Source organism: Microcebus murinus, unplaced genomic scaffold, assembly GCF_040939455.1.
Source record: "Microcebus murinus isolate Inina unplaced genomic scaffold, M.murinus_Inina_mat1.0 scaf050_hap2_Mmur4.0, whole genome shotgun sequence".
NCBI classification, from domain to species: Eukaryota; Metazoa; Chordata; class Mammalia; order Primates; family Cheirogaleidae; genus Microcebus; species Microcebus murinus.
The window spans coordinates 1-107,357 of record NW_027438996.1 but is presented as its reverse complement, the minus strand read 5'-3'; the positions used below and the strand labels follow the sequence as shown (position 1 = coordinate 107,357).

The 107,357-nt window shown below is 63.6% G+C and overlaps 29 non-coding genes across 29 annotated transcripts; all 29 read right to left on the bottom strand.

Annotated features, from left to right (window-relative positions):
• Positions 1-2,046: 2,046 nt before the first annotated feature.
• Positions 2,047-2,165, bottom strand: LOC142868981 (5S ribosomal RNA). Its single transcript, XR_012917836.1, has one exon. It is a non-coding gene; the product is annotated as a 5S ribosomal RNA (ribosomal RNA).
• Positions 2,166-5,686: 3,521 nt separating this feature from the next.
• LOC142868979 (5S ribosomal RNA) lies at positions 5,687-5,805 on the bottom strand. Its single transcript, XR_012917834.1, has one exon. It is a non-coding gene; the product is annotated as a 5S ribosomal RNA (ribosomal RNA).
• A 3,545-nt stretch (positions 5,806-9,350) lies between these two features.
• LOC142868978 (5S ribosomal RNA) lies at positions 9,351-9,469 on the bottom strand. Its single transcript, XR_012917833.1, has one exon. It is a non-coding gene; the product is annotated as a 5S ribosomal RNA (ribosomal RNA).
• A 3,541-nt stretch (positions 9,470-13,010) lies between these two features.
• LOC142868994 (5S ribosomal RNA) lies at positions 13,011-13,129 on the bottom strand. The gene has a single exon (XR_012917849.1). It is a non-coding gene; the product is annotated as a 5S ribosomal RNA (ribosomal RNA).
• Positions 13,130-16,647: 3,518 nt separating this feature from the next.
• Positions 16,648-16,766, bottom strand: LOC142868993 (5S ribosomal RNA). The gene has a single exon (XR_012917848.1). It is a non-coding gene; the product is annotated as a 5S ribosomal RNA (ribosomal RNA).
• A 3,518-nt stretch (positions 16,767-20,284) lies between these two features.
• Positions 20,285-20,403, bottom strand: LOC142868992 (5S ribosomal RNA). The gene has a single exon (XR_012917847.1). It is a non-coding gene; the product is annotated as a 5S ribosomal RNA (ribosomal RNA).
• Positions 20,404-23,921: 3,518 nt separating this feature from the next.
• Positions 23,922-24,040, bottom strand: LOC142868990 (5S ribosomal RNA). The gene has a single exon (XR_012917845.1). It is a non-coding gene; the product is annotated as a 5S ribosomal RNA (ribosomal RNA).
• Positions 24,041-27,557: 3,517 nt separating this feature from the next.
• On the bottom strand, positions 27,558-27,676 carry LOC142868982 (5S ribosomal RNA). The gene has a single exon (XR_012917837.1). It is a non-coding gene; the product is annotated as a 5S ribosomal RNA (ribosomal RNA).
• A 3,539-nt stretch (positions 27,677-31,215) lies between these two features.
• On the bottom strand, positions 31,216-31,334 carry LOC142868977 (5S ribosomal RNA). The gene has a single exon (XR_012917832.1). It is a non-coding gene; the product is annotated as a 5S ribosomal RNA (ribosomal RNA).
• A 3,550-nt stretch (positions 31,335-34,884) lies between these two features.
• Positions 34,885-35,003, bottom strand: LOC142868989 (5S ribosomal RNA). The gene has a single exon (XR_012917844.1). It is a non-coding gene; the product is annotated as a 5S ribosomal RNA (ribosomal RNA).
• A 3,512-nt stretch (positions 35,004-38,515) lies between these two features.
• On the bottom strand, positions 38,516-38,634 carry LOC142868976 (5S ribosomal RNA). The gene has a single exon (XR_012917831.1). It is a non-coding gene; the product is annotated as a 5S ribosomal RNA (ribosomal RNA).
• A 3,536-nt stretch (positions 38,635-42,170) lies between these two features.
• LOC142868975 (5S ribosomal RNA) lies at positions 42,171-42,289 on the bottom strand. Its single transcript, XR_012917830.1, has one exon. It is a non-coding gene; the product is annotated as a 5S ribosomal RNA (ribosomal RNA).
• Positions 42,290-45,814: 3,525 nt separating this feature from the next.
• LOC142868974 (5S ribosomal RNA) lies at positions 45,815-45,933 on the bottom strand. The gene has a single exon (XR_012917829.1). It is a non-coding gene; the product is annotated as a 5S ribosomal RNA (ribosomal RNA).
• Positions 45,934-49,473: 3,540 nt separating this feature from the next.
• LOC142868988 (5S ribosomal RNA) lies at positions 49,474-49,592 on the bottom strand. The gene has a single exon (XR_012917843.1). It is a non-coding gene; the product is annotated as a 5S ribosomal RNA (ribosomal RNA).
• Positions 49,593-53,115: 3,523 nt separating this feature from the next.
• Positions 53,116-53,234, bottom strand: LOC142868987 (5S ribosomal RNA). Its single transcript, XR_012917842.1, has one exon. It is a non-coding gene; the product is annotated as a 5S ribosomal RNA (ribosomal RNA).
• Positions 53,235-56,748: 3,514 nt separating this feature from the next.
• On the bottom strand, positions 56,749-56,867 carry LOC142868973 (5S ribosomal RNA). Its single transcript, XR_012917828.1, has one exon. It is a non-coding gene; the product is annotated as a 5S ribosomal RNA (ribosomal RNA).
• Positions 56,868-60,391: 3,524 nt separating this feature from the next.
• On the bottom strand, positions 60,392-60,510 carry LOC142868972 (5S ribosomal RNA). The gene has a single exon (XR_012917827.1). It is a non-coding gene; the product is annotated as a 5S ribosomal RNA (ribosomal RNA).
• Positions 60,511-64,049: 3,539 nt separating this feature from the next.
• Positions 64,050-64,168, bottom strand: LOC142868971 (5S ribosomal RNA). Its single transcript, XR_012917826.1, has one exon. It is a non-coding gene; the product is annotated as a 5S ribosomal RNA (ribosomal RNA).
• Positions 64,169-67,703: 3,535 nt separating this feature from the next.
• On the bottom strand, positions 67,704-67,822 carry LOC142868970 (5S ribosomal RNA). The gene has a single exon (XR_012917825.1). It is a non-coding gene; the product is annotated as a 5S ribosomal RNA (ribosomal RNA).
• A 3,534-nt stretch (positions 67,823-71,356) lies between these two features.
• LOC142868997 (5S ribosomal RNA) lies at positions 71,357-71,475 on the bottom strand. The gene has a single exon (XR_012917852.1). It is a non-coding gene; the product is annotated as a 5S ribosomal RNA (ribosomal RNA).
• Positions 71,476-75,001: 3,526 nt separating this feature from the next.
• On the bottom strand, positions 75,002-75,120 carry LOC142868986 (5S ribosomal RNA). The gene has a single exon (XR_012917841.1). It is a non-coding gene; the product is annotated as a 5S ribosomal RNA (ribosomal RNA).
• Positions 75,121-78,632: 3,512 nt separating this feature from the next.
• On the bottom strand, positions 78,633-78,751 carry LOC142868985 (5S ribosomal RNA). The gene has a single exon (XR_012917840.1). It is a non-coding gene; the product is annotated as a 5S ribosomal RNA (ribosomal RNA).
• A 3,512-nt stretch (positions 78,752-82,263) lies between these two features.
• LOC142868984 (5S ribosomal RNA) lies at positions 82,264-82,382 on the bottom strand. The gene has a single exon (XR_012917839.1). It is a non-coding gene; the product is annotated as a 5S ribosomal RNA (ribosomal RNA).
• Positions 82,383-85,894: 3,512 nt separating this feature from the next.
• On the bottom strand, positions 85,895-86,013 carry LOC142868996 (5S ribosomal RNA). Its single transcript, XR_012917851.1, has one exon. It is a non-coding gene; the product is annotated as a 5S ribosomal RNA (ribosomal RNA).
• Positions 86,014-89,549: 3,536 nt separating this feature from the next.
• Positions 89,550-89,668, bottom strand: LOC142868991 (5S ribosomal RNA). The gene has a single exon (XR_012917846.1). It is a non-coding gene; the product is annotated as a 5S ribosomal RNA (ribosomal RNA).
• Positions 89,669-93,206: 3,538 nt separating this feature from the next.
• Positions 93,207-93,325, bottom strand: LOC142868980 (5S ribosomal RNA). The gene has a single exon (XR_012917835.1). It is a non-coding gene; the product is annotated as a 5S ribosomal RNA (ribosomal RNA).
• Positions 93,326-96,863: 3,538 nt separating this feature from the next.
• LOC142868995 (5S ribosomal RNA) lies at positions 96,864-96,982 on the bottom strand. Its single transcript, XR_012917850.1, has one exon. It is a non-coding gene; the product is annotated as a 5S ribosomal RNA (ribosomal RNA).
• Positions 96,983-100,503: 3,521 nt separating this feature from the next.
• LOC142868983 (5S ribosomal RNA) lies at positions 100,504-100,622 on the bottom strand. Its single transcript, XR_012917838.1, has one exon. It is a non-coding gene; the product is annotated as a 5S ribosomal RNA (ribosomal RNA).
• Positions 100,623-104,143: 3,521 nt separating this feature from the next.
• Positions 104,144-104,262, bottom strand: LOC142868969 (5S ribosomal RNA). The gene has a single exon (XR_012917824.1). It is a non-coding gene; the product is annotated as a 5S ribosomal RNA (ribosomal RNA).
• Between the last annotated feature and the right edge of the window lie 3,095 nt (positions 104,263-107,357).

Here is a 107,357-nt window from a genome sequence, read left to right as displayed (position 1 = left end):
GAGCCTTCTGGGGGACCCGTGCTGAGAGAGGTTGTGGGCATGGCCCGCTGGGGCTCTGCCCGACCCAGGGCTGAGAGATGCAACCTCCCAGCTCTGGGTCCCTGCAGGGGAAGCGTTGGCAAGCACAGGGCCAGTCCTCCAAAGGCCCAGGTGCAGGGAGCCCAGGCCAAGCAGCCTGTGGAAGAAGCCACCCCGGGAACACGACTGCAGGCCACGGCCCTTCCCACCTCCTCCTCCTCCTCCTCCTGCTCCTCCACCCCCCCCGACCTCCCACCCCCCCACCCCACCCCCCGACATGGCGCAGGGCTCAGAGACACCTCAGACACTTGCTACCCAAAGTGCAAAGGGCATCAGTTGCTCCTCCAAACCCCCCCCCTGCCCAGCAGACCGCGTTGTCCAGCCAGCCCCCGGGCCTCCCTGGGGTGCCCAGCACAAAAGTGCAGACAACCACCGGACCCTCAATCTCAGTTTTCGGATGTTTTTGCCACTCTAAGGACCCGCAGGCCAGCTGGGCCTTCTGGCAGGACAGAGAGCCCCGGAATCCGACGTGGAGAGCTGGGTGTACGTCCCCACGAGGAGGCGGTCCCCACCTCCGCGGCTCTCCCCTTGCGGGGGGGAAAAGCAGCCACGGGGCCTCAGAGAAGACACCAGGCTGGGCGCCCTCCCCACAGTGGGGGCACGTCCCCCGCAGGCCACTTAGCGCCGGCCGCCGGCCGGCGGACGGTTGGGTGGCGCGAGACGCTGCGGCCGCCCTGCTACCGGGTTCCTGGGAGGGCGTCCTGGAACCAGCGTCCACACCAAGCCCTTGGAAGGCCCAGGCGACGGAGGAGCCCCGTCAGGCAGGGGCCGAGGACGGTGACGGCCCCGGGCGGGGAGGAGCGTGTCAGGCAGGGGCAGAGGACGGTGACAGGTGACAGGCCGGGCGGGAAGGAGTCAGTCAGGCAGGGGCCGAAGATGAGACGGGCTGGGTAAGGGTTAGGGTTAGAGTCAGGGCACAAGTCACAATCGCAAAGACCTGGAAGCGACCCGAGTGCCCATCGACCCACGAGTGCGTAAATGAAATGTGGCGCGTGGACACCACGGAGTGCTATTCAGCTAGGAGGAGCAGCGGTGAGAGGGCACCTCTCGTGGTTCTCCTGGCCAGAGCTGGAACCCGTTCCAGTAAGCCAGGTAGCCCAAGAATGGACACACGAGCACCACGTGCTCGCGCTCACCAGCAAATGGGTACGAACCGATGGACACCTAAGTGGACACAGAGGAATCACCTTCATCGGGTGGGTGTCGGGCGGGTGGGGGGAGGGGATGGGCATACACCTCCATTAGGAACGGGGTGGGTGCGCACCGACTGGGGGATGGGCGCACTTGAGGCTCTGACCCGAGGGGGGAGGCTGGGAGAGGGCAACGTACCCGACCTTAACATTGGTACCCCCACAATACGCTGGAACAACATCAGAGGTAAATGAATAAGAACACAGGGGGGAGGGGGGCACGGGCAACACATGTCACCTTAATACTTGGACTCCCATCATCTGCTTGAAAAGAGAGAGAAAAGAAAATGCAATCATAGAGATAAGAGACACTTTTTAAACATAATGAATCCGAAGAGAAAAGTAAAAGGAGGCCTGTGGAGCAGGTCTGGGTGTGACTCCGGATCCCCCAACATCAGGTGCCACCACCAAAGATTCCTACGTGTAGCCCATAGAACCCCAAAAGCAACGGGACGAGTTCTGGTCACATACTCCCTCAAAATGACATCCTGGCCTTCTTCTGGAACTCCCTCCCCTCTCAGACTCTCAAGGTTTCCTCCAGCGTGTCGGTTCCCACAGAGCAGACCTTTGGTCTGAGACCTGACAGTCCAGAAGCCACGCATGCTGCCGCGTGACGGCGGTGTCGCGGCTTGGGACAAGAGGAGGCCCCACGGTGCGGGCTGGGGCGCCAGGCACCGCGGCGGGCGCTGAGGGTGGGGGTGACCCCCACCCCGGGCCGCCGACTCGCTCCCAGAAAGGGGACAGAACAAGAGGCAAAACAAAAAAAAAAAAAAGAAGAAGCCTACGGCACCCGGTATTCCCAGGCGGTCTCCCATCCAAGTACTAACCAGGCCCGACCCTGCTTAGCTTCCGAGACCAGACGAGATCGGGCGCGTTCAGGGTGGTGTGGCCCTAGACGGCGGAGGGCGCCCCTGCCCCGCTCAAGAAGCCGAGCCTCTCTGCGCTTCCCCGCCGCCTCCTCCCCCCGCCCCAGGCCCCGCGCCGGCGCTGACCCGCACCGGGCCGGGCCTGTTGAGTTCACCGGCCAGGTCCGGCGGGCTCCGAGGGACGGGGGTGACAGGCGGGGCGGGGCGGGCAGGGAGCGGCGGGCCGGGGTGGGGGGCTGTCTCTCTATACACACACACACACACACACACACACACACTCACACTCACTCACTCACACTCACACAAGATGCGCCTCCACGGCTGGACTCGCCAAGGTGGAGACCTTCCAGCCCCCTTCCTCTCCTCGCCTGGCCCACCCCCAGCTCGTGGCCGCCGCCGCCGCCGCCGCCGCCGCCGATTGCACACGCGCGGGTCGCCCGCCCTTTGACCCCAGGCAGGGTCCGCCATCCCCGACAACCCCTTTCAGCTGCGCCCCCCACCCTGTGGGTGGGCTGCCGCCTATTCCCCCGGGCCCGGGCTGGGGCACAGCGCATGGGGGAGGGGAGCGAGTGTATGGGGCGTCTCTCTCTCTCTCTAGGGATGTGTCCCATGGGTGGGGTGGCGTGGTTTGTGGGGCGCTGAAGAAATCAGTCCCCTCCATCTCCTACCTCTGGAAAACGCCCAAGCCCTTGGAGAACTGCCGGCAACGCGACCGTGGGGGCCGGGAACCTCCTCTGGGTCCTCCTGTGGCCCAGTCCAAGGGGCCTGGGCCTGGCCGGGGCTGCATTAGACCCCGACCACCCTGGCGTGTGGACTCGCTAAAAATCGGCGATTAGATATTGGATTCCAGCTTCATTGAGGTCATTTCACTAATGAGTGCACCGGAAAGAGTTTCCTAATCCATCTGTGAGGGTGGCAACTGAAAGAGAATTTTAAAGCTGACAGAATAGGCGAGGAAAGGCATAGGAGATTTCCACACCCAGTAAGGAAGCCTTTCCCGAAATGGAAGAAAGAAACGAGCAAACAGAAACACCGGTAGCCCGCCAGGATCAGAGTCTGCCCCCGAGAGAAAGTACCCTGACCAGGTTCACCCGTGGGTGGGTGGCGAGCTAGCGGCATTCAGAAGAGCGAGGCCCGCAGTCTGTGCAGAAGACACCTGCACTCGGGTGTGTGTGGCGGCACGATTCACAAGCAGCTCCAGATGTTAAGCCAAGGAGAAGCCAGGGAGTTCCCAACGCCCCAGGTGTCCTCAGCCCACGACTGGCTGCTGGGGGAATGCGAAGCCCGGCTCCTTGTCTCAGAGCCCTTGTCTCAGAGCGGGACAACCAGGAGGTGTGACGTACACCCCGGGGTTCCCAGGAGGATCAGGCTGAAGCTGGGACTTGGCCTGAAAGTGTCCCCTCGCATGGCCACCCCCTTCCCCTTCCTGCTCCTCTACTCCTGGTGCCCCTCCATCCAGGGGCCAGACCTTAAAGAGTCACCCGCAAGAGAATCCTGGTCCCAAAGGAGCCTTCTGGGGGACCCGTGCTGAGAGAGGTTGTGGGCATGGCCCGCTGGGGCTCTGCCCGACCCAGGGCTGAGAGATGCAACCTCCCAGCTCTGGGTCCCTGCAGGGGAAGCGTTGGCAAGCACAGGGCCAGTCCTCCAAAGGCCCAGGTGCAGGGAGCCCAGGCCAAGCAGCCTGTGGAAGAAGCCACCCCGGGAACACGACTGCAGGCCACGGCCCTTCCCACCTCCTCCTCCTCCTCCTCCTGCTCCTCCACCCCCCCCCGACCTCCCACCCCCCCACCCCACCCCCCGACATGGCGCAGGGCTCAGAGACACCTCAGACACTTGCTACCCAAAGTGCAAAGGGCATCAGTTGCTCCTCCAAACCCCCCCCCTGCCCAGCAGACCGCGTTGTCCAGCCAGCCCCCGGGCCTCCCTGGGGTGCCCAGCACAAAAGTGCAGACAACCACCGGACCCTCAATCTCAGTTTTCGGATGTTTTTGCCACTCTAAGGACCCGCAGGCCAGCTGGGCCTTCTGGCAGGACAGAGAGCCCCGGAATCCGACGTGGAGAGCTGGGTGTACGTCCCCACGAGGAGGCGGTCCCCACCTCCGCGGCTCTCCCCTTGCGGGGGGGAAAAGCAGCCACGGGGCCTCAGAGAAGACACCAGGCTGGGCGCCCGCCCCACAGTGGGGGCACGTCCCCCGCAGGCCACTTAGCGCCGGCCGCCGGCCGGCGGACGGTTGGGTGGCGCGAGACGCTGCGGCCGCCCTGCTACCGGGTTCCTGGGAGGGCGTCCTGGAACCAGCGTCCACACCAAGCCCTTGGAAGGCCCAGGCGACGGAGGAGCCCCGTCAGGCAGGGGCCGAGGACGGTGACGGCCCGGGCGGGGAGGAGCGTGTCAGGCAGGGGCAGAGGACGGTGACAGGTGACAGGCCGGGCGGGAAGGAGTCAGTCAGGCAGGGGCCGAGGAGGAGACGGGCTGGGTAAGGGTTAGGGTTAGAGTCAGGGCACAAGTCACAATCGCAAAGACCTGGAAGCGACCCGAGTGCCCATCGACCCACGAGTGCGTAAATGAAATGTGGCGCGTGGACACCACGGAGTGCTATTCAGCTAGGAGGAGCAGCGGTGAGAGGGCACCTCTCGTGGTTCTCCTGGCCAGAGCTGGAACCCGTTCCAGTAAGCCAGGTAGCCCAAGAATGGACACACGAGCACCACGTGCTCGCGCTCACCAGCAAATGGGTACGAACCGATGGACACCTAAGTGGACACAGAGGAATCACCTTCATCGGGTGGGTGTCGGGCGGGTGGGGGGAGGGGATGGGCATACACCTCCATTAGGAACGGGGTGGGTGCGCACCGACTGGGGGATGGGCGCACTTGAGGCTCTGACCCGAGGGGGGAGGCTGGGAGAGGGCAACGTACCCGACCTTAACATTGGTACCCCCACAATACGCTGGAACAACATCAGAGGTAAATGAATAAGAACACAGGGGGGAGGGGGGCACGGGCAACACATGTCACCTTAATACTTGGACTCCCATCATCTGCTTGAAAAGAGAGAGAAAAGAAAATGCAATCATAGAGATAAGAGACACTTTTTAAACATAATGAATCCGAAGAGAAAAGTAAAAGGAGGCCTGTGGAGCAGGTCTGGGTGTGACTCCGGATCCCCCAACATCAGGTGCCACCACCAAAGATTCCTACGTGTAGCCCATAGAACCCCAAAAGCAACGGGACGAGTTCTGGTCACATACTCCCTCAAAATGACATCCTGGCCTTCTTCTGGAACTCCCTCCCCTCTCAGACTCTCAAGGTTTCCTCCAGCGTGTCGGTTCCCACAGAGCAGACCTTTGGTCTGAGACCTGACAGTCCAGAAGCCACGCATGCTGCCGCGTGACGGCGGTGTCGCGGCTTGGGACAAGAGGAGGCCCCACGGTGCGGGCTGGGGCGCCAGGCACCGCGGCGGGCGCTGAGGGTGGGGGTGACCCCCACCCCGGGCCGCCGACTCGCTCCCAGAAAGGGGACAGAACAAGAGGCAAAACAAAAAAAAAAAAAAGAAGAAGCCTACGGCACCCGGTATTCCCAGGCGGTCTCCCATCCAAGTACTAACCAGGCCCGACCCTGCTTAGCTTCCGAGACCAGACGAGATCGGGCGCGTTCAGGGTGGTGTGGCCCTAGACGGCGGAGGGCGCCCCTGCCCCGCTCAAGAAGCCGAGCCTCTCTGCGCTTCCCCGCCGCCTCCTCCCCCCGCCCCAGGCCCCGCGCCGGCGCTGACCCGCACCGGGCCGGGCCTGTTGAGTTCACCGGCCGGGTCCGGCGGGCTCCGAGGGACGGGGGTGACAGGCGGGGCGGGGCGGGGCGGGGCGGGGCGGGCAGGGAGCGGCGGGCCGGGGTGGGGGGCTGTCTCTCTATACACACACACACACACACACACACACACACACACACTCACACTCACACTCACTCACTCACACTCACACAAGATGCGCCTCCACGGCTGGACTCGCCAAGGTGGAGACCTTCCAGCCCCCTTCCTCTCCTCGCCTGGCCCACCCCCAGCTCCTGGCCGGCCGCCGCCGCCGCCGCCGATTGCGCACGCGCGGGTCGCCCGCCCTTTGACCCCAGGCAGGGGCCGCCCTCCCTGACAACCCCTTTCAGCTGGGCCCCCCACCCTGTGGGTGGGCTGCCGCCTATTCCCCCGGGCCCGGGCTGGGGCACAGCGCATGGGGGAGGGGAGCGAGTGTATGGGGCGTCTCTCTCTCTCTCTAGGGATGTGTCCCATGGGTGGGGTGGCGTGGTTTGTGGGGCGCTGAAGAAATCAGTCCCCTCCATCTCCTACCTCTGGAAAACGCCCAAGCCCTTGGAGAACTGCCGGCAACGCGACCGTGGGGGCCGGGACCCTCCTCTGTGTCCTCCTGTGGCCCAGTCCAAGGGGCCTGGGCCTGGCCGGGGCTGCATTGGACCCCGACCACCCTGGCGTGTGGACTCGCTAAAAATCGGCGATTAGATATTGGATTCCAGCTTCATTGAGGTCATTTCACTAATGAGTGCACCGGAAAGAGTTTCCTAATCCATCTGTGAGGGTGGCAACTGAAAGAGAATTTTAAAGCTGACAGAATAGGCGAGGAAAGGCATAGGAGATTTCCACACCCAGTAAGGAAGCCTTTCCCGAAATGGAAGAAAGAAACGAGCAAACAGAAACACCGGTAGCCCGCCAGGATCAGAGTCTGCCCCCGAGAGAAAGTACCCTGACCAGGTTCACCCGTGGGTGGGTGGCGAGCTAGCGGCATTCAGAAGAGCGAGGCCCGCAGTCTGTGCAGAAGACACCTGCACTCGGGTGTGTGTGGCGGCACGATTCACAAGCAGCTCCAGATGTTAAGCCAAGGAGAAGCCAGGGAGTTCCCAACGCCCCAGGTGTCCTCAGCCCACGACTGGCTGCTGGGGGAATGCGAAGCCCGGCTCCTTGTCTCAGAGCCCTTGTCTCAGAGCGGGACAACCAGGAGGTGTGACGTACACCCCGGGGTTCCCAGGAGGATCAGGCTGAAGCTGGGACTTGGCCTGAAAGTGTCCCCTCGCATGGCCACCCCCTTCCCCTTCCTGCTCCTCTACTCCTGGTGCCCCTCCATCCAGGGGCCAGACCTTAAAGAGTCACCCGCAAGAGAATCCTGGTCCCAAAGGAGCCTTCTGGGGGACCCGTGCTGAGAGAGGTTGTGGGCATGGCCCGCTGGGGCTCTGCCCGACCCAGGGCTGAGAGATGCAACCTCCCAGCTCTGGGTCCCTGCAGGGGAAGCGTTGGCAAGCACAGGGCCAGTCCTCCAAAGGCCCAGGTGCAGGGAGCCCAGGCCAAGCAGCCTGTGGAAGAAGCCACCCCGGGAACACGACTGCAGGCCACGGCCCTTCCCACCTCCTCCTCCTCCTCCTCCTGCTCCTCCACCCCCCCCCCCGACCTCCCACCCCCCCACCCCACCCCCCGACATGGCGCAGGGCTCAGAGACACCTCAGACACTTGCTACCCAAAGTGCAAAGGGCATCAGTTGCTCCTCCAAACCCCCCCCCTGCCCAGCAGACCGCGTTGTCCAGCCAGCCCCCGGGCCTCCCTGGGGTGCCCAGCACAAAAGTGCAGACAACCACCGGACCCTCAATCTCAGTTTTCGGATGTTTTTGCCACTCTAAGGACCCGCAGGCCAGCTGGGCCTTCTGGCAGGACAGAGAGCCCCGGAATCCGACGTGGAGAGCTGGGTGTACGTCCCCACGAGGAGGCGGTCCCCACCTCCGCGGCTCTCCCCTTGCGGGGGGGAAAAGCAGCCACGGGGCCTCAGAGAAGACACCAGGCTGGGCGCCCGCCCCACAGTGGGGGCACGTCCCCCGCAGGCCACTTAGCGCCGGCCGCCGGCCGGCGGACGGTTGGGTGGCGCGAGACGCTGCGGCCGCCCTGCTACCGGGTTCCTGGGAGGGCGTCCTGGAACCAGCGTCCACACCAAGCCCTTGGAAGGCCCAGGCGACGGAGGAGCCCCGTCAGGCAGGGGCCGAGGACGGTGACGGCCCGGGCGGGGAGGAGCGTGTCAGGCAGGGGCAGAGGACGGTGACAGGTGACAGGCCGGGCGGGAAGGAGTCAGTCAGGCAGGGGCCGAGGAGGAGACGGGCTGGGTAAGGGTTAGGGTTAGAGTCAGGGCACAAGTCACAATCGCAAAGACCTGGAAGCGACCCGAGTGCCCATCGACCCACGAGTGCGTAAATGAAATGTGGCGCGTGGACACCACGGAGTGCTATTCAGCTAGGAGGAGCAGCGGTGAGAGGGCACCTCTCGTGGTTCTCCTGGCCAGAGCTGGAACCCGTTCCAGTAAGCCAGGTAGCCCAAGAATGGACACACGAGCACCACGTGCTCGCGCTCACCAGCAAATGGGTACGAACCGATGGACACCTAAGTGGACACAGAGGAATCACCTTCATCGGGTGGGTGTCGGGCGGGTGGGGGGAGGGGATGGGCATACACCTCCATTAGGAACGGGGTGGGTGCGCACCGACTGGGGGATGGGCGCACTTGAGGCTCTGACCCGAGGGGGGAGGCTGGGAGAGGGCAACGTACCCGACCTTAACATTGGTACCCCCACAATACGCTGGAACAACATCAGAGGTAAATGAATAAGAACACAGGGGGGAGGGGGGCACGGGCAACACATGTCACCTTAATACTTGGACTCCCATCATCTGCTTGAAAAGAGAGAGAAAAGAAAATGCAATCATAGAGATAAGAGACACTTTTTAAACATAATGAATCCGAAGAGAAAAGTAAAAGGAGGCCTGTGGAGCAGGTCTGGGTGTGACTCCGGATCCCCCAACATCAGGTGCCACCACCAAAGATTCCTACGTGTAGCCCATAGAACCCCAAAAGCAACGGGACGAGTTCTGGTCACATACTCCCTCAAAATGACATCCTGGCCTTCTTCTGGAACTCCCTCCCCTCTCAGACTCTCAAGGTTTCCTCCAGCGTGTCGGTTCCCACAGAGCAGACCTTTGGTCTGAGACCTGACAGTCCAGAAGCCACGCATGCTGCCGCGTGACGGCGGTGTCGCGGCTTGGGACAAGAGGAGGCCCCACGGTGCGGGCTGGGGCGCCAGGCACCGCGGCGGGCGCTGAGGGTGGGGGTGACCCCCACCCCGGGCCGCCGACTCGCTCCCAGAAAGGGGACAGAACAAGAGGCAAAACAAAAAAAAAAAAAAGAAGAAGCCTACGGCACCCGGTATTCCCAGGCGGTCTCCCATCCAAGTACTAACCAGGCCCGACCCTGCTTAGCTTCCGAGACCAGACGAGATCGGGCGCGTTCAGGGTGGTGTGGCCCTAGACGGCGGAGGGCGCCCCTGCCCCGCTCAAGAAGCCGAGCCTCTCTGCGCTTCCCCGCCGCCTCCTCCCCCCGCCCCAGGCCCCGCGCCGGCGCTGACCCGCACCGGGCCGGGCCTGTTGAGTTCACCGGCCGGGTCCGGCGGGCTCCGAGGGACGGGGGTGACAGGCGGGGCGGGGCGGGGCGGGGCGGGGCGGGCAGGGAGCGGCGGGCCGGGGTGGGGGGCTGTCTCTCTATACACACACACACACACACACACACACACACACTCACACTCACACTCACTCACTCACACTCACACAAGATGCGCCTCCACGGCTGGACTCGCCAAGGTGGAGACCTTCCAGCCCCCTTCCTCTCCTCGCCTGGCCCACCCCCAGCTCGTGGCCGCCGCCGCCGCCGCCGCCGATTGCGCACGCGCGGGTCGCCCGCCCTTTGACCCCAGGCAGGGTCCGCCATCCCCGACAACCCCTTTCAGCTGCGCCCCCCACCCTGTGGGTGGGCTGCCGCCTATTCCCCCGGGCCCGGGCTGGGGCACAGCGCATGGGGGAGGGGAGCGAGTGTATGGGGCGTCTCTCTCTCTCTCTAGGGATGTGTCCCATGGGTGGGGTGGCGTGGTTTGTGGGGCGCTGAAGAAATCAGTCCCCTCCATCTCCTACCTCTGGAAAACGCCCAAGCCCTTGGAGAACTGCCGGCAACGCGACCGTGGGGGCCGGGACCCTCCTCTGTGTCCTCCTGTGGCCCAGTCCAAGGGGCCTGGGCCTGGCCGGGGCTGCATTGGACCCCGACCACCCTGGCGTGTGGACTCGCTAAAAATCGGCGATTAGATATTGGATTCCAGCTTCATTGAGGTCATTTCACTAATGAGTGCACCGGAAAGAGTTTCCTAATCCATCTGTGAGGGTGGCAACTGAAAGAGAATTTTAAAGCTGACAGAATAGGCGAGGAAAGGCATAGGAGATTTCCACACCCAGTAAGGAAGCCTTTCCCGAAATGGAAGAAAGAAACGAGCAAACAGAAACACCGGTAGCCCGCCAGGATCAGAGTCTGCCCCCGAGAGAAAGTACCCTGACCAGGTTCACCCGTGGGTGGGTGGCGAGCTAGCGGCATTCAGAAGAGCGAGGCCCGCAGTCTGTGCAGAAGACACCTGCACTCGGGTGTGTGTGGCGGCACGATTCACAAGCAGCTCCAGATGTTAAGCCAAGGAGAAGCCAGGGAGTTCCCAACGCCCCAGGTGTCCTCAGCCCACGACTGGCTGCTGGGGGAATGCGAAGCCCGGCTCCTTGTCTCAGAGCCCTTGTCTCAGAGCGGGACAACCAGGAGGTGTGACGTACACCCCGGGGTTCCCAGGAGGATCAGGCTGAAGCTGGGACTTGGCCTGAAAGTGTCCCCTCGCATGGCCACCCCCTTCCCCTTCCTGCTCCTCTACTCCTGGTGCCCCTCCATCCAGGGGCCAGACCTTAAAGAGTCACCCGCAAGAGAATCCTGGTCCCAAAGGAGCCTTCTGGGGGACCCGTGCTGAGAGAGGTTGTGGGCATGGCCCGCTGGGGCTCTGCCCGACCCAGGGCTGAGAGATGCAACCTCCCAGCTCTGGGTCCCTGCAGGGGAAGCGTTGGCAAGCACAGGGCCAGTCCTCCAAAGGCCCAGGTGCAGGGAGCCCAGGCCAAGCAGCCTGTGGAAGAAGCCACCCCGGGAACACGACTGCAGGCCACGGCCCTTCCCACCTCCTCCTCCTCCTCCTCCTGCTCCTCCACACCCCCCCCCGACCTCCCACCCCCCCACCCCACCCCCCGACATGGCGCAGGGCTCAGAGACACCTCAGACACTTGCTACCCAAAGTGCAAAGGGCATCAGTTGCTCCTCCAAACCCCCCCCCGTGCCCAGCAGACCGCGTTGTCCAGCCAGCCCCCGGGCCTCCCTGGGGTGCCCAGCACAAAAGTGCAGACAACCACCGGACCCTCAATCTCAGTTTTCGGATGTTTTTGCCACTCTAAGGACCCGCAGGCCAGCTGGGCCTTCTGGCAGGACAGAGAGCCCCGGAATCCGACGTGGAGAGCTGGGTGTACGTCCCCACGAGGAGGCGGTCCCCACCTCCGCGGCTCTCCCCTTGCGGGGGGGAAAAGCAGCCACGGGGCCTCAGAGAAGACACCAGGCTGGGCGCCCGCCCCACAGTGGGGGCACGTCCCCCGCAGGCCACTTAGCGCCGGCCGCCGGCCGGCGGACGGTTGGGTGGCGCGAGACGCTGCGGCCGCCCTGCTACCGGGTCCCTGGGAGGGCGTCCTGGAACCAGCGTCCACACCAAGCCCTTGGAAGGCCCAGGCGACGGAGGAGCCCCGTCAGGCAGGGGCCGAGGACGGTGACGGCCCGGGCGGGGAGGAGCGTGTCAGGCAGGGGCAGAGGACGGTGACAGGTGACAGGCCGGGCGGGAAGGAGTCAGTCAGGCAGGGGCCGAGGAGGAGACGGGCTGGGTAAGGGTTAGGGTTAGAGTCAGGGCACAAGTCACAATCGCAAAGACCTGGAAGCGACCCGAGTGCCCATCGACCCACGAGTGCGTAAATGAAATGTGGCGCGTGGACACCACGGAGTGCTATTCAGCTAGGAGGAGCAGCGGTGAGAGGGCACCTCTCGTGGTTCTCCTGGCCAGAGCTGGAACCCGTTCCAGTAAGCCAGGTAGCCCAAGAATGGACACACGAGCACCACGTGCTCGCGCTCACCAGCAAATGGGTACGAACCGATGGACACCTAAGTGGACACAGAGGAATCACCTTCATCGGGTGGGTGTCGGGCGGGTGGGGGGAGGGGATGGGCATACACCTCCATTAGGAACGGGGTGGGTGCGCACCGACTGGGGGATGGGCGCACTTGAGGCTCTGACCCGAGGGGGGAGGCTGGGAGAGGGCAACGTACCCGACCTTAACATTGGTACCCCCACAATACGCTGGAACAACATCAGAGGTAAATGAATAAGAACACAGGGGGGAGGGGGGCACGGGCAACACATGTCACCTTAATACTTGGACTCCCATCATCTGCTTGAAAAGAGAGAGAAAAGAAAATGCAATCATAGAGATAAGAGACACTTTTTAAACATAATGAATCCGAAGAGAAAAGTAAAAGGAGGCCTGTGGAGCAGGTCTGGGTGTGACTCCGGATCCCCCAACATCAGGTGCCACCACCAAAGATTCCTACGTGTAGCCCATAGAACCCCAAAAGCAACGGGACGAGTTCTGGTCACATACTCCCTCAAAATGACATCCTGGCCTTCTTCTGGAACTCCCTCCCCTCTCAGACTCTCAAGGTTTCCTCCAGCGTGTCGGTTCCCACAGAGCAGACCTTTGGTCTGAGACCTGACAGTCCAGAAGCCACGCATGCTGCCGCGTGACGGCGGTGTCGCGGCTTGGGACAAGAGGAGGCCCCACGGTGCGGGCTGGGGCGCCAGGCACCGCGGCGGGCGCTGAGGGTGGGGGTGACCCCCACCCCGGGCCGCCGACTCGCTCCCAGAAAGGGGACAGAACAAGAGGCAAAACAAAAAAAAAAAAAAGAAGAAGCCTACGGCACCCGGTATTCCCAGGCGGTCTCCCATCCAAGTACTAACCAGGCCCGACCCTGCTTAGCTTCCGAGACCAGACGAGATCGGGCGCGTTCAGGGTGGTGTGGCCCCTGCCCCGCTCAAGAAGCCGAGCCTCTCTGCGCTTCCCCGCCGCCTCCTCCCCCCGCCCCAGGCCCCGCGCCGGCGCTGACCCGCACCGGGCCGGGCCTGTTGAGTTCACCGGCCGGGTCCGGCGGGCTCCGAGGGACGGGGGTGACAGGCGGGGCGGGGCGGGGCGGGGCGGGCAGGGAGCGGCGGGCCGGGGTGGGGGGCTGTCTCTCTATACACACACACACACACACACACACACACACACTCACACTCACACTCACTCACTCACACTCACACAAGATGCGCCTCCACGGCTGGACTCGCCAAGGTGGAGACCTTCCAGCCCCCTTCCTCTCCTCGCCTGGCCCACCCCCAGCTCGTGGCCGCCGCCGCCGCCGCCGCCGATTGCGCACGCGCGGGTCGCCCGCCCTTTGACCCCAGGCAGGGGCCGCCATCCCCGACAACCCCTTTCAGCTGCGCCCCCCACCCTGTGGGTGGGCTGCCGCCTATTCCCCCGGGCCCGGGCTGGGGCACAGCGCATGGGGGAGGGGAGCGAGTGTATGGGGCGTCTCTCTCTCTCTCTAGGGATGTGTCCCATGGGTGGGGTGGCGTGGTTTGTGGGGCGCTGAAGAAATCAGTCCCCTCCATCTCCTACCTCTGGAAAACGCCCAAGCCCTTGGAGAACTGCCGGCAACGCGACCGTGGGGGCCGGGACCCTCCTCTGTGTCCTCCTGTGGCCCAGTCCAAGGGGCCTGGGCCTGGCCGGGGCTGCATTGGACCCCGACCACCCTGGCGTGTGGACTCGCTAAAAATCGGCGATTAGATATTGGATTCCAGCTTCATTGAGGTCATTTCACTAATGAGTGCACCGGAAAGAGTTTCCTAATCCATCTGTGAGGGTGGCAACTGAAAGAGAATTTTAAAGCTGACAGAATAGGCGAGGAAAGGCATAGGAGATTTCCACACCCAGTAAGGAAGCCTTTCCCGAAATGGAAGAAAGAAACGAGCAAACAGAAACACCGGTAGCCCGCCAGGATCAGAGTCTGCCCCCGAGAGAAAGTACCCTGACCAGGTTCACCCGTGGGTGGGTGGCGAGCTAGCGGCATTCAGAAGAGCGAGGCCCGCAGTCTGTGCAGAAGACACCTGCACTCGGGTGTGTGTGGCGGCACGATTCACAAGCAGCTCCAGATGTTAAGCCAAGGAGAAGCCAGGGAGTTCCCAACGCCCCAGGTGTCCTCAGCCCACGACTGGCTGCTGGGGGAATGCGAAGCCCGGCTCCTTGTCTCAGAGCCCTTGTCTCAGAGCGGGACAACCAGGAGGTGTGACGTACACCCCGGGGTTCCCAGGAGGATCAGGCTGAAGCTGGGACTTGGCCTGAAAGTGTCCCCTCGCATGGCCACCCCCTTCCCCTTCCTGCTCCTCTACTCCTGGTGCCCCTCCATCCAGGGGCCAGACCTTAAAGAGTCACCCGCAAGAGAATCCTGGTCCCAAAGGAGCCTTCTGGGGGACCCGTGCTGAGAGAGGTTGTGGGCATGGCCCGCTGGGGCTCTGCCCGACCCAGGGCTGAGAGATGCAACCTCCCAGCTCTGGGTCCCTGCAGGGGAAGCGTTGGCAAGCACAGGGCCAGTCCTCCAAAGGCCCAGGTGCAGGGAGCCCAGGCCAAGCAGCCTGTGGAAGAAGCCACCCCGGGAACACGACTGCAGGCCACGGCCCTTCCCACCTCCTCCTCCTCCTCCTCCTGCTCCTCCACACCCCCCCCCCGACCTCCCACCCCCCCACCCCACCCCCCGACATGGCGCAGGGCTCAGAGACACCTCAGACACTTGCTACCCAAAGTGCAAAGGGCATCAGTTGCTCCTCCAAACCCCCCCCCGTGCCCAGCAGACCGCGTTGTCCAGCCAGCCCCCGGGCCTCCCTGGGGTGCCCAGCACAAAAGTGCAGACAACCACCGGACCCTCAATCTCAGTTTTCGGATGTTTTTGCCACTCTAAGGACCCGCAGGCCAGCTGGGCCTTCTGGCAGGACAGAGAGCCCCGGAATCCGACGTGGAGAGCTGGGTGTACGTCCCCACGAGGAGGCGGTCCCCACCTCCGCGGCTCTCCCCTTGCGGGGGGGAAAAGCAGCCACGGGGCCTCAGAGAAGACACCAGGCTGGGCGCCCGCCCCACAGTGGGGGCACGTCCCCCGCAGGCCACTTAGCGCCGGCCGCCGGCCGGCGGACGGTTGGGTGGCGCGAGACGCTGCGGCCGCCCTGCTACCGGGTCCCTGGGAGGGCGTCCTGGAACCAGCGTCCACACCAAGCCCTTGGAAGGCCCAGGCGACGGAGGAGCCCCGTCAGGCAGGGGCCGAGGACGGTGACGGCCCGGGCGGGGAGGAGCGTGTCAGGCAGGGGCAGAGGACGGTGACAGGTGACAGGCCGGGCGGGAAGGAGTCAGTCAGGCAGGGGCCGAGGAGGAGACGGGCTGGGTAAGGGTTAGGGTTAGAGTCAGGGCACAAGTCACAATCGCAAAGACCTGGAAGCGACCCGAGTGCCCATCGACCCACGAGTGCGTAAATGAAATGTGGCGCGTGGACACCACGGAGTGCTATTCAGCTAGGAGGAGCAGCGGTGAGAGGGCACCTCTCGTGGTTCTCCTGGCCAGAGCTGGAACCCGTTCCAGTAAGCCAGGTAGCCCAAGAATGGACACACGAGCACCACGTGCTCGCGCTCACCAGCAAATGGGTACGAACCGATGGACACCTAAGTGGACACAGAGGAATCACCTTCATCGGGTGGGTGTCGGGCGGGTGGGGGGAGGGGATGGGCATACACCTCCATTAGGAACGGGGTGGGTGCGCACCGACTGGGGGATGGGCGCACTTGAGGCTCTGACCCGAGGGGGGAGGCTGGGAGAGGGCAACGTACCCGACCTTAACATTGGTACCCCCACAATACGCTGGAACAACATCAGAGGTAAATGAATAAGAACACAGGGGGGAGGGGGGCACGGGCAACACATGTCACCTTAATACTTGGACTCCCATCATCTGCTTGAAAAGAGAGAGAAAAGAAAATGCAATCATAGAGATAAGAGACACTTTTTAAACATAATGAATCCGAAGAGAAAAGTAAAAGGAGGCCTGTGGAGCAGGTCTGGGTGTGACTCCGGATCCCCCAACATCAGGTGCCACCACCAAAGATTCCTACGTGTAGCCCATAGAACCCCAAAAGCAACGGGACGAGTTCTGGTCACATACTCCCTCAAAATGACATCCTGGCCTTCTTCTGGAACTCCCTCCCCTCTCAGACTCTCAAGGTTTCCTCCAGCGTGTCGGTTCCCACAGAGCAGACCTTTGGTCTGAGACCTGACAGTCCAGAAGCCACGCATGCTGCCGCGTGACGGCGGTGTCGCGGCTTGGGACAAGAGGAGGCCCCACGGTGCGGGCTGGGGCGCCAGGCACCGCGGCGGGCGCTGAGGGTGGGGGTGACCCCCACCCCGGGCCGCCGACTCGCTCCCAGAAAGGGGACAGAACAAGAGGCAAAACAAAAAAAAAAAAAAGAAGAAGCCTACGGCACCCGGTATTCCCAGGCGGTCTCCCATCCAAGTACTAACCAGGCCCGACCCTGCTTAGCTTCCGAGACCAGACGAGATCGGGCGCGTTCAGGGTGGTGTGGCCCCTGCCCCGCTCAAGAAGCCGAGCCTCTCTGCGCTTCCCCGCCGCCTCCTCCCCCCGCCCCAGGCCCCGCGCCGGCGCTGACCCGCACCGGGCCGGGCCTGTTGAGTTCACCGGCCGGGTCCGGCGGGCTCCGAGGGACGGGGGTGACAGGCGGGGCGGGGCGGGGCGGGGCGGGCAGGGAGCGGCGGGCCGGGGTGGGGGGCTGTCTCTCTATACACACACACACACACACACACACACACACACTCACACTCACACTCACTCACTCACACTCACACAAGATGCGCCTCCACGGCTGGACTCGCCAAGGTGGAGACCTTCCAGCCCCCTTCCTCTCCTCGCCTGGCCCACCCCCAGCTCGTGGCCGCCGCCGCCGCCGCCGCCGATTGCGCACGCGCGGGTCGCCCGCCCTTTGACCCCAGGCAGGGGCCGCCATCCCCGACAACCCCTTTCAGCTGCGCCCCCCACCCTGTGGGTGGGCTGCCGCCTATTCCCCCGGGCCCGGGCTGGGGCACAGCGCATGGGGGAGGGGAGCGAGTGTATGGGGCGTCTCTCTCTCTCTCTAGGGATGTGTCCCATGGGTGGGGTGGCGTGGTTTGTGGGGCGCTGAAGAAATCAGTCCCCTCCATCTCCTACCTCTGGAAAACGCCCAAGCCCTTGGAGAACTGCCGGCAACGCGACCGTGGGGGCCGGGACCCTCCTCTGTGTCCTCCTGTGGCCCAGTCCAAGGGGCCTGGGCCTGGCCGGGGCTGCATTGGACCCCGACCACCCTGGCGTGTGGACTCGCTAAAAATCGGCGATTAGATATTGGATTCCAGCTTCATTGAGGTCATTTCACTAATGAGTGCACCGGAAAGAGTTTCCTAATCCATCTGTGAGGGTGGCAACTGAAAGAGAATTTTAAAGCTGACAGAATAGGCGAGGAAAGGCATAGGAGATTTCCACACCCAGTAAGGAAGCCTTTCCCGAAATGGAAGAAAGAAACGAGCAAACAGAAACACCGGTAGCCCGCCAGGATCAGAGTCTGCCCCCGAGAGAAAGTACCCTGACCAGGTTCACCCGTGGGTGGGTGGCGAGCTAGCGGCATTCAGAAGAGCGAGGCCCGCAGTCTGTGCAGAAGACACCTGCACTCGGGTGTGTGTGGCGGCACGATTCACAAGCAGCTCCAGATGTTAAGCCAAGGAGAAGCCAGGGAGTTCCCAACGCCCCAGGTGTCCTCAGCCCACGACTGGCTGCTGGGGGAATGCGAAGCCCGGCTCCTTGTCTCAGAGCCCTTGTCTCAGAGCGGGACAACCAGGAGGTGTGACGTACACCCCGGGGTTCCCAGGAGGATCAGGCTGAAGCTGGGACTTGGCCTGAAAGTGTCCCCTCGCATGGCCACCCCCTTCCCCTTCCTGCTCCTCTACTCCTGGTGCCCCTCCATCCAGGGGCCAGACCTTAAAGAGTCACCCGCAAGAGAATCCTGGTCCCAAAGGAGCCTTCTGGGGGACCCGTGCTGAGAGAGGTTGTGGGCATGGCCCGCTGGGGCTCTGCCCGACCCAGGGCTGAGAGATGCAACCTCCCAGCTCTGGGTCCCTGCAGGGGAAGCGTTGGCAAGCACAGGGCCAGTCCTCCAAAGGCCCAGGTGCAGGGAGCCCAGGCCAAGCAGCCTGTGGAAGAAGCCACCCCGGGAACACGACTGCAGGCCACGGCCCTTCCCACCTCCTCCTCCTCCTCCTCCTGCTCCTCCACACCCCCCCCCCGACCTCCCACCCCCCCACCCCACCCCCCGACATGGCGCAGGGCTCAGAGACACCTCAGACACTTGCTACCCAAAGTGCAAAGGGCATCAGTTGCTCCTCCAAACCCCCCCCCGTGCCCAGCAGACCGCGTTGTCCAGCCAGCCCCCGGGCCTCCCTGGGGTGCCCAGCACAAAAGTGCAGACAACCACCGGACCCTCAATCTCAGTTTTCGGATGTTTTTGCCACTCTAAGGACCCGCAGGCCAGCTGGGCCTTCTGGCAGGACAGAGAGCCCCGGAATCCGACGTGGAGAGCTGGGTGTACGTCCCCACGAGGAGGCGGTCCCCACCTCCGCGGCTCTCCCCTTGCGGGGGGGAAAAGCAGCCACGGGGCCTCAGAGAAGACACCAGGCTGGGCGCCCGCCCCACAGTGGGGGCACGTCCCCCGCAGGCCACTTAGCGCCGGCCGCCGGCCGGCGGACGGTTGGGTGGCGCGAGACGCTGCGGCCGCCCTGCTACCGGGTCCCTGGGAGGGCGTCCTGGAACCAGCGTCCACACCAAGCCCTTGGAAGGCCCAGGCGACGGAGGAGCCCCGTCAGGCAGGGGCCGAGGACGGTGACGGCCCGGGCGGGGAGGAGCGTGTCAGGCAGGGGCAGAGGACGGTGACAGGTGACAGGCCGGGCGGGAAGGAGTCAGTCAGGCAGGGGCCGAGGAGGAGACGGGCTGGGTAAGGGTTAGGGTTAGAGTCAGGGCACAAGTCACAATCGCAAAGACCTGGAAGCGACCCGAGTGCCCATCGACCCACGAGTGCGTAAATGAAATGTGGCGCGTGGACACCACGGAGTGCTATTCAGCTAGGAGGAGCAGCGGTGAGAGGGCACCTCTCGTGGTTCTCCTGGCCAGAGCTGGAACCCGTTCCAGTAAGCCAGGTAGCCCAAGAATGGACACACGAGCACCACGTGCTCGCGCTCACCAGCAAATGGGTACGAACCGATGGACACCTAAGTGGACACAGAGGAATCACCTTCATCGGGTGGGTGTCGGGCGGGTGGGGGGAGGGGATGGGCATACACCTCCATTAGGAACGGGGTGGGTGCGCACCGACTGGGGGATGGGCGCACTTGAGGCTCTGACCCGAGGGGGGAGGCTGGGAGAGGGCAACGTACCCGACCTTAACATTGGTACCCCCACAATACGCTGGAACAACATCAGAGGTAAATGAATAAGAACACAGGGGGGAGGGGGGCACGGGCAACACATGTCACCTTAATACTTGGACTCCCATCATCTGCTTGAAAAGAGAGAGAAAAGAAAATGCAATCATAGAGATAAGAGACACTTTTTAAACATAATGAATCCGAAGAGAAAAGTAAAAGGAGGCCTGTGGAGCAGGTCTGGGTGTGACTCCGGATCCCCCAACATCAGGTGCCACCACCAAAGATTCCTACGTGTAGCCCATAGAACCCCAAAAGCAACGGGACGAGTTCTGGTCACATACTCCCTCAAAATGACATCCTGGCCTTCTTCTGGAACTCCCTCCCCTCTCAGACTCTCAAGGTTTCCTCCAGCGTGTCGGTTCCCACAGAGCAGACCTTTGGTCTGAGACCTGACAGTCCAGAAGCCACGCATGCTGCCGCGTGACGGCGGTGTCGCGGCTTGGGACAAGAGGAGGCCCCACGGTGCGGGCTGGGGCGCCAGGCACCGCGGCGGGCGCTGAGGGTGGGGGTGACCCCCACCCCGGGCCGCCGACTCGCTCCCAGAAAGGGGACAGAACAAGAGGCAAAACAAAAAAAAAAAAAAGAAGAAGCCTACGGCACCCGGTATTCCCAGGCGGTCTCCCATCCAAGTACTAACCAGGCCCGACCCTGCTTAGCTTCCGAGACCAGACGAGATCGGGCGCGTTCAGGGTGGTGTGGCCCCTGCCCCGCTCAAGAAGCCGAGCCTCTCTGCGCTTCCCCGCCGCCTCCTCCCCCCGCCCCAGGCCCCGCGCCGGCGCTGACCCGCACCGGGCCGGGCCTGTTGAGTTCACCGGCCGGGTCCGGCGGGCTCCGAGGGACGGGGGTGACAGGCGGGGCGGGGCGGGGCGGGGCGGGCAGGGAGCGGCGGGCCGGGGTGGGGGGCTGTCTCTCTATACACACACACACACACACACACACACACACACTCACACTCACACTCACTCACTCACACTCACACAAGATGCGCCTCCACGGCTGGACTCGCCAAGGTGGAGACCTTCCAGCCCCCTTCCTCTCCTCGCCTGGCCCACCCCCAGCTCGTGGCCGCCGCCGCCGCCGCCGCCGCCGATTGCGCACGCGCGGGTCGCCCGCCCTTTGACCCCAGGCAGGGGCCGCCATCCCCGACAACCCCTTTCAGCTGCGCCCCCCACCCTGTGGGTGGGCTGCCGCCTATTCCCCCGGGCCCGGGCTGGGGCACAGCGCATGGGGGAGGGGAGCGAGTGTATGGGGCGTCTCTCTCTCTCTCTAGGGATGTGTCCCATGGGTGGGGTGGCGTGGTTTGTGGGGCGCTGAAGAAATCAGTCCCCTCCATCTCCTACCTCTGGAAAACGCCCAAGCCCTTGGAGAACTGCCGGCAACGCGACCGTGGGGGCCGGGACCCTCCTCTGTGTCCTCCTGTGGCCCAGTCCAAGGGGCCTGGGCCTGGCCGGGGCTGCATTGGACCCCGACCACCCTGGCGTGTGGACTCGCTAAAAATCGGCGATTAGATATTGGATTCCAGCTTCATTGAGGTCATTTCACTAATGAGTGCACCGGAAAGAGTTTCCTAATCCATCTGTGAGGGTGGCAACTGAAAGAGAATTTTAAAGCTGACAGAATAGGCGAGGAAAGGCATAGGAGATTTCCACACCCAGTAAGGAAGCCTTTCCCGAAATGGAAGAAAGAAACGAGCAAACAGAAACACCGGTAGCCCGCCAGGATCAGAGTCTGCCCCCGAGAGAAAGTACCCTGACCAGGTTCACCCGTGGGTGGGTGGCGAGCTAGCGGCATTCAGAAGAGCGAGGCCCGCAGTCTGTGCAGAAGACACCTGCACTCGGGTGTGTGTGGCGGCACGATTCACAAGCAGCTCCAGATGTTAAGCCAAGGAGAAGCCAGGGAGTTCCCAACGCCCCAGGTGTCCTCAGCCCACGACTGGCTGCTGGGGGAATGCGAAGCCCGGCTCCTTGTCTCAGAGCCCTTGTCTCAGAGCGGGACAACCAGGAGGTGTGACGTACACCCCGGGGTTCCCAGGAGGATCAGGCTGAAGCTGGGACTTGGCCTGAAAGTGTCCCCTCGCATGGCCACCCCCTTCCCCTTCCTGCTCCTCTACTCCTGGTGCCCCTCCATCCAGGGGCCAGACCTTAAAGAGTCACCCGCAAGAGAATCCTGGTCCCAAAGGAGCCTTCTGGGGGACCCGTGCTGAGAGAGGTTGTGGGCATGGCCCGCTGGGGCTCTGCCCGACCCAGGGCTGAGAGATGCAACCTCCCAGCTCTGGGTCCCTGCAGGGGAAGCGTTGGCAAGCACAGGGCCAGTCCTCCAAAGGCCCAGGTGCAGGGAGCCCAGGCCAAGCAGCCTGTGGAAGAAGCCACCCCGGGAACACGACTGCAGGCCACGGCCCTTCCCACCTCCTCCTCCTCCTCCTCCTGCTCCTCCACCCCCCCCCCGACCTCCCACCCCCCCACCCCACCCCCCGACATGGCGCAGGGCTCAGAGACACCTCAGACACTTGCTACCCAAAGTGCAAAGGGCATCAGTTGCTCCTCCAAACTCCCCCCCTGCCCAGCAGACCGCGTTGTCCAGCCAGCCCCCGGGCCTCCCTGGGGTGCCCAGCACAAAAGTGCAGACAACCACCGGACCCTCAATCTCAGTTTTCGGATGTTTTTGCCACTCTAAGGACCCGCAGGCCAGCTGGGCCTTCTGGCAGGACAGAGAGCCCCGGAATCCGACGTGGAGAGCTGGGTGTACGTCCCCACGAGGAGGCGGTCCCCACCTCCGCGGCTCTCCCCTTGCGGGGGGGAAAAGCAGCCACGGGGCCTCAGAGAAGACACCAGGCTGGGCGCCCGCCCCACAGTGGGGGCACGTCCCCCGCAGGCCACTTAGCGCCGGCCGCCGGCCGGCGGACGGTTGGGTGGCGCGAGACGCTGCGGCCGCCCTGCTACCGGGTTCCTGGGAGGGCGTCCTGGAACCAGCGTCCACACCAAGCCCTTGGAAGGCCCAGGCGACGGAGGAGCCCCGTCAGGCAGGGGCCGAGGACGGTGACGGCCCGGGCGGGGAGGAGCGTGTCAGGCAGGGGCAGAGGACGGTGACAGGTGACAGGCCGGGCGGGAAGGAGTCAGTCAGGCAGGGGCCGAGGAGGAGACGGGCTGGGTAAGGGTTAGGGTTAGAGTCAGGGCACAAGTCACAATCGCAAAGACCTGGAAGCGACCCGAGTGCCCATCGACCCACGAGTGCGTAAATGAAATGTGGCGCGTGGACACCACGGAGTGCTATTCAGCTAGGAGGAGCAGCGGTGAGAGGGCACCTCTCGTGGTTCTCCTGGCCAGAGCTGGAACCCGTTCCAGTAAGCCAGGTAGCCCAAGAATGGACACACGAGCACCACGTGCTCGCGCTCACCAGCAAATGGGTACGAACCGATGGACACCTAAGTGGACACAGAGGAATCACCTTCATCGGGTGGGTGTCGGGCGGGTGGGGGGAGGGGATGGGCATACACCTCCATTAGGAACGGGGTGGGTGCGCACCGACTGGGGGATGGGCGCACTTGAGGCTCTGACCCGAGGGGGGAGGCTGGGAGAGGGCAACGTACCCGACCTTAACATTGGTACCCCCACAATACGCTGGAACAACATCAGAGGTAAATGAATAAGAACACAGGGGGGAGGGGGGCACGGGCAACACATGTCACCTTAATACTTGGACTCCCATCATCTGCTTGAAAAGAGAGAGAAAAGAAAATGCAATCATAGAGATAAGAGACACTTTTTAAACATAATGAATCCGAAGAGAAAAGTAAAAGGAGGCCTGTGGAGCAGGTCTGGGTGTGACTCCGGATCCCCCAACATCAGGTGCCACCACCAAAGATTCCTACGTGTAGCCCATAGAACCCCAAAAGCAACGGGACGAGTTCTGGTCACATACTCCCTCAAAATGACATCCTGGCCTTCTTCTGGAACTCCCTCCCCTCTCAGACTCTCAAGGTTTCCTCCAGCGTGTCGGTTCCCACAGAGCAGACCTTTGGTCTGAGACCTGACAGTCCAGAAGCCACGCATGCTGCCGCGTGACGGCGGTGTCGCGGCTTGGGACAAGAGGAGGCCCCACGGTGCGGGCTGGGGCGCCAGGCACCGCGGCGGGCGCTGAGGGTGGGGGTGACCCCCACCCCGGGCCGCCGACTCGCTCCCAGAAAGGGGACAGAACAAGAGGCAAAACAAAAAAAAAAAAAAGAAGAAGCCTACGGCACCCGGTATTCCCAGGCGGTCTCCCATCCAAGTACTAACCAGGCCCGACCCTGCTTAGCTTCCGAGACCAGACGAGATCGGGCGCGTTCAGGGTGGTGTGGCCCCTGCCCCGCTCAAGAAGCCGAGCCTCTCTGCGCTTCCCCGCCGCCTCCTCCCCCCGCCCCAGGCCCCGCGCCGGCGCTGACCCGCACCGGGCCGGGCCTGTTGAGTTCACCGGCCGGGTCCGGCGGGCTCCGAGGGACGGGGGTGACAGGCGGGGCGGGGCGGGGCGGGGCGGGCAGGGAGCGGCGGGCCGGGGTGGGGGGCTGTCTCTCTATACACACACACACACACACACACACACACACACTCACACTCACACTCACTCACTCACACTCACACAAGATGCGCCTCCACGGCTGGACTCGCCAAGGTGGAGACCTTCCAGCCCCCTTCCTCTCCTCGCCTGGCCCACCCCCAGCTCGTGGCCGCCGCCGCCGCCGCCGCCGCCGATTGCGCACGCGCGGGTCGCCCGCCCTTTGACCCCAGGCAGGGGCCGCCATCCCCGACAACCCCTTTCAGCTGCGCCCCCCACCCTGTGGGTGGGCTGCCGCCTATTCCCCCGGGCCCGGGCTGGGGCACAGCGCATGGGGGAGGGGAGCGAGTGTATGGGGCGTCTCTCTCTCTCTCTAGGGATGTGTCCCATGGGTGGGGTGGCGTGGTTTGTGGGGCGCTGAAGAAATCAGTCCCCTCCATCTCCTACCTCTGGAAAACGCCCAAGCCCTTGGAGAACTGCCGGCAACGCGACCGTGGGGGCCGGGACCCTCCTCTGTGTCCTCCTGTGGCCCAGTCCAAGGGGCCTGGGCCTGGCCGGGGCTGCATTGGACCCCGACCACCCTGGCGTGTGGACTCGCTAAAAATCGGCGATTAGATATTGGATTCCAGCTTCATTGAGGTCATTTCACTAATGAGTGCACCGGAAAGAGTTTCCTAATCCATCTGTGAGGGTGGCAACTGAAAGAGAATTTTAAAGCTGACAGAATAGGCGAGGAAAGGCATAGGAGATTTCCACACCCAGTAAGGAAGCCTTTCCCGAAATGGAAGAAAGAAACGAGCAAACAGAAACACCGGTAGCCCGCCAGGATCAGAGTCTGCCCCCGAGAGAAAGTACCCTGACCAGGTTCACCCGTGGGTGGGTGGCGAGCTAGCGGCATTCAGAAGAGCGAGGCCCGCAGTCTGTGCAGAAGACACCTGCACTCGGGTGTGTGTGGCGGCACGATTCACAAGCAGCTCCAGATGTTAAGCCAAGGAGAAGCCAGGGAGTTCCCAACGCCCCAGGTGTCCTCAGCCCACGACTGGCTGCTGGGGGAATGCGAAGCCCGGCTCCTTGTCTCAGAGCCCTTGTCTCAGAGCGGGACAACCAGGAGGTGTGACGTACACCCCGGGGTTCCCAGGAGGATCAGGCTGAAGCTGGGACTTGGCCTGAAAGTGTCCCCTCGCATGGCCACCCCCTTCCCCTTCCTGCTCCTCTACTCCTGGTGCCCCTCCATCCAGGGGCCAGACCTTAAAGAGTCACCCGCAAGAGAATCCTGGTCCCAAAGGAGCCTTCTGGGGGACCCGTGCTGAGAGAGGTTGTGGGCATGGCCCGCTGGGGCTCTGCCCGACCCAGGGCTGAGAGATGCAACCTCCCAGCTCTGGGTCCCTGCAGGGGAAGCGTTGGCAAGCACAGGGCCAGTCCTCCAAAGGCCCAGGTGCAGGGAGCCCAGGCCAAGCAGCCTGTGGAAGAAGCCACCCCGGGAACACGACTGCAGGCCACGGCCCTTCCCACCTCCTCCTCCTCCTCCTCCTGCTCCTCCACCCCCCCCCGACCTCCCACCCCCCCACCCCACCCCCCGACATGGCGCAGGGCTCAGAGACACCTCAGACACTTGCTACCCAAAGTGCAAAGGGCATCAGTTGCTCCTCCAAACTCCCCCCCTGCCCAGCAGACCGCGTTGTCCAGCCAGCCCCCGGGCCTCCCTGGGGTGCCCAGCACAAAAGTGCAGACAACCACCGGACCCTCAATCTCAGTTTTCGGATGTTTTTGCCACTCTAAGGACCCGCAGGCCAGCTGGGCCTTCTGGCAGGACAGAGAGCCCCGGAATCCGACGTGGAGAGCTGGGTGTACGTCCCCACGAGGAGGCGGTCCCCACCTCCGCGGCTCTCCCCTTGCGGGGGGGAAAAGCAGCCACGGGGCCTCAGAGAAGACACCAGGCTGGGCGCCCGCCCCACAGTGGGGGCACGTCCCCCGCAGGCCACTTAGCGCCGGCCGCCGGCCGGCGGACGGTTGGGTGGCGCGAGACGCTGCGGCCGCCCTGCTACCGGGTTCCTGGGAGGGCGTCCTGGAACCAGCGTCCACACCAAGCCCTTGGAAGGCCCAGGCGACGGAGGAGCCCCGTCAGGCAGGGGCCGAGGACGGTGACGGCCCGGGCGGGGAGGAGCGTGTCAGGCAGGGGCAGAGGACGGTGACAGGTGACAGGCCGGGCGGGAAGGAGTCAGTCAGGCAGGGGCCGAGGAGGAGACGGGCTGGGTAAGGGTTAGGGTTAGAGTCAGGGCACAAGTCACAATCGCAAAGACCTGGAAGCGACCCGAGTGCCCATCGACCCACGAGTGCGTAAATGAAATGTGGCGCGTGGACACCACGGAGTGCTATTCAGCTAGGAGGAGCAGCGGTGAGAGGGCACCTCTCGTGGTTCTCCTGGCCAGAGCTGGAACCCGTTCCAGTAAGCCAGGTAGCCCAAGAATGGACACACGAGCACCACGTGCTCGCGCTCACCAGCAAATGGGTACGAACCGATGGACACCTAAGTGGACACAGAGGAATCACCTTCATCGGGTGGGTGTCGGGCGGGTGGGGGGAGGGGATGGGCATACACCTCCATTAGGAACGGGGTGGGTGCGCACCGACTGGGGGATGGGCGCACTTGAGGCTCTGACCCGAGGGGGGAGGCTGGGAGAGGGCAACGTACCCGACCTTAACATTGGTACCCCCACAATACGCTGGAACAACATCAGAGGTAAATGAATAAGAACACAGGGGGGAGGGGGGCACGGGCAACACATGTCACCTTAATACTTGGACTCCCATCATCTGCTTGAAAAGAGAGAGAAAAGAAAATGCAATCATAGAGATAAGAGACACTTTTTAAACATAATGAATCCGAAGAGAAAAGTAAAAGGAGGCCTGTGGAGCAGGTCTGGGTGTGACTCCGGATCCCCCAACATCAGGTGCCACCACCAAAGATTCCTACGTGTAGCCCATAGAACCCCAAAAGCAACGGGACGAGTTCTGGTCACATACTCCCTCAAAATGACATCCTGGCCTTCTTCTGGAACTCCCTCCCCTCTCAGACTCTCAAGGTTTCCTCCAGCGTGTCGGTTCCCACAGAGCAGACCTTTGGTCTGAGACCTGACAGTCCAGAAGCCACGCATGCTGCCGCGTGACGGCGGTGTCGCGGCTTGGGACAAGAGGAGGCCCCACGGTGCGGGCTGGGGCGCCAGGCACCGCGGCGGGCGCTGAGGGTGGGGGTGACCCCCACCCCGGGCCGCCGACTCGCTCCCAGAAAGGGGACAGAACAAGAGGCAAAACAAAAAAAAAAAAAAGAAGAAGCCTACGGCACCCGGTATTCCCAGGCAGTCTCCCATCCAAGTACTAACCAGGCCCGACCCTGCTTAGCTTCCGAGACCAGACGAGATCGGGCGCGTTCAGGGTGGTGTGGCCCTAGACGGCGGAGGGCGCCCCTGCCCCGCTCAAGAAGCCGAGCCTCTCTGCGCTTCCCCGCCGCCTCCTCCCCCCGCCCCAGGCCCCGCGCCGGCGCTGACCCGCACCGGGCCGGGCCTGTTGAGTTCACCGGCCGGGTCCGGCGGGCTCCGAGGGACGGGGGTGACAGGCGGGGCGGGGCGGGGCGGGGCGGGGCGGGCAGGGAGCGGCGGGCCGGGGTGGGGGGCTGTCTCTCTATACACACACACACACACACACACACACACACACTCACACTCACACTCACTCACTCACACTCACACAAGATGCGCCTCCACGGCTGGACTCGCCAAGGTGGAGACCTTCCAGCCCCCTTCCTCTCCTCGCCTGGCCCACCCCCAGCTCCTGGCCGGCCGCCGCCGCCGCCGCCGATTGCGCACGCGCGGGTCGCCCGCCCTTTGACCCCAGGCAGGGTCCGCCATCCCCGACAACCCCTTTCAGCTGGGCCCCCCACCCTGTGGGTGGGCTGCCGCCTATTCCCCCGGGCCCGGGCTGGGGCACAGCGCATGGGGGAGGGGAGCGAGTGTATGGGGCGTCTCTCTCTCTCTCTAGGGATGTGTCCCATGGGTGGGGTGGCGTGGTTTGTGGGGCGCTGAAGAAATCAGTCCCCTCCATCTCCTACCTCTGGAAAACGCCCAAGCCCTTGGAGAACTGCCGGCAACGCGACCGTGGGGGCCGGGACCCTCCTCTGTGTCCTCCTGTGGCCCAGTCCAAGGGGCCTGGGCCTGGCCGGGGCTGCATTGGACCCCGACCACCCTGGCGTGTGGACTCGCTAAAAATCGGCGATTAGATATTGGATTCCAGCTTCATTGAGGTCATTTCACTAATGAGTGCACCGGAAAGAGTTTCCTAATCCATCTGTGAGGGTGGCAACTGAAAGAGAATTTTAAAGCTGACAGAATAGGCGAGGAAAGGCATAGGAGATTTCCACACCCAGTAAGGAAGCCTTTCCCGAAATGGAAGAAAGAAACGAGCAAACAGAAACACCGGTAGCCCGCCAGGATCAGAGTCTGCCCCCGAGAGAAAGTACCCTGACCAGGTTCACCCGTGGGTGGGTGGCGAGCTAGCGGCATTCAGAAGAGCGAGGCCCGCAGTCTGTGCAGAAGACACCTGCACTCGGGTGTGTGTGGCGGCACGATTCACAAGCAGCTCCAGATGTTAAGCCAAGGAGAAGCCAGGGAGTTCCCAACGCCCCAGGTGTCCTCAGCCCACGACTGGCTGCTGGGGGAATGCGAAGCCCGGCTCCTTGTCTCAGAGCCCTTGTCTCAGAGCGGGACAACCAGGAGGTGTGACGTACACCCCGGGGTTCCCAGGAGGATCAGGCTGAAGCTGGGACTTGGCCTGAAAGTGTCCCCTCGCATGGCCACCCCCTTCCCCTTCCTGCTCCTCTACTCCTGGTGCCCCTCCATCCAGGGGCCAGACCTTAAAGAGTCACCCGCAAGAGAATCCTGGTCCCAAAGGAGCCTTCTGGGGGACCCGTGCTGAGAGAGGTTGTGGGCATGGCCCGCTGGGGCTCTGCCCGACCCAGGGCTGAGAGATGCAACCTCCCAGCTCTGGGTCCCTGCAGGGGAAGCGTTGGCAAGCACAGGGCCAGTCCTCCAAAGGCCCAGGTGCAGGGAGCCCAGGCCAAGCAGCCTGTGGAAGAAGCCACCCCGGGAACACGACTGCAGGCCACGGCCCTTCCCACCTCCTCCTCCTCCTCCTCCTGCTCCTCCACCCCCCCCCGACCTCCCACCCCCCCACCCCACCCCCCGACATGGCGCAGGGCTCAGAGACACCTCAGACACTTGCTACCCAAAGTGCAAAGGGCATCAGTTGCTCCTCCAAACCCCCCCCCTGCCCAGCAGACCGCGTTGTCCAGCCAGCCCCCGGGCCTCCCTGGGGTGCCCAGCACAAAAGTGCAGACAACCACCGGACCCTCAATCTCAGTTTTCGGATGTTTTTGCCACTCTAAGGACCCGCAGGCCAGCTGGGCCTTCTGGCAGGACAGAGAGCCCCGGAATCCGACGTGGAGAGCTGGGTGTACGTCCCCACGAGGAGGCGGTCCCCACCTCCGCGGCTCTCCCCTTGCGGGGGGGAAAAGCAGCCACGGGGCCTCAGAGAAGACACCAGGCTGGGCGCCCGCCCCACAGTGGGGGCACGTCCCCCGCAGGCCACTTAGCGCCGGCCGCCGGCCGGCGGACGGTTGGGTGGCGCGAGACGCTGCGGCCGCCCTGCTACCGGGTTCCTGGGAGGGCGTCCTGGAACCAGCGTCCACACCAAGCCCTTGGAAGGCCCAGGCGACGGAGGAGCCCCGTCAGGCAGGGGCCGAGGACGGTGACGGCCCGGGCGGGGAGGAGCGTGTCAGGCAGGGGCAGAGGACGGTGACAGGTGACAGGCCGGGCGGGAAGGAGTCAGTCAGGCAGGGGCCGAGGAGGAGACGGGCTGGGTAAGGGTTAGGGTTAGAGTCAGGGCACAAGTCACAATCGCAAAGACCTGGAAGCGACCCGAGTGCCCATCGACCCACGAGTGCGTAAATGAAATGTGGCGCGTGGACACCACGGAGTGCTATTCAGCTAGGAGGAGCAGCGGTGAGAGGGCACCTCTCGTGGTTCTCCTGGCCAGAGCTGGAACCCGTTCCAGTAAGCCAGGTAGCCCAAGAATGGACACACGAGCACCACGTGCTCGCGCTCACCAGCAAATGGGTACGAACCGATGGACACCTAAGTGGACACAGAGGAATCACCTTCATCGGGTGGGTGTCGGGCGGGTGGGGGGAGGGGATGGGCATACACCTCCATTAGGAACGGGGTGGGTGCGCACCGACTGGGGGATGGGCGCACTTGAGGCTCTGACCCGAGGGGGGAGGCTGGGAGAGGGCAACGTACCCGACCTTAACATTGGTACCCCCACAATACGCTGGAACAACATCAGAGGTAAATGAATAAGAACACAGGGGGGAGGGGGGCACGGGCAACACATGTCACCTTAATACTTGGACTCCCATCATCTGCTTGAAAAGAGAGAGAAAAGAAAATGCAATCATAGAGATAAGAGACACTTTTTAAACATAATGAATCCGAAGAGAAAAGTAAAAGGAGGCCTGTGGAGCAGGTCTGGGTGTGACTCCGGATCCCCCAACATCAGGTGCCACCACCAAAGATTCCTACGTGTAGCCCATAGAACCCCAAAAGCAACGGGACGAGTTCTGGTCACATACTCCCTCAAAATGACATCCTGGCCTTCTTCTGGAACTCCCTCCCCTCTCAGACTCTCAAGGTTTCCTCCAGCGTGTCGGTTCCCACAGAGCAGACCTTTGGTCTGAGACCTGACAGTCCAGAAGCCACGCATGCTGCCGCGTGACGGCGGTGTCGCGGCTTGGGACAAGAGGAGGCCCCACGGTGCGGGCTGGGGCGCCAGGCACCGCGGCGGGCGCTGAGGGTGGGGGTGACCCCCACCCCGGGCCGCCGACTCGCTCCCAGAAAGGGGACAGAACAAGAGGCAAAACAAAAAAAAAAAAAAGAAGAAGCCTACGGCACCCGGTATTCCCAGGCGGTCTCCCATCCAAGTACTAACCAGGCCCGACCCTGCTTAGCTTCCGAGACCAGACGAGATCGGGCGCGTTCAGGGTGGTGTGGCCCTAGACGGCGGAGGGCGCCCCTGCCCCGCTCAAGAAGCCGAGCCTCTCTGCGCTTCCCCGCCGCCTCCTCCCCCCGCCCCAGGCCCCGCGCCGGCGCTGACCCGCACCGGGCCGGGCCTGTTGAGTTCACCGGCCGGGTCCGGCGGGCTCCGAGGGACGGGGGTGACAGGCGGGGCGGGGCGGGGCGGGGCGGGGCGGGCAGGGAGCGGCGGGCCGGGGTGGGGGGCTGTCTCTCTATACACACACACACACACACACACACACACACACTCACACTCACACTCACTCACTCACACTCACACAAGATGCGCCTCCACGGCTGGACTCGCCAAGGTGGAGACCTTCCAGCCCCCTTCCTCTCCTCGCCTGGCCCACCCCCAGCTCGTGGCCGCCGCCGCCGCCGCCGCCGCCGCCGCCGCCGATTGCGCACGCGCGGGTCGCCCGCCCTTTGACCCCAGGCAGGGGCCGCCATCCCCACAACCCCTTTCAGCTGCGCCCCCCACCCTGTGGGTGGGCTGCCGCCTATTCCCCCGGGCCCGGGCTGGGGCACAGCGCATGGGGGAGGGGAGCGAGTGTATGGGGCGTCTCTCTCTCTCTCTAGGGATGTGTCCCATGGGTGGGGTGGCGTGGTTTGTGGGGCGCTGAAGAAATCAGTCCCCTCCATCTCCTACCTCTGGAAAACGCCCAAGCCCTTGGAGAACTGCCGGCAACGCGACCGTGGGGGCCGGGACCCTCCTCTGGGTCCTCCTGTGGCCCAGTCCAAGGGGCCTGGGCCTGGCCGGGGCTGCATTGGACCCCGACCACCCTGGCGTGTGGACTCGCTAAAAATCGGCGATTAGATATTGGATTCCAGCTTCATTGAGGTCATTTCACTAATGAGTGCACCGGAAAGAGTTTCCTAATCCATCTGTGAGGGTGGCAACTGAAAGAGAATTTTAAAGCTGACAGAATAGGCGAGGAAAGGCATAGGAGATTTCCACACCCAGTAAAGAAGCCTTTCCCGAAATGGAAGAAAGAAACGAGCAAACAGAAACACCGGTAGCCCGCCAGGATCAGAGTCTGCCCCCGAGAGAAAGTACCCTGACCAGGTTCACCCGTGGGTGGGTGGCGAGCTAGCGGCATTCAGAAGAGCGAGGCCCGCAGTCTGTGCAGAAGACACCTGCACTCGGGTGTGTGTGGCGGCACGATTCACAAGCAGCTCCAGATGTTAAGCCAAGGAGAAGCCAGGGAGTTCCCAACGCCCCAGGTGTCCTCAGCCCACGACTGGCTGCTGGGGGAATGCGAAGCCCGGCTCCTTGTCTCAGAGCCCTTGTCTCAGAGCGGGACAACCAGGAGGTGTGACGTACACCCCGGGGTTCCCAGGAGGATCAGGCTGAAGCTGGGACTTGGCCTGAAAGTGTCCCCTCGCATGGCCACCCCCTTCCCCTTCCTGCTCCTCTACTCCTGGTGCCCCTCCATCCAGGGGCCAGACCTTAAAGAGTCACCCGCAAGAGAATCCTGGTCCCAAAGGAGCCTTCTGGGGGACCCGTGCTGAGAGAGGTTGTGGGCATGGCCCGCTGGGGCTCTGCCCGACCCAGGGCTGAGAGATGCAACCTCCCAGCTCTGGGTCCCTGCAGGGGAAGCGTTGGCAAGCACAGGGCCAGTCCTCCAAAGGCCCAGGTGCAGGGAGCCCAGGCCAAGCAGCCTGTGGAAGAAGCCACCCCGGGAACACGACTGCAGGCCACGGCCCTTCCCACCTCCTCCTCCTCCTCCTCCTGCTCCTCCACCCCCCCCCCGACCTCCCACCCCCCCACCCCACCCCCCGACATGGCGCAGGGCTCAGAGACACCTCAGACACTTGCTACCCAAAGTGCAAAGGGCATCAGTTGCTCCTCCAAACCCCCCCCCTGCCCAGCAGACCGCGTTGTCCAGCCAGCCCCCGGGCCTCCCTGGGGTGCCCAGCACAAAAGTGCAGACAACCACCGGACCCTCAATCTCAGTTTTCGGATGTTTTTGCCACTCTAAGGACCCGCAGGCCAGCTGGGCCTTCTGGCAGGACAGAGAGCCCCGGAATCCGACGTGGAGAGCTGGGTGTACGTCCCCACGAGGAGGCGGTCCCCACCTCCGCGGCTCTCCCCTTGCGGGGGGGAAAAGCAGCCACGGGGCCTCAGAGAAGACACCAGGCTGGGCGCCCGCCCCACAGTGGGGGCACGTCCCCCGCAGGCCACTTAGCGCCGGCCGCCGGCCGGCGGACGGTTGGGTGGCGCGAGACGCTGCGGCCGCCCTGCTACCGGGTCCCTGGGAGGGCGTCCTGGAACCAGCGTCCACACCAAGCCCTTGGAAGGCCCAGGCGACGGAGGAGCCCCGTCAGGCAGGGGCCGAGGACGGTGACGGCCCGGGCGGGGAGGAGCGTGTCAGGCAGGGGCAGAGGACGGTGACAGGTGACAGGCCGGGCGGGAAGGAGTCAGTCAGGCAGGGGCCGAGGAGGAGACGGGCTGGGTAAGGGTTAGGGTTAGAGTCAGGGCACAAGTCACAATCGCAAAGACCTGGAAGCGACCCGAGTGCCCATCGACCCACGAGTGCGTAAATGAAATGTGGCGCGTGGACACCACGGAGTGCTATTCAGCTAGGAGGAGCAGCGGTGAGAGGGCACCTCTCGTGGTTCTCCTGGCCAGAGCTGGAACCCGTTCCAGTAAGCCAGGTAGCCCAAGAATGGACACACGAGCACCACGTGCTCGCGCTCACCAGCAAATGGGTACGAACCGATGGACACCTAAGTGGACACAGAGGAATCACCTTCATCGGGTGGGTGTCGGGCGGGTGGGGGGAGGGGATGGGCATACACCTCCATTAGGAACGGGGTGGGTGCGCACCGACTGGGGGATGGGCGCACTTGAGGCTCTGACCCGAGGGGGGAGGCTGGGAGAGGGCAACGTACCCGACCTTAACATTGGTACCCCCACAATACGCTGGAACAACATCAGAGGTAAATGAATAAGAACACAGGGGGGAGGGGGGCACGGGCAACACATGTCACCTTAATACTTGGACTCCCATCATCTGCTTGAAAAGAGAGAGAAAAGAAAATGCAATCATAGAGATAAGAGACACTTTTTAAACATAATGAATCCGAAGAGAAAAGTAAAAGGAGGCCTGTGGAGCAGGTCTGGGTGTGACTCCGGATCCCCCAACATCAGGTGCCACCACCAAAGATTCCTACGTGTAGCCCATAGAACCCCAAAAGCAACGGGACGAGTTCTGGTCACATACTCCCTCAAAATGACATCCTGGCCTTCTTCTGGAACTCCCTCCCCTCTCAGACTCTCAAGGTTTCCTCCAGCGTGTCGGTTCCCACAGAGCAGACCTTTGGTCTGAGACCTGACAGTCCAGAAGCCACGCATGCTGCCGCGTGACGGCGGTGTCGCGGCTTGGGACAAGAGGAGGCCCCACGGTGCGGGCTGGGGCGCCAGGCACCGCGGCGGGCGCTGAGGGTGGGGGTGACCCCCACCCCGGGCCGCCGACTCGCTCCCAGAAAGGGGACAGAACAAGAGGCAAAACAAAAAAAAAAAAAAGAAGAAGCCTACGGCACCCGGTATTCCCAGGCGGTCTCCCATCCAAGTACTAACCAGGCCCGACCCTGCTTAGCTTCCGAGACCAGACGAGATCGGGCGCGTTCAGGGTGGTGTGGCCCCTGCCCCGCTCAAGAAGCCGAGCCTCTCTGCGCTTCCCCGCCGCCTCCTCCCCCCGCCCCAGGCCCCGCGCCGGCGCTGACCCGCACCGGGCCGGGCCTGTTGAGTTCACCGGCCGGGTCCGGCGGGCTCCGAGGGACGGGGGTGACAGGCGGGGCGGGGCGGGGCGGGGCGGGCAGGGAGCGGCGGGCCGGGGTGGGGGGCTGTCTCTCTATACACACACACACACACACACACACACACACACTCACACTCACACTCACTCACTCACACTCACACAAGATGCGCCTCCACGGCTGGACTCGCCAAGGTGGAGACCTTCCAGCCCCCTTCCTCTCCTCGCCTGGCCCACCCCCAGCTCGTGGCCGCCGCCGCCGCCGCCGCCGATTGCGCACGCGCGGGTCGCCCGCCCTTTGACCCCAGGCAGGGGCCGCCATCCCCGACAACCCCTTTCAGCTGCGCCCCCCACCCTGTGGGTGGGCTGCCGCCTATTCCCCCGGGCCCGGGCTGGGGCACAGCGCATGGGGGAGGGGAGCGAGTGTATGGGGCGTCTCTCTCTCTCTCTAGGGATGTGTCCCATGGGTGGGGTGGCGTGGTTTGTGGGGCGCTGAAGAAATCAGTCCCCTCCATCTCCTACCTCTGGAAAACGCCCAAGCCCTTGGAGAACTGCCGGCAACGCGACCGTGGGGGCCGGGACCCTCCTCTGTGTCCTCCTGTGGCCCAGTCCAAGGGGCCTGGGCCTGGCCGGGGCTGCATTGGACCCCGACCACCCTGGCGTGTGGACTCGCTAAAAATCGGCGATTAGATATTGGATTCCAGCTTCATTGAGGTCATTTCACTAATGAGTGCACCGGAAAGAGTTTCCTAATCCATCTGTGAGGGTGGCAACTGAAAGAGAATTTTAAAGCTGACAGAATAGGCGAGGAAAGGCATAGGAGATTTCCACACCCAGTAAGGAAGCCTTTCCCGAAATGGAAGAAAGAAACGAGCAAACAGAAACACCGGTAGCCCGCCAGGATCAGAGTCTGCCCCCGAGAGAAAGTACCCTGACCAGGTTCACCCGTGGGTGGGTGGCGAGCTAGCGGCATTCAGAAGAGCGAGGCCCGCAGTCTGTGCAGAAGACACCTGCACTCGGGTGTGTGTGGCGGCACGATTCACAAGCAGCTCCAGATGTTAAGCCAAGGAGAAGCCAGGGAGTTCCCAACGCCCCAGGTGTCCTCAGCCCACGACTGGCTGCTGGGGGAATGCGAAGCCCGGCTCCTTGTCTCAGAGCCCTTGTCTCAGAGCGGGACAACCAGGAGGTGTGACGTACACCCCGGGGTTCCCAGGAGGATCAGGCTGAAGCTGGGACTTGGCCTGAAAGTGTCCCCTCGCATGGCCACCCCCTTCCCCTTCCTGCTCCTCTACTCCTGGTGCCCCTCCATCCAGGGGCCAGACCTTAAAGAGTCACCCGCAAGAGAATCCTGGTCCCAAAGGAGCCTTCTGGGGGACCCGTGCTGAGAGAGGTTGTGGGCATGGCCCGCTGGGGCTCTGCCCGACCCAGGGCTGAGAGATGCAACCTCCCAGCTCTGGGTCCCTGCAGGGGAAGCGTTGGCAAGCACAGGGCCAGTCCTCCAAAGGCCCAGGTGCAGGGAGCCCAGGCCAAGCAGCCTGTGGAAGAAGCCACCCCGGGAACACGACTGCAGGCCACGGCCCTTCCCACCTCCTCCTCCTCCTGCTCCTCCACACCCCCCCCCCGACCTCCCACCCCCCCACCCCACCCCCCGACATGGCGCAGGGCTCAGAGACACCTCAGACACTTGCTACCCAAAGTGCAAAGGGCATCAGTTGCTCCTCCAAACCCCCCCCCGTGCCCAGCAGACCGCGTTGTCCAGCCAGCCCCCGGGCCTCCCTGGGGTGCCCAGCACAAAAGTGCAGACAACCACCGGACCCTCAATCTCAGTTTTCGGATGTTTTTGCCACTCTAAGGACCCGCAGGCCAGCTGGGCCTTCTGGCAGGACAGAGAGCCCCGGAATCCGACGTGGAGAGCTGGGTGTACGTCCCCACGAGGAGGCGGTCCCCACCTCCGCGGCTCTCCCCTTGCGGGGGGGAAAAGCAGCCACGGGGCCTCAGAGAAGACACCAGGCTGGGCGCCCGCCCCACAGTGGGGGCACGTCCCCCGCAGGCCACTTAGCGCCGGCCGCCGGCCGGCGGACGGTTGGGTGGCGCGAGACGCTGCGGCCGCCCTGCTACCGGGTCCCTGGGAGGGCGTCCTGGAACCAGCGTCCACACCAAGCCCTTGGAAGGCCCAGGCGACGGAGGAGCCCCGTCAGGCAGGGGCCGAGGACGGTGACGGCCCGGGCGGGGAGGAGCGTGTCAGGCAGGGGCAGAGGACGGTGACAGGTGACAGGCCGGGCGGGAAGGAGTCAGTCAGGCAGGGGCCGAGGAGGAGACGGGCTGGGTAAGGGTTAGGGTTAGAGTCAGGGCACAAGTCACAATCGCAAAGACCTGGAAGCGACCCGAGTGCCCATCGACCCACGAGTGCGTAAATGAAATGTGGCGCGTGGACACCACGGAGTGCTATTCAGCTAGGAGGAGCAGCGGTGAGAGGGCACCTCTCGTGGTTCTCCTGGCCAGAGCTGGAACCCGTTCCAGTAAGCCAGGTAGCCCAAGAATGGACACACGAGCACCACGTGCTCGCGCTCACCAGCAAATGGGTACGAACCGATGGACACCTAAGTGGACACAGAGGAATCACCTTCATCGGGTGGGTGTCGGGCGGGTGGGGGGAGGGGATGGGCATACACCTCCATTAGGAACGGGGTGGGTGCGCACCGACTGGGGGATGGGCGCACTTGAGGCTCTGACCCGAGGGGGGAGGCTGGGAGAGGGCAACGTACCCGACCTTAACATTGGTACCCCCACAATACGCTGGAACAACATCAGAGGTAAATGAATAAGAACACAGGGGGGAGGGGGGCACGGGCAACACATGTCACCTTAATACTTGGACTCCCATCATCTGCTTGAAAAGAGAGAGAAAAGAAAATGCAATCATAGAGATAAGAGACACTTTTTAAACATAATGAATCCGAAGAGAAAAGTAAAAGGAGGCCTGTGGAGCAGGTCTGGGTGTGACTCCGGATCCCCCAACATCAGGTGCCACCACCAAAGATTCCTACGTGTAGCCCATAGAACCCCAAAAGCAACGGGACGAGTTCTGGTCACATACTCCCTCAAAATGACATCCTGGCCTTCTTCTGGAACTCCCTCCCCTCTCAGACTCTCAAGGTTTCCTCCAGCGTGTCGGTTCCCACAGAGCAGACCTTTGGTCTGAGACCTGACAGTCCAGAAGCCACGCATGCTGCCGCGTGACGGCGGTGTCGCGGCTTGGGACAAGAGGAGGCCCCACGGTGCGGGCTGGGGCGCCAGGCACCGCGGCGGGCGCTGAGGGTGGGGGTGACCCCCACCCCGGGCCGCCGACTCGCTCCCAGAAAGGGGACAGAACAAGAGGCAAAACAAAAAAAAAAAAAAGAAGAAGCCTACGGCACCCGGTATTCCCAGGCGGTCTCCCATCCAAGTACTAACCAGGCCCGACCCTGCTTAGCTTCCGAGACCAGACGAGATCGGGCGCGTTCAGGGTGGTGTGGCCCTAGACGGCGGAGGGCGCCCCTGCCCCGCTCAAGAAGCCGAGCCTCTCTGCGCTTCCCCGCCGCCTCCTCCCCCCGCCCCAGGCCCCGCGCCGGCGCTGACCCGCACCGGGCCGGGCCTGTTGAGTTCACCGGCCAGGTCCGGCGGGCTCCGAGGGACGGGGGTGACAGGCGGGGCGGGGCGGGCAGGGAGCGGCGGGCCGGGGTGGGGGGCTGTCTCTCTATACACACACACACACACACACACACACACACTCACACTCACTCACTCACACTCACACAAGATGCGCCTCCACGGCTGGACTCGCCAAGGTGGAGACCTTCCAGCCCCCTTCCTCTCCTCGCCTGGCCCACCCCCAGCTCGTGGCCGCCGCCGCCGCCGCCGCCGCCGCCGCCGCCGCCGCCGCCGATTGCGCACGCGCGGGTCGCCCGCCCTTTGACCCCAGGCAGGGGCCGCCATCCCCACAACCCCTTTCAGCTGCGCCCCCCACCCTGTGGGTGGGCTGCCGCCTATTCCCCCGGGCCCGGGCTGGGGCACAGCGCATGGGGGAGGGGAGCGAGTGTATGGGGCGTCTCTCTCTCTCTCTAGGGATGTGTCCCATGGGTGGGGTGGCGTGGTTTGTGGGGCGCTGAAGAAATCAGTCCCCTCCATCTCCTACCTCTGGAAAACGCCCAAGCCCTTGGAGAACTGCCGGCAACGCGACCGTGGGGGCCGGGACCCTCCTCTGGGTCCTCCTGTGGCCCAGTCCAAGGGGCCTGGGCCTGGCCGGGGCTGCATTGGACCCCGACCACCCTGGCGTGTGGACTCGCTAAAAATCGGCGATTAGATATTGGATTCCAGCTTCATTGAGGTCATTTCACTAATGAGTGCACCGGAAAGAGTTTCCTAATCCATCTGTGAGGGTGGCAACTGAAAGAGAATTTTAAAGCTGACAGAATAGGCGAGGAAAGGCATAGGAGATTTCCACACCCAGTAAAGAAGCCTTTCCCGAAATGGAAGAAAGAAACGAGCAAACAGAAACACCGGTAGCCCGCCAGGATCAGAGTCTGCCCCCGAGAGAAAGTACCCTGACCAGGTTCACCCGTGGGTGGGTGGCGAGCTAGCGGCATTCAGAAGAGCGAGGCCCGCAGTCTGTGCAGAAGACACCTGCACTCGGGTGTGTGTGGCGGCACGATTCACAAGCAGCTCCAGATGTTAAGCCAAGGAGAAGCCAGGGAGTTCCCAACGCCCCAGGTGTCCTCAGCCCACGACTGGCTGCTGGGGGAATGCGAAGCCCGGCTCCTTGTCTCAGAGCCCTTGTCTCAGAGCGGGACAACCAGGAGGTGTGACGTACACCCCGGGGTTCCCAGGAGGATCAGGCTGAAGCTGGGACTTGGCCTGAAAGTGTCCCCTCGCATGGCCACCCCCTTCCCCTTCCTGCTCCTCTACTCCTGGTGCCCCTCCATCCAGGGGCCAGACCTTAAAGAGTCACCCGCAAGAGAATCCTGGTCCCAAAGGAGCCTTCTGGGGGACCCGTGCTGAGAGAGGTTGTGGGCATGGCCCGCTGGGGCTCTGCCCGACCCAGGGCTGAGAGATGCAACCTCCCAGCTCTGGGTCCCTGCAGGGGAAGCGTTGGCAAGCACAGGGCCAGTCCTCCAAAGGCCCAGGTGCAGGGAGCCCAGGCCAAGCAGCCTGTGGAAGAAGCCACCCCGGGAACACGACTGCAGGCCACGGCCCTTCCCACCTCCTCCTCCTCCTCCTCCTGCTCCTCCACACCCCCCCGACCTCCCACCCCCCCACCCCACCCCCCGACATGGCGCAGGGCTCAGAGACACCTCAGACACTTGCTACCCAAAGTGCAAAGGGCATCAGTTGCTCCTCCAAACCCCCCCCCTTGCCCAGCAGACCGCGTTGTCCAGCCAGCCCCCGGGCCTCCCTGGGGTGCCCAGCACAAAAGTGCAGACAACCACCGGACCCTCAATCTCAGTTTTCGGATGTTTTTGCCACTCTAAGGACCCGCAGGCCAGCTGGGCCTTCTGGCAGGACAGAGAGCCCCGGAATCCGACGTGGAGAGCTGGGTGTACGTCCCCACGAGGAGGCGGTCCCCACCTCCGCGGCTCTCCCCTTGCGGGGGGGAAAAGCAGCCACGGGGCCTCAGAGAAGACACCAGGTTGGGCGCCCGCCCCACAGTGGGGGCACGTCCCCCGCAGGCCACTTAGCGCCGGCCGCCGGCCGGCGGACGGTTGGGTGGCGCGAGACGCTGCGGCCGCCCTGCTACCGGGTTCCTGGGAGGGCGTCCTGGAACCAGCGTCCACACCAAGCCCTTGGAAGGCCCAGGCGACGGAGGAGCCCCGTCAGGCAGGGGCCGAGGACGGTGACGGCCCGGGCGGGGAGGAGCGTGTCAGGCAGGGGCAGAGGACGGTGACAGGTGACAGGCCGGGCGGGAAGGAGTCAGTCAGGCAGGGGCCGAGGAGGAGACGGGCTGGGTAAGGGTTAGGGTTAGAGTCAGGGCACAAGTCACAATCGCAAAGACCTGGAAGCGACCCGAGTGCCCATCGACCCACGAGTGCGTAAATGAAATGTGGCGCGTGGACACCACGGAGTGCTATTCAGCTAGGAGGAGCAGCGGTGAGAGGGCACCTCTCGTGGTTCTCCTGGCCAGAGCTGGAACCCGTTCCAGTAAGCCAGGTAGCCCAAGAATGGACACACGAGCACCACGTGCTCGCGCTCACCAGCAAATGGGTACGAACCGATGGACACCTAAGTGGACACAGAGGAATCACCTTCATCGGGTGGGTGTCGGGCGGGTGGGGGGAGGGGATGGGCATACACCTCCATTAGGAACGGGGTGGGTGCGCACCGACTGGGGGATGGGCGCACTTGAGGCTCTGACCCGAGGGGGGAGGCTGGGAGAGGGCAACGTACCCGACCTTAACATTGGTAACCCCACAATACGCTGGAACAACATCAGAGGTTAATGAATAAGAACACAGGGGGGAGGGGGGCACGGGCAACACATGTCACCTTAATACTTGGACTCCCATCATCTGCTTGAAAAGAGAGAGAAAAGAAAATGCAATCATAGAGATAAGAGACACTTTTTAAACATAATGAATCCGAAGAGAAAAGTAAAAGGAGGCCTGTGGAGCAGGTCTGGGTGTGACTCCGGATCCCCCAACATCAGGTGCCACCACCAAAGATTCCTACGTGTAGCCCATAGAACCCCAAAAGCAACGGGACGAGTTCTGGTCACATACTCCCTCAAAATGACATCCTGGCCTTCTTCTGGAACTCCCTCCCCTCTCAGACTCTCAAGGTTTCCTCCAGCGTGTCGGTTCCCACAGAGCAGACCTTTGGTCTGAGACCTGACAGTCCAGAAGCCACGCATGCTGCCGCGTGACGGCGGTGTCGCGGCTTGGGACAAGAGGAGGCCCCACGGTGCGGGCTGGGGCGCCAGGCACCGCGGCGGGCGCTGAGGGTGGGGGTGACCCCCACCCCGGGCCGCCGACTCGCTCCCAGAAAGGGGACAGAACAAGAGGCAAAACAAAAAAAAAAAAAAGAAGAAGCCTACGGCACCCGGTATTCCCAGGCGGTCTCCCATCCAAGTACTAACCAGGCCCGACCCTGCTTAGCTTCCGAGACCAGACGAGATCGGGCGCGTTCAGGGTGGTGTGGCCCTAGACGGCGGAGGGCGCCCCTGCCCCGCTCAAGAAGCCGAGCCTCTCTGCGCTTCCCCGCCGCCTCCTCCCCCCGCCCAAGGCCCCGCGCCGGCGCTGACCCGCACCGGGCCGGGCCTGTTGAGTTCACCGGCCGGGTCCGGCGGGCTCCGAGGGACGGGGGTGACAGCGGGGCGGGGCGGGGCGGGGCGGGCAGGGAGCGGCGGGCCGGGGTGGGGGGCTGTCTCTCTATACACACACACACACACACACACACACACACACTCACACTCACACTCACACAAGATGCGCCTCCACGGCTGGACTCGCCAAGGTGGAGACCTTCCAGCCCCCTTCCTCTCCTCGCCTGGCCCACCCCCAGCTCGTGGCCGCCGCCGCCGCCGCCGCCGCCGCCGATTGCACACGCGCGGGTCGCCCGCCCTTTGACCCCAGGCAGGGTCCGCCATCCCCGACAACCCCTTTCAGCTGCGCCCCCCACCCTGTGGGTGGGCTGCCGCCTATTCCCCCGGGCCCGGGCTGGGGCACAGCGCATGGGGGAGGGGAGCGAGTGTATGGGGCGTCTCTCTCTCTCTCTAGGGATGTGTCCCATGGGTGGGGTGGCGTGGTTTGTGGGGCGCTGAAGAAATCAGTCCCCTCCATCTCCTACCTCTGGAAAACGCCCAAGCCCTTGGAGAACTGCCGGCAACGCGACCGTGGGGGCCGGGAACCTCCTCTGGGTCCTCCTGTGGCCCAGTCCAAGGGGCCTGGGCCTGGCCGGGGCTGCATTAGACCCCGACCACCCTGGCGTGTGGACTCGCTAAAAATCGGCGATTAGATATTGGATTCCAGCTTCATTGAGGTCATTTCACTAATGAGTGCACCGGAAAGAGTTTCCTAATCCATCTGTGAGGGTGGCAACTGAAAGAGAATTTTAAAGCTGACAGAATAGGCGAGGAAAGGCATAGGAGATTTCCACACCCAGTAAGGAAGCCTTTCCCGAAATGGAAGAAAGAAACGAGCAAACAGAAACACCGGTAGCCCGCCAGGATCAGAGTCTGCCCCCGAGAGAAAGTACCCTGACCAGGTTCACCCGTGGGTGGGTGGCGAGCTAGCGGCATTCAGAAGAGCGAGGCCCGCAGTCTGTGCAGAAGACACCTGCACTCGGGTGTGTGTGGCGGCACGATTCACAAGCAGCTCCAGATGTTAAGCCAAGGAGAAGCCAGGGAGTTCCCAACGCCCCAGGTGTCCTCAGCCCACGACTGGCTGCTGGGGGAATGCGAAGCCCGGCTCCTTGTCTCAGAGCCCTTGTCTCAGAGCGGGACAACCAGGAGGTGTGACGTACACCCCGGGGTTCCCAGGAGGATCAGGCTGAAGCTGGGACTTGGCCTGAAAGTGTCCCCTCGCATGGCCACCCCCTTCCCCTTCCTGCTCCTCTACTCCTGGTGCCCCTCCATCCAGGGGCCAGACCTTAAAGAGTCACCCGCAAGAGAATCCTGGTCCCAAAGGAGCCTTCTGGGGGACCCGTGCTGAGAGAGGTTGTGGGCATGGCCCGCTGGGGCTCTGCCCGACCCAGGGCTGAGAGATGCAACCTCCCAGCTCTGGGTCCCTGCAGGGGAAGCGTTGGCAAGCACAGGGCCAGTCCTCCAAAGGCCCAGGTGCAGGGAGCCCAGGCCAAGCAGCCTGTGGAAGAAGCCACCCCGGGAACACGACTGCAGGCCACGGCCCTTCCCACCTCCTCCTCCTCCTCCTCCTGCTCCTCCACCCCCCCCCCGACCTCCCACCCCCCCACCCCACCCCCCGACATGGCGCAGGGCTCAGAGACACCTCAGACACTTGCTACCCAAAGTGCAAAGGGCATCAGTTGCTCCTCCAAACCCCCCCCCTGCCCAGCAGACCGCGTTGTCCAGCCAGCCCCCGGGCCTCCCTGGGGTGCCCAGCACAAAAGTGCAGACAACCACCGGACCCTCAATCTCAGTTTTCGGATGTTTTTGCCACTCTAAGGACCCGCAGGCCAGCTGGGCCTTCTGGCAGGACAGAGAGCCCCGGAATCCGACGTGGAGAGCTGGGTGTACGTCCCCACGAGGAGGCGGTCCCCACCTCCGCGGCTCTCCCCTTGCGGGGGGGAAAAGCAGCCACGGGGCCTCAGAGAAGACACCAGGCTGGGCGCCCGCCCCACAGTGGGGGCACGTCCCCCGCAGGCCACTTAGCGCCGGCCGCCGGCCGGCGGACGGTTGGGTGGCGCGAGACGCTGCGGCCGCCCTGCTACCGGGTTCCTGGGAGGGCGTCCTGGAACCAGCGTCCACACCAAGCCCTTGGAAGGCCCAGGCGACGGAGGAGCCCCGTCAGGCAGGGGCCGAGGACGGTGACGGCCCGGGCGGGGAGGAGCGTGTCAGGCAGGGGCAGAGGACGGTGACAGGTGACAGGCCGGGCGGGAAGGAGTCAGTCAGGCAGGGGCCGAGGAGGAGACGGGCTGGGTAAGGGTTAGGGTTAGAGTCAGGGCACAAGTCACAATCGCAAAGACCTGGAAGCGACCCGAGTGCCCATCGACCCACGAGTGCGTAAATGAAATGTGGCGCGTGGACACCACGGAGTGCTATTCAGCTAGGAGGAGCAGCGGTGAGAGGGCACCTCTCGTGGTTCTCCTGGCCAGAGCTGGAACCCGTTCCAGTAAGCCAGGTAGCCCAAGAATGGACACACGAGCACCACGTGCTCGCGCTCACCAGCAAATGGGTACGAACCGATGGACACCTAAGTGGACACAGAGGAATCACCTTCATCGGGTGGGTGTCGGGCGGGTGGGGGGAGGGGATGGGCATACACCTCCATTAGGAACGGGGTGGGTGCGCACCGACTGGGGGATGGGCGCACTTGAGGCTCTGACCCGAGGGGGGAGGCTGGGAGAGGGCAACGTACCCGACCTTAACATTGGTACCCCCACAATACGCTGGAACAACATCAGAGGTAAATGAATAAGAACACAGGGGGGAGGGGGGCACGGGCAACACATGTCACCTTAATACTTGGACTCCCATCATCTGCTTGAAAAGAGAGAGAAAAGAAAATGCAATCATAGAGATAAGAGACACTTTTTAAACATAATGAATCCGAAGAGAAAAGTAAAAGGAGGCCTGTGGAGCAGGTCTGGGTGTGACTCCGGATCCCCCAACATCAGGTGCCACCACCAAAGATTCCTACGTGTAGCCCATAGAACCCCAAAAGCAACGGGACGAGTTCTGGTCACATACTCCCTCAAAATGACATCCTGGCCTTCTTCTGGAACTCCCTCCCCTCTCAGACTCTCAAGGTTTCCTCCAGCGTGTCGGTTCCCACAGAGCAGACCTTTGGTCTGAGACCTGACAGTCCAGAAGCCACGCATGCTGCCGCGTGACGGCGGTGTCGCGGCTTGGGACAAGAGGAGGCCCCACGGTGCGGGCTGGGGCGCCAGGCACCGCGGCGGGCGCTGAGGGTGGGGGTGACCCCCACCCCGGGCCGCCGACTCGCTCCCAGAAAGGGGACAGAACAAGAGGCAAAACAAAAAAAAAAAAAAGAAGAAGCCTACGGCACCCGGTATTCCCAGGCGGTCTCCCATCCAAGTACTAACCAGGCCCGACCCTGCTTAGCTTCCGAGACCAGACGAGATCGGGCGCGTTCAGGGTGGTGTGGCCCTAGACGGCGGAGGGCGCCCCTGCCCCGCTCAAGAAGCCGAGCCTCTCTGCGCTTCCCCGCCGCCTCCTCCCCCCGCCCCAGGCCCCGCGCCGGCGCTGACCCGCACCGGGCCGGGCCTGTTGAGTTCACCGGCCGGGTCCGGCGGGCTCCGAGGGACGGGGGTGACAGGCGGGGCGGGGCGGGGCGGGGCGGGGCGGGCAGGGAGCGGCGGGCCGGGGTGGGGGGCTGTCTCTCTATACACACACACACACACACACACACACACACACTCACACTCACACTCACTCACTCACACTCACACAAGATGCGCCTCCACGGCTGGACTCGCCAAGGTGGAGACCTTCCAGCCCCCTTCCTCTCCTCGCCTGGCCCACCCCCAGCTCGTGGCCGCCGCCGCCGCCGCCGCCGATTGCGCACGCGCGGGTCGCCCGCCCTTTGACCCCAGGCAGGGTCCGCCATCCCCGACAACCCCTTTCAGCTGCGCCCCCCACCCTGTGGGTGGGCTGCCGCCTATTCCCCCGGGCCCGGGCTGGGGCACAGCGCATGGGGGAGGGGAGCGAGTGTATGGGGCGTCTCTCTCTCTCTCTAGGGATGTGTCCCATGGGTGGGGTGGCGTGGTTTGTGGGGCGCTGAAGAAATCAGTCCCCTCCATCTCCTACCTCTGGAAAACGCCCAAGCCCTTGGAGAACTGCCGGCAACGCGACCGTGGGGGCCGGGACCCTCCTCTGTGTCCTCCTGTGGCCCAGTCCAAGGGGCCTGGGCCTGGCCGGGGCTGCATTGGACCCCGACCACCCTGGCGTGTGGACTCGCTAAAAATCGGCGATTAGATATTGGATTCCAGCTTCATTGAGGTCATTTCACTAATGAGTGCACCGGAAAGAGTTTCCTAATCCATCTGTGAGGGTGGCAACTGAAAGAGAATTTTAAAGCTGACAGAATAGGCGAGGAAAGGCATAGGAGATTTCCACACCCAGTAAGGAAGCCTTTCCCGAAATGGAAGAAAGAAACGAGCAAACAGAAACACCGGTAGCCCGCCAGGATCAGAGTCTGCCCCCGAGAGAAAGTACCCTGACCAGGTTCACCCGTGGGTGGGTGGCGAGCTAGCGGCATTCAGAAGAGCGAGGCCCGCAGTCTGTGCAGAAGACACCTGCACTCGGGTGTGTGTGGCGGCACGATTCACAAGCAGCTCCAGATGTTAAGCCAAGGAGAAGCCAGGGAGTTCCCAACGCCCCAGGTGTCCTCAGCCCACGACTGGCTGCTGGGGGAATGCGAAGCCCGGCTCCTTGTCTCAGAGCCCTTGTCTCAGAGCGGGACAACCAGGAGGTGTGACGTACACCCCGGGGTTCCCAGGAGGATCAGGCTGAAGCTGGGACTTGGCCTGAAAGTGTCCCCTCGCATGGCCACCCCCTTCCCCTTCCTGCTCCTCTACTCCTGGTGCCCCTCCATCCAGGGGCCAGACCTTAAAGAGTCACCCGCAAGAGAATCCTGGTCCCAAAGGAGCCTTCTGGGGGACCCGTGCTGAGAGAGGTTGTGGGCATGGCCCGCTGGGGCTCTGCCCGACCCAGGGCTGAGAGATGCAACCTCCCAGCTCTGGGTCCCTGCAGGGGAAGCGTTGGCAACCACAGGGCCAGTCCTCCAAAGGCCCAGGTGCAGGGAGCCCAGGCCAAGCAGCCTGTGGAAGAAGCCACCCCGGGAACACGACTGCAGGCCACGGCCCTTCCCACCTCCTCCTCCTCCTCCTCCTGCTCCTCCACACCCCCCCCGACCTCCCACCCCCCCACCCCACCCCCCGACATGGCGCAGGGCTCAGAGACACCTCAGACACTTGCTACCCAAAGTGCAAAGGGCATCAGTTGCTCCTCCAAACCCCCCCCCTGCCCAGCAGACCGCGTTGTCCAGCCAGCCCCCGGGCCTCCCTGGGGTGCCCAGCACAAAAGTGCAGACAACCACCGGACCCTCAATCTCAGTTTTCGGATGTTTTTGCCACTCTAAGGACCCGCAGGCCAGCTGGGCCTTCTGGCAGGACAGAGAGCCCCGGAATCCGACGTGGAGAGCTGGGTGTACGTCCCCACGAGGAGGCGGTCCCCACCTCCGCGGCTCTCCCCTTGCGGGGGGGAAAAGCAGCCACGGGGCCTCAGAGAAGACACCAGGCTGGGCGCCCGCCCCACAGTGGGGGCACGTCCCCCGCAGGCCACTTAGCGCCGGCCGCCGGCCGGCGGACGGTTGGGTGGCGCGAGACGCTGCGGCCGCCCTGCTACCGGGTCCCTGGGAGGGCGTCCTGGAACCAGCGTCCACACCAAGCCCTTGGAAGGCCCAGGCGACGGAGGAGCCCCGTCAGGCAGGGGCCGAGGACGGTGACGGCCCGGGCGGGGAGGAGCGTGTCAGGCAGGGGCAGAGGACGGTGACAGGTGACAGGCCGGGCGGGAAGGAGTCAGTCAGGCAGGGGCCGAGGAGGAGACGGGCTGGGTAAGGGTTAGGGTTAGAGTCAGGGCACAAGTCACAATCGCAAAGACCTGGAAGCGACCCGAGTGCCCATCGACCCACGAGTGCGTAAATGAAATGTGGCGCGTGGACACCACGGAGTGCTATTCAGCTAGGAGGAGCAGCGGTGAGAGGGCACCTCTCGTGGTTCTCCTGGCCAGAGCTGGAACCCGTTCCAGTAAGCCAGGTAGCCCAAGAATGGACACACGAGCACCACGTGCTCGCGCTCACCAGCAAATGGGTACGAACCGATGGACACCTAAGTGGACACAGAGGAATCACCTTCATCGGGTGGGTGTCGGGCGGGTGGGGGGAGGGGATGGGCATACACCTCCATTAGGAACGGGGTGGGTGCGCACCGACTGGGGGATGGGCGCACTTGAGGCTCTGACCCGAGGGGGGAGGCTGGGAGAGGGCAACGTACCCGACCTTAACATTGGTACCCCCACAATACGCTGGAACAACATCAGAGGTAAATGAATAAGAACACAGGGGGGAGGGGGGCACGGGCAACACATGTCACCTTAATACTTGGACTCCCATCATCTGCTTGAAAAGAGAGAGAAAAGAAAATGCAATCATAGAGATAAGAGACACTTTTTAAACATAATGAATCCGAAGAGAAAAGTAAAAGGAGGCCTGTGGAGCAGGTCTGGGTGTGACTCCGGATCCCCCAACATCAGGTGCCACCACCAAAGATTCCTACGTGTAGCCCATAGAACCCCAAAAGCAACGGGACGAGTTCTGGTCACATACTCCCTCAAAATGACATCCTGGCCTTCTTCTGGAACTCCCTCCCCTCTCAGACTCTCAAGGTTTCCTCCAGCGTGTCGGTTCCCACAGAGCAGACCTTTGGTCTGAGACCTGACAGTCCAGAAGCCACGCATGCTGCCGCGTGACGGCGGTGTCGCGGCTTGGGACAAGAGGAGGCCCCACGGTGCGGGCTGGGGCGCCAGGCACCGCGGCGGGCGCTGAGGGTGGGGGTGACCCCCACCCCGGGCCGCCGACTCGCTCCCAGAAAGGGGACAGAACAAGAGGCAAAACAAAAAAAAAAAAAAAGAAGAAGCCTACGGCACCCGGTATTCCCAGGCGGTCTCCCATCCAAGTACTAACCAGGCCCGACCCTGCTTAGCTTCCGAGACCAGACGAGATCGGGCGCGTTCAGGGTGGTGTGGCCCCTGCCCCGCTCAAGAAGCCGAGCCTCTCTGCGCTTCCCCGCCGCCTCCTCCCCCCGCCCCAGGCCCCGCGCCGGCGCTGACCCGCACCGGGCCGGGCCTGTTGAGTTCACCGGCCGGGTCCGGCGGGCTCCGAGGGACGGGGGTGACAGGCGGGGCGGGGCGGGGCGGGGCGGGGCGGGCAGGGAGCGGCGGGCCGGGGTGGGGGGCTGTCTCTCTATACACACACACACACACACACACACACACACACACACACTCACACTCACTCACTCACACTCACACAAGATGCGCCTCCACGGCTGGACTCGCCAAGGTGGAGACCTTCCAGCCCCCTTCCTCTCCTCGCCTGGCCCACCCCCAGCTCGTGGCCGCCGCCGCCGCCGCCGCCGATTGCGCACGCGCGGGTCGCCCGCCCTTTGACCCCAGGCAGGGTCCGCCATCCCCGACAACCCCTTTCAGCTGCGCCCCCCACCCTGTGGGTGGGCTGCCGCCTATTCCCCCGGGCCCGGGCTGGGGCACAGCGCATGGGGGAGGGGAGCGAGTGTATGGGGCGTCTCTCTCTCTCTCTAGGGATGTGTCCCATGGGTGGGGTGGCGTGGTTTGTGGGGCGCTGAAGAAATCAGTCCCCTCCATCTCCTACCTCTGGAAAACGCCCAAGCCCTTGGAGAACTGCCGGCAACGCGACCGTGGGGGCCGGGACCCTCCTCTGTGTCCTCCTGTGGCCCAGTCCAAGGGGCCTGGGCCTGGCCGGGGCTGCATTGGACCCCGACCACCCTGGCGTGTGGACTCGCTAAAAATCGGCGATTAGATATTGGATTCCAGCTTCATTGAGGTCATTTCACTAATGAGTGCACCGGAAAGAGTTTCCTAATCCATCTGTGAGGGTGGCAACTGAAAGAGAATTTTAAAGCTGACAGAATAGGCGAGGAAAGGCATAGGAGATTTCCACACCCAGTAAGGAAGCCTTTCCCGAAATGGAAGAAAGAAACGAGCAAACAGAAACACCGGTAGCCCGCCAGGATCAGAGTCTGCCCCCGAGAGAAAGTACCCTGACCAGGTTCACCCGTGGGTGGGTGGCGAGCTAGCGGCATTCAGAAGAGCGAGGCCCGCAGTCTGTGCAGAAGACACCTGCACTCGGGTGTGTGTGGCGGCACGATTCACAAGCAGCTCCAGATGTTAAGCCAAGGAGAAGCCAGGGAGTTCCCAACGCCCCAGGTGTCCTCAGCCCACGACTGGCTGCTGGGGGAATGCGAAGCCCGGCTCCTTGTCTCAGAGCCCTTGTCTCAGAGCGGGACAACCAGGAGGTGTGACGTACACCCCGGGGTTCCCAGGAGGATCAGGCTGAAGCTGGGACTTGGCCTGAAAGTGTCCCCTCGCATGGCCACCCCCTTCCCCTTCCTGCTCCTCTACTCCTGGTGCCCCTCCATCCAGGGGCCAGACCTTAAAGAGTCACCCGCAAGAGAATCCTGGTCCCAAAGGAGCCTTCTGGGGGACCCGTGCTGAGAGAGGTTGTGGGCATGGCCCGCTGGGGCTCTGCCCGACCCAGGGCTGAGAGATGCAACCTCCCAGCTCTGGGTCCCTGCAGGGGAAGCGTTGGCAAGCACAGGGCCAGTCCTCCAAAGGCCCAGGTGCAGGGAGCCCAGGCCAAGCAGCCTGTGGAAGAAGCCACCCCGGGAACACGACTGCAGGCCACGGCCCTTCCCACCTCCTCCTCCTCCTCCTCCTGCTCCTCCACACCCCCCCCCGACCTCCCACCCCCCCACCCCACCCCCCGACATGGCGCAGGGCTCAGAGACACCTCAGACACTTGCTACCCAAAGTGCAAAGGGCATCAGTTGCTCCTCCAAACCCCCCCCCCGTGCCCAGCAGACCGCGTTGTCCAGCCAGCCCCCGGGCCTCCCTGGGGTGCCCAGCACAAAAGTGCAGACAACCACCGGACCCTCAATCTCAGTTTTCGGATGTTTTTGCCACTCTAAGGACCCGCAGGCCAGCTGGGCCTTCTGGCAGGACAGAGAGCCCCGGAATCCGACGTGGAGAGCTGGGTGTACGTCCCCACGAGGAGGCGGTCCCCACCTCCGCGGCTCTCCCCTTGCGGGGGGGAAAAGCAGCCACGGGGCCTCAGAGAAGACACCAGGCTGGGCGCCCGCCCCACAGTGGGGGCACGTCCCCCGCAGGCCACTTAGCGCCGGCCGCCGGCCGGCGGACGGTTGGGTGGCGCGAGACGCTGCGGCCGCCCTGCTACCGGGTCCCTGGGAGGGCGTCCTGGAACCAGCGTCCACACCAAGCCCTTGGAAGGCCCAGGCGACGGAGGAGCCCCGTCAGGCAGGGGCCGAGGACGGTGACGGCCCGGGCGGGGAGGAGCGTGTCAGGCAGGGGCAGAGGACGGTGACAGGTGACAGGCCGGGCGGGAAGGAGTCAGTCAGGCAGGGGCCGAGGAGGAGACGGGCTGGGTAAGGGTTAGGGTTAGAGTCAGGGCACAAGTCACAATCGCAAAGACCTGGAAGCGACCCGAGTGCCCATCGACCCACGAGTGCGTAAATGAAATGTGGCGCGTGGACACCACGGAGTGCTATTCAGCTAGGAGGAGCAGCGGTGAGAGGGCACCTCTCGTGGTTCTCCTGGCCAGAGCTGGAACCCGTTCCAGTAAGCCAGGTAGCCCAAGAATGGACACACGAGCACCACGTGCTCGCGCTCACCAGCAAATGGGTACGAACCGATGGACACCTAAGTGGACACAGAGGAATCACCTTCATCGGGTGGGTGTCGGGCGGGTGGGGGGAGGGGATGGGCATACACCTCCATTAGGAACGGGGTGGGTGCGCACCGACTGGGGGATGGGCGCACTTGAGGCTCTGACCCGAGGGGGGAGGCTGGGAGAGGGCAACGTACCCGACCTTAACATTGGTACCCCCACAATACGCTGGAACAACATCAGAGGTAAATGAATAAGAACACAGGGGGGAGGGGGGCACGGGCAACACATGTCACCTTAATACTTGGACTCCCATCATCTGCTTGAAAAGAGAGAGAAAAGAAAATGCAATCATAGAGATAAGAGACACTTTTTAAACATAATGAATCCGAAGAGAAAAGTAAAAGGAGGCCTGTGGAGCAGGTCTGGGTGTGACTCCGGATCCCCCAACATCAGGTGCCACCACCAAAGATTCCTACGTGTAGCCCATAGAACCCCAAAAGCAACGGGACGAGTTCTGGTCACATACTCCCTCAAAATGACATCCTGGCCTTCTTCTGGAACTCCCTCCCCTCTCAGACTCTCAAGGTTTCCTCCAGCGTGTCGGTTCCCACAGAGCAGACCTTTGGTCTGAGACCTGACAGTCCAGAAGCCACGCATGCTGCCGCGTGACGGCGGTGTCGCGGCTTGGGACAAGAGGAGGCCCCACGGTGCGGGCTGGGGCGCCAGGCACCGCGGCGGGCGCTGAGGGTGGGGGTGACCCCCACCCCGGGCCGCCGACTCGCTCCCAGAAAGGGGACAGAACAAGAGGCAAAACAAAAAAAAAAAAAAGAAGAAGCCTACGGCACCCGGTATTCCCAGGCGGTCTCCCATCCAAGTACTAACCAGGCCCGACCCTGCTTAGCTTCCGAGACCAGACGAGATCGGGCGCGTTCAGGGTGGTGTGGCCCCTGCCCCGCTCAAGAAGCCGAGCCTCTCTGCGCTTCCCCGCCGCCTCCTCCCCCCGCCCCAGGCCCCGCGCCGGCGCTGACCCGCACCGGGCCGGGCCTGTTGAGTTCACCGGCCGGGTCCGGCGGGCTCCGAGGGACGGGGGTGACAGGCGGGGCGGGGCGGGGCGGGGCGGGGCGGGCAGGGAGCGGCGGGCCGGGGTGGGGGGCTGTCTCTCTATACACACACACACACACACACACACACACTCACACTCACACTCACTCACTCACACTCACACAAGATGCGCCTCCACGGCTGGACTCGCCAAGGTGGAGACCTTCCAGCCCCCTTCCTCTCCTCGCCTGGCCCACCCCCAGCTCGTGGCCGCCGCCGCCGCCGCCGCCGATTGCGCACGCGCGGGTCGCCCGCCCTTTGACCCCAGGCAGGGGCCGCCATCCCCGACAACCCCTTTCAGCTGCGCCCCCCACCCTGTGGGTGGGCTGCCGCCTATTCCCCCGGGCCCGGGCTGGGGCACAGCGCATGGGGGAGGGGAGCGAGTGTATGGGGCGTCTCTCTCTCTCTCTAGGGATGTGTCCCATGGGTGGGGTGGCGTGGTTTGTGGGGCGCTGAAGAAATCAGTCCCCTCCATCTCCTACCTCTGGAAAACGCCCAAGCCCTTGGAGAACTGCCGGCAACGCGACCGTGGGGGCCGGGACCCTCCTCTGTGTCCTCCTGTGGCCCAGTCCAAGGGGCCTGGGCCTGGCCGGGGCTGCATTGGACCCCGACCACCCTGGCGTGTGGACTCGCTAAAAATCGGCGATTAGATATTGGATTCCAGCTTCATTGAGGTCATTTCACTAATGAGTGCACCGGAAAGAGTTTCCTAATCCATCTGTGAGGGTGGCAACTGAAAGAGAATTTTAAAGCTGACAGAATAGGCGAGGAAAGGCATAGGAGATTTCCACACCCAGTAAGGAAGCCTTTCCCGAAATGGAAGAAAGAAACGAGCAAACAGAAACACCGGTAGCCCGCCAGGATGAGAGTCTGCCCCCGAGAGAAAGTACCCTGACCAGGTTCACCCGTGGGTGGGTGGCGAGCTAGCGGCATTCAGAAGAGCGAGGCCCGCAGTCTGTGCAGAAGACACCTGCACTCGGGTGTGTGTGGCGGCACGATTCACAAGCAGCTCCAGATGTTAAGCCAAGGAGAAGCCAGGGAGTTCCCAACGCCCCAGGTGTCCTCAGCCCACGACTGGCTGCTGGGGGAATGCGAAGCCCGGCTCCTTGTCTCAGAGCCCTTGTCTCAGAGCGGGACAACCAGGAGGTGTGACGTACACCCCGGGGTTCCCAGGAGGATCAGGCTGAAGCTGGGACTTGGCCTGAAAGTGTCCCCTCGCATGGCCACCCCCTTCCCCTTCCTGCTCCTCTACTCCTGGTGCCCCTCCATCCAGGGGCCAGACCTTAAAGAGTCACCCGCAAGAGAATCCTGGTCCCAAAGGAGCCTTCTGGGGGACCCGTGCTGAGAGAGGTTGTGGGCATGGCCCGCTGGGGCTCTGCCCGACCCAGGGCTGAGAGATGCAACCTCCCAGCTCTGGGTCCCTGCAGGGGAAGCGTTGGCAAGCACAGGGCCAGTCCTCCAAAGGCCCAGGTGCAGGGAGCCCAGGCCAAGCAGCCTGTGGAAGAAGCCACCCCGGGAACACGACTGCAGGCCACGGCCCTTCCCACCTCCTCCTCCTCCTCCTCCTGCTCCTCCACCCCCCCCGACCTCCCACCCCCCCACCCCACCCCCCGACATGGCGCAGGGCTCAGAGACACCTCAGACACTTGCTACCCAAAGTGCAAAGGGCATCAGTTGCTCCTCCAAACCCCCCCCCTGCCCAGCAGACCGCGTTGTCCAGCCAGCCCCCGGGCCTCCCTGGGGTGCCCAGCACAAAAGTGCAGACAACCACCGGACCCTCAATCTCAGTTTTCGGATGTTTTTGCCACTCTAAGGACCCGCAGGCCAGCTGGGCCTTCTGGCAGGACAGAGAGCCCCGGAATCCGACGTGGAGAGCTGGGTGTACGTCCCCACGAGGAGGCGGTCCCCACCTCCGCGGCTCTCCCCTTGCGGGGGGGAAAAGCAGCCACGGGGCCTCAGAGAAGACACCAGGCTGGGCGCCCGCCCCACAGTGGGGGCACGTCCCCCGCAGGCCACTTAGCGCCGGCCGCCGGCCGGCGGACGGTTGGGTGGCGCGAGACGCTGCGGCCGCCCTGCTACCGGGTTCCTGGGAGGGCGTCCTGGAACCAGCGTCCACACCAAGCCCTTGGAAGGCCCAGGCGACGGAGGAGCCCCGTCAGGCAGGGGCCGAGGACGGTGACGGCCCGGGCGGGGAGGAGCGTGTCAGGCAGGGGCAGAGGACGGTGACAGGTGACAGGCCGGGCGGGAAGGAGTCAGTCAGGCAGGGGCCGAGGAGGAGACGGGCTGGGTAAGGGTTAGGGTTAGAGTCAGGGCACAAGTCACAATCGCAAAAACCTGGAAGCGACCCGAGTGCCCATCGACCCACGAGTGCGTAAATGAAATGTGGCGCGTGGACACCACGGAGTGCTATTCAGCTAGGAGGAGCAGCGGTGAGAGGGCACCTCTCGTGGTTCTCCTGGCCAGAGCTGGAACCCGTTCCAGTAAGCCAGGTAGCCCAAGAATGGACACACGAGCACCACGTGCTCGCGCTCACCAGCAAATGGGTACGAACCGATGGACACCTAAGTGGACACAGAGGAATCACCTTCATCGGGTGGGTGTCGGGCGGGTGGGGGGAGGGGATGGGCATACACCTCCATTAGGAACGGGGTGGGTGCGCACCGACTGGGGGATGGGCGCACTTGAGGCTCTGACCCGAGGGGGGAGGCTGGGAGAGGGCAACGTACCCGACCTTAACATTGGTACCCCCACAATACGCTGGAACAACATCAGAGGTAAATGAATAAGAACACAGGGGGGAGGGGGGCACGGGCAACACATGTCACCTTAATACTTGGACTCCCATCATCTGCTTGAAAAGAGAGAGAAAAGAAAATGCAATCATAGAGATAAGAGACACTTTTTAAACATAATGAATCCGAAGAGAAAAGTAAAAGGAGGCCTGTGGAGCAGGTCTGGGTGTGACTCCGGATCCCCCAACATCAGGTGCCACCACCAAAGATTCCTACGTGTAGCCCATAGAACCCCAAAAGCAACGGGACGAGTTCTGGTCACATACTCCCTCAAAATGACATCCTGGCCTTCTTCTGGAACTCCCTCCCCTCTCAGACTCTCAAGGTTTCCTCCAGCGTGTCGGTTCCCACAGAGCAGACCTTTGGTCTGAGACCTGACAGTCCAGAAGCCACGCATGCTGCCGCGTGACGGCGGTGTCGCGGCTTGGAACAAGAGGAGGCCCCACGGTGCGGGCTGGGGCGCCAGGCACCGCGGCGGGCGCTGAGGGTGGGGGTGACCCCCACCCCGGGCCGCCGACTCGCTCCCAGAAAGGGGACAGAACAAGAGGCAAAACAAAAAAAAAAAAAAGAAGAAGCCTACGGCACCCGGTATTCCCAGGCGGTCTCCCATCCAAGTACTAACCAGGCCCGACCCTGCTTAGCTTCCGAGACCAGACGAGATCGGGCGCGTTCAGGGTGGTGTGGCCCTAGACGGCGGAGGGCGCCCCTGCCCCGCTCAAGAAGCCGAGCCTCTCTGCGCTTCCCCGCCGCCTCCTCCCCCCGCCCCAGGCCCCGCGCCGGCGCTGACCCGCACCGGGCCGGGCCTGTTGAGTTCACCGGCCGGGTCCGGCGGGCTCCAAGGGACGGGGGTGACAGGCGGGGCGGGGCGGGCAGGGAGCGGCGGGCCGGGGTGGGGGGCTGTCTCTCTATACACACACACACACACACACACACACACTCACACTCACTCACTCACACTCACACAAGATGCGCCTCCACGGCTGGACTCGCCAAGGTGGAGACCTTCCAGCCCCCTTCCTCTCCTCGCCTGGCCCACCCCCAGCTCGTGGCCGCCGCCGCCGCCGCTGCCGCCGCCGCCGCCGATTGCGCACGCGCGGGTCGCCCGCCCTTTGACCGCAGGCAGGGGCCGCCATCCCCGACAACCCCTTTCAGCTGTGCCCCCCACCCTGTGGGTGGGCTGCCGCCTATTCCCCCGGGCCCGGGCTGGGGCACAGCGCATGGGGGAGGGGAGCGAGTGTATGGGGCGTCTCTCTCTCTCTCTAGGGATGTGTCCCATGGGTGGGGTGGCGTGGTTTGTGGGGCGCTGAAGAAATCAGTCCCCTCCATCTCCTACCTCTGGAAAACGCCCAAGCCCTTGGAGAACTGCCGGCAACGCGACCGTGGGGGCCGGGACCCTCCTCTGTGTCCTCCTGTGGCCCAGTCCAAGGGGCCTGGGCCTGGCCGGGGCTGCATTGGACCCCGACCACCCTGGCGTGTGGACTCGCTAAAAATCGGCGATTAGATATTGGATTCCAGCTTCATTGAGGTCATTTCACTAATGAGTGCACCGGAAAGAGTTTCCTAATCCATCTGTGAGGGTGGCAACTGAAAGAGAATTTTAAAGCTGACAGAATAGGCGAGGAAAGGCATAGGAGATTTCCACACCCAGTAAGGAAGCCTTTCCCGAAATGGAAGAAAGAAACGAGCAAACAGAAACACCGGTAGCCCGCCAGGATCAGAGTCTGCCCCCGAGAGAAAGTACCCTGACCAGGTTCACCCGTGGGTGGGTGGCGAGCTAGCGGCATTCAGAAGAGCGAGGCCCGCAGTCTGTGCAGAAGACACCTGCACTCGGGTGTGTGTGGCGGCACGATTCACAAGCAGCTCCAGATGTTAAGCCAAGGAGAAGCCAGGGAGTTCCCAACGCCCAAGGTGTCCTCAGCCCACGACTGGCTGCTGGGGGAATGCGAAGCCCGGCTCCTTGTCTCAGAGCCCTTGTCTCAGAGCGGGACAACCAGGAGGTGTGACGTACACCCCGGGGTTCCCAGGAGGATCAGGCTGAAGCTGGGACTTGGCCTGAAAGTGTCCCCTCGCATGGCCACCCCCTTCCCCTTCCTGCTCCTCTACTCCTGGTGCCCCTCCATCCAGGGGCCAGACCTTAAAGAGTCACCCGCAAGAGAATCCTGGTCCCAAAGGAGCCTTCTGGGGGACCCGTGCTGAGAGAGGTTGTGGGCATGGCCCGCTGGGGCTCTGCCCGACCCAGGGCTGAGAGATGCAACCTCCCAGCTCTGGGTCCCTGCAGGGGAAGCGTTGGCAAGCACAGGGCCAGTCCTCCAAAGGCCCAGGTGCAGGGAGCCCAGGCCAAGCAGCCTGTGGAAGAAGCCACCCCGGGAACACGACTGCAGGCCACGGCCCTTCCCACCTCCTCCTCCTCCTCCTCCTGCTCCTCCACCCCCCCCCGACCTCCCACCCCCCCACCCCACCCCCCGACATGGCGCAGGGCTCAGAGACACCTCAGACACTTGCTACCCAAAGTGCAAAGGGCATCAGTTGCTCCTCCAAACCCCCCCCCTGCCCAGCAGACCGCGTTGTCCAGCCAGCCCCCGGGCCTCCCTGGGGTGCCCAGCACAAAAGTGCAGACAACCACCGGACCCTCAATCTCAGTTTTCGGATGTTTTTGCCACTCTAAGGACCCGCAGGCCAGCTGGGCCTTCTGGCAGGACAGAGAGCCCCGGAATCCGACGTGGAGAGCTGGGTGTACGTCCCCACGAGGAGGCGGTCCCCACCTCCGCGGCTCTCCCCTTGCGGGGGGGAAAAGCAGCCACGGGGCCTCAGAGAAGACACCAGGCTGGGCGCCCGCCCCACAGTGGGGGCACGTCCCCCGCAGGCCACTTAGCGCCGGCCGCCGGCCGGCGGACGGTTGGGTGGCGCGAGACGCTGCGGCCGCCCTGCTACCGGGTTCCTGGGAGGGCGTCCTGGAACCAGCGTCCACACCAAGCCCTTGGAAGGCCCAGGCGACGGAGGAGCCCCGTCAGGCAGGGGCCGAGGACGGTGACGGCCCGGGCGGGGAGGAGCGTGTCAGGCAGGGGCAGAGGACGGTGACAGGTGACAGGCCGGGCGGGAAGGAGTCAGTCAGGCAGGGGCCGAGGAGGAGACGGGCTGGGTAAGGGTTAGGGTTAGAGTCAGGGCACAAGTCACAATCGCAAAGACCTGGAAGCGACCCGAGTGCCCATCGACCCACGAGTGCGTAAATGAAATGTGGCGCGTGGACACCACGGAGTGCTATTCAGCTAGGAGGAGCAGCGGTGAGAGGGCACCTCTCGTGGTTCTCCTGGCCAGAGCTGGAACCCGTTCCAGTAAGCCAGGTAGCCCAAGAATGGACACACGAGCACCACGTGCTCGCGCTCACCAGCAAATGGGTACGAACCGATGGACACCTAAGTGGACACAGAGGAATCACCTTCATCGGGTGGGTGTCGGGCGGGTGGGGGGAGGGGATGGGCATACACCTCCATTAGGAACGGGGTGGGTGCGCACCGACTGGGGGATGGGCGCACTTGAGGCTCTGACCCGAGGGGGGAGGCTGGGAGAGGGCAACGTACCCGACCTTAACATTGGTACCCCCACAATACGCTGGAACAACATCAGAGGTAAATGAATAAGAACACAGGGGGGAGGGGGGCACGGGCAACACATGTCACCTTAATACTTGGACTCCCATCATCTGCTTGAAAAGAGAGAGAAAAGAAAATGCAATCATAGAGATAAGAGACACTTTTTAAACATAATGAATCCGAAGAGAAAAGTAAAAGGAGGCCTGTGGAGCAGGTCTGGGTGTGACTCCGGATCCCCCAACATCAGGTGCCACCACCAAAGATTCCTACGTGTAGCCCATAGAACCCCAAAAGCAACGGGACGAGTTCTGGTCACATACTCCCTCAAAATGACATCCTGGCCTTCTTCTGGAACTCCCTCCCCTCTCAGACTCTCAAGGTTTCCTCCAGCGTGTCGGTTCCCACAGAGCAGACCTTTGGTCTGAGACCTGACAGTCCAGAAGCCACGCATGCTGCCGCGTGACGGCGGTGTCGCGGCTTGGGACAAGAGGAGGCCCCACGGTGCGGGCTGGGGCGCCAGGCACCGCGGCGGGCGCTGAGGGTGGGGGTGACCCCACCCCGGGCCGCCGACTCGCTCCCAGAAAGGGGACAGAACAAGAGGCAAAACAAAAAAAAAAAAAAGAAGAAGCCTACGGCACCCGGTATTCCCAGGCGGTCTCCCATCCAAGTACTAACCAGGCCCGACCCTGCTTAGCTTCCGAGACCAGACGAGATCGGGCGCGTTCAGGGTGGTGTGGCCCTAGACGGCGGAGGGCGCCCCTGCCCCGCTCAAGAAGCCGAGCCTCTCTGCGCTTCCCCGCCGCCTCCTCCCCCCGCCCCAGGCCCCGCGCCGGCGCTGACCCGCACCGGGCCGGGCCTGTTGAGTTCACCGGCCGGGTCCGGCGGGCTCCGAGGGACGGGGGTGACAGGCGGGGCGGGGCGGGGCGGGGCGGGCAGGGAGCGGCGGGCCGGGGTGGGGGGCTGTCTCTCTATACACACACACACACACACACACACACACACACTCACACTCACACTCACTCACTCACACTCACACAAGATGCGCCTCCACGGCTGGACTCGCCAAGGTGGAGACCTTCCAGCCCCCTTCCTCTCCTCGCCTGGCCCACCCCCAGCTCGTGGCCGCCGCCGCCGCCGCCGCCGCCGATTGCGCACGCGCGGGTCGCCCGCCCTTTGACCCCAGGCAGGGGCCGCCATCCCCGACAACCCCTTTCAGCTGCGCCCCCCACCCTGTGGGTGGGCTGCCGCCTATTCCCCCGGGCCCGGGCTGGGGCACAGCGCATGGGGGAGGGGAGCGAGTGTATGGGGCGTCTCTCTCTCTCTCTAGGGATGTGTCCCATGGGTGGGGTGGCGTGGTTTGTGGGGCGCTGAAGAAATCAGTCCCCTCCATCTCCTACCTCTGGAAAACGCCCAAGCCCTTGGAGAACTGCCGGCAACGCGACCGTGGGGGCCGGGACCCTCCTCTGTGTCCTCCTGTGGCCCAGTCCAAGGGGCCTGGGCCTGGCCGGGGCTGCATTGGACCCCGACCACCCTGGCGTGTGGACTCGCTAAAAATCGGCGATTAGATATTGGATTCCAGCTTCATTGAGGTCATTTCACTAATGAGTGCACCGGAAAGAGTTTCCTAATCCATCTGTGAGGGTGGCAACTGAAAGAGAATTTTAAAGCTGACAGAATAGGCGAGGAAAGGCATAGGAGATTTCCACACCCAGTAAGGAAGCCTTTCCCGAAATGGAAGAAAGAAACGAGCAAACAGAAACACCGGTAGCCCGCCAGGATCAGAGTCTGCCCCCGAGAGAAAGTACCCTGACCAGGTTCACCCGTGGGTGGGTGGCGAGCTAGCGGCATTCAGAAGAGCGAGGCCCGCAGTCTGTGCAGAAGACACCTGCACTCGGGTGTGTGTGGCGGCACGATTCACAAGCAGCTCCAGATGTTAAGCCAAGGAGAAGCCAGGGAGTTCCCAACGCCCCAGGTGTCCTCAGCCCACGACTGGCTGCTGGGGGAATGCGAAGCCCGGCTCCTTGTCTCAGAGCCCTTGTCTCAGAGCGGGACAACCAGGAGGTGTGACGTACACCCCGGGGTTCCCAGGAGGATCAGGCTGAAGCTGGGACTTGGCCTGAAAGTGTCCCCTCGCATGGCCACCCCCTTCCCCTTCCTGCTCCTCTACTCCTGGTGCCCCTCCATCCAGGGGCCAGACCTTAAAGAGTCACCCGCAAGAGAATCCTGGTCCCAAAGGAGCCTTCTGGGGGACCCGTGCTGAGAGAGGTTGTGGGCATGGCCCGCTGGGGCTCTGCCCGACCCAGGGCTGAGAGATGCAACCTCCCAGCTCTGGGTCCCTGCAGGGGAAGCGTTGGCAAGCACAGGGCCAGTCCTCCAAAGGCCCAGGTGCAGGGAGCCCAGGCCAAGCAGCCTGTGGAAGAAGCCACCCCGGGAACACGACTGCAGGCCACGGCCCTTCCCACCTCCTCCTCCTCCTCCTCCTGCTCCTCCACACCCCCCCCCGACCTCCCACCCCCCCACCCCACCCCCCGACATGGCGCAGGGCTCAGAGACACCTCAGACACTTGCTACCCAAAGTGCAAAGGGCATCAGTTGCTCCTCCAAACCCCCCCCCGTGCCCAGCAGACCGCGTTGTCCAGCCAGCCCCCGGGCCTCCCTGGGGTGCCCAGCACAAAAGTGCAGACAACCACCGGACCCTCAATCTCAGTTTTCGGATGTTTTTGCCACTCTAAGGACCCGCAGGCCAGCTGGGCCTTCTGGCAGGACAGAGAGCCCCGGAATCCGACGTGGAGAGCTGGGTGTACGTCCCCACGAGGAGGCGGTCCCCACCTCCGCGGCTCTCCCCTTGCGGGGGGGAAAAGCAGCCACGGGGCCTCAGAGAAGACACCAGGCTGGGCGCCCGCCCCACAGTGGGGGCACGTCCCCCGCAGGCCACTTAGCGCCGGCCGCCGGCCGGCGGACGGTTGGGTGGCGCGAGACGCTGCGGCCGCCCTGCTACCGGGTCCCTGGGAGGGCGTCCTGGAACCAGCGTCCACACCAAGCCCTTGGAAGGCCCAGGCGACGGAGGAGCCCCGTCAGGCAGGGGCCGAGGACGGTGACGGCCCGGGCGGGGAGGAGCGTGTCAGGCAGGGGCAGAGGACGGTGACAGGTGACAGGCCGGGCGGGAAGGAGTCAGTCAGGCAGGGGCCGAGGAGGAGACGGGCTGGGTAAGGGTTAGGGTTAGAGTCAGGGCACAAGTCACAATCGCAAAGACCTGGAAGCGACCCGAGTGCCCATCGACCCACGAGTGCGTAAATGAAATGTGGCGCGTGGACACCACGGAGTGCTATTCAGCTAGGAGGAGCAGCGGTGAGAGGGCACCTCTCGTGGTTCTCCTGGCCAGAGCTGGAACCCGTTCCAGTAAGCCAGGTAGCCCAAGAATGGACACACGAGCACCACGTGCTCGCGCTCACCAGCAAATGGGTACGAACCGATGGACACCTAAGTGGACACAGAGGAATCACCTTCATCGGGTGGGTGTCGGGCGGGTGGGGGGAGGGGATGGGCATACACCTCCATTAGGAACGGGGTGGGTGCGCACCGACTGGGGGATGGGCGCACTTGAGGCTCTGACCCGAGGGGGGAGGCTGGGAGAGGGCAACGTACCCGACCTTAACATTGGTACCCCCACAATACGCTGGAACAACATCAGAGGTAAATGAATAAGAACACAGGGGGGAGGGGGGCACGGGCAACACATGTCACCTTAATACTTGGACTCCCATCATCTGCTTGAAAAGAGAGAGAAAAGAAAATGCAATCATAGAGATAAGAGACACTTTTTAAACATAATGAATCCGAAGAGAAAAGTAAAAGGAGGCCTGTGGAGCAGGTCTGGGTGTGACTCCGGATCCCCCAACATCAGGTGCCACCACCAAAGATTCCTACGTGTAGCCCATAGAACCCCAAAAGCAACGGGACGAGTTCTGGTCACATACTCCCTCAAAATGACATCCTGGCCTTCTTCTGGAACTCCCTCCCCTCTCAGACTCTCAAGGTTTCCTCCAGCGTGTCGGTTCCCACAGAGCAGACCTTTGGTCTGAGACCTGACAGTCCAGAAGCCACGCATGCTGCCGCGTGACGGCGGTGTCGCGGCTTGGGACAAGAGGAGGCCCCACGGTGCGGGCTGGGGCGCCAGGCACCGCGGCGGGCGCTGAGGGTGGGGGTGACCCCCACCCCGGGCCGCCGACTCGCTCCCAGAAAGGGGACAGAACAAGAGGCAAAACAAAAAAAAAAAAAAGAAGAAGCCTACGGCACCCGGTATTCCCAGGCGGTCTCCCATCCAAGTACTAACCAGGCCCGACCCTGCTTAGCTTCCGAGACCAGACGAGATCGGGCGCGTTCAGGGTGGTGTGGCCCTAGACGGCGGAGGGCGCCCCTGCCCCGCTCAAGAAGCCGAGCCTCTCTGCGCTTCCCCGCCGCCTCCTCCCCCCGCCCCAGGCCCCGCGCCGGCGCTGACCCGCACCGGGCCGGGCCTGTTGAGTTCACCGGCCGGGTCCGGCGGGCTCCGAGGGACGGGGGTGACAGGCGGGGCGGGGCGGGGCGGGGCGGGGCGGGCAGGGAGCGGCGGGCCGGGGTGGGGGGCTGTCTCTCTATACACACACACACACACACACACACACACACACTCACACTCACTCACTCACACTCACACAAGATGCGCCTCCACGGCTGGACTCGCCAAGGTGGAGACCTTCCAGCCCCCTTCCTCTCCTCGCCTGGCCCACCCCCAGCTCGTGGCCGCCGCCGCCGCCGCCGCCGATTGCGCACGCGCGGGTCGCCCGCCCTTTGACCCCAGGCAGGGGCCGCCATCCCCGACAACCCCTTTCAGCTGCGCCCCCCACCCTGTGGGTGGGCTGCCGCCTATTCCCCCGGGCCCGGGCTGGGGCACAGCGCATGGGGGAGGGGAGCGAGTGTATGGGGCGTCTCTCTCTCTCTCTAGGGATGTGTCCCATGGGTGGGGTGGCGTGGTTTGTGGGGCGCTGAAGAAATCAGTCCCCTCCATCTCCTACCTCTGGAAAACGCCCAAGCCCTTGGAGAACTGCCGGCAACGCGACCGTGGGGGCCGGGACCCTCCTCTGTGTCCTCCTGTGGCCCAGTCCAAGGGGCCTGGGCCTGGCCGGGGCTGCATTGGACCCCGACCACCCTGGCGTGTGGACTCGCTAAAAATCGGCGATTAGATATTGGATTCCAGCTTCATTGAGGTCATTTCACTAATGAGTGCACCGGAAAGAGTTTCCTAATCCATCTGTGAGGGTGGCAACTGAAAGAGAATTTTAAAGCTGACAGAATAGGCGAGGAAAGGCATAGGAGATTTCCACACCCAGTAAGGAAGCCTTTCCCGAAATGGAAGAAAGAAACGAGCAAACAGAAACACCGGTAGCCCGCCAGGATCAGAGTCTGCCCCCGAGAGAAAGTACCCTGACCAGGTTCACCCGTGGGTGGGTGGCGAGCTAGCGGCATTCAGAAGAGCGAGGCCCGCAGTCTGTGCAGAAGACACCTGCACTCGGGTGTGTGTGGCGGCACGATTCACAAGCAGCTCCAGATGTTAAGCCAAGGAGAAGCCAGGGAGTTCCCAACGCCCCAGGTGTCCTCAGCCCACGACTGGCTGCTGGGGGAATGCGAAGCCCGGCTCCTTGTCTCAGAGCCCTTGTCTCAGAGCGGGACAACCAGGAGGTGTGACGTACACCCCGGGGTTCCCAGGAGGATCAGGCTGAAGCTGGGACTTGGCCTGAAAGTGTCCCCTCGCATGGCCACCCCCTTCCCCTTCCTGCTCCTCTACTCCTGGTGCCCCTCCATCCAGGGGCCAGACCTTAAAGAGTCACCCGCAAGAGAATCCTGGTCCCAAAGGAGCCTTCTGGGGGACCCGTGCTGAGAGAGGTTGTGGGCATGGCCCGCTGGGGCTCTGACCGACCCAGGGCTGAGAGATGCAACCTCCCAGCTCTGGGTCCCTGCAGGGGAAGCGTTGGCAAGCACAGGGCCAGTCCTCCAAAGGCCCAGGTGCAGGGAGCCCAGGCCAAGCAGCCTGTGGAAGAAGCCACCCCGGGAACACGACTGCAGGCCACGGCCCTTCCCACCTCCTCCTCCTCCTCCTCCTGCTCCTCCACACCCCCCCCCGACCTCCCACCCCCCCACCCCACCCCCCGACATGGCGCAGGGCTCAGAGACACCTCAGACACTTGCTACCCAAAGTGCAAAGGGCATCAGTTGCTCCTCCAAACCCCCCCCCGTGCCCAGCAGACCGCGTTGTCCAGCCAGCCCCCGGGCCTCCCTGGGGTGCCCAGCACAAAAGTGCAGACAACCACCGGACCCTCAATCTCAGTTTTCGGATGTTTTTGCCACTCTAAGGACCCGCAGGCCAGCTGGGCCTTCTGGCAGGACAGAGAGCCCCGGAATCCGACGTGGAGAGCTGGGTGTACGTCCCCACGAGGAGGCGGTCCCCACCTCCGCGGCTCTCCCCTTGCGGGGGGGAAAAGCAGCCACGGGGCCTCAGAGAAGACACCAGGCTGGGCGCCCGCCCCACAGTGGGGGCACGTCCCCCGCAGGCCACTTAGCGCCGGCCGCCGGCCGGCGGACGGTTGGGTGGCGCGAGACGCTGCGGCCGCCCTGCTACCGGGTCCCTGGGAGGGCGTCCTGGAACCAGCGTCCACACCAAGCCCTTGGAAGGCCCAGGCGACGGAGGAGCCCCGTCAGGCAGGGGCCGAGGACGGTGACGGCCCGGGCGGGGAGGAGCGTGTCAGGCAGGGGCAGAGGACGGTGACAGGTGACAGGCCGGGCGGGAAGGAGTCAGTCAGGCAGGGGCCGAGGAGGAGACGGGCTGGGTAAGGGTTAGGGTTAGAGTCAGGGCACAAGTCACAATCGCAAAGACCTGGAAGCGACCCGAGTGCCCATCGACCCACGAGTGCGTAAATGAAATGTGGCGCGTGGACACCACGGAGTGCTATTCAGCTAGGAGGAGCAGCGGTGAGAGGGCACCTCTCGTGGTTCTCCTGGCCAGAGCTGGAACCCGTTCCAGTAAGCCAGGTAGCCCAAGAATGGACACACGAGCACCACGTGCTCGCGCTCACCAGCAAATGGGTACGAACCGATGGACACCTAAGTGGACACAGAGGAATCACCTTCATCGGGTGGGTGTCGGGCGGGTGGGGGGAGGGGATGGGCATACACCTCCATTAGGAACGGGGTGGGTGCGCACCGACTGGGGGATGGGCGCACTTGAGGCTCTGACCCGAGGGGGGAGGCTGGGAGAGGGCAACGTACCCGACCTTAACATTGGTACCCCCACAATACGCTGGAACAACATCAGAGGTAAATGAATAAGAACACAGGGGGGAGGGGGGCACGGGCAACACATGTCACCTTAATACTTGGACTCCCATCATCTGCTTGAAAAGAGAGAGAAAAGAAAATGCAATCATAGAGATAAGAGACACTTTTTAAACATAATGAATCCGAAGAGAAAAGTAAAAGGAGGCCTGTGGAGCAGGTCTGGGTGTGACTCCGGATCCCCCAACATCAGGTGCCACCACCAAAGATTCCTACGTGTAGCCCATAGAACCCCAAAAGCAACGGGACGAGTTCTGGTCACATACTCCCTCAAAATGACATCCTGGCCTTCTTCTGGAACTCCCTCCCCTCTCAGACTCTCAAGGTTTCCTCCAGCGTGTCGGTTCCCACAGAGCAGACCTTTGGTCTGAGACCTGACAGTCCAGAAGCCACGCATGCTGCCGCGTGACGGCGGTGTCGCGGCTTGGGACAAGAGGAGGCCCCACGGTGCGGGCTGGGGCGCCAGGCACCGCGGCGGGCGCTGAGGGTGGGGGTGACCCCCACCCCGGGCCGCCGACTCGCTCCCAGAAAGGGGACAGAACAAGAGGCAAAACAAAAAAAAAAAAAAGAAGAAGCCTACGGCACCCGGTATTCCCAGGCGGTCTCCCATCCAAGTACTAACCAGGCCCGACCCTGCTTAGCTTCCGAGACCAGACGAGATCGGGCGCGTTCAGGGTGGTGTGGCCCTAGACGGCGGAGGGCGCCCCTGCCCCGCTCAAGAAGCCGAGCCTCTCTGCGCTTCCCCGCCGCCTCCTCCCCCCGCCCCAGGCCCCGCGCCGGCGCTGACCCGCACCGGGCCGGGCCTGTTGAGTTCACCGGCCGGGTCCGGCGGGCTCCGAGGGACGGGGGTGACAGGCGGGGCGGGGCGGGGCGGGGCGGGGCGGGCAGGGAGCGGCGGGCCGGGGTGGGGGGCTGTCTCTCTATACACACACACACACACACACACACACACACACTCACACTCACTCACTCACACTCACACAAGATGCGCCTCCACGGCTGGACTCGCCAAGGTGGAGACCTTCCAGCCCCCTTCCTCTCCTCGCCTGGCCCACCCCCAGCTCGTGGCCGCCGCCGCCGCCGCCGCCGATTGCGCACGCGCGGGTCGCCCGCCCTTTGACCCCAGGCAGGGGCCGCCATCCCCGACAACCCCTTTCAGCTGCGCCCCCCACCCTGTGGGTGGGCTGCCGCCTATTCCCCCGGGCCCGGGCTGGGGCACAGCGCATGGGGGAGGGGAGCGAGTGTATGGGGCGTCTCTCTCTCTCTCTAGGGATGTGTCCCATGGGTGGGGTGGCGTGGTTTGTGGGGCGCTGAAGAAATCAGTCCCCTCCATCTCCTACCTCTGGAAAACGCCCAAGCCCTTGGAGAACTGCCGGCAACGCGACCGTGGGGGCCGGGACCCTCCTCTGTGTCCTCCTGTGGCCCAGTCCAAGGGGCCTGGGCCTGGCCGGGGCTGCATTGGACCCCGACCACCCTGGCGTGTGGACTCGCTAAAAATCGGCGATTAGATATTGGATTCCAGCTTCATTGAGGTCATTTCACTAATGAGTGCACCGGAAAGAGTTTCCTAATCCATCTGTGAGGGTGGCAACTGAAAGAGAATTTTAAAGCTGACAGAATAGGCGAGGAAAGGCATAGGAGATTTCCACACCCAGTAAGGAAGCCTTTCCCGAAATGGAAGAAAGAAACGAGCAAACAGAAACACCGGTAGCCCGCCAGGATCAGAGTCTGCCCCCGAGAGAAAGTACCCTGACCAGGTTCACCCGTGGGTGGGTGGCGAGCTAGCGGCATTCAGAAGAGCGAGGCCCGCAGTCTGTGCAGAAGACACCTGCACTCGGGTGTGTGTGGCGGCACGATTCACAAGCAGCTCCAGATGTTAAGCCAAGGAGAAGCCAGGGAGTTCCCAACGCCCCAGGTGTCCTCAGCCCACGACTGGCTGCTGGGGGAATGCGAAGCCCGGCTCCTTGTCTCAGAGCCCTTGTCTCAGAGCGGGACAACCAGGAGGTGTGACGTACACCCCGGGGTTCCCAGGAGGATCAGGCTGAAGCTGGGACTTGGCCTGAAAGTGTCCCCTCGCATGGCCACCCCCTTCCCCTTCCTGCTCCTCTACTCCTGGTGCCCCTCCATCCAGGGGCCAGACCTTAAAGAGTCACCCGCAAGAGAATCCTGGTCCCAAAGGAGCCTTCTGGGGGACCCGTGCTGAGAGAGGTTGTGGGCATGGCCCGCTGGGGCTCTGACCGACCCAGGGCTGAGAGATGCAACCTCCCAGCTCTGGGTCCCTGCAGGGGAAGCGTTGGCAAGCACAGGGCCAGTCCTCCAAAGGCCCAGGTGCAGGGAGCCCAGGCCAAGCAGCCTGTGGAAGAAGCCACCCCGGGAACACGACTGCAGGCCACGGCCCTTCCCACCTCCTCCTCCTCCTCCTCCTGCTCCTCCACACCCCCCCCCGACCTCCCACCCCCCCACCCCACCCCCCGACATGGCGCAGGGCTCAGAGACACCTCAGACACTTGCTACCCAAAGTGCAAAGGGCATCAGTTGCTCCTCCAAACCCCCCCCCGTGCCCAGCAGACCGCGTTGTCCAGCCAGCCCCCGGGCCTCCCTGGGGTGCCCAGCACAAAAGTGCAGACAACCACCGGACCCTCAATCTCAGTTTTCGGATGTTTTTGCCACTCTAAGGACCCGCAGGCCAGCTGGGCCTTCTGGCAGGACAGAGAGCCCCGGAATCCGACGTGGAGAGCTGGGTGTACGTCCCCACGAGGAGGCGGTCCCCACCTCCGCGGCTCTCCCCTTGCGGGGGGGAAAAGCAGCCACGGGGCCTCAGAGAAGACACCAGGCTGGGCGCCCGCCCCACAGTGGGGGCACGTCCCCCGCAGGCCACTTAGCGCCGGCCGCCGGCCGGCGGACGGTTGGGTGGCGCGAGACGCTGCGGCCGCCCTGCTACCGGGTCCCTGGGAGGGCGTCCTGGAACCAGCGTCCACACCAAGCCCTTGGAAGGCCCAGGCGACGGAGGAGCCCCGTCAGGCAGGGGCCGAGGACGGTGACGGCCCGGGCGGGGAGGAGCGTGTCAGGCAGGGGCAGAGGACGGTGACAGGTGACAGGCCGGGCGGGAAGGAGTCAGTCAGGCAGGGGCCGAGGAGGAGACGGGCTGGGTAAGGGTTAGGGTTAGAGTCAGGGCACAAGTCACAATCGCAAAGACCTGGAAGCGACCCGAGTGCCCATCGACCCACGAGTGCGTAAATGAAATGTGGCGCGTGGACACCACGGAGTGCTATTCAGCTAGGAGGAGCAGCGGTGAGAGGGCACCTCTCGTGGTTCTCCTGGCCAGAGCTGGAACCCGTTCCAGTAAGCCAGGTAGCCCAAGAATGGACACACGAGCACCACGTGCTCGCGCTCACCAGCAAATGGGTACGAACCGATGGACACCTAAGTGGACACAGAGGAATCACCTTCATCGGGTGGGTGTCGGGCGGGTGGGGGGAGGGGATGGGCATACACCTCCATTAGGAACGGGGTGGGTGCGCACCGACTGGGGGATGGGCGCACTTGAGGCTCTGACCCGAGGGGGGAGGCTGGGAGAGGCCAACGTACCCGACCTTAACATTGGTACCCCCACAATACGCTGGAACAACATCAGAGGTAAATGAATAAGAACACAGGGGGGAGGGGGGCACGGGCAACACATGTCACCTTAATACTTGGACTCCCATCATCTGCTTGAAAAGAGAGAGAAAAGAAAATGCAATCATAGAGATAAGAGACACTTTTTAAACATAATGAATCCGAAGAGAAAAGTAAAAGGAGGCCTGTGGAGCAGGTCTGGGTGTGACTCCGGATCCCCCAACATCAGGTGCCACCACCAAAGATTCCTACGTGTAGCCCATAGAACCCCAAAAGCAACGGGACGAGTTCTGGTCACATACTCCCTCAAAATGACATCCTGGCCTTCTTCTGGAACTCCCTCCCCTCTCAGACTCTCAAGGTTTCCTCCAGCGTGTCGGTTCCCACAGAGCAGACCTTTGGTCTGAGACCTGACAGTCCAGAAGCCACGCATGCTGCCGCGTGACGGCGGTGTCGCGGCTTGGGACAAGAGGAGGCCCCACGGTGCGGGCTGGGGCGCCAGGCACCGCGGCGGGCGCTGAGGGTGGGGGTGACCCCCACCCCGGGCCGCCGACTCGCTCCCAGAAAGGGGACAGAACAAGAGGCAAAACAAAAAAAAAAAAAGAAGAAGCCTACGGCACCCGGTATTCCCAGGCGGTCTCCCATCCAAGTACTAACCAGGCCCGACCCTGCTTAGCTTCCGAGACCAGACGAGATCGGGCGCGTTCAGGGTGGTGTGGCCCTAGACGGCGGAGGGCGCCCCTGCCCCGCTCAAGAAGCCGAGCCTCTCTGCGCTTCCCCGCCGCCTCCTCCCCCCGCCCCAGGCCCCGCGCCGGCGCTGACCCGCACCGGGCCGGGCCTGTTGAGTTCACCGGCCGGGTCCGGCGGGCTCCGAGGGACGGGGGTGACAGGCGGGGCGGGGCGGGGCGGGGCGGGGCGGGCAGGGAGCGGCGGGCCGGGGTGGGGGGCTGTCTCTCTATACACACACACACACACACACACACACACACACACTCACACTCACTCACTCACACTCACACAAGATGCGCCTCCACGGCTGGACTCGCCAAGGTGGAGACCTTCCAGCCCCCTTCCTCTCCTCGCCTGGCCCACCCCCAGCTCGTGGCCGCCGCCGCCGCCGATTGCGCACGCGCGGGTCGCCCGCCCTTTGACCCCAGGCAGGGTCCGCCATCCCCGACAACCCCTTTCAGCTGCGCCCCCCACCCTGTGGGTGGGCTGCCGCCTATTCCCCCGGGCCCGGGCTGGGGCACAGCGCATGGGGGAGGGGAGCGAGTGTATGGGGCGTCTCTCTCTCTCTCTAGGGATGTGTCCCATGGGTGGGGTGGCGTGGTTTGTGGGGCGCTGAAGAAATCAGTCCCCTCCATCTCCTACCTCTGGAAAACGCCCAAGCCCTTGGAGAACTGCCGGCAACGCGACCGTGGGGGCCGGGACCCTCCTCTGTGTCCTCCTGTGGCCCAGTCCAAGGGGCCTGGGCCTGGCCGGGGCTGCATTGGACCCCGACCACCCTGGCGTGTGGACTCGCTAAAAATCGGCGATTAGATATTGGATTCCAGCTTCATTGAGGTCATTTCACTAATGAGTGCACCGGAAAGAGTTTCCTAATCCATCTGTGAGGGTGGCAACTGAAAGAGAATTTTAAAGCTGACAGAATAGGCGAGGAAAGGCATAGGAGATTTCCACACCCAGTAAGGAAGCCTTTCCCGAAATGGAAGAAAGAAACGAGCAAACAGAAACACCGGTAGCCCGCCAGGATCAGAGTCTGCCCCCGAGAGAAAGTACCCTGACCAGGTTCACCCGTGGGTGGGTGGCGAGCTAGCGGCATTCAGAAGAGCGAGGCCCGCAGTCTGTGCAGAAGACACCTGCACTCGGGTGTGTGTGGCGGCACGATTCACAAGCAGCTCCAGATGTTAAGCCAAGGAGAAGCCAGGGAGTTCCCAACGCCCCAGGTGTCCTCAGCCCACGACTGGCTGCTGGGGGAATGCGAAGCCCGGCTCCTTGTCTCAGAGCCCTTGTCTCAGAGCGGGACAACCAGGAGGTGTGACGTACACCCCGGGGTTCCCAGGAGGATCAGGCTGAAGCTGGGACTTGGCCTGAAAGTGTCCCCTCGCATGGCCACCCCCTTCCCCTTCCTGCTCCTCTACTCCTGGTGCCCCTCCATCCAGGGGCCAGACCTTAAAGAGTCACCCGCAAGAGAATCCTGGTCCCAAAGGAGCCTTCTGGGGGACCCGTGCTGAGAGAGGTTGTGGGCATGGCCCGCTGGGGCTCTGCCCGACCCAGGGCTGAGAGATGCAACCTCCCAGCTCTGGGTCCCTGCAGGGGAAGCGTTGGCAAGCACAGGGCCAGTCCTCCAAAGGCCCAGGTGCAGGGAGCCCAGGCCAAGCAGCCTGTGGAAGAAGCCACCCCGGGAACACGACTGCAGGCCACGGCCCTTCCCACCTCCTCCTCCTCCTGCTCCTCCACACCCCCCCCCCGACCTCCCACCCCCCCACCCCACCCCCCGACATGGCGCAGGGCTCAGAGACACCTCAGACACTTGCTACCCAAAGTGCAAAGGGCATCAGTTGCTCCTCCAAACCCCCCCCCGTGCCCAGCAGACCGCGTTGTCCAGCCAGCCCCCGGGCCTCCCTGGGGTGCCCAGCACAAAAGTGCAGACAACCACCGGACCCTCAATCTCAGTTTTCGGATGTTTTTGCCACTCTAAGGACCCGCAGGCCAGCTGGGCCTTCTGGCAGGACAGAGAGCCCCGGAATCCGACGTGGAGAGCTGGGTGTACGTCCCCACGAGGAGGCGGTCCCCACCTCCGCGGCTCTCCCCTTGCGGGGGGGAAAAGCAGCCACGGGGCCTCAGAGAAGACACCAGGCTGGGCGCCCGCCCCACAGTGGGGGCACGTCCCCCGCAGGCCACTTAGCGCCGGCCGCCGGCCGGCGGACGGTTGGGTGGCGCGAGACGCTGCGGCCGCCCTGCTACCGGGTCCCTGGGAGGGCGTCCTGGAACCAGCGTCCACACCAAGCCCTTGGAAGGCCCAGGCGACGGAGGAGCCCCGTCAGGCAGGGGCCGAGGACGGTGACGGCCCGGGCGGGGAGGAGCGTGTCAGGCAGGGGCAGAGGACGGTGACAGGTGACAGGCCGGGCGGGAAGGAGTCAGTCAGGCAGGGGCCGAGGAGGAGACGGGCTGGGTAAGGGTTAGGGTTAGAGTCAGGGCACAAGTCACAATCGCAAAGACCTGGAAGCGACCCGAGTGCCCATCGACCCACGAGTGCGTAAATGAAATGTGGCGCGTGGACACCACGGAGTGCTATTCAGCTAGGAGGAGCAGCGGTGAGAGGGCACCTCTCGTGGTTCTCCTGGCCAGAGCTGGAACCCGTTCCAGTAAGCCAGGTAGCCCAAGAATGGACACACGAGCACCACGTGCTCGCGCTCACCAGCAAATGGGTACGAACCGATGGACACCTAAGTGGACACAGAGGAATCACCTTCATCGGGTGGGTGTCGGGCGGGTGGGGGGAGGGGATGGGCATACACCTCCATTAGGAACGGGGTGGGTGCGCACCGACTGGGGGATGGGCGCACTTGAGGCTCTGACCCGAGGGGGGAGGCTGGGAGAGGGCAACGTACCCGACCTTAACATTGGTACCCCCACAATACGCTGGAACAACATCAGAGGTAAATGAATAAGAACACAGGGGGGAGGGGGGCACGGGCAACACATGTCACCTTAATACTTGGACTCCCATCATCTGCTTGAAAAGAGAGAGAAAAGAAAATGCAATCATAGAGATAAGAGACACTTTTTAAACATAATGAATCCGAAGAGAAAAGTAAAAGGAGGCCTGTGGAGCAGGTCTGGGTGTGACTCCGGATCCCCCAACATCAGGTGCCACCACCAAAGATTCCTACGTGTAGCCCATAGAACCCCAAAAGCAACGGGACGAGTTCTGGTCACATACTCCCTCAAAATGACATCCTGGCCTTCTTCTGGAACTCCCTCCCCTCTCAGACTCTCAAGGTTTCCTCCAGCGTGTCGGTTCCCACAGAGCAGACCTTTGGTCTGAGACCTGACAGTCCAGAAGCCACGCATGCTGCCGCGTGACGGCGGTGTCGCGGCTTGGGACAAGAGGAGGCCCCACGGTGCGGGCTGGGGCGCCAGGCACCGCGGCGGGCGCTGAGGGTGGGGGTGACCCCCACCCCGGGCCGCCGACTCGCTCCCAGAAAGGGGACAGAACAAGAGGCAAAACAAAAAAAAAAAAAAGAAGAAGCCTACGGCACCCGGTATTCCCAGGCGGTCTCCCATCCAAGTACTAACCAGGCCCGACCCTGCTTAGCTTCCGAGACCAGACGAGATCGGGCGCGTTCAGGGTGGTGTGGCCCCTGCCCCGCTCAAGAAGCCGAGCCTCTCTGCGCTTCCCCGCCGCCTCCTCCCCCCGCCCCAGGCCCCGCGCCGGCGCTGACCCGCACCGGGCCGGGCCTGTTGAGTTCACCGGCCGGGTCCGGCGGGCTCCGAGGGACGGGGGTGACAGGCGGGGCGGGGCGGGGCGGGGCGGGCAGGGAGCGGCGGGCCGGGGTGGGGGGCTGTCTCTCTATACACACACACACACACACACACACACACACACTCACACTCACACTCACTCACTCACACTCACACAAGATGCGCCTCCACGGCTGGACTCGCCAAGGTGGAGACCTTCCAGCCCCCTTCCTCTCCTCGCCTGGCCCACCCCCAGCTCGTGGCCGCCGCCGCCGCCGCCGCCGATTGCGCACGCGCGGGTCGCCCGCCCTTTGACCCCAGGCAGGGGCCGCCATCCCCGACAACCCCTTTCAGCTGCGCCCCCCACCCTGTGGGTGGGCTGCCGCCTATTCCCCCGGGCCCGGGCTGGGGCACAGCGCATGGGGGAGGGGAGCGAGTGTATGGGGCGTCTCTCTCTCTCTCTAGGGATGTGTCCCATGGGTGGGGTGGCGTGGTTTGTGGGGCGCTGAAGAAATCAGTCCCCTCCATCTCCTACCTCTGGAAAACGCCCAAGCCCTTGGAGAACTGCCGGCAACGCGACCGTGGGGGCCGGGACCCTCCTCTGTGTCCTCCTGTGGCCCAGTCCAAGGGGCCTGGGCCTGGCCGGGGCTGCATTGGACCCCGACCACCCTGGCGTGTGGACTCGCTAAAAATCGGCGATTAGATATTGGATTCCAGCTTCATTGAGGTCATTTCACTAATGAGTGCACCGGAAAGAGTTTCCTAATCCATCTGTGAGGGTGGCAACTGAAAGAGAATTTTAAAGCTGACAGAATAGGCGAGGAAAGGCATAGGAGATTTCCACACCCAGTAAGGAAGCCTTTCCCGAAATGGAAGAAAGAAACGAGCAAACAGAAACACCGGTAGCCCGCCAGGATCAGAGTCTGCCCCCGAGAGAAAGTACCCTGACCAGGTTCACCCGTGGGTGGGTGGCGAGCTAGCGGCATTCAGAAGAGCGAGGCCCGCAGTCTGTGCAGAAGACACCTGCACTCGGGTGTGTGTGGCGGCACGATTCACAAGCAGCTCCAGATGTTAAGCCAAGGAGAAGCCAGGGAGTTCCCAACGCCCCAGGTGTCCTCAGCCCACGACTGGCTGCTGGGGGAATGCGAAGCCCGGCTCCTTGTCTCAGAGCCCTTGTCTCAGAGCGGGACAACCAGGAGGTGTGACGTACACCCCGGGGTTCCCAGGAGGATCAGGCTGAAGCTGGGACTTGGCCTGAAAGTGTCCCCTCGCATGGCCACCCCCTTCCCCTTCCTGCTCCTCTACTCCTGGTGCCCCTCCATCCAGGGGCCAGACCTTAAAGAGTCACCCGCAAGAGAATCCTGGTCCCAAAGGAGCCTTCTGGGGGACCCGTGCTGAGAGAGGTTGTGGGCATGGCCCGCTGGGGCTCTGCCCGACCCAGGGCTGAGAGATGCAACCTCCCAGCTCTGGGTCCCTGCAGGGGAAGCGTTGGCAAGCACAGGGCCAGTCCTCCAAAGGCCCAGGTGCAGGGAGCCCAGGCCAAGCAGCCTGTGGAAGAAGCCACCCCGGGAACACGACTGCAGGCCACGGCCCTTCCCACCTCCTCCTCCTCCTGCTCCTCCACACCCCCCCCCCGACCTCCCACCCCCCCACCCCACCCCCCGACATGGCGCAGGGCTCAGAGACACCTCAGACACTTGCTACCCAAAGTGCAAAGGGCATCAGTTGCTCCTCCAAACCCCCCCCCGTGCCCAGCAGACCGCGTTGTCCAGCCAGCCCCCGGGCCTCCCTGGGGTGCCCAGCACAAAAGTGCAGACAACCACCGGACCCTCAATCTCAGTTTTCGGATGTTTTTGCCACTCTAAGGACCCGCAGGCCAGCTGGGCCTTCTGGCAGGACAGAGAGCCCCGGAATCCGACGTGGAGAGCTGGGTGTACGTCCCCACGAGGAGGCGGTCCCCACCTCCGCGGCTCTCCCCTTGCGGGGGGGAAAAGCAGCCACGGGGCCTCAGAGAAGACACCAGGCTGGGCGCCCGCCCCACAGTGGGGGCACGTCCCCCGCAGGCCACTTAGCGCCGGCCGCCGGCCGGCGGACGGTTGGGTGGCGCGAGACGCTGCGGCCGCCCTGCTACCGGGTCCCTGGGAGGGCGTCCTGGAACCAGCGTCCACACCAAGCCCTTGGAAGGCCCAGGCGACGGAGGAGCCCCGTCAGGCAGGGGCCGAGGACGGTGACGGCCCGGGCGGGGAGGAGCGTGTCAGGCAGGGGCAGAGGACGGTGACAGGTGACAGGCCGGGCGGGAAGGAGTCAGTCAGGCAGGGGCCGAGGAGGAGACGGGCTGGGTAAGGGTTAGGGTTAGAGTCAGGGCACAAGTCACAATCGCAAAGACCTGGAAGCGACCCGAGTGCCCATCGACCCACGAGTGCGTAAATGAAATGTGGCGCGTGGACACCACGGAGTGCTATTCAGCTAGGAGGAGCAGCGGTGAGAGGGCACCTCTCGTGGTTCTCCTGGCCAGAGCTGGAACCCGTTCCAGTAAGCCAGGTAGCCCAAGAATGGACACACGAGCACCACGTGCTCGCGCTCACCAGCAAATGGGTACGAACCGATGGACACCTAAGTGGACACAGAGGAATCACCTTCATCGGGTGGGTGTCGGGCGGGTGGGGGGAGGGGATGGGCATACACCTCCATTAGGAACGGGGTGGGTGCGCACCGACTGGGGGATGGGCGCACTTGAGGCTCTGACCCGAGGGGGGAGGCTGGGAGAGGGCAACGTACCCGACCTTAACATTGGTACCCCCACAATACGCTGGAACAACATCAGAGGTAAATGAATAAGAACACAGGGGGGAGGGGGGCACGGGCAACACATGTCACCTTAATACTTGGACTCCCATCATCTGCTTGAAAAGAGAGAGAAAAGAAAATGCAATCATAGAGATAAGAGACACTTTTTAAACATAATGAATCCGAAGAGAAAAGTAAAAGGAGGCCTGTGGAGCAGGTCTGGGTGTGACTCCGGATCCCCCAACATCAGGTGCCACCACCAAAGATTCCTACGTGTAGCCCATAGAACCCCAAAAGCAACGGGACGAGTTCTGGTCACATACTCCCTCAAAATGACATCCTGGCCTTCTTCTGGAACTCCCTCCCCTCTCAGACTCTCAAGGTTTCCTCCAGCGTGTCGGTTCCCACAGAGCAGACCTTTGGTCTGAGACCTGACAGTCCAGAAGCCACGCATGCTGCCGCGTGACGGCGGTGTCGCGGCTTGGGACAAGAGGAGGCCCCACGGTGCGGGCTGGGGCGCCAGGCACCGCGGCGGGCGCTGAGGGTGGGGGTGACCCCCACCCCGGGCCGCCGACTCGCTCCCAGAAAGGGGACAGAACAAGAGGCAAAACAAAAAAAAAAAAAAGAAGAAGCCTACGGCACCCGGTATTCCCAGGCGGTCTCCCATCCAAGTACTAACCAGGCCCGACCCTGCTTAGCTTCCGAGACCAGACGAGATCGGGCGCGTTCAGGGTGGTGTGGCCCCTGCCCCGCTCAAGAAGCCGAGCCTCTCTGCGCTTCCCCGCCGCCTCCTCCCCCCGCCCCAGGCCCCGCGCCGGCGCTGACCCGCACCGGGCCGGGCCTGTTGAGTTCACCGGCCGGGTCCGGCGGGCTCCGAGGGACGGGGGTGACAGGCGGGGCGGGGCGGGGCGGGGCGGGCAGGGAGCGGCGGGCCGGGGTGGGGGGCTGTCTCTCTATACACACACACACACACACACACACACACACACTCACACTCACACTCACTCACTCACACTCACACAAGATGCGCCTCCACGGCTGGACTCGCCAAGGTGGAGACCTTCCAGCCCCCTTCCTCTCCTCGCCTGGCCCACCCCCAGCTCGTGGCCGCCGCCGCCGCCGCCGCCGATTGCGCACGCGCGGGTCGCCCGCCCTTTGACCCCAGGCAGGGGCCGCCATCCCCGACAACCCCTTTCAGCTGCGCCCCCCACCCTGTGGGTGGGCTGCCGCCTATTCCCCCGGGCCCGGGCTGGGGCACAGCGCATGGGGGAGGGGAGCGAGTGTATGGGGCGTCTCTCTCTCTCTCTAGGGATGTGTCCCATGGGTGGGGTGGCGTGGTTTGTGGGGCGCTGAAGAAATCAGTCCCCTCCATCTCCTACCTCTGGAAAACGCCCAAGCCCTTGGAGAACTGCCGGCAACGCGACCGTGGGGGCCGGGACCCTCCTCTGTGTCCTCCTGTGGCCCAGTCCAAGGGGCCTGGGCCTGGCCGGGGCTGCATTGGACCCCGACCACCCTGGCGTGTGGACTCGCTAAAAATCGGCGATTAGATATTGGATTCCAGCTTCATTGAGGTCATTTCACTAATGAGTGCACCGGAAAGAGTTTCCTAATCCATCTGTGAGGGTGGCAACTGAAAGAGAATTTTAAAGCTGACAGAATAGGCGAGGAAAGGCATAGGAGATTTCCACACCCAGTAAGGAAGCCTTTCCCGAAATGGAAGAAAGAAACGAGCAAACAGAAACACCGGTAGCCCGCCAGGATCAGAGTCTGCCCCCGAGAGAAAGTACCCTGACCAGGTTCACCCGTGGGTGGGTGGCGAGCTAGCGGCATTCAGAAGAGCGAGGCCCGCAGTCTGTGCAGAAGACACCTGCACTCGGGTGTGTGTGGCGGCACGATTCACAAGCAGCTCCAGATGTTAAGCCAAGGAGAAGCCAGGGAGTTCCCAACGCCCCAGGTGTCCTCAGCCCACGACTGGCTGCTGGGGGAATGCGAAGCCCGGCTCCTTGTCTCAGAGCCCTTGTCTCAGAGCGGGACAACCAGGAGGTGTGACGTACACCCCGGGGTTCCCAGGAGGATCAGGCTGAAGCTGGGACTTGGCCTGAAAGTGTCCCCTCGCATGGCCACCCCCTTCCCCTTCCTGCTCCTCTACTCCTGGTGCCCCTCCATCCAGGGGCCAGACCTTAAAGAGTCACCCGCAAGAGAATCCTGGTCCCAAAGGAGCCTTCTGGGGGACCCGTGCTGAGAGAGGTTGTGGGCATGGCCCGCTGGGGCTCTGCCCGACCCAGGGCTGAGAGATGCAACCTCCCAGCTCTGGGTCCCTGCAGGGGAAGCGTTGGCAAGCACAGGGCCAGTCCTCCAAAGGCCCAGGTGCAGGGAGCCCAGGCCAAGCAGCCTGTGGAAGAAGCCACCCCGGGAACACGACTGCAGGCCACGGCCCTTCCCACCTCCTCCTCCTCCTGCTCCTCCACACCCCCCCCCCGACCTCCCACCCCCCCACCCCACCCCCCGACATGGCGCAGGGCTCAGAGACACCTCAGACACTTGCTACCCAAAGTGCAAAGGGCATCAGTTGCTCCTCCAAACCCCCCCCCGTGCCCAGCAGACCGCGTTGTCCAGCCAGCCCCCGGGCCTCCCTGGGGTGCCCAGCACAAAAGTGCAGACAACCACCGGACCCTCAATCTCAGTTTTCGGATGTTTTTGCCACTCTAAGGACCCGCAGGCCAGCTGGGCCTTCTGGCAGGACAGAGAGCCCCGGAATCCGACGTGGAGAGCTGGGTGTACGTCCCCACGAGGAGGCGGTCCCCACCTCCGCGGCTCTCCCCTTGCGGGGGGGAAAAGCAGCCACGGGGCCTCAGAGAAGACACCAGGCTGGGCGCCCGCCCCACAGTGGGGGCACGTCCCCCGCAGGCCACTTAGCGCCGGCCGCCGGCCGGCGGACGGTTGGGTGGCGCGAGACGCTGCGGCCGCCCTGCTACCGGGTCCCTGGGAGGGCGTCCTGGAACCAGCGTCCACACCAAGCCCTTGGAAGGCCCAGGCGACGGAGGAGCCCCGTCAGGCAGGGGCCGAGGACGGTGACGGCCCGGGCGGGGAGGAGCGTGTCAGGCAGGGGCAGAGGACGGTGACAGGTGACAGGCCGGGCGGGAAGGAGTCAGTCAGGCAGGGGCCGAGGAGGAGACGGGCTGGGTAAGGGTTAGGGTTAGAGTCAGGGCACAAGTCACAATCGCAAAGACCTGGAAGCGACCCGAGTGCCCATCGACCCACGAGTGCGTAAATGAAATGTGGCGCGTGGACACCACGGAGTGCTATTCAGCTAGGAGGAGCAGCGGTGAGAGGGCACCTCTCGTGGTTCTCCTGGCCAGAGCTGGAACCCGTTCCAGTAAGCCAGGTAGCCCAAGAATGGACACACGAGCACCACGTGCTCGCGCTCACCAGCAAATGGGTACGAACCGATGGACACCTAAGTGGACACAGAGGAATCACCTTCATCGGGTGGGTGTCGGGCGGGTGGGGGGAGGGGATGGGCATACACCTCCATTAGGAACGGGGTGGGTGCGCACCGACTGGGGGATGGGCGCACTTGAGGCTCTGACCCGAGGGGGGAGGCTGGGAGAGGGCAACGTACCCGACCTTAACATTGGTACCCCCACAATACGCTGGAACAACATCAGAGGTAAATGAATAAGAACACAGGGGGGAGGGGGGCACGGGCAACACATGTCACCTTAATACTTGGACTCCCATCATCTGCTTGAAAAGAGAGAGAAAAGAAAATGCAATCATAGAGATAAGAGACACTTTTTAAACATAATGAATCCGAAGAGAAAAGTAAAAGGAGGCCTGTGGAGCAGGTCTGGGTGTGACTCCGGATCCCCCAACATCAGGTGCCACCACCAAAGATTCCTACGTGTAGCCCATAGAACCCCAAAAGCAACGGGACGAGTTCTGGTCACATACTCCCTCAAAATGACATCCTGGCCTTCTTCTGGAACTCCCTCCCCTCTCAGACTCTCAAGGTTTCCTCCAGCGTGTCGGTTCCCACAGAGCAGACCTTTGGTCTGAGACCTGACAGTCCAGAAGCCACGCATGCTGCCGCGTGACGGCGGTGTCGCGGCTTGGGACAAGAGGAGGCCCCACGGTGCGGGCTGGGGCGCCAGGCACCGCGGCGGGCGCTGAGGGTGGGGGTGACCCCCACCCCGGGCCGCCGACTCGCTCCCAGAAAGGGGACAGAACAAGAGGCAAAACAAAAAAAAAAAAAAGAAGAAGCCTACGGCACCCGGTATTCCCAGGCGGTCTCCCATCCAAGTACTAACCAGGCCCGACCCTGCTTAGCTTCCGAGACCAGACGAGATCGGGCGCGTTCAGGGTGGTGTGGCCCCTGCCCCGCTCAAGAAGCCGAGCCTCTCTGCGCTTCCCCGCCGCCTCCTCCCCCCGCCCCAGGCCCCGCGCCGGCGCTGACCCGCACCGGGCCGGGCCTGTTGAGTTCACCGGCCGGGTCCGGCGGGCTCCGAGGGACGGGGGTGACAGGCGGGGCGGGGCGGGGCGGGGCGGGCAGGGAGCGGCGGGCCGGGGTGGGGGGCTGTCTCTCTATACACACACACACACACACACACACACACACACTCACACTCACACTCACTCACTCACACTCACACAAGATGCGCCTCCACGGCTGGACTCGCCAAGGTGGAGACCTTCCAGCCCCCTTCCTCTCCTCGCCTGGCCCACCCCCAGCTCGTGGCCGCCGCCGCCGCCGCCGCCGATTGCGCACGCGCGGGTCGCCCGCCCTTTGACCCCAGGCAGGGGCCGCCATCCCCGACAACCCCTTTCAGCTGCGCCCCCCACCCTGTGGGTGGGCTGCCGCCTATTCCCCCGGGCCCGGGCTGGGGCACAGCGCATGGGGGAGGGGAGCGAGTGTATGGGGCGTCTCTCTCTCTCTCTAGGGATGTGTCCCATGGGTGGGGTGGCGTGGTTTGTGGGGCGCTGAAGAAATCAGTCCCCTCCATCTCCTACCTCTGGAAAACGCCCAAGCCCTTGGAGAACTGCCGGCAACGCGACCGTGGGGGCCGGGACCCTCCTCTGTGTCCTCCTGTGGCCCAGTCCAAGGGGCCTGGGCCTGGCCGGGGCTGCATTGGACCCCGACCACCCTGGCGTGTGGACTCGCTAAAAATCGGCGATTAGATATTGGATTCCAGCTTCATTGAGGTCATTTCACTAATGAGTGCACCGGAAAGAGTTTCCTAATCCATCTGTGAGGGTGGCAACTGAAAGAGAATTTTAAAGCTGACAGAATAGGCGAGGAAAGGCATAGGAGATTTCCACACCCAGTAAGGAAGCCTTTCCCGAAATGGAAGAAAGAAACGAGCAAACAGAAACACCGGTAGCCCGCCAGGATCAGAGTCTGCCCCCGAGAGAAAGTACCCTGACCAGGTTCACCCGTGGGTGGGTGGCGAGCTAGCGGCATTCAGAAGAGCGAGGCCCGCAGTCTGTGCAGAAGACACCTGCACTCGGGTGTGTGTGGCGGCACGATTCACAAGCAGCTCCAGATGTTAAGCCAAGGAGAAGCCAGGGAGTTCCCAACGCCCCAGGTGTCCTCAGCCCACGACTGGCTGCTGGGGGAATGCGAAGCCCGGCTCCTTGTCTCAGAGCCCTTGTCTCAGAGCGGGACAACCAGGAGGTGTGACGTACACCCCGGGGTTCCCAGGAGGATCAGGCTGAAGCTGGGACTTGGCCTGAAAGTGTCCCCTCGCATGGCCACCCCCTTCCCCTTCCTGCTCCTCTACTCCTGGTGCCCCTCCATCCAGGGGCCAGACCTTAAAGAGTCACCCGCAAGAGAATCCTGGTCCCAAAGGAGCCTTCTGGGGGACCCGTGCTGAGAGAGGTTGTGGGCATGGCCCGCTGGGGCTCTGCCCGACCCAGGGCTGAGAGATGCAACCTCCCAGCTCTGGGTCCCTGCAGGGGAAGCGTTGGCAAGCACAGGGCCAGTCCTCCAAAGGCCCAGGTGCAGGGAGCCCAGGCCAAGCAGCCTGTGGAAGAAGCCACCCCGGGAACACGACTGCAGGCCACGGCCCTTCCCACCTCCTCCTCCTCCTGCTCCTCCACACCCCCCCCCCGACCTCCCACCCCCCCACCCCACCCCCCGACATGGCGCAGGGCTCAGAGACACCTCAGACACTTGCTACCCAAAGTGCAAAGGGCATCAGTTGCTCCTCCAAACCCCCCCCCGTGCCCAGCAGACCGCGTTGTCCAGCCAGCCCCCGGGCCTCCCTGGGGTGCCCAGCACAAAAGTGCAGACAACCACCGGACCCTCAATCTCAGTTTTCGGATGTTTTTGCCACTCTAAGGACCCGCAGGCCAGCTGGGCCTTCTGGCAGGACAGAGAGCCCCGGAATCCGACGTGGAGAGCTGGGTGTACGTCCCCACGAGGAGGCGGTCCCCACCTCCGCGGCTCTCCCCTTGCGGGGGGGAAAAGCAGCCACGGGGCCTCAGAGAAGACACCAGGCTGGGCGCCCGCCCCACAGTGGGGGCACGTCCCCCGCAGGCCACTTAGCGCCGGCCGCCGGCCGGCGGACGGTTGGGTGGCGCGAGACGCTGCGGCCGCCCTGCTACCGGGTCCCTGGGAGGGCGTCCTGGAACCAGCGTCCACACCAAGCCCTTGGAAGGCCCAGGCGACGGAGGAGCCCCGTCAGGCAGGGGCCGAGGACGGTGACGGCCCGGGCGGGGAGGAGCGTGTCAGGCAGGGGCAGAGGACGGTGACAGGTGACAGGCCGGGCGGGAAGGAGTCAGTCAGGCAGGGGCCGAGGAGGAGACGGGCTGGGTAAGGGTTAGGGTTAGAGTCAGGGCACAAGTCACAATCGCAAAGACCTGGAAGCGACCCGAGTGCCCATCGACCCACGAGTGCGTAAATGAAATGTGGCGCGTGGACACCACGGAGTGCTATTCAGCTAGGAGGAGCAGCGGTGAGAGGGCACCTCTCGTGGTTCTCCTGGCCAGAGCTGGAACCCGTTCCAGTAAGCCAGGTAGCCCAAGAATGGACACACGAGCACCACGTGCTCGCGCTCACCAGCAAATGGGTACGAACCGATGGACACCTAAGTGGACACAGAGGAATCACCTTCATCGGGTGGGTGTCGGGCGGGTGGGGGGAGGGGATGGGCATACACCTCCATTAGGAACGGGGTGGGTGCGCACCGACTGGGGGATGGGCGCACTTGAGGCTCTGACCCGAGGGGGGAGGCTGGGAGAGGGCAACGTACCCGACCTTAACATTGGTACCCCCACAATACGCTGGAACAACATCAGAGGTAAATGAATAAGAACACAGGGGGGAGGGGGGCACGGGCAACACATGTCACCTTAATACTTGGACTCCCATCATCTGCTTGAAAAGAGAGAGAAAAGAAAATGCAATCATAGAGATAAGAGACACTTTTTAAACATAATGAATCCGAAGAGAAAAGTAAAAGGAGGCCTGTGGAGCAGGTCTGGGTGTGACTCCGGATCCCCCAACATCAGGTGCCACCACCAAAGATTCCTACGTGTAGCCCATAGAACCCCAAAAGCAACGGGACGAGTTCTGGTCACATACTCCCTCAAAATGACATCCTGGCCTTCTTCTGGAACTCCCTCCCCTCTCAGACTCTCAAGGTTTCCTCCAGCGTGTCGGTTCCCACAGAGCAGACCTTTGGTCTGAGACCTGACAGTCCAGAAGCCACGCATGCTGCCGCGTGACGGCGGTGTCGCGGCTTGGGACAAGAGGAGGCCCCACGGTGCGGGCTGGGGCGCCAGGCACCGCGGCGGGCGCTGAGGGTGGGGGTGACCCCCACCCCGGGCCGCCGACTCGCTCCCAGAAAGGGGACAGAACAAGAGGCAAAACAAAAAAAAAAAAAAGAAGAAGCCTACGGCACCCGGTATTCCCAGGCGGTCTCCCATCCAAGTACTAACCAGGCCCGACCCTGCTTAGCTTCCGAGACCAGACGAGATCGGGCGCGTTCAGGGTGGTGTGGCCCTAGACGGCGGAGGGCGCCCCTGCCCCGCTCAAGAAGCCGAGCCTCTCTGCGCTTCCCCGCCGCCTCCTCCCCCCGCCCCAGGCCCCGCGCCGGCGCTGACCCGCACCGGGCCGGGCCTGTTGAGTTCACCGGCCGGGTCCGGCGGGCTCCGAGGGACGGGGGTGACAGGCGGGGCGGGGCGGGGCGGGGCGGGGCGGGCAGGGAGCGGCGGGCCGGGGTGGGGGGCTGTCTCTCTATACACACACACACACACACACACACACACACACTCACACTCACACTCACACTCACACAAGATGCGCCTCCACGGCTGGACTCGCCAAGGTGGAGACCTTCCAGCCCCCTTCCTCTCCTCGCCTGGCCCACCCCCAGCTCGTGGCCGCCGCCGCCGCCGCCGCCGCCGATTGCGCACGCGCGGGTCGCCCGCCCTTTGACCCCAGGCAGGGGCCGCCATCCCCGACAACCCCTTTCAGCTGCGCCCCCCACCCTGTGGGTGGGCTGCCGCCTATTCCCCCGGGCCCGGGCTGGGGCACAGCGCATGGGGGAGGGGAGCGAGTGTATGGGGCGTCTCTCTCTCTCTCTAGGGATGTGTCCCATGGGTGGGGTGGCGTGGTTTGTGGGGCGCTGAAGAAATCAGTCCCCTCCATCTCCTACCTCTGGAAAACGCCCAAGCCCTTGGAGAACTGCCGGCAACGCGACCGTGGGGGCCGGGACCCTCCTCTGTGTCCTCCTGTGGCCCAGTCCAAGGGGCCTGGGCCTGGCCGGGGCTGCATTGGACCCCGACCACCCTGGCGTGTGGACTCGCTAAAAATCGGCGATTAGATATTGGATTCCAGCTTCATTGAGGTCATTTCACTAATGAGTGCACCGGAAAGAGTTTCCTAATCCATCTGTGAGGGTGGCAACTGAAAGAGAATTTTAAAGCTGACAGAATAGGCGAGGAAAGGCATAGGAGATTTCCACACCCAGTAAGGAAGCCTTTCCCGAAATGGAAGAAAGAAACGAGCAAACAGAAACACCGGTAGCCCGCCAGGATCAGAGTCTGCCCCCGAGAGAAAGTACCCTGACCAGGTTCACCCGTGGGTGGGTGGCGAGCTAGCGGCATTCAGAAGAGCGAGGCCCGCAGTCTGTGCAGAAGACACCTGCACTCGGGTGTGTGTGGCGGCACGATTCACAAGCAGCTCCAGATGTTAAGCCAAGGAGAAGCCAGGGAGTTCCCAACGCCCCAGGTGTCCTCAGCCCACGACTGGCTGCTGGGGGAATGCGAAGCCCGGCTCCTTGTCTCAGAGCCCTTGTCTCAGAGCGGGACAACCAGGAGGTGTGACGTACACCCCGGGGTTCCCAGGAGGATCAGGCTGAAGCTGGGACTTGGCCTGAAAGTGTCCCCTCGCATGGCCACCCCCTTCCCCTTCCTGCTCCTCTACTCCTGGTGCCCCTCCATCCAGGGGCCAGACCTTAAAGAGTCACCCGCAAGAGAATCCTGGTCCCAAAGGAGCCTTCTGGGGGACCCGTGCTGAGAGAGGTTGTGGGCATGGCCCGCTGGGGCTCTGACCGACCCAGGGCTGAGAGATGCAACCTCCCAGCTCTGGGTCCCTGCAGGGGAAGCGTTGGCAAGCACAGGGCCAGTCCTCCAAAGGCCCAGGTGCAGGGAGCCCAGGCCAAGCAGCCTGTGGAAGAAGCCACCCCGGGAACACGACTGCAGGCCACGGCCCTTCCCACCTCCTCCTCCTCCTCCTCCTGCTCCTCCACACCCCCCCCCGACCTCCCACCCCCCCACCCCACCCCCCGACATGGCGCAGGGCTCAGAGACACCTCAGACACTTGCTACCCAAAGTGCAAAGGGCATCAGTTGCTCCTCCAAACCCCCCCCCGTGCCCAGCAGACCGCGTTGTCCAGCCAGCCCCCGGGCCTCCCTGGGGTGCCCAGCACAAAAGTGCAGACAACCACCGGACCCTCAATCTCAGTTTTCGGATGTTTTTGCCACTCTAAGGACCCGCAGGCCAGCTGGGCCTTCTGGCAGGACAGAGAGCCCCGGAATCCGACGTGGAGAGCTGGGTGTACGTCCCCACGAGGAGGCGGTCCCCACCTCCGCGGCTCTCCCCTTGCGGGGGGGAAAAGCAGCCACGGGGCCTCAGAGAAGACACCAGGCTGGGCGCCCGCCCCACAGTGGGGGCACGTCCCCCGCAGGCCACTTAGCGCCGGCCGCCGGCCGGCGGACGGTTGGGTGGCGCGAGACGCTGCGGCCGCCCTGCTACCGGGTCCCTGGGAGGGCGTCCTGGAACCAGCGTCCACACCAAGCCCTTGGAAGGCCCAGGCGACGGAGGAGCCCCGTCAGGCAGGGGCCGAGGACGGTGACGGCCCGGGCGGGGAGGAGCGTGTCAGGCAGGGGCAGAGGACGGTGACAGGTGACAGGCCGGGCGGGAAGGAGTCAGTCAGGCAGGGGCCGAGGAGGAGACGGGCTGGGTAAGGGTTAGGGTTAGAGTCAGGGCACAAGTCACAATCGCAAAGACCTGGAAGCGACCCGAGTGCCCATCGACCCACGAGTGCGTAAATGAAATGTGGCGCGTGGACACCACGGAGTGCTATTCAGCTAGGAGGAGCAGCGGTGAGAGGGCACCTCTCGTGGTTCTCCTGGCCAGAGCTGGAACCCGTTCCAGTAAGCCAGGTAGCCCAAGAATGGACACACGAGCACCACGTGCTCGCGCTCACCAGCAAATGGGTACGAACCGATGGACACCTAAGTGGACACAGAGGAATCACCTTCATCGGGTGGGTGTCGGGCGGGTGGGGGGAGGGGATGGGCATACACCTCCATTAGGAACGGGGTGGGTGCGCACCGACTGGGGGATGGGCGCACTTGAGGCTCTGACCCGAGGGGGGAGGCTGGGAGAGGGCAACGTACCCGACCTTAACATTGGTACCCCCACAATACGCTGGAACAACATCAGAGGTAAATGAATAAGAACACAGGGGGGAGGGGGGCACGGGCAACACATGTCACCTTAATACTTGGACTCCCATCATCTGCTTGAAAAGAGAGAGAAAAGAAAATGCAATCATAGAGATAAGAGACACTTTTTAAACATAATGAATCCGAAGAGAAAAGTAAAAGGAGGCCTGTGGAGCAGGTCTGGGTGTGACTCCGGATCCCCCAACATCAGGTGCCACCACCAAAGATTCCTACGTGTAGCCCATAGAACCCCAAAAGCAACGGGACGAGTTCTGGTCACATACTCCCTCAAAATGACATCCTGGCCTTCTTCTGGAACTCCCTCCCCTCTCAGACTCTCAAGGTTTCCTCCAGCGTGTCGGTTCCCACAGAGCAGACCTTTGGTCTGAGACCTGACAGTCCAGAAGCCACGCATGCTGCCGCGTGACGGCGGTGTCGCGGCTTGGGACAAGAGGAGGCCCCACGGTGCGGGCTGGGGCGCCAGGCACCGCGGCGGGCGCTGAGGGTGGGGGTGACCCCCACCCCGGGCCGCCGACTCGCTCCCAGAAAGGGGACAGAACAAGAGGCAAAACAAAAAAAAAAAAAAGAAGAAGCCTACGGCACCCGGTATTCCCAGGCGGTCTCCCATCCAAGTACTAACCAGGCCCGACCCTGCTTAGCTTCCGAGACCAGACGAGATCGGGCGCGTTCAGGGTGGTGTGGCCCTAGACGGCGGAGGGCGCCCCTGCCCCGCTCAAGAAGCCGAGCCTCTCTGCGCTTCCCCGCCGCCTCCTCCCCCCGCCCCAGGCCCCGCGCCGGCGCTGACCCGCACCGGGCCGGGCCTGTTGAGTTCACCGGCCGGGTCCGGCGGGCTCCGAGGGACGGGGGTGACAGGCGGGGCGGGGCGGGGCGGGGCGGGCAGGGAGCGGCGGGCCGGGGTGGGGGGCTGTCTCTCTATACACACACACACACACACACACACACACACACTCACACTCACACTCACTCACTCACACTCACACAAGATGCGCCTCCACGGCTGGACTCGCCAAGGTGGAGACCTTCCAGCCCCCTTCCTCTCCTCGCCTGGCCCACCCCCAGCTCGTGGCCGCCGCCGCCGCCGCCGCCGCCGATTGCGCACGCGCGGGTCGCCCGCCCTTTGACCCCAGGCAGGGGCCGCCATCCCCGACAACCCCTTTCAGCTGCGCCCCCCACCCTGTGGGTGGGCTGCCGCCTATTCCCCCGGGCCCGGGCTGGGGCACAGCGCATGGGGGAGGGGAGCGAGTGTATGGGGCGTCTCTCTCTCTCTCTAGGGATGTGTCCCATGGGTGGGGTGGCGTGGTTTGTGGGGCGCTGAAGAAATCAGTCCCCTCCATCTCCTACCTCTGGAAAACGCCCAAGCCCTTGGAGAACTGCCGGCAACGCGACCGTGGGGGCCGGGACCCTCCTCTGTGTCCTCCTGTGGCCCAGTCCAAGGGGCCTGGGCCTGGCCGGGGCTGCATTGGACCCCGACCACCCTGGCGTGTGGACTCGCTAAAAATCGGCGATTAGATATTGGATTCCAGCTTCATTGAGGTCATTTCACTAATGAGTGCACCGGAAAGAGTTTCCTAATCCATCTGTGAGGGTGGCAACTGAAAGAGAATTTTAAAGCTGACAGAATAGGCGAGGAAAGGCATAGGAGATTTCCACACCCAGTAAGGAAGCCTTTCCCGAAATGGAAGAAAGAAACGAGCAAACAGAAACACCGGTAGCCCGCCAGGATCAGAGTCTGCCCCCGAGAGAAAGTACCCTGACCAGGTTCACCCGTGGGTGGGTGGCGAGCTAGCGGCATTCAGAAGAGCGAGGCCCGCAGTCTGTGCAGAAGACACCTGCACTCGGGTGTGTGTGGCGGCACGATTCACAAGCAGCTCCAGATGTTAAGCCAAGGAGAAGCCAGGGAGTTCCCAACGCCCCAGGTGTCCTCAGCCCACGACTGGCTGCTGGGGGAATGCGAAGCCCGGCTCCTTGTCTCAGAGCCCTTGTCTCAGAGCGGGACAACCAGGAGGTGTGACGTACACCCCGGGGTTCCCAGGAGGATCAGGCTGAAGCTGGGACTTGGCCTGAAAGTGTCCCCTCGCATGGCCACCCCCTTCCCCTTCCTGCTCCTCTACTCCTGGTGCCCCTCCATCCAGGGGCCAGACCTTAAAGAGTCACCCGCAAGAGAATCCTGGTCCCAAAGGAGCCTTCTGGGGGACCCGTGCTGAGAGAGGTTGTGGGCATGGCCCGCTGGGGCTCTGCCCGACCCAGGGCTGAGAGATGCAACCTCCCAGCTCTGGGTCCCTGCAGGGGAAGCGTTGGCAAGCACAGGGCCAGTCCTCCAAAGGCCCAGGTGCAGGGAGCCCAGGCCAAGCAGCCTGTGGAAGAAGCCACCCCGGGAACACGACTGCAGGCCACGGCCCTTCCCACCTCCTCCTCCTCCTCCTCCTGCTCCTCCACACCCCCCCCCGACCTCCCACCCCCCCACCCCACCCCCCGACATGGCGCAGGGCTCAGAGACACCTCAGACACTTGCTACCCAAAGTGCAAAGGGCATCAGTTGCTCCTCCAAACCCCCCCCCGTGCCCAGCAGACCGCGTTGTCCAGCCAGCCCCCGGGCCTCCCTGGGGTGCCCAGCACAAAAGTGCAGACAACCACCGGACCCCCAATCTCAGTTTTCGGATGTTTTTGCCACTCTAAGGACCCGCAGGCCAGCTGGGCCTTCTGGCAGGACAGAGAGCCCCGGAATCCGACGTGGAGAGCTGGGTGTACGTCCCCACGAGGAGGCGGTCCCCACCTCCGCGGCTCTCCCCTTGCGGGGGGGAAAAGCAGCCACGGGGCCTCAGAGAAGACACCAGGCTGGGCGCCCGCCCCACAGTGGGGGCACGTCCCCCGCAGGCCACTTAGCGCCGGCCGCCGGCCGGCGGACGGTTGGGTGGCGCGAGACGCTGCGGCCGCCCTGCTACCGGGTCCCTGGGAGGGCGTCCTGGAACCAGCGTCCACACCAAGCCCTTGGAAGGCCCAGGCGACGGAGGAGCCCCGTCAGGCAGGGGCCGAGGACGGTGACGGCCCGGGCGGGGAGGAGCGTGTCAGGCAGGGGCAGAGGACGGTGACAGGTGACAGGCCGGGCGGGAAGGAGTCAGTCAGGCAGGGGCCGAGGAGGAGACGGGCTGGGTAAGGGTTAGGGTTAGAGTCAGGGCACAAGTCACAATCGCAAAGACCTGGAAGCGACCCGAGTGCCCATCGACCCACGAGTGCGTAAATGAAATGTGGCGCGTGGACACCACGGAGTGCTATTCAGCTAGGAGGAGCAGCGGTGAGAGGGCACCTCTCGTGGTTCTCCTGGCCAGAGCTGGAACCCGTTCCAGTAAGCCAGGTAGCCCAAGAATGGACACACGAGCACCACGTGCTCGCGCTCACCAGCAAATGGGTACGAACCGATGGACACCTAAGTGGACACAGAGGAATCACCTTCATCGGGTGGGTGTCGGGCGGGTGGGGGGAGGGGATGGGCATACACCTCCATTAGGAACGGGGTGGGTGCGCACCGACTGGGGGATGGGCGCACTTGAGGCTCTGACCCGAGGGGGGAGGCTGGGAGAGGGCAACGTACCCGACCTTAACATTGGTACCCCCACAATACGCTGGAACAACATCAGAGGTAAATGAATAAGAACACAGGGGGGAGGGGGGCACGGGCAACACATGTCACCTTAATACTTGGACTCCCATCATCTGCTTGAAAAGAGAGAGAAAAGAAAATGCAATCATAGAGATAAGAGACACTTTTTAAACATAATGAATCCGAAGAGAAAAGTAAAAGGAGGCCTGTGGAGCAGGTCTGGGTGTGACTCCGGATCCCCCAACATCAGGTGCCACCACCAAAGATTCCTACGTGTAGCCCATAGAACCCCAAAAGCAACGGGACGAGTTCTGGTCACATACTCCCTCAAAATGACATCCTGGCCTTCTTCTGGAACTCCCTCCCCTCTCAGACTCTCAAGGTTTCCTCCAGCGTGTCGGTTCCCACAGAGCAGACCTTTGGTCTGAGACCTGACAGTCCAGAAGCCACGCATGCTGCCGCGTGACGGCGGTGTCGCGGCTTGGGACAAGAGGAGGCCCCACGGTGCGGGCTGGGGCGCCAGGCACCGCGGCGGGCGCTGAGGGTGGGGGTGACCCCACCCCGGGCCGCCGACTCGCTCCCAGAAAGGGGACAGAACAAGAGGCAAAACAAAACAAAAAAAAAGAAGAAGCCTACGGCACCCGGTATTCCCAGGCGGTCTCCCATCCAAGTACTAACCAGGCCCGACCCTGCTTAGCTTCCGAGACCAGACGAGATCGGGCGCGTTCAGGGTGGTGTGGCCCTAGACGGCGGAGGGCGCCCCTGCCCCGCTCAAGAAGCCGAGCCTCTCTGCGCTTCCCCGCCGCCTCCTCCCCCCGCCCCAGGCCCCGCGCCGGCGCTGACCCGCACCGGGCCGGGCCTGTTGAGTTCACCGGCCGGGTCCGGCGGGCTCCGAGGGACGGGGGTGACAGGCGGGGCGGGGCGGGGCGGGGCGGGGCGGGCAGGGAGCGGCGGGCCGGGGTGGGGGGCTGTCTCTCTATACACACACACACACACACACACACACACACACTCAAACTCACACTCACTCACTCACACTCACACAAGATGCGCCTCCACGGCTGGACTCGCCAAGGTGGAGACCTTCCAGCCCCCTTCCTCTCCTCGCCTGGCCCACCCCCAGCTCGTGGCCGCCGCCGCCGCCGCCGCCGATTGCGCACGCGCGGGTCGCCCGCCCTTTGACCCCAGGCAGGGGCCGCCATCCCCGACAACCCCTTTCAGCTGCGCCCCCCACCCTGTGGGTGGGCTGCCGCCTATTCCCCCGGGCCCGGGCTGGGGCACAGCGCATGGGGGAGGGGAGCGAGTGTATGGGGCGTCTCTCTCTCTCTCTAGGGATGTGTCCCATGGGTGGGGTGGCGTGGTTTGTGGGGCGCTGAAGAAATCAGTCCCCTCCATCTCCTACCTCTGGAAAACGCCCAAGCCCTTGGAGAACTGCCGGCAACGCGACCGTGGGGGCCGGGACCCTCCTCTGTGTCCTCCTGTGGCCCAGTCCAAGGGGCCTGGGCCTGGCCGGGGCTGCATTGGACCCCGACCACCCTGGCGTGTGGACTCGCTAAAAATCGGCGATTAGATATTGGATTCCAGCTTCATTGAGGTCATTTCACTAATGAGTGCACCGGAAAGAGTTTCCTAATCCATCTGTGAGGGTGGCAACTGAAAGAGAATTTTAAAGCTGACAGAATAGGCGAGGAAAGGCATAGGAGATTTCCACACCCAGTAAGGAAGCCTTTCCCGAAATGGAAGAAAGAAACGAGCAAACAGAAACACCGGTAGCCCGCCAGGATCAGAGTCTGCCCCCGAGAGAAAGTACCCTGACCAGGTTCACCCGTGGGTGGGTGGCGAGCTAGCGGCATTCAGAAGAGCGAGGCCCGCAGTCTGTGCAGAAGACACCTGCACTCGGGTGTGTGTGGCGGCACGATTCACAAGCAGCTCCAGATGTTAAGCCAAGGAGAAGCCAGGGAGTTCCCAACGCCCCAGGTGTCCTCAGCCCACGACTGGCTGCTGGGGGAATGCGAAGCCCGGCTCCTTGTCTCAGAGCCCTTGTCTCAGAGCGGGACAACCAGGAGGTGTGACGTACACCCCGGGGTTCCCAGGAGGATCAGGCTGAAGCTGGGACTTGGCCTGAAAGTGTCCCCTCGCATGGCCACCCCCTTCCCCTTCCTGCTCCTCTACTCCTGGTGCCCCTCCATCCAGGGGCCAGACCTTAAAGAGTCACCCGCAAGAGAATCCTGGTCCCAAAGGAGCCTTCTGGGGGACCCGTGCTGAGAGAGGTTGTGGGCATGGCCCGCTGGGGCTCTGCCCGACCCAGGGCTGAGAGATGCAACCTCCCAGCTCTGGGTCCCTGCAGGGGAAGCGTTGGCAAGCACAGGGCCAGTCCTCCAAAGGCCCAGGTGCAGGGAGCCCAGGCCAAGCAGCCTGTGGAAGAAGCCACCCCGGGAACACGACTGCAGGCCACGGCCCTTCCCACCTCCTCCTCCTCCTCCTCCTGCTCCTCCACCCCCCCCCGACCTCCCACCCCCCCACCCCACCCCCCGACATGGCGCAGGGCTCAGAGACACCTCAGACACTTGCTACCCAAAGTGCAAAGGGCATCAGTTGCTCCTCCAAACCCCCCCCCTGCCCAGCAGACCGCGTTGTCCAGCCAGCCCCCGGGCCTCCCTGGGGTGCCCAGCACAAAAGTGCAGACAACCACCGGACCCTCAATCTCAGTTTTCGGATGTTTTTGCCACTCTAAGGACCCGCAGGCCAGCTGGGCCTTCTGGCAGGACAGAGAGCCCCGGAATCCGACGTGGAGAGCTGGGTGTACGTCCCCACGAGGAGGCGGTCCCCACCTCCGCGGCTCTCCCCTTGCGGGGGGGAAAAGCAGCCACGGGGCCTCAGAGAAGACACCAGGCTGGGCGCCCGCCCCACAGTGGGGGCACGTCCCCCGCAGGCCACTTAGCGCCGGCCGCCGGCCGGCGGACGTTTGGGTGGCGCGAGACGCTGCGGCCGCCCTGCTACCGGGTTCCTGGGAGGGCGTCCTGGAACCAGCGTCCACACCAAGCCCTTGGAAGGCCCAGGCGACGGAGGAGCCCCGTCAGGCAGGGGCCGAGGACGGTGACGGCCCGGGCGGGGAGGAGCGTGTCAGGCAGGGGCAGAGGACGGTGACAGGTGACAGGCCGGGCGGGAAGGAGTCAGTCAGGCAGGGGCCGAGGAGGAGACGGGCTGGGTAAGGGTTAGGGTTAGAGTCAGGGCACAAGTCACAATCGCAAAGACCTGGAAGCGACCCGAGTGCCCATCGACCCACGAGTGCGTAAATGAAATGTGGCGCGTGGACACCACGGAGTGCTATTCAGCTAGGAGGAGCAGCGGTGAGAGGGCACCTCTCGTGGTTCTCCTGGCCAGAGCTGGAACCCGTTCCAGTAAGCCAGGTAGCCCAAGAATGGACACACGAGCACCACGTGCTCGCGCTCACCAGCAAATGGGTACGAACCGATGGACACCTAAGTGGACACAGAGGAATCACCTTCATCGGGTGGGTGTCGGGCGGGTGGGGGGAGGGGATGGGCATACACCTCCATTAGGAACGGGGTGGGTGCGCACCGACTGGGGGATGGGCGCACTTGAGGCTCTGACCCGAGGGGGGAGGCTGGGAGAGGGCAACGTACCCGACCTTAACATTGGTACCCCCACAATACGCTGGAACAACATCAGAGGTAAATGAATAAGAACACAGGGGGGAGGGGGGCACGGGCAACACATGTCACCTTAATACTTGGACTCCCATCATCTGCTTGAAAAGAGAGAGAAAAGAAAATGCAATCATAGAGATAAGAGACACTTTTTAAACATAATGAATCCGAAGAGAAAAGTAAAAGGAGGCCTGTGGAGCAGGTCTGGGTGTGACTCCGGATCCCCCAACATCAGGTGCCACCACCAAAGATTCCTACGTGTAGCCCATAGAACCCCAAAAGCAACGGGACGAGTTCTGGTCACATACTCCCTCAAAATGACATCCTGGCCTTCTTCTGGAACTCCCTCCCCTCTCAGACTCTCAAGGTTTCCTCCAGCGTGTCGGTTCCCACAGAGCAGACCTTTGGTCTGAGACCTGACAGTCCAGAAGCCACGCATGCTGCCGCGTGACGGCGGTGTCGCGGCTTGGGACAAGAGGAGGCCCCACGGTGCGGGCTGGGGCGCCAGGCACCGCGGCGGGCGCTGAGGGTGGGGGTGACCCCCACCCCGGGCCGCCGACTCGCTCCCAGAAAGGGGACAGAACAAGAGGCAAAACAAAAAAAAAAAAAAGAAGAAGCCTACGGCACCCGGTATTCCCAGGCGGTCTCCCATCCAAGTACTAACCAGGCCCGACCCTGCTTAGCTTCCGAGACCAGACGAGATCGGGCGCCTTCAGGGTGGTGTGGCCCCTGCCCCGCTCAAGAAGCCGAGCCTCTCTGCGCTTCCCCGCCGCCTCCTCCCCCCGCCCCAGGCCCCGCGCCGGCGCTGACCCGCACCGGGCCGGGCCTGTTGAGTTCACCGGCCGGGTCCGGCGGGCTCCGAGGGACGGGGGTGACAGGCGGGGCGGGGCGGGGCGGGGCGGGGCGGGCAGGGAGCGGCGGGCCGGGGTGGGGGGCTGTCTCTCTATACACACACACACACACACACACACACACACACTCACACTCACACTCACTCACTCACACTCACACAAGATGCGCCTCCACGGCTGGACTCGCCAAGGTGGAGACCTTCCAGCCCCCTTCCTCTCCTCGCCTGGCCCACCCCCAGCTCCTGGCCGGCCGCCGCCGCCGCCGCCGATTGCGCACGCGCGGGTCGCCCGCCCTTTGACCCCAGGCAGGGGCCGCCCTCCCCGACAACCCCTTTCAGCTGGGCCCCCCACCCTGTGGGTGGGCTGCCGCCTATTCCCCCGGGCCCGGGCTGGGGCACAGCGCATGGGGGAGGGGAGCGAGTGTATGGGGCGTCTCTCTCTCTCTCTAGGGATGTGTCCCATGGGTGGGGTGGCGTGGTTTGTGGGGCGCTGAAGAAATCAGTCCCCTCCATCTCCTACCTCTGGAAAACGCCCAAGCCCTTGGAGAACTGCCGGCAACGCGACCGTGGGGGCCGGGACCCTCCTCTGTGTCCTCCTGTGGCCCAGTCCAAGGGGCCTGGGCCTGGCCGGGGCTGCATTGGACCCCGACCACCCTGGCGTGTGGACTCGCTAAAAATCGGCGATTAGATATTGGATTCCAGCTTCATTGAGGTCATTTCACTAATGAGTGCACCGGAAAGAGTTTCCTAATCCATCTGTGAGGGTGGCAACTGAAAGAGAATTTTAAAGCTGACAGAATAGGCGAGGAAAGGCATAGGAGATTTCCACACCCAGTAAGGAAGCCTTTCCCGAAATGGAAGAAAGAAACGAGCAAACAGAAACACCGGTAGCCCGCCAGGATCAGAGTCTGCCCCCGAGAGAAAGTACCCTGACCAGGTTCACCCGTGGGTGGGTGGCGAGCTAGCGGCATTCAGAAGAGCGAGGCCCGCAGTCTGTGCAGAAGACACCTGCACTCGGGTGTGTGTGGCGGCACGATTCACAAGCAGCTCCAGATGTTAAGCCAAGGAGAAGCCAGGGAGTTCCCAACGCCCCAGGTGTCCTCAGCCCACGACTGGCTGCTGGGGGAATGCGAAGCCCGGCTCCTTGTCTCAGAGCCCTTGTCTCAGAGCGGGACAACCAGGAGGTGTGACGTACACCCCGGGGTTCCCAGGAGGATCAGGCTGAAGCTGGGACTTGGCCTGAAAGTGTCCCCTCGCATGGCCACCCCCTTCCCCTTCCTGCTCCTCTACTCCTGGTGCCCCTCCATCCAGGGGCCAGACCTTAAAGAGTCACCCGCAAGAGAATCCTGGTCCCAAAGGAGCCTTCTGGGGGACCCGTGCTGAGAGAGGTTGTGGGCATGGCCCGCTGGGGCTCTGCCCGACCCAGGGCTGAGAGATGCAACCTCCCAGCTCTGGGTCCCTGCAGGGGAAGCGTTGGCAAGCACAGGGCCAGTCCTCCAAAGGCCCAGGTGCAGGGAGCCCAGGCCAAGCAGCCTGTGGAAGAAGCCACCCCGGGAACACGACTGCAGGCCACGGCCCTTCCCACCTCCTCCTCCTCCTCCTCCTGCTCCTCCACCCCCCCCCGACCTCCCACCCCCCCACCCCACCCCCCGACATGGCGCAGGGCTCAGAGACACCTCAGACACTTGCTACCCAAAGTGCAAAGGGCATCAGTTGCTCCTCCAAACTCCCCCCCTGCCCAGCAGACCGCGTTGTCCAGCCAGCCCCCGGGCCTCCCTGGGGTGCCCAGCACAAAAGTGCAGACAACCACCGGACCCTCAATCTCAGTTTTCGGATGTTTTTGCCACTCTAAGGACCCGCAGGCCAGCTGGGCCTTCTGGCAGGACAGAGAGCCCCGGAATCCGACGTGGAGAGCTGGGTGTACGTCCCCACGAGGAGGCGGTCCCCACCTCCGCGGCTCTCCCCTTGCGGGGGGGAAAAGCAGCCACGGGGCCTCAGAGAAGACACCAGGCTGGGCGCCCGCCCCACAGTGGGGGCACGTCCCCCGCAGGCCACTTAGCGCCGGCCGCCGGCCGGCGGACGGTTGGGTGGCGCGAGACGCTGCGGCCGCCCTGCTACCGGGTTCCTGGGAGGGCGTCCTGGAACCAGCGTCCACACCAAGCCCTTGGAAGGCCCAGGCGACGGAGGAGCCCCGTCAGGCAGGGGCCGAGGACGGTGACGGCCCGGGCGGGGAGGAGCGTGTCAGGCAGGGGCAGAGGACGGTGACAGGTGACAGGCCGGGCGGGAAGGAGTCAGTCAGGCAGGGGCCGAGGAGGAGACGGGCTGGGTAAGGGTTAGGGTTAGAGTCAGGGCACAAGTCACAATCGCAAAGACCTGGAAGCGACCCGAGTGCCCATCGACCCACGAGTGCGTAAATGAAATGTGGCGCGTGGACACCACGGAGTGCTATTCAGCTAGGAGGAGCAGCGGTGAGAGGGCACCTCTCGTGGTTCTCCTGGCCAGAGCTGGAACCCGTTCCAGTAAGCCAGGTAGCCCAAGAATGGACACACGAGCACCACGTGCTCGCGCTCACCAGCAAATGGGTACGAACCGATGGACACCTAAGTGGACACAGAGGAATCACCTTCATCGGGTGGGTGTCGGGCGGGTGGGGGGAGGGGATGGGCATACACCTCCATTAGGAACGGGGTGGGTGCGCACCGACTGGGGGATGGGCGCACTTGAGGCTCTGACCCGAGGGGGGAGGCTGGGAGAGGGCAACGTACCCGACCTTAACATTGGTACCCCCACAATACGCTGGAACAACATCAGAGGTAAATGAATAAGAACACAGGGGGGAGGGGGGCACGGGCAACACATGTCACCTTAATACTTGGACTCCCATCATCTGCTTGAAAAGAGAGAGAAAAGAAAATGCAATCATAGAGATAAGAGACACTTTTTAAACATAATGAATCCGAAGAGAAAAGTAAAAGGAGGCCTGTGGAGCAGGTCTGGGTGTGACTCCGGATCCCCCAACATCAGGTGCCACCACCAAAGATTCCTACGTGTAGCCCATAGAACCCCAAAAGCAACGGGACGAGTTCTGGTCACATACTCCCTCAAAATGACATCCTGGCCTTCTTCTGGAACTCCCTCCCCTCTCAGACTCTCAAGGTTTCCTCCAGCGTGTCGGTTCCCACAGAGCAGACCTTTGGTCTGAGACCTGACAGTCCAGAAGCCACGCATGCTGCCGCGTGACGGCGGTGTCGCGGCTTGGGACAAGAGGAGGCCCCACGGTGCGGGCTGGGGCGCCAGGCACCGCGGCGGGCGCTGAGGGTGGGGGTGACCCCCACCCCGGGCCGCCGACTCGCTCCCAGAAAGGGGACAGAACAAGAGGCAAAACAAAACAAAAAAAAAAGAAGAAGCCTACGGCACCCGGTATTCCCAGGCGGTCTCCCATCCAAGTACTAACCAGGCCCGACCCTGCTTAGCTTCCGAGACCAGACGAGATCGGGCGCGTTCAGGGTGGTGTGGCCCCTGCCCCGCTCAAGAAGCCGAGCCTCTCTGCGCTTCCCCGCCGCCTCCTCCCCCCGCCCCAGGCCCCGCGCCGGCGCTGACCCGCACCGGGCCGGGCCTGTTGAGTTCACCGGCCGGGTCCGGCGGGCTCCGAGGGACGGGGGTGACAGGCGGGGCGGGGCGGGGCGGGGCGGGCAGGGAGCGGCGGGCCGGGGTGGGGGGCTGTCTCTCTATACACACACACACACACACACACACACACACACTCACACTCACACTCACTCACTCACACTCACACAAGATGCGCCTCCACGGCTGGACTCGCCAAGGTGGAGACCTTCCAGCCCCCTTCCTCTCCTCGCCTGGCCCACCCCCAGCTCGTGGCCGCCGCCGCCGCCGCCGCCGCCGCCGATTGCGCACGCGCGGGTCGCCCGCCCTTTGACCCCAGGCAGGGGCCGCCATCCCCGACAACCCCTTTCAGCTGCGCCCCCCACCCTGTGGGTGGGCTGCCGCCTATTCCCCCGGGCCCGGGCTGGGGCACAGCGCATGGGGGAGGGGAGCGAGTGTATGGGGCGTCTCTCTCTCTCTCTAGGGATGTGTCCCATGGGTGGGGTGGCGTGGTTTGTGGGGCGCTGAAGAAATCAGTCCCCTCCATCTCCTACCTCTGGAAAACGCCCAAGCCCTTGGAGAACTGCCGGCAACGCGACCGTGGGGGCCGGGACCCTCCTCTGTGTCCTCCTGTGGCCCAGTCCAAGGGGCCTGGGCCTGGCCGGGGCTGCATTGGACCCCGACCACCCTGGCGTGTGGACTCGCTAAAAATCGGCGATTAGATATTGGATTCCAGCTTCATTGAGGTCATTTCACTAATGAGTGCACCGGAAAGAGTTTCCTAATCCATCTGTGAGGGTGGCAACTGAAAGAGAATTTTAAAGCTGACAGAATAGGCGAGGAAAGGCATAGGAGATTTCCACACCCAGTAAGGAAGCCTTTCCCGAAATGGAAGAAAGAAACGAGCAAACAGAAACACCGGTAGCCCGCCAGGATCAGAGTCTGCCCCCGAGAGAAAGTACCCTGACCAGGTTCACCCGTGGGTGGGTGGCGAGCTAGCGGCATTCAGAAGAGCGAGGCCCGCAGTCTGTGCAGAAGACACCTGCACTCGGGTGTGTGTGGCGGCACGATTCACAAGCAGCTCCAGATGTTAAGCCAAGGAGAAGCCAGGGAGTTCCCAACGCCCCAGGTGTCCTCAGCCCACGACTGGCTGCTGGGGGAATGCGAAGCCCGGCTCCTTGTCTCAGAGCCCTTGTCTCAGAGCGGGACAACCAGGAGGTGTGACGTACACCCCGGGGTTCCCAGGAGGATCAGGCTGAAGCTGGGACTTGGCCTGAAAGTGTCCCCTCGCATGGCCACCCCCTTCCCCTTCCTGCTCCTCTACTCCTGGTGCCCCTCCATCCAGGGGCCAGACCTTAAAGAGTCACCCGCAAGAGAATCCTGGTCCCAAAGGAGCCTTCTGGGGGACCCGTGCTGAGAGAGGTTGTGGGCATGGCCCGCTGGGGCTCTGCCCGACCCAGGGCTGAGAGATGCAACCTCCCAGCTCTGGGTCCCTGCAGGGGAAGCGTTGGCAAGCACAGGGCCAGTCCTCCAAAGGCCCAGGTGCAGGGAGCCCAGGCCAAGCAGCCTGTGGAAGAAGCCACCCCGGGAACACGACTGCAGGCCACGGCCCTTCCCACCTCCTCCTCCTCCTCCTCCTGCTCCTCCACACCCCCCCCCGACCTCCCACCCCCCCACCCCACCCCCCGACATGGCGCAGGGCTCAGAGACACCTCAGACACTTGCTACCCAAAGTGCAAAGGGCATCAGTTGCTCCTCCAAACCCCCCCCCGTGCCCAGCAGACCGCGTTGTCCAGCCAGCCCCCGGGCCTCCCTGGGGTGCCCAGCACAAAAGTGCAGACAACCACCGGACCCTCAATCTCAGTTTTCGGATGTTTTTGCCACTCTAAGGACCCGCAGGCCAGCTGGGCCTTCTGGCAGGACAGAGAGCCCCGGAATCCGACGTGGAGAGCTGGGTGTACGTCCCCACGAGGAGGCGGTCCCCACCTCCGCGGCTCTCCCCTTGCGGGGGGGAAAAGCAGCCACGGGGCCTCAGAGAAGACACCAGGCTGGGCGCCCGCCCCACAGTGGGGGCACGTCCCCCGCAGGCCACTTAGCGCCGGCCGCCGGCCGGCGGACGGTTGGGTGGCGCGAGACGCTGCGGCCGCCCTGCTACCGGGTCCCTGGGAGGGCGTCCTGGAACCAGCGTCCACACCAAGCCCTTGGAAGGCCCAGGCGACGGAGGAGCCCCGTCAGGCAGGGGCCGAGGACGGTGACGGCCCGGGCGGGGAGGAGCGTGTCAGGCAGGGGCAGAGGACGGTGACAGGTGACAGGCCGGGCGGGAAGGAGTCAGTCAGGCAGGGGCCGAGGAGGAGACGGGCTGGGTAAGGGTTAGGGTTAGAGTCAGGGCACAAGTCACAATCGCAAAGACCTGGAAGCGACCCGAGTGCCCATCGACCCACGAGTGCGTAAATGAAATGTGGCGCGTGGACACCACGGAGTGCTATTCAGCTAGGAGGAGCAGCGGTGAGAGGGCACCTCTCGTGGTTCTCCTGGCCAGAGCTGGAACCCGTTCCAGTAAGCCAGGTAGCCCAAGAATGGACACACGAGCACCACGTGCTCGCGCTCACCAGCAAATGGGTACGAACCGATGGACACCTAAGTGGACACAGAGGAATCACCTTCATCGGGTGGGTGTCGGGCGGGTGGGGGGAGGGGATGGGCATACACCTCCATTAGGAACGGGGTGGGTGCGCACCGACTGGGGGATGGGCGCACTTGAGGCTCTGACCCGAGGGGGGAGGCTGGGAGAGGGCAACGTACCCGACCTTAACATTGGTACCCCCACAATACGCTGGAACAACATCAGAGGTAAATGAATAAGAACACAGGGGGGAGGGGGGCACGGGCAACACATGTCACCTTAATACTTGGACTCCCATCATCTGCTTGAAAAGAGAGAGAAAAGAAAATGCAATCATAGAGATAAGAGACACTTTTTAAACATAATGAATCCGAAGAGAAAAGTAAAAGGAGGCCTGTGGAGCAGGTCTGGGTGTGACTCCGGATCCCCCAACATCAGGTGCCACCACCAAAGATTCCTACGTGTAGCCCATAGAACCCCAAAAGCAACGGGACGAGTTCTGGTCACATACTCCCTCAAAATGACATCCTGGCCTTCTTCTGGAACTCCCTCCCCTCTCAGACTCTCAAGGTTTCCTCCAGCGTGTCGGTTCCCACAGAGCAGACCTTTGGTCTGAGACCTGACAGTCCAGAAGCCACGCATGCTGCCGCGTGACGGCGGTGTCGCGGCTTGGGACAAGAGGAGGCCCCACGGTGCGGGCTGGGGCGCCAGGCACCGCGGCGGGCGCTGAGGGTGGGGGTGACCCCACCCCGGGCCGCCGACTCGCTCCCAGAAAGGGGACAGAACAAGAGGCAAAACAAAAAAAAAAAAAGAAGAAGCCTACGGCACCCGGTATTCCCAGGCGGTCTCCCATCCAAGTACTAACCAGGCCCGACCCTGCTTAGCTTCCGAGACCAGACGAGATCGGGCGCGTTCAGGGTGGTGTGGCCCTAGACGGCGGAGGGCGCCCCTGCCCCGCTCAAGAAGCCGAGCCTCTCTGCGCTTCCCCGCCGCCTCCTCCCCCCGCCCCAGGCCCCGCGCCGGCGCTGACCCGCACCGGGCCGGGCCTGTTGAGTTCACCGGCCGGGTCCGGCGGGCTCCGAGGGACGGGGGTGACAGGCGGGGCGGGGCGGGGCGGGGCGGGGCGGGCAGGGAGCGGCGGGCCGGGGTGGGGGGCTGTCTCTCTATACACACACACACACACACACACACACACTCACACTCACACTCACTCACTCACACTCACACAAGATGCGCCTCCACGGCTGGACTCGCCAAGGTGGAGACCTTCCAGCCCCCTTCCTCTCCTCGCCTGGCCCACCCCCAGCTCGTGGCCGCCGCCGCCGCCGCCGCCGATTGCGCACGCGCGGGTCGCCCGCCCTTTGACCCCAGGCAGGGGCCGCCATCCCCGACAACCCCTTTCAGCTGCGCCCCCCACCCTGTGGGTGGGCTGCCGCCTATTCCCCCGGGCCCGGGCTGGGGCACAGCGCATGGGGGAGGGGAGCGAGTGTATGGGGCGTCTCTCTCTCTCTCTAGGGATGTGTCCCATGGGTGGGGTGGCGTGGTTTGTGGGGCGCTGAAGAAATCAGTCCCCTCCATCTCCTACCTCTGGAAAACGCCCAAGCCCTTGGAGAACTGCCGGCAACGCGACCGTGGGGGCCGGGACCCTCCTCTGTGTCCTCCTGTGGCCCAGTCCAAGGGGCCTGGGCCTGGCCGGGGCTGCATTGGACCCCGACCACCCTGGCGTGTGGACTCGCTAAAAATCGGCGATTAGATATTGGATTCCAGCTTCATTGAGGTCATTTCACTAATGAGTGCACCGGAAAGAGTTTCCTAATCCATCTGTGAGGGTGGCAACTGAAAGAGAATTTTAAAGCTGACAGAATAGGCGAGGAAAGGCATAGGAGATTTCCACACCCAGTAAGGAAGCCTTTCCCGAAATGGAAGAAAGAAACGAGCAAACAGAAACACCGGTAGCCCGCCAGGATCAGAGTCTGCCCCCGAGAGAAAGTACCCTGACCAGGTTCACCCGTGGGTGGGTGGCGAGCTAGCGGCATTCAGAAGAGCGAGGCCCGCAGTCTGTGCAGAAGACACCTGCACTCGGGTGTGTGTGGCGGCACGATTCACAAGCAGCTCCAGATGTTAAGCCAAGGAGAAGCCAGGGAGTTCCCAACGCCCCAGGTGTCCTCAGCCCACGACTGGCTGCTGGGGGAATGCGAAGCCCGGCTCCTTGTCTCAGAGCCCTTGTCTCAGAGCGGGACAACCAGGAGGTGTGACGTACACCCCGGGGTTCCCAGGAGGATCAGGCTGAAGCTGGGACTTGGCCTGAAAGTGTCCCCTCGCATGGCCACCCCCTTCCCCTTCCTGCTCCTCTACTCCTGGTGCCCCTCCATCCAGGGGCCAGACCTTAAAGAGTCACCCGCAAGAGAATCCTGGTCCCAAAGGAGCCTTCTGGGGGACCCGTGCTGAGAGAGGTTGTGGGCATGGCCCGCTGGGGCTCTGCCCGACCCAGGGCTGAGAGATGCAACCTCCCAGCTCTGGGTCCCTGCAGGGGAAGCGTTGGCAAGCACAGGGCCAGTCCTCCAAAGGCCCAGGTGCAGGGAGCCCAGGCCAAGCAGCCTGTGGAAGAAGCCACCCCGGGAACACGACTGCAGGCCACGGCCCTTCCCACCTCCTCCTCCTCCTCCTCCTGCTCCTCCACCCCCCCCCGACCTCCCACCCCCCCACCCCACCCCCCGACATGGCGCAGGGCTCAGAGACACCTCAGACACTTGCTACCCAAAGTGCAAAGGGCATCAGTTGCTCCTCCAAACCCCCCCCCTGCCCAGCAGACCGCGTTGTCCAGCCAGCCCCCGGGCCTCCCTGGGGTGCCCAGCACAAAAGTGCAGACAACCACCGGACCCTCAATCTCAGTTTTCGGATGTTTTTGCCACTCTAAGGACCCGCAGGCCAGCTGGGCCTTCTGGCAGGACAGAGAGCCCCGGAATCCGACGTGGAGAGCTGGGTGTACGTCCCCACGAGGAGGCGGTCCCCACCTCCGCGGCTCTCCCCTTGCGGGGGGGAAAAGCAGCCACGGGGCCTCAGAGAAGACACCAGGCTGGGCGCCCGCCCCACAGTGGGGGCACGTCCCCCGCAGGCCACTTAGCGCCGGCCGCCGGCCGGCGGACGGTTGGGTGGCGCGAGACGCTGCGGCCGCCCTGCTACCGGGTTCCTGGGAGGGCGTCCTGGAACCAGCGTCCACACCAAGCCCTTGGAAGGCCCAGGCGACGGAGGAGCCCCGTCAGGCAGGGGCCGAGGACGGTGACGGCCCGGGCGGGGAGGAGCGTGTCAGGCAGGGGCAGAGGACGGTGACAGGTGACAGGCCGGGCGGGAAGGAGTCAGTCAGGCAGGGGCCGAGGAGGAGACGGGCTGGGTAAGGGTTAGGGTTAGAGTCAGGGCACAAGTCACAATCGCAAAGACCTGGAAGCGACCCGAGTGCCCATCGACCCACGAGTGCGTAAATGAAATGTGGCGCGTGGACACCACGGAGTGCTATTCAGCTAGGAGGAGCAGCGGTGAGAGGGCACCTCTCGTGGTTCTCCTGGCCAGAGCTGGAACCCGTTCCAGTAAGCCAGGTAGCCCAAGAATGGACACACGAGCACCACGTGCTCGCGCTCACCAGCAAATGGGTACGAACCGATGGACACCTAAGTGGACACAGAGGAATCACCTTCATCGGGTGGGTGTCGGGCGGGTGGGGGGAGGGGATGGGCATACACCTCCATTAGGAACGGGGTGGGTGCGCACCGACTGGGGGATGGGCGCACTTGAGGCTCTGACCCGAGGGGAGAGGCTGGGAGAGGGCAACGTACCCGACCTTAACATTGGTACCCCCACAATACGCTGGAACAACATCAGAGGTAAATGAATAAGAACACAGGGGGGAGGGGGGCACGGGCAACACATGTCACCTTAATACTTGGACTCCCATCATCTGCTTGAAAAGAGAGAGAAAAGAAAATGCAATCATAGAGATAAGAGACACTTTTTAAACATAATGAATCCGAAGAGA